The sequence below is a fragment of the Aythya ferina genome (genome assembly GCF_964211825.1).
Source record: "Aythya ferina genome assembly, chromosome: 1".
Classification (NCBI taxonomy): Eukaryota; Metazoa; Chordata; class Aves; order Anseriformes; family Anatidae; genus Aythya; species Aythya ferina.
The window spans coordinates 164,012,532-164,133,221 of record NC_140296.1 but is presented as its reverse complement, the minus strand read 5'-3'; the positions used below and the strand labels follow the sequence as shown (position 1 = coordinate 164,133,221).

The window sequence follows — 120,690 nt, the reverse complement described above, 5'->3', positions numbered from 1 at the left end:
GATGGCACATACAATTTGTGATATCATAACAGTTATTAGCCATAATTTAGAAAATTTGTACCTGACTCAGCCCCAAAATATTCTCCCCCTAATTGTACCAGCATTGTCTTTCCTCACATATGCTGCCTCTTTACAGCTGTAGCTTGTACATTGCTTTTACATTGTAGTTTGTACTGCATGTTACACCATTTAGTTACCCATACCTTGACAGCACTACCCACCTCCTTTTTTAAAATTATTTGTATTTTTTAAATGCATGTCCCACCAAAAACGTTGTTCTTTAGCTTGGCGCTAGCTGGACTCCATGAACTAGACGTACGATATTCTCCGGGAGCTGTTCTGCCCTGGGGCCCTTGAGTGTTTTTGTCTCAAAACCATTGCACGTCACCAGTCTGTCTTGTTCTGATTCAAAAGGTTCAAGAACATCACAAACCCAGGTCAAATCCCCAATCACACCTGTGTCGTGCACAGATTAGCAAGGGTGGTCACCACCTTCTGCACTGGGAGCTTTTTCCTCTGAAGCAATCTATAAATTCCACAGAAGTCTATGCCTTGGCTTTCCATGTGTAGATTTCACACGCAATAAAAATCCATGAATGTAAATCAATCAACAGCTCCCAGTAACAGGATATGCTTGCTCTACATATCCCAGATTGTCCATCAATTCCTGCAGGGATATCCTTTATCCTTCTGGCCTCCAGCTGAACTTTGATCAGCTCATATTTATAGACATCCTTTGTGTATTTCACCTGTTGCACATCCTTTAAAGGGAAGAAAAAAAAAGGAAGAAAAACAAAAACCACCACCACACCACTATCTTTGACCATGTTGAGCAGTGTTGATTCACTCAGGTGAGCTGTTCGGCTTCCTTTTTAAATGGCAACCACTCACTTGGGAAGTGCTGTTAGACCACCACCTGTATTTCCCAGGAAGCTGGTGTTAGTCTCTGCTGTTACAGATCCTGATCAGAGTCCGACAGCATGGAGAACCACTTTGAAAATGAGCTGCTTTATCCAAACTCTCAGTTCGTTTTCTCATCAAATGGTAACTCACAAATTGTTGGAAGGCCACTGATATGCTTCTTGATCCGATTCAGCTGAGGGTCATTGCTGCTCTACAAACTCTAAATTAGCCAAGGTTACCAAACCTTTTTTCCTTCTTTCAGAGCTGGGGTATCCGTCATATCAAGCTGCTATTGCTTTTGCAGGAAGGGACTGAAAAACATTTTGCACACAGCTTTCAGAATCCGCTTCGGCACTTTCAGCTTCTGATCCAAAATAGATTTTTATTTCCAAGTGGATTTTATGACTGCTCTGGACCATATCCAAGTTCTCCCAAGAATCCATTAAACATTCTTTTAGATCCTCTTAGCTTGGCTTCAGAGTTGTTGCAGCTCAGGTTTCTGTACATGACTGCCATGCAGATGGCCAACCTGCAGGGCCCCTCTACGGGAGAACATGCTCTGCACCGCCGAAAACCGCCGTGATGAGGGGCCAAGTGGAAGCTGACTTGAAGGGCTCAAAGTACTTCCCAACGAGCAGTATTTGTCATGGAGTTGAGTGCGGTACAATTTGTTGATTTATTGTTCGTGACTCCCTCTGCCTTCCAAACAAGGTGTGCAAGCTCTAGAACTGGCACAATGGCCATGAGCACACACAAGGAAAACCTGAGACTCCCTCCCAGCCATCCCAGAACCTTCTCTCTCTGCTGTGACACCACCAAAAAGAGCCAAAAGCATCAGATCAGCAGTTTTACCAGTTTTCTGCTGCTGTAGTACCACAGAGCTGATTCCTCTCCAACATCAATCAAGGCAATGACTTCCCCCTCCCCTCCCAACAGGTTGAATAGAACAGACACTACGAAAAAAAAAAAAACATTTTTTATTCAGTTGAAAAGAAGTCATTTACTCAATCACATTAACTATGCTAAAAATGATTTTTTCTGACTACACCAGCAGTTAAATATTTTCAGCACCAGTTCAGGACACATTAGTGACATTTATCACAACAGGTCTATTTCTTAATGTAGAAGGACATACTAACTTCAGTAGCTGCTACTGGGAAAGGAGTAAGCAGAAGACTGCCCTTTCTTTCCAAATTCTTATCAGCAAAAGTAGCAACTTCTAGAAATAAATAACTGCCAAATTATCTCCCAAATCTTTAAATCGATCTTTTAAAAATAGAGTTAAAATAGATATCTTAATATGAGCTATCATAGATTTTATTTTTTATGTGCTGAATACTCCAAAATGCGAGTAGTTGAGCAAGCATCCAGTACATAACTTTTTAAAATAGTTCTTCCCTCCCCACAATATCAACCCCCCCGTTTTTGTTTTTTTTTTTTTGTTTGTTTGTTTTTTTATCCAAGTCATGCTGGTTAGATCCCTATCTATAGTGACTTCCCAGTAAACACCACGCTGTTTGATATCACTAGGATATGCTACCATCCTATGAGTGAAAGAAGTCAGTGAGCCGGTGAAAAGCCACCGCCTCACACGAACAGAAAATTCATCCAGTCATTGGCTCGTTCTCTTGGAGCATCAAACAAATCCTAAGCTTTTATTTTTAAAAGCTTTTGTGGTCTTCCTCTTGCTGGGCCAGTTCAGAAGGTCATCGCTGAAGGCAGAACTGATGAAGGCAAATAAACCAAAAAGCAGCAGATAGTAGTGTCTCTCTGTCCTTTTAAACAAATCAAGTTCGCACAAAACAAAAGGAGACAAGGTTAAAATGAAGTTTATTAGTTTTTTTGGTTTTTTTTTAAGCTTTTTTTATATAAAACTGTTTGTGAAACAGCTATTTTATTCCCATGGCAGAGTGACCCCTGAAAGATGCACTAACCCCTTTCTTAAGGCCTTAATAAGAAAAAATTCAGAATTTTTTGTTGTTGTTCCTTAAACCCAAAAGTTTTACAATTCACATAATTTACAAGAACAAACAAAAAAAACAAAACAAAACCACATAGTGTAGCCTGTTACACTGACATTCCCTCTTCTCTTTTGGAAAAGCAAAACGTAAAATAAAAAAGGGCTAAGTGGATATTCTGAACAGTTTGAAAGCACGCTGACTCCACCAACGTTCAGACTTCCCTTCCATTTCCCCAAGCTGGCAGGTAAACCACGTCTTCTGCCTGCCTTCAGAGCTGAAGGCAGCCTCTGGGAATGATCTGGGGGTGCATGCTGTTGCCACAGAGGACAGCTGCTCCTTTCCCCAACATGGCACCGATGTTTCCACACATACAAGGTTAAGTTTGTTCGCATGATCTAAGCAAGCAGCAGCTACCTCTTCCTTCGTGAGCCACGACCTAGGAGTCTTCGGATGTTTTTCAAGCTTCCACTGTTAACGTATAGTGTTTCTTAAAACTCTAACCTCCCTACCCCACATACACAAAGTACAAACACCCCATCACCTGCATCCATCCAAGCCTTCCTCCCACACCCTACAATTTATCCTGTGATTTGTTTACCTTTTAAAATTGAATTTCCTTGGATGTTGTGAGAAAGAAAGCGAGAGGAAGGGAGACAAATCCAGTCCGGAGTACTCCCAGTTCCACTGTTCTTTCCTGCAAAATGTAAGGCTCCGCGAGCCTTGCATTGATTTCGGATTTAATATTTAACTTCAGCTACGGATTTGTTTTTTTAATTTATCTGGGTTTTTGTTAATTTTAATCAAAAAGCATCAAAAGGGATAGCGCACCTTTCATTTAAAACAAAGTCTTTCGAGACTAAAAAATAGATCTTTATATATATATATATTTATCCCTCCCTCTTTAGTTCCCCCCACCTGTTTCCTTTTTCCCCCTCCCCTTCCCACTGTCACTATGGAGATTGTGTCCATGGAAACAGCTGGTTCGGACTCCTTGGTCGGATTCGGTGATGCCATCGGTCTTGAGTGTGATGTAAGAATTGATGAAGGAAGTGCTGGCGTTGGCAGGCACGTCGAGAGGGGGCATGGCTGCACAGTGGGAGAGATTCCATTCACTCACGAATGTCCACCGCTTTTTTTATCTCAACAGCCTAACCTGAAAAACAAAGCGACACCGGTGATGTGTTGGGAGGCTTCGCTTCCTCGGTCCTCCAGTGCTCCCCCCGCGCTTTGGGGAAACGCACCGGGCAGCCTGCTGCTGCAGCAACACCCAGGTCTCGAGGTTTGGGGGCTAAAAATGGACGCAAGCACAATGGTGAAGAGTTCATAAAAGCAAATCCATGTAACGACAAGTAGGAGCTTAACAGCCAGCAGAAAATGAATTAAGCCTGGCTACGGAGGAGCCCAGAGGGCAGAGCTGCCTGCACCCTGACCAAGCAGATAATGACACTGGTCTCAGCACCAGACGAGTCTGGGCACAGGAACCGAGCTCCTGAAATGGCTGGATTTCACAAGCTAAAGGTAGAGCTATGGCTATACTAATTGCTGATCAAGTAATACCCATTTGTGTTGCCTAATGGCCAGGCTGTGGTGGCAAAAGTTCATGGAAGGACTACACTCGTGATGCCTTTCCAGACACATGTGGGAACGTCCCAGTGCTTGGCATGCTCATTCTCCTGTCCAGACGCTCTGAGGAGACAAAATGAACTCCAGGAGTTCACTACGCTGGTGGAGGTGTAGTTCAAAAGAGAAACTGCAGACAAAGTTAAAATTTCATTTCTCTAAGCCACAGTTCTCATTCTTAATCTGCACAGCCAAGAAAGCAAAGCTTGAAATAATATATTCCTTTCTTCCCTTCTCCCGCAACACAAGCGAGGCCCAGAAGCAATGCATTTATTTAGTAAGTTAACCCTTTGATGCAACTTGGATAAATCCCTCCCCACCAGCCAGTGGGATTGGGTAAAGAAAAGCTCCCGACGCAAGAGGCACATCTGGAAAGCCGTTGATAGCATTTGGGGTGTGCCTGTGAGCAAGGTAACACCCCTGATCACTCAGAGCAGGCAATTAAACTCCAGGAGTCCTCGGTGTGATACAGAAGGCAGTGCCCCTCTGATTAGCAGCACACCAGTTAGATCACATCGCAGCAAGCTACCTCTTGGCTGCAAACATCCCCTCCTACGGGGGTGCCAGGCTCCGAGCGAAGAGTCGGGCAAGGAGGTAGGAAAACAGACGGGTGAGCCGTGGAGTTACAGCTCGAGGGGAACGGGGGGAGGCTCCTAGGCAGTTCAGGCAGCTGACCTGTGTGGTGCTCATTACCGTGCAACTGCGAGCCCGCACTGAAGGAGTGTCAAGGCCGTGTTGCTGTCTCTGGCTCCTGTACAAGTGCTGCTTGCCCATGCCTGGAATCCATCCAGAGCATTAGGCACTGGCTCCGGGAGAAAGCAGGCTCACCACACAGAGTCCTTCCCCGTTCCTGGACGGGATCCAGAGCACCAGACTCACTCTCACAGTCACTCTCCAGATCTGGAGTTGATCCAAATGTTCTGGAGGCAACTGGCTCAGGGAGAAAGAAGCAACAAACAGAGACAGCATACACTGACTTGCCTGGAAGTGATCCAACACGCAGGATTTTTCCTAACTTGCCGGGCCGAGGAGCGAAGCAAGACGAAACAGCCCAACAGCTGACTGCCCCTTCCAGCTTTGCACTAAGGCCTGCGCAGCGGCAGCTGCTGTTCCACCAGGACAACAGCAGAAGTCCTCTAAACTTAGTTAATTACCCCCATAATGCAGCAACCCTTTTTTTTTTAAAGAACAGGGCCTTTCGGATTTGCGTGGTTTTTGTTTTGCGATACGAGGTCAGGCTGGACAACTTCATCTCTAAAATACTCTCAGCCCCAAAGGAGGGGGCTAAACAGGACCTTCAGGTGAGAACCACCCGAGGCAAAAGCAGAATTGGGAAGAAATGATGCCTTCGAGAGATGCCTAGAGCACACAGCTAACATGGTGCTGAGATTCCACAGCCTGCAAGGTCTTAAGCCAATACATTGCTGCTGTATATATAAAAATTTAGTGCTGGAAAGTGATGCAGTAAACAGAGCTGCATAAAGGTCTCTGGGACATACTAATAGTCACAAACTCCTTATTAAAAAGCCTACAGAAATCATCCCTGAGAAGACAATTCCTCATCTTCCGTAGTGTTAAAGAGCTGCACCTGATGCACTGTCTGTAAGGCTGCCATCCTGTTTAAGCATTATAAACCACACTGGCTTTTACACTTAAAGAGAAAAGCTTAAAAGAATCCCGACGTCCCTTCCATAGAAGGAAAAAGTTACTCGAATAATAAACTTTGACGTTTAATGCTGTTTGCATGGTAACTGTTTTAACAACACTCCAAAACCAAGAACAAATACCGTTACAAATAAAATCACAGAAAACAGACCCAGGCCAATGCAGCAGTCACTCTACAAAGTGTTTATAGGAAACACTAGCTGTCTTCTGCACTATACCAAAAACCAGAATTCTCCAGTTCATCCCTCATCTTTCATAGAAAACACCATTAAAAGCCCTTCACAGGTACTTAGTTGGGAAACAAGCAAGATTATAAGGCAAAGGAGGTGGCTGGGAAGTGAGGAAATGGTGCTGAGGGAAAGGGACCACAGTAATCAGCTCGGACAGCAGGCATGAAAGAGCAACTTCAGCTGCAGTGTTGCAAGAAAAAGAGAAACGACTGCCTGGAGTAAGAAATGCACCTGAGCACTGAAATGAAGTCTGGAGACTTTATTGGGCTACAGTTAATGGGTAAATGTGGCAACAGGACCTAATTTGAAACCACTTAATTCGTTTAGACCCCCCTGTCGCCACCAAATGGCAATGAACTCGACGGAAATGAAGTAAGAAATCCCTTCCTCATCATATTCCCCAGCGCTGATTCCCACCTCTGTGCTGCTCCCTCCTTGTGCCAGGGAATTCGCCCAGCCACACAGCAAACCAGGTTAGGACAAGGGCCTAATCATGGCAAAACTTAATTTCAGACAAATCGAGTTTCTGACCAGGTTCACACGTGGCTGTACGAACATTTGTGCTCGGCAAAGGGGGAGGCAGGAGGAAGGAGGGAGCTGGGGCTCGAGAGCAGAAGTGCTGCCTTCTGCAGCGCTGCAGTTGCCTGTGACTTAAGGAAAAACCCTTCAAATCCTTATGGGCATGATCAGGGCACTACAAAAGGAGATTTCTGCCACTGGTTTAGCTGGGGGAGTAATCAAGCAGTTGCAACAGCTAACAAGCTTTGTCTCTCACCACTAAACAGAAGGAACTGCTGCAGAAATACAACCAAATTCAAGCCACTAGCCTGAACAGTCTGGTAGCAGGACAAAAAGGAAACACAAATTAGTAATTACAGATTTTCTGCATGTACACAAGATCACCTTGTTATCTCATAGCAGCGGGGAAGAGCACTGCAGGTAAGGAGCCACAGGAGAAGGCAGGTGGAAACTGGAAACTCTCCCCAACTCACCTGTGCTTGCTTTTATTTCCATTCCCAGGAGTACACTTCCCCCCTCACCCCCGCTCCGACTGCTCTGTGCTGAGGCTGCCTTTCACCATCTTGTTCTGCAAGGAGGGAAGAGAGCAAGGAAGGAGGGGCTGACGAACCAGCAAGCCAAAAGGAGGAGGAAAAAGAAAACAAGGGAGAAAAGGAAGACAGGGGTAGGGAAAGTGAACATACAGAAAGTGAGAGAGAGAAAGAGAAGTCAGTATTGAAACCAGACACAGATTTTCAGACAGAGTTTTCCCTGTGACAAAAGCAGGCAATTTTGCAAAAGTAAAGAGGTTGGGATACGAAAGCCTGGTTAAGAAACACAGAATTTAACACAAAAAAAGTAGACCAAACTTAGCAACATCACGTGTAACTACCCCGCAGATGGCTTAAGAAAACCTAAGAGTGCGGTGCCCCCGAAAGGAGAGGTGTCCCATCCCCTCTCTGCCCCCCTCTGTGCCTCTGCATCCTCAGCAGTCCTCCCGCAGCAGCACTCGCTGCGCTGCAGACACCCAGCTGGCTGGGGCTGCCAGCGGAAGCCGAACCCTTCCGAAGATGATTAGTTTTCAGACAGCATTCTCCCCGTGATAAAAGCTGCTGTTTTGCAAAAGTAGCACATTCAGGACATGGATGGTTGAAGCATCAATGCTGACAGAAGGAAATGGGGAAGCTCGCTGGGGAGCGCAGGGGAAGGCAGGAGCAGTCCCTCCGGACTTCGCCTGCCTCTGCCTCGAGTGTTAAGCGCAGTTAATGAGGCACGGAGCACCTTTGCTCTCCAGGAGCCACTTATTATGATGAGGTGTATTTACCGACGTGAGGCACGGACTAAAAAAAGGGTAAGAAGCGCTATACTGGGGGACTTAGTGAGTGTCAGTGGATTTATGAAGTTAGCTCCTCCACCCATTAACTACAGAACAGAGGAGTGAGACATTAGACAGCTACTAATTAGCTACTGATGTTAAGCTGTTGCTCCCTAACAGCCTGGTTTTAAACGGTCTAATCTAAAATCTCTTCTCCTTTCAGTTGCTCATGCTCGTAGCTTGCAAAAAAAAATGGGTGTAATTTGTTTCCCAGTCATCCTAGAGCAATGGTTTTCAGCCTTGCTGTTCCAGCCTCCCAGCCGGCTGGAACTCCCCACTCCAGTGACTGCAATGGAAGGAGCACGGCGATGCTATATCCTGCCCTGCAGAAGAATTTGCAGCAAACCAGCAATGAGTAGTGAACCACAGAGCAAGGGCAGAGTCACAAGCAGGCAACAAAAAGCCCTGCTTGACTGCAAATGATTTGTGTATTTACTAAGCAAAAGCCACCAAAGTTCAGTGTCAAAGGCTGCTGATGTTGAACTTCTATTTTTGAAGCGACACAGCAAGTGTGCAGCGGGGTAGTTTCACATAAAATTCACAACTTTTATTGCCTCGTGAAGTACCTTAATCAACCTATTTGGCAGTGTTCCCCCTCTCGCCCCCTCCAAGATTACTTCAGAAATCATTGTGCCTCTTCAGCATCTTTTCCAAGAGGTTGGGTTCCATAAAACAGTCGTTTCCTTTCATGGTTCGGGTACCATCCGAGCGAATACTAATATACAGCAGTGCTGACCCAAGCCAGCCATGAAAAGCTTTAGAACCATCTTTCACTGTAATACTTCAGGCAGAGGGCAGCAAAAATAAAACAGCCTTCATAGATGCAACCTTCTTACTCTCTTTAGGCAAGTATCCAAAGCTGGGAAGAGGGTGGCACTTCTGGAGTTGCATTCCACAGTAAGGGGAGCTCACCCCTTCCCTTTTTGTTAGGCAAGAAGTGCAGGCTCATGCAACATTAATGCATCAGTTTAAGCTTGCTGTGAATTTTCAACATCCTCTCCACAGTTTTACAGAGTAAGTGATTTTCTTTTGTATGACGGAAAGTAGGCCAGGTCTGGATCACTGACTCAATGCCCCCAGAATCTTCCAGTGCATTTTAAATACATCTACATAAATGCATCATATTGTGGTGAAACATCTAGAAAGGAACATGAGACTAATTCTTGTGTGTTTACAAAAGACAGATTAAAGATAATCTGTGAAGACAAAAAACCACCAGATGTCAGTCTAATTCTAGGCAGAGAAGAGATCTGCAGACAAGAACTAAATGAAAACTAATCCCTGCTAGAGAGCAACAGAATTACTCCCTATTATCATTTATTCTTCCAGCATGTGCCATCCACACTCTCACACAATTTACGTTGTACCCAACTGGCCACAAGAACACCATTTTCCTGGATACTAGAGATGCAACCTCCCTTATGGGCTGTGGATTGGGGGAGTGGGAGTGGGAGGCATGAAGGTGGATGGATGTTCCCAGCCCTGTATCACACTGCTTATAGGCACAAGAGAGTCTGTTCTGTCTGTCTTGCCTCCGCTTTCCACCCAGAGCAATGAACTCCAGCTCCTAGCACCACTGCATTTGCAGGCTCCAGGGACATTCAGTGAAGCATGCCCAAACCCTAGGCAGAAGCAGCATGCTGAATCCATCACCAAAGCCAGGAAACAGTGGGTCTTTTGGAGAGCCAAGGATCTACAGAAGAGCTGAACGTATATTGTAGGCTGAATGGTAGGACTCAGCCGAGTTACTACCAATTTACTAGGACAATGTGTTTCAGGTTCATGACTACAGCAGTTCACAACGTTTCCATGAGCTACTCTTCTTTTTGCATCCTCAGTAAATCCATGAAAAAACCCACACCACAGCTTGCAACGCAGCACTTGAACAGAGGCAGTGAGCAGCGTACTGATTCTATCACAGAAGACAGGAAATGAAGCTGGGTTTTCTAAAGAGTCATCAAGGATCTAAAGAACAACTGAGCAGATACAGCAAAAAACTTCATTTATCTTCTTAAACTCTCTGCATTCTTCTCAAGTCGGTGTTTGCCCCCAGAACATACCACAAGCACACATCACAGAAGAATTCATCTAAAAGCATCTCTGACTACAGATGTTATCCGGGTATGAAATTACTGAAGCAAATTTAGATACCAGAAGAGGGCAGCAAAAAAGCAGGTCTAATACAGGAGAAGATTCTTACCTTGTGCTTGGGGCACCTCACTGAGAAATTCTCTTCGTTTAGTAAACAATCTAGGGGAGGAGAAGACAGCAATTTATTACATTTTTAATATATATAAAAAAAACAACTTGAATAATACATCGCATGTTAGTCTTGCTTCTCAGGTATACATTTTTATTTTATACATTTATACATTTTATTTTAAACATTTTTTTAAGGAATACTGTCTTACTAGCAGGTTTGTCCGACACCCCCACAGTTTTAGCAAATAAAATTCCTAAACCTCCCAAGTGACAACGTCACCTGGATGACCAAGCCAAGTCCAAGCATCCCCAGTCTCCCCACTCCTCTGCATCGCCGAGAGGAATCACAACAGCAACTCTACAAATCCTGTACCCCAACCCCCTTCACCTACTCCAGCCTTCCTTGCTACAGCACAAGGAAGACGGGCACCTTGATCCGATCTGAACAGACGATCCCTGCTTCATACTTGGTAGGAAAATCGTTGCCTTTCATGCTTACCCCAAGGCCCTGCCAACATGGGGGCAGAAGGGGAGTGTGTCTCTAGCTATGCGTGTATATGACAGTTTATTTGCAATCCCAAATCCCGGTGATCAGTTTACACTTTGACACTATCCCTGGTAGTCAGGTCACTCACGCTGCTCTTGGATCTGCTTCCACGATTCGTGTATGTGAAGCCTCTATGATCTAAGAAATAGCTTAATTAATGATTTAAACTTATTACGGAAATGGGGCACCTATGCAGAAGCACTTGTTTAGGAAGGAATTATGCAGTACAGTATCCCACGGAGCATTTCTTCACGGGCAGAGACAGTTCAGGTATTGCCTCCCCTCTCACCCTCGTGCTCAGATATCTCCAAGAGCTGCAGGGACAGCAGCAGTGCTGTCCGACTGCCTCTCACCCTGCAGCTTCCAGGTTGCCTGTACTTCACCCTCACAGCCAGGTCAAGGAGCAGCAGCACCCTGCCAAGGAAATTCAGCTGCCTTCCCTGGGCACCCTGAGCTGCAGAGGCACCTCTTAACTCGCCCAGACTTCTCACATCATTTTTTCTGGTTGCTTCAGGAACCAAAGGCAGGTTGACCCGACAGAGTGAGAATTCAGCAAGGTGCTTACAGCCGCCCGTCTTCTCCAACCTACCCAAAGAGTGAGCAAGGGAAGAAGCACGCTGGTAAATAAAACGTGCTAATTTAAAATGCTCTTAAGTATGTAGCATAACCAGCGCTACCTGCTGCTTCAATCTGCTGGAAGAGTTTAGCAGACAGCAGGAGACTGCAACTAAAGCTTGAGGGAAAAGCTTTCTAGACACCCAAGCTTTGGCAGAGCATCTTGCCGCTATGAAATGCTTATGTTTCAACATGAGTGCCTCTGGCCTGAATCAAAGGGAAACAGCATGCACTGGGCTAAGTTACTTGAGAGATTTTAGCAAGGAAGAGTGAAACCCTTAATCCTGCCATGGATAACGATTTCAAATGTGGTATTAGCAAATAACAGAAAAGAAGTAAAGAAAATGTGTCTCTTTATAAGGGCAGGAATCATACATTTAGACTATACATCCTGAATCACCACTGCATAATATAGCAATATAATAAAAAATATACAGAGCAGTGATCAAAAATATAAACAATATGTTAGAATAGCATTTTCTTTTTCTTTCTTGGAAATTCACCATGGGTAGTGAATGCAGTTCTCTATCTCATGCATCAGAAAGGAACAAGGATCATAAAAGGATCAGGAATGAGAGTCAGATACCTTGTACCTCACGTCTGATCTGATTATGGAGCTCTATTTCTTTGTAAGTCTGGCATTTTTGTTGCAACAACTAATAAAAGACCCAATTAATGACAATTTTTTGTTTCTCTTAAGGGACAACTGTGAAAAATAGCTCACTACAAAACCAGCTGAATAACTGAGGCAGCAGAACTTGCTCATCATTACCAAGTTGGCCTGGATTTCAGTTAGCAAGTATTTCATATCACAGATTACAATTCACCACGAAGTCATCAGACACATCGCTATGATCAGCTCATCGTGGCAGAAAGGGAAAAAGAAGAGAGGCTTGTCCTTGTTTGCACAGATTTTCTTCCATAAAGTAGTCAGGGAAAACCTAAGACATTTTTAATAGAAGCAGTTTTTCTTCTGCAAGCTTCACACTTTGTCTCACCCTCTGTGTTCTCCTTGTTACTCATCTTTAACGATACTTGTGAAGACACAGGATTTCTGCTCTCTGAAAATTCGTTTTATTTTGCTGCTAGTCTTGTCCTAATTTACTATAAAAAAAAAAAAAATTGTGTTCCTGATACTCCCTACCATAGATGCTGTGGGGGTAAGCGTGCCCCAACAGTCCGGATCTGACTCCAGGTGGGGAGGAAGAAGCAGAGGGAGCAGATACAAAATTTCAGAAAACAAAGATCCTGTTTCCATGGAGACATCCCTAGGACTAAGTTATCTTGAGATATCACAGGCTCTTCATAAATTTGGACAGACGGAAGCCAAACACAGACAACGTTAACCGCAGCCATTTCCATATAAAAATTATTTAAGTGGCACTACTCATCTTGATTTTTATGCAAATGGCTAGCAGGAGTCCTCTTGCACAGAAGCACGTCCTATATTGCCAAAGATTATTTTCTATGAAAGGAGATTAAAATGAAGGCTGACTCGGGATATACACAAGCATCCATATGTACAAACGGGAGGGTTACGGAGCCACATGCCTCGCATAGCAGCCAGTTAGCAGCAGCAGCACAAAACCTGGCTCCTCACCAGGGCCAGCACCAAGCCCAGGTCACGCCACAGGGCCTGCCTCCAGCACTGCAAGGAGCTGAAGCATTTGGAGGTATTTCACCAAAAATATAGTGCCTTTCAGCTGGGGAACAGTAGCTGTCAGAGCACTAGCTTCTAATCCACAGGAATGCAAAGGTGAAGACACATTTCGGCTCAGTGTAACTGCCTAGGAATCCGCCACGCATCTTTAGGCCCAGCTACGGCACCGTCACACTGCCAGGGCTGACAGAGTAACTCTGTCAAATGCTAAGTGCTTGTGACCTGACATATCCTAAAAAGCACTCCAGGAAGTGTTTTCTGATTTTTCTTCCTAAGGTACAAAAGAAGTCATATGTATTCTAAAGGCCTGAGAGCCCCTGTAAACGGCCGCACAAAGTTTTGAGGCCTCAGAACCAGATGCTCAGTAAAGCAAGGGGGACTCCGGCCTTCCTAGCAGGACAGGGGACTTCAAAGAAAACTACCACAGAGCTGAAGGAACTTGAGAATTATCTATATTTGATTCACTACAAGAAAGACAGCAGCACTGCATAACCAGTAAAAAGGGTTTATAGGCAGGCAGCAGAGTGAGGCAAGAGAGAAGACTGCTGATCTGCTTCTCCAGGAGGCCTGCATTTTGCTGCTTGGGCATAAATGAAAATCATGTCCTTTCCCATACAGCTTTCTTATTTCTTTTATACAGATTTACTGGAAGAGCAGCTATAGATTAGGACAGCTTGATTATTCCCATAGATAAAAACAACTGCAAGCAAGGTCTTTACTGTCATACCAGCAGACTGAGATTTTCAATGCTGAGAATCTGCTTCAAGCTGGGCTCTCTTGTTTGTTTTGGTTGAAACCTCTGGCTAAAGCAGTCTAACCATTTCCTTCAAACTCTCTTGGAAAAAGTTATTCTGCCCATGTCAAACATCCCAGCAAACTTTGTCTGACAGTCTCTAACAAACTCTAATCTGCAACAGGATCTGAAGTTTAGCTACGGCATTCTCTTGCCAACTTAACACAAAGTCAGCAAACACAACCCTCTACAAGGAGGTAAAGGGATTTTGATCTGCATGCCCTCAGGAGAGGTTTTGTAGATTTCAGTAGTTAAATCCCCAAAAATTCCACCCGATGTGCTTTTGACTGGGGACAGACCGGTCTTTTCTGTAAATGAACCTGTGGCCTCAGATGCAGGCACCAGAACCCAAAGCTGTGAGGTTGTCAGGGCCTCCTGAGGCCAGTGCAGCCTGAAGGAAGGAGGCAACCATTTCAAAACCGTGAGGCACTAGTCCAGAAGGCAAAAAGGCTAATGGTAAGGGAAATCTGGGGCAGGAGAAAGAGTGGAGCACTCGCCTAGGAGAAGTTAGGAGCAGGGATGAGTGGAAACAGAAGTACGCGATCGAGGAGGGGAAGAGAGGGGAGAGGAGAAAGCCAGAAGTCCTTGTTCTCAGTAAATCATACTGTTCCTGGACCGAAACCAGAGTTCCACAAGTTTTACCATTCCTCTGCTATTCTTTAAGTATGCTGGTGAAACTCACAGCCAAAGTATCCTGTCTCCATGCAGCTCCAGCCCACCAAGTGGCTTGCGATTTATTCCTGCCATATTACTCAAAGCAGGGAAATTAGCTTGGAATGGTGCCCTCTGACAGATGGCCACATGACAATGCGATGTCTCATGACAAAATTTCAAGTACAAGAAAACGAAGCAAGCATAGCCTTGGAACCTGAATACAAAAAGCTACTCCAAAAAAAAAAAAAAACTACCTCAGAGGTTGCAATGTCGAGACAAATGTTAGGAAATGACAAATTTAATGTAGCCCACTTCAATGTATCAAATGGTAGACATATTATACTACGTTTAACATGGATTTAATACAGATTTAATAGTAGGGATTTAAGAGTATGACTGTACACTATTTTTTCCATGGAACACTGCCTCTTCTGTGCATGACACAGAACTGCTCTTGGGAATCAGTCATGATTGTTCAGTAAATTTGTCATCTGGAGGATCCTACTGCATTTGCTGAAGTGGAGTAGATTTAATGAGGAAGGTATTATCTGAAGAAAAAGGACAATATCTTAAGTTTGATACCTGTATTTAGAACAAAGAAAATGCTACATACTATACATAAAAATTCAAATTAAGCACCTTGAACTATTGGGTACATTCTCTATAATTCATTTTGCGTTTTCATGGCATTGAAAAGGCCATGTCAGAAACCAGAAGCAAACTACTAAATGCAGTATGAATGCAAATATGATGATTCTCTATCTCAGATGTACAAGCCTGTTAACGTTCACAGAACTCTTTGGCATGATGGACATGAACATTAGAGAATTCCCCAGCTCTACTTTCAGAACTGAGAAAGAATCTTATGTGGTAAATTAAATACAGAGTTACACAAACAGCGAGGATAACGTAATGTTCATTAATTGAGTTCCCCTTCAACCTATGAGCTAAGGTAGAGCCCTATGGAAAAATAAATCTTTAATGAGGTGATCACTATCTTATAAGATACATTCCTAAGATAACAACATTAAACTTGCAAGGACAGCCTTATTTCTGGCATTTTTGAATGTGATTTTTTGCAACCTCAATAATGTTTCTTTAACGTTGTATTTCATGTAAAATCAAGACTTCTCCATCTCTATTGTGGGAATAGTAGTATTCCACTGCTATATTAATTGCATTAAATACACTTCTATTGGAATAAAATGTGCTCCATTAGGGTGGGATTTCACAGCCAGAAGTGTAATGTAGTCATTCAGCAGTGATCATACCTACTTTGTTTCGTATCTACTAACATTTGAAAAACAGCATAAAAAAAAATAGATAGAGCTACTGTGGAAGTGGGATAACAAACAGGAAGCTTGCAATTATATGGCAGACAAGAGATGCAATCTTGAATCCTTACTTCCTTGATACTAATGTATGATAGTGAGATGCACAGTACTGGAATATTGGGACAGTATTCATTCTAAAATTCTAAAACTCCTCCTCTAAACACTGAATAAAAGTAGCAAATTCAGCAAGTGCAAACCATCCAAGCTGTTAGCTTACACAGTAAGTAAAAATTGGACCTACTGAACAGACTGGCTGAAATGCTTGTAAGGAAGGGGGAGAAGGAAGGCTGTGCTGCAAGTGGTACTGAAGTTTCTACAAACATTTTGCACTTGAAGTCACTATAATGCCTATCTATACAAGTCTAACTCTGAAAGAGGGGAAATGTCTTTCTGGTTGCTTGCATCCTCTTACAGTTTTTTTCAGCCAGTTCTCACATTGCAGCCGCTTTTTAGTTGCCGTAGCTGCATTCTGCAGAAGCAGGCTTTTTCTGCACTTTCAGGTAGATTCCTTTTCATTACGAGTTCCATCTTGTCCCAGCGCGTTACTGTACACTGTTTATCTGATGCCATTCTTCATCATTTCTATTACTGTGTTTTCATAGATAGAAATGTAGTTAGCGTGTCATTCCTTCTTACCTGCATCGATGGCACATGGGTAATGGTATCGGAAGGAGCAGCCTTTGTTGTAGCAGCCTAAGGTGGCTCCTGGTTCCTGGCAATGGGAACATTTCTGAAAGGGAAACCAAGAAACGGCAATGAAGACTGTAACGAGCTTTCCAAAAATCCCTGTTTTCCTGGGAATGTTATCAACCACATTCCAGCACAAATTTCTTGAGTAACACAATGTCAGACTGTGTCTTTACACACCACAGAAAGAAAGGCCTATTGAATAAAGGCAACATAAGCTGTTTCAAACGAAACTTTTCAGCTGTGCTTTAACCAGGCAAGATACACCAACTGTTCAAACCAACCGTTCAGAAAGAACTTGAAAACACTTCTCTCAAATCCATCTCACTGAGCCATGTCTCAGTACCTGACAATGACATCAGTGTTAAAAGTGGCAAAGAGCATTTATGAATCTACAGTAGCTTTAAAATGAAAATTAGCATGACAGCGAATGATTTAGAAGACACCATTAGCATAACAGTAATTTGGTCACATCGATTTCATTATCACCAGCGGTCCAGTTGAGTCTTTTTTCATATGTGATCAAAAAAGGTTTACATGGAGCACAGGAAGATGCCATCAAGGTAAAATACCTCACCAAATGGCACATCTCCCAACAAATGCTCGCAGTGCCAGAGACGCTCATACATTTATTTTCAAAGTAGTAAAGCTCATCTGATGAACGTGTTCAATTTCCATTACTTAGATCCCAGCATCTCAACTGGTCAATGATGGATTTGATCGTATTATCAGACAGATGTGAATGCGGCAGAATGAAAGCCACTCACCCATTTACTTCATCCCGAATGACTTTACGGGATAGGCCCACCGTATATCTCATTCAGACAGCAACTTTTTCTATTGGATGTATATGGTGAGTGATTTTCATCAGCTCACCTCAGATTCTGATGAAAGCTGATTTCTGACAGCTTGACATTTTTCAAGAAAACAAAGTCACATCTGGCAGAAGGCTGAGAGCCCACTCTGATCTATAAAGCAAAATGCAAAAGGACTACTGGCAGAAAAACATCACCTGCAGCAACTTCTTGGTTATACCTAAGAGACACAGGAACTGGGCTTTGCCGATAAATGTGACCACCACAACATATTATTACCGGTACAATTCACCTTCAGCTCAGGCTATGAAAAGTTGCCTTTGGTCACTGACTGCACACAGACAGATGACGACATGACCTAAAATCTCTCTTTCTGCTGGAACAGCTAGCGTCAAACTACATGTACCCCATCGACACTATGAGAAGTACAGCAGGCAGAACAGACGTGCTCAAGCTAGCAGCATGCCTGGCACTGCACAGAAGTGTAGTTGCTCTACCATTCCAGCAGCCTCAGATGCCAAGGTGGCCACAGGGGCTCGACCACACTTCTACACATCCTTGACGTACGTGCACGTGGCAGCAGAGGTCTGCACAAGAGACGTGGCCGATGATTATAGCCCCAGAGAAATCCCCCAGTCTGAATGAACAGGGCTTTCGTTACAGCATTGCAAAAAAGTACTAAGAATATCTGACAGTCGCTGCTCTTCCCACTCTTCTGTGCTCCGCAGACAGCGATGACTGGAGTTTGTATTTCAGTGACTGAACGAGGATGAAAGCAAAATTAGCTCCAGCCATAAACCAGGTGGCCCTCTTCAAATCAAAGCAGATGCAACTAGCAGGCAAGCTTGTGAGGCATCACTTCTCATGACACGTACAACTCCAGTCTTGAATACTGCCTTCTCTTCTCAGTTACGCCAAAGCACTTTGAGCCTGATCTTCAACATTCCCCATCGCGTCTATCTTCTAAGCAACGAACGCGTATCATGACAAACTACTGCAGTATTTTAATGTAAGGAAAGTGCCCCTGAGGCTTAGAAAGAGACACCCAGGCAGCTTATTTTTGCCTGTCAGAACACGAACGCTGGTTTCTAAACGTTAAAACAAAAAAAAGTCTAAACCAATAGTTAAATATACACCAAAACGCATGGACCTCTAGCCAAACTGCTCTGTAATTCATTCTCTCGTGGGAGTAAAACCAAGTTTCATGTATAGAAAATGTCTTTTCCTGGCTATGAAATCAACCCTAGAAGAATATTATGTACTGGCAATAGTCCCAGATTCACCTATGCCAAGTACTCACAAAGTGCAGCTTGAGGAGCTCTGAATCGGAGCTCTTTACCTGGACGCGCTATTCTCTCTTTCAGATGTGGCTGCCGAAGATTAATTATTCTAGCAGCCCAAATTGACTATTCTTTTTGAACACAGATATGAATTTCTGGTTTTGTTCCTCAGAGGCATTCCGTCCTCCCCACTTCATCCAGCCTTTGAAGTACCACCACGCTGCTGCAGCAGCAGAGGTCATTGTTCCCTGGAACACCGTGTCCTGTACGGAACAGTCAGTAAGAGCAGAAGAGCTACAACAGCGGAGATTAAACTGCAGCTGTGTCAAATATTTCTTATAACTAAAAAGGCATGTCACAAGAGCGCGCCGTGTGATACAGCCGAAAACAAAAAGACCCCCAGCAACATTTTTGACGCTTTTCCAAATGTTAATTTAGTCTTTGAACTAATTCTTTATTGCACCTAGCGTGGTTCGCCTTGCCGTTCTGAAACCTGCAGCCGAAACGCGACCGGCAGATTGGGGACTTTTAAGAGCGCCTGTAGTGCTCAGCTGAGCAGAGGCACAGAATATTTTCACTCTGGCTGCAGTTAGGACTGGCTAGGCAGGAAAAGCGGGGAGTTAAGATGCCCAAGGACGAGCATCGAGCCTTTATTTCCTTTTTTTTTTTCAACCTGCCTGACCAACTAGATTATTACCAAGGTTACCTGCAGCTACGCCCACGACAGCAATTCCCCAGTGGACTGCAATACCATCGACTGCTCAAGGCAGAGATCATCTGCTGCTGCTGGCTCCCCTGCTGCTGAACAAGTCTCCATTCTGGCAGATGCTTCTGCTTTTCACAAGCCACTGACAGTCTAATGGCCCCATTTCTTCTACCTCCTGGGACCCCCGACCATCTGCTTCTTTCAGGGGAAGCTGGGGGAACCACATACACAATAACTACTCTTTTCTTCCGAGTTCTTCCTTCTTGACACGCCACAGACTGAACAAAGCAGATACCCTACAAAGTTGTACGGTGCTAAAACACCTTACGAATCTATTACTTAACCTTTGAAAGAGATGATAATAACGTAATGCCACATGGTTTCCAAATATCTCCAGAAACAAGACAGAATATAGTGATGACAAACTTTCCAGCTGGTTTCAGCCTTCTTTTGCAAGACGTTATTGCTGCGTCTTGAGAAAGATGCATGGCTCCTGTCAGTACCTTTTGAGGCTTTGGCCAGAAGCTTACCCTTACCTATTTATATATCAAGAACAAATAAATAAAAGAGGGACGCTACAATTAGAAACCAATCTAAAACCGAAATAAAATCCTGGAGTTTCATACGTGAAATAAGTAAATTGGGCTTAACGACCGCTAATCGCTCTCCTTGGTCCATGAGCACATTTCCACCCAAACCCCACCATCCTGCAGCCATTCACCAGCAGATGGTAGCAGCCTGCTTGTCACTTGTACAGGAATTATAGCATTCTTAGCCAGGGAAACAGCACTCAGGCTCTCATGGGAAGAGAAATTCCTTTTGCTCAGTAAGCAGCCTGCTTAACCTCCCCTGCTTGACAGAGCTGAAGGCTGGTACTTGGAGCGCGCTCCCATTGGGAGGTGCCAATGGGTAGCAATCATTGCCAGGCATCTAATCAACTCCTGGCTTCGATTTCAAAAAAAAAGAGAGAAAGAAAGAAGAAAAGACCACACAGCGAAGATTGATTCTGAGGTCCTATCTCCACAATTCATCTCTGGCCACAAGGCACATACATCTCACTTAGAATAGGCTGGAGAGACTGAAAAGTGCCATTTAGAAGAGACACTCCATCCCTTGAACTAAATTATCAATAGTATTAACGCCAGATACATTGTCTCTACTCCTCCATGCTATTAGCAGCCCATTTCTTCCTCGTTACAGCTCATCCTTCTCTGTCCACCGAAATGAAGCAACACCCAACCTGGAAGTGGGAGCAGCAGGGGGACTCTGCCACAGCCCTAGCAGCCTGCTCTGATTCACCCAGAACATTAAAACCTCCTCTGGCTGCACTCCTTTTGTTCCAAGGGCTTTTGCTTTGTTTCTTGTTTTGCTTTTTGTTTCGTTGGTTGTTGGGTTTTTTTTGGCCACACATGCTCCTTCATTACTACACGAGTAAGCTCTTCTGGCAGCACACTGTTCTCAATAAAATACAGAGGGGTGTGCACGTTGGGTACCATTCTTTGCCTCCCTCAGGGCTGCAGCAGAAGTCGTTCCCAGCTTCACACTGTTCCCGAGCCACCCAACCTCCTGGCTGAGCACTGGGACAAGCTCTGAGCACCACACGGCTGTGTCCCAGAGGCACTGACCAGTGCCTACCCAACGCTCATGGACATCCACAGCAGATGTGACCGTGTCATGTTTTCGACTGTCTATAACCCTAGAAGGCTTTTCTCGCCCACTGGTTGCTTCTTTCTGTTTCTTACCAGCACGCAGGCCGCCTGAATACCTCCCTCCAGAATGCCTCTTCTTCCTTTGCTCTCTCTTTTCTTCCCTTTTCCTTTGATTTGCTTTCTAGGTATCTCCTTATTTTTCCCCTTCCTGCATACCAGTGTCAGGAATAAATATGTGAAATGAAATGGAAAGCAACAACTAAAGGTCACTTAAAAAGAAAAGCCAGCAATATAAAATAATTAAAAAAAAAAAAAGAAAGAAACACATGGCGTTAATTATACAGGTGTAAATCCTCACTTTACACAAATTTTCCATACTCTCTCCTTGATCTGTTTAAATCCTATGCTTTCAGGCAAACAACTGCTCCTGTAGAAGAGCACGGCACAAACTCAGCTAGAAGGCAGGGCGGCTTTCAGAGCCGGCCATGTCAGGAGGAGGAGAGCCACCAGCTCCTTGGCACGCAGCAGCTGGCAGGCCAGCAGAGGACTCGGCTGCAACATCCAGGCGAAAGGGCAGCAGAGGCAGCAGGTAGCCACCTTCCCGTTCCTGGAAAGCAGGACACGGAGAGATGACTTGCTGCAACGAGCCACAAGGAAAAGCTGAAAGATCTTGGCTATCACACACTGTTTGCTAAAAGAGAAAGGGAAAAGTTATTTTGGAAGACTGCTGTTAAAAGGGACTGGGATGGAAAAAGGCAGGGGGCTGACGTTTTTAGGAAGTAGGAGAGGAGAACAGCATTTTCACTCTGATATCCAGGCACTGGTTAATGAAAAAAATTGCTTTTGGGATTGGGGCTAGAGATAACAACCACTACTAAAGGATACTGAATTATTAGCTTCCATTTCCTGTAAGGCAATTTAAGTTCTCCAAAGAACAGGCACAAAATATCAGAAAAAAATGAATCCTGCAATTAAAAAGAAGAAGAAAAAAATCCTTCATGCTTGCACTATTAAAAGATATCTCCTGCCAATGGTGATACGCTCGTGTGGCAAGCAAATCAAGTAACAACAAAGAAATAATCACTCAAGTAGGGCTGGGCAGCTATCTCGGATTGAAGAAACTAAGGGCTAATTTAGATTTCAAGATTTCAGCAAAGGGACAAATCAGCGATCTGAAAGATGCCATCGCTGTGCTATAAAGCTGCAGCAGGAAACACAGAGAAGAGTCAGAGCTGCAGTGCTGCATGGGCTGCTGAAGCACAAAGGGAAGCTGCAGCTCAAAATGGATGGCATGGAAAAAGAAATACAAGAACTAAAAATGTCTTAAAAAGGGGAAATCCTATTCAAAACACACAAAACCGATTAAAGTGATTCAAGTACAGCAGAAGCACTTCAAATAAACATAGAACAGAGCTTTATTTCCCTCAACTTGAAGGAAAAAAGAGAAAGTAGCAAGAACAGAAATAAATTGTTAGTTTTGACAAGGAATGGGGTTTGTCAGCAAAAATTTCTAAGGGTCTATGCAGACACCTAGGCCATTCAACTGCATTCCTAACAGATGTCAAAAGGGGGGTGAACAAGAAGGTGATGAAACTCGCAAACTTTGTAAAATTATGCAAGGTAGTCAAATCTCACTGCTGGTAAAGAGCTGCAAAGAGATCTGACAGTGCTGGGTAAAATGATAAAATGGAGATGAAACTTAAATGCTGATGAGTGCGAAGTGATACAGATGGGGAAAAATATTTTCACCTATACATATACATGATGGTAGGCTGGAAATTAGCTGTTACTACTTGTGAGAAGGCATTAGGAGCCATCCTATAAGGAGACATCATTCAGTCCTTGCTTCCACAGGAAAGGCAGTCAGAATATACTGTTATTAGGGACAGAAATTGATAATGAAGGCAAAATCTTCCTTATGTTTATGTATTACACTTGTAGCATCCTGACATCCTGAATATTGTGTGTGGTTCTGGTCACCCTATCAACAAAGCAATACGACAGATCAGGAAAAAAGATTTTATGTATCAAATCTGGTGTGCACAAGGGAATGATTTTAGCTATTTCCAAAGAGGAAAAGCAAAGAAGGAGACCATCAGGCTGCAGGTTTAAACTGTAAAATAAATCCACTTCTCTACAGAACAACTAATTAGACCACAAAGCTCCCTGCCAAAGGCTGCTGCACTGGCCAAAAGATAAGCAAGTTCAAAAACATTTCAGACAAATTCCTCAGGGATAGGTACGCCACTGTCTGCTAAACACGGTGATCTGAAGGAGAACAGGCTAAAGCTGTGGCTGCTGAAGGCAGGGGAAAATACCTACATACCACTCTGAACACACCTGGTTTACTACACTCCTCTGAAGATGACTGCTCCTGGCCGCTGCTGCAGATGGGATACCACAGCACGTATTTTTGTACCCACCCAGAATGGTGCTTTCTTTTGCAGACTGAGATTTGATTGTGAAATTCCACAAAAACAGCAGCAAAAATGTGCTTATTAGAAGGAGTGCAGGCACCCAACAGCAGACTGTGAGGTTACAAGCTTTTAAGACTTCAGTCTTACCTCCAGAGCAGGAAGGCCAAGCTGAACCATAACACTGTGTGAAAGGGCTGAAATTTGATCTAAGCACTGAGTTCATGTTCAGCACTCCAAGCAAGCCTAAGTGTTTCATTCACTTGGTGCAGTGATCAAAGGCTTACATGTGCATGAACACACTCCAGGAGACGAGACTGGTGAAAGGTTGCGAAATCATGGAAGATGATGAACCCTCTCCGCCCCTCCAACAATGAAAAGAGGAAAAAACAACAAAATAAGGACACCGGGCGTAACTGAACTAGAACCAAGTTCAGATATTTCAAGAATAAACTGAAGGTTAACTTGAACAGATTCAGGAAAATTAACAAAATCCAGTAACTGAAGATGGTAATGGGAAAGCACGTTTAATTTTAAATTAAGCAGGCTGAGCACACCCCTTTGTAGCCAATACATTTCAGATTTTAAAAGGAATATTAATAGGCAGACCAGCAGGTCCAAGACGACCAGAAATGCCTAAGTCTTGTTTCCTTTGACGACAAAGAGCCACCCTGAACAAGAGAAACATTTCAGACAACCACTTACAAGCGCAGGGATTTGAATTTGCTAAAGCACGCAAGTCTGTCTAAAAAAATTATACAGTTTATGTTATCTTGGCTATTCATTTGGGGATTTAAATGTGCAACAATAAGTGCAATTTAGCTTAGAAAAGGTCTGAAAGATAGAAAAGGAGACTTAAAAGAGGAAAAAAATGCAACTGTTCAAGCGGTGATTCTGCGATAAGGTGACACGGGCACAGGAACAGCGCGGTCAGCAACAGAGAGCGCTCGCTCCATTTGGGTTTTCTGCCACTACTGGATTTCTTTCCCAGCCACCCTGGGTACTGATTATGGGAAGTATCTAAATACGTGGTCAGTCCCTACTTAGCACAAGATCTGATGAATACAATCTAAACCAGCAGCACACAGTTGCCTTAAAACAAAGCCATGTCACCACCATAAAGGAGTTTGTGGATAAATCATAAACCAAAACCCTTCCCCCATAAAGCAATACCTTTCTATAAAATGGCTGGAATGACATAAAAGATTTTCTTTTTTTAATGACAATCAAGGAAACCCAACAAACTCAACTCTACGTTTATATATTTGAGGAATTTGCTTTCAGGAGGCAACCTGCATGACGGAACCAGTTTTTCTCCAGCCGAACGGAAAATGGCTGCTTACTGTTTACGAAGACCTGAATAGTTTAGTTGGAAGGGACCTACGAGGATCATCAGGTCCAACTGCTGAGCACTTGAGGGCTAACCACAAGTTAAAGCACGTTATTGAGGGCATGGGCCAAATGCCTCATGAACCCCGACAGGCATGGGGCATCAAGCACCTTGCTAGGAGCCTGTTCCAGTGTCCGACCACCCTTAAAACAAAGGCTCGAAGGAAAAAGGTCTAATTCATTAAGTTGTTAGTGGCAGTGGACTCGCTACTAACAAAAGTAAAGGTTTAACAGGTAATAAAATGCTTCTGAGCAAGGCAAACCGTAAATGGGCAAGATTTTGACAAGATAGCAAATACCTGGGCAACCTGGCAGCAGAAAGAGTGCAGAACAAGTCCACCCCTCCCACGATTCAAAGGCTTGCAACATCACACAGAAATAAAGCAGTTATTGGTAATAATCTCTGCAAGCCTTCATCAGAAACAAAGCCCTGCTGTGCGAGACGTTTCTGCGATACAGAGTGAAATGCTGGCGGATGCAACGGGATGAAACGGGAGCGGTGAGACTGAGCCAGCGACGCTGGGCAGTCTGTCACAGCAGCAGGCGAGGGGCAGCCACTTCTGCAGAGATCTCTGCCAAGGAGGGCTTTGAAGCGATGTATGAACTAAAACCAAGGTAAGCACGCAGGTTTCTGAAAGAGAGGAACTTCATTTAGGAAATTAAAAACATAAATAGGATGCATTGGAAGTAGATCCTTGAAACCAAAAGACGACAAACAAGCAGGATGCAGGCAGCTAAGGCAAAGACGAGTAACTTGCTTGAGGCACAAGAGGAAAGCCTGCAGCAAATAAAACTGTGACTCTGTGGGCAAAGAGAGCACGAGAAGCTGGCGGCTCCTCCAGGAGGCTGCTGAAGCAGCAGCTACGGGCAGTGCTGCCCCGAGGAGGAGGCGAGCAAAATGCAAGGCGCACACTGAGGTCTGCTGGAAAAGTGGCTGAGGGTGAGCAGCAACAGCAGGGGAGGTGAGCCCAAGGGAAGTGAAACAATGGAAGGACAAATGCTCGGGGGGCCGGACATCGCCCATTAGTGGTGTGCTGTCAGGTAACATCAGCGTTAAAGAAAGGGGAAAATAAGTTTAAAATAGCTCGTGGACTTGAGCAATAGATATTCAGTCACAGCTTGGAAAACTAAGCAGGTCAGTGAGACACATCGATGAGAAGATCTTAGAACACCTCTGAGTCTATCAAAAAAAAAAAAAGACAAAAAAAAGACTGCTGGCCAAAACCATGAATGGGTTTAAAGATTATTTCACTATCCAATAATCAACAGCAACCAAACGACAGGCCACACTGATAGCTCAAACTGCCCCTTACAACAACAACTACTTCTCATGGATTCTGAAGTGTGTTTATTTTAAAATATCAAGGAGCAGCTGGCTTGCCAAGGCAGCAAAGCTTCGTACGAAGTAGTAGCAGCTCAGAAGCGGCAGCAAATATAAATAGCAGCCGAAGCCCAAGGCCGGCTGGCATTCCAGCTGGTGCGACAGGGCAGCCGAGGAGGTCTCAGTCCGCGCGCTCCTTGAAGGACAGGCTGAACGTCGCCCTACCAGGGGAGGAACTGCCTCTGTCTAAGGATTCGGGAGCTCTGCTCTTCTTCCCAGGCTTGAGAGAACAGATTAAAAAAATGAATGAAGATCTTTTGGGCTCAGGCCACTGCTGAGTCATGATAAAGGCTATCTCTGTGACCTATTTGCTAGCTACACCTTCAGGTTTTATAAATTTAGATGAATCTGTGCTAAGATAAGAAGGACTGGTATGAACTATAGAGTACTAGAAATAAGTCACCGTGCGAGATCAAGAAGAGATTTCATTTTCATCTGAGGCAGAAACAGAAAGATAAAGGCATTCTTGTTTTGTTTTTAGTTTATTTTACCCAGGCACACCCTCCTCTCACTTCTTATTTCTCCATCTTCTGAGGGCTCCAGCCCAAAAGCAGAAGCACAAGGCAGCAGTGAAGTCTTCTTTGTTCAACAGCTTCAGAGACTCAGAATGGAAAATTTGTCTTTGGGCATTCCCCTTCGAGTTATTTGTCCAGAAAGCTGAATTTGCTGGTAACTTGGTTAAAATTCCTGTTCCCCAGAAACCACCTCTGCAGATTGCTGCTGAGGAAGGCTACCACGTGGCATCACTACGGAACCCTTCTTCTCCCCAGTCCCAACATGTGACACTTCAAAGGTAGAGTAGTTAAAGTTAAGTATGGGAGTAAAGACAGCAGAAAAAGCTCACGGAACAGCTTTATAAAACTGTAATATAGGCACTGGAATTATTCAAATATAATGTAAACAATTTCCTTAAATTAACATGAAAAATGTTGGTGTTCTGGAAAGCATTGGTTACGCTTTGTGTCGAGCTTGAAATTTTAGCAATGAATTTCACTTGGAGCCCTTCCTCCAGAAAGCATTTAACATTGACATTTAATAACGAATAGATGGATGGTGCCAGTACATTCAAGCTAGGATGTTCAGCATTTTAACTTCCTACTAGTAAAGAGAAAACTAGCAAAACATTTTTATCCTGAATCTAAACGATACACGAACAGATTTTCAAGTGACTAACTTCCTCTCATTGCATCTACGCAACTGAAACATGCAAGCCCGTATCAGCTCCCTCATCTTGCGATTTAATTATGAGTACCTGCCAATTTAGGAACATATCATACTTTAAACTTTCCAAGCACCCTACAAGTCTGTCTCGATGCTCACAAAATGACTGTTCTTCAGTCCTGTTTTACACAGTAATTAACTGACTTGTCAAAGGCCACAGTGGGAATTTCTGACAGCACAGGCACGGGGTTTGAAAGGACCACAGCTCTCAGAACTGAACTCAAGCACATGACGTTGCCTTCCTCCCATTTTTTAAGTTTCACATTGAGCAGCAGAATCCTTTGGTGGCCTCCTGGTCTCAGTTAGGACAGAGTTGATTTTCCTCCTAGCAGCTGGTAGGGTGCTGTGTTTTGGCTTAGGATGAGAAGAGTGCTGATACCACGCTGATGTTTTAATTGCTGCAGAGCAGTGCTTACACCAAGCCAAGGACTTTCCAGCTCCTCGCTCTGTCCTGCCAGTGAGGGGGGAGGCTGAGCGAACGGCTGTGCGGTGTTTCGCTGCCAGCCGGGTTAAACCACGACAGGTGGAAGTCCCCGTTTCAGAGCTTCATGCCATGACACCCTCCTCCTTTTTCTCTCCCTTCGTAAGTCTTCCCTGAAGCTGCACACTCACCTTTCAGCATCAGTAACTTTCTTAAACTTAGCGAGCTTGAGTCCTCAGTAAGCAGAACACACCAACAGAGCCAGATTTTGCCAAGAGATAAGCCAGAAGAGGACAAATACACACCTCAGTTATACCTACTGAAGTGCACATCAGAAGAAAACATGCAAGGAGCAAGAAATGGAAAAAAAAAAAAAGTCACTCGCAAGTGATGACTTCAACTGTGTTTTTAACTATAGCCTGGCTGGCAAAGCAGGCTTTTCCCTGTATCCACACTGACAGTCAGAGCCAAAAGCTGGTTCGGCCAACAAAAAATCGCTTGACAGAAGTGCATGTGCGTGGAGTTTGCTGGCCGGACCAGCTACCTGCACTAGTTCAGGCTGAGAGCAGTCGTGCTGCTGGAGGGGAAGGCAGTGGGGTGAAGAATGGCTCCTAACACCTGTAACATTGATCAGGGTTAAGTTATCACTGGGCTTCATCTTCACAGCTGCTCCAGGGAGGTGTCTGAAGGGCTTTATCAAGGTGAAGGGCTTTATCAAGGATGCTCTTCTCTCTTTTGTACCTCTAAAAACCATGCAGTCTTGACCTGTTATTATATTTCCACCATCCCTCCAGCTCCATTTTTACTCCCTTACTTTATTCCCCACCCTGCACTCACCTTTCCCTAACTTACTGCACTGTGGCACAAGCATCGAGGACTGCTGCTGCAGTGAACATAGGAATCACATCAAGTTTAAGCAAGGGATTTTGAAAAAGTTTTTAGTTGTAGGCATAGCCCAGGCATTGCCATCTCTGAGCCTGTAGGAGGAGAAGCCAGCAGGACTGAGAGCACAACTTGGAACTCCAAGAGGCTTTCTGATGAGGAAGATTGTTTGAAGAGCTCCCTAGCTGAGGGCAAACCCACAGCCAGTCGTCACTTCCCAGGTCCCTGCTGCACCATTTGGGCAATCTGCTCCTCTTCCTGCTCCTGTCTCGGCTCAGCACTGCAGCAGGAACAAGCTGTTGAGGGGAACCAGCGTCACAACTCACATCCCCATATTCCCCAAGCAACTGTGAGCCCCCAGCTCCAGCTACATGCCTTCTCACCATGGCTCAATCCACTTGTGCTCAACCATAGCCTTAGCAATACAAGACTGCTGTTAAATGCTAATTGCTTACTAATGAAAACTAATCATCATGCAATTAAACTTTAATCACTAAGCAGCTGGCTGAGATCCAATCCATAACAATGAAGGTTCATTAATAACTTTTTCAGAGAGCTCTACCCATGAAGACTACCCTGTACTTGGCATCCTGAACCTCACCGAGTCCATGCGTGTGTAGGAAATTCTGATGGAAAAATATTTCTTCTGTTACTAAAAAAAAAAAAAAAAAAAAAAAAAAAAAAAGCCAACACCAAAATAAACCACCCAGATCGCAGCTTCAGAAGAGCACAGTTTAAGTGAAAAGTACGGTTTTAAGATGCAGGGAACCCTGACTCCATCCCTGGCTTCCTCATTAATAACCCCAGGCGAGATTTGCGGTACAGACAAAAGCTCTTCTGATTCTTGTCTCTTCAGAATATTTGTTCTTCAAGGCAAAAATGTCTTCTGAGCTTTAATTTTGCTACAGTTTCCACAATTATTACATGAATCCTCATCATAGTTCTGTTTTGCTTTTACTCCTCTTTCTACATTAAGAGAAATTAATTTAACCTCTTCCAGAAAACAACTCTCTAATTAAATACTGGTGTTAAAAATAATGGGAAGAGATTGAAATTATTCTCTACAAAGATAAAAGTTTAAAAATTGCTTTCCATATTATATTAAAAAAAAATATCTCACACCACGTTCCAAAAGTTGCTCAGTTTTGTCCTAAACCCTTCCCATCCCAGCCTGGCTACTGCACGAAGCATCATGGTTCTGTAGGCAGCTTTTTAAGAATTTGGGTTGCTTTGTAGTGTTTGAAGAACTTCCTTTTACTCTGAAGAGGAAAACATTTGTCTAGTTGAAGCATTGGTTTTTGCTTACTCAGTGGTCAGAGAATTCACAATAACATTTTAAAAATAAAACTGAGCCTAAAATTTTATTTAAATATGAGCTTGCTAAAGACAGGATGTATTTCTAATAACCCATACAATATTCTATAATGGAAACACGAATTTTTACCTTCAAAAATTAACTTTTTAATCTCTCGGGTCAGTTTGATTAAAAAGAAATAATATTTCTTTCCAAAATCAGGAAAAATGTTTTGAGAAATCTTCATTTTTGCCTAGCAATAATTAGATAGAGGCTACTAGAAACATGGAGGAGTAGAACAGAAAAACCTTCTGAAGTTCTTGCCATGTCCTTCAACACCTATATCTTAGTAGCATTCTTTTAACGACGGAGGCTCGAGAGACTACCATCTGGAATCGTTCAAGTTAAAGAAAAGTTAGTTCATTAAGTTAAAACAAAAACACCAGCAGCACAACAACCCTCCTCCCCAGTTTTTGGAAATCTTGCAACCTTTTGCCAGCACGGCTTAAAAAGATTCAAGCTAAGAAGATGCATAAATGGGTTGTATTCACTCATTATTGAGAATTTAACAAGAGTTTGGCAGCTTGAATCAGACAAAAGGGATTGCGTGAGCCAGACAAAGAGCTCTGAAGCTTTGTTTAGAAATCTTCTGCACAGAGAAGGCCCCATACACATTTGGAAGAGCTTCTTAGGAGTTAAAGTTACTTAAATGTATTTTTAGGTGCAAACTGTACATAGAGTTCGAGGATCCCTGATGCTTTATAGAAAGGCCACAACTGTGGCATAAACAAGCTGCGTTTTACATACAAAAGTTTCCAGTGCTCCTGGCTACAGCTGAGGCAAGCAGTTCGACATCCCATTCTTTCCCAGTGCTCTGTTGTCAGTAAATCTCTTCCCTGCTTTCCTCACCCCACACACTAGACAAACAGTGGAATATAAGGACATGCGTCAGCAGCCGTGATGCCCACACTGATGGCAAGGAGGCAGCCAAACACATGCAGAAATGACTTCCCTGTACTTACCCTTTACCTTCTCTGCCCCCATACGAAAGGCTGACAAAGGAGAAGTCTTTCCTCTCTTCCCAGTATCATCTTTACATGAGGCCTCAAGTAAAAGACGCTTCCTGCCACCTACAAGCCGTGGCCACCAATACGCTGCATCAATTTTACTCACTTTCTGCTTGCGATAAAGCCAAGGAAAGCAAGCTTTATCTCCCCAGCATAATTAATGCCTTCCAATCACTTGAGATATTGAAATATATGTATTAGAAATGTAAATGCAGATTCTGGCTGCTCACCTCCTTGGCAGCGGAGGGTTGTGATAGCAATACACGGAGCTGCTGGGAGCTCCAAGGCTCCGCAGCACTGCTCGTTCACACCTCCAGGTCCCCACCAGAGGCAGGCAGCGAGCTGAGATACAACAGGGGCTCCTACCAGGCTCTCATCTCGGTGGTGGCACACTCACAGACCAGGAGTCACGACAGCACAGACAGTTTCAGTAGCGCAGCAGATGGCAATGCTTTCCCGAGAAAAGCGGACCAGAAATGCATTATTCAGCCTGTCTTTCAGAATTTCTGCTCCACCAGAAATTTCGTGCTTCCGGATTTTCGCAGCGCTGCAGAAGAATACTAAGGACACTGCCATGTCTTGAGGGATGCGAAGAAATGTTAGGCTAATTGTACTAGGGGCTGCCTTCAAGAAAAAAAAGAGCACGTTTTTAGTTGAGCCAACTAGGTGTTCAGACACTGTCCGTCAAAGAAAACCAAGAAGTTGATCACTTCCAGGGTAATTGTAGAAGGTGCCTCAGGATTCTGTGGCACTCCCCATCGGTGGGGTTAAAGCACACTAAAAGCTGTTGACAGAGAGGAACAGGCAATGTTCTCAGTCCACCCCTTTTTCAACCACTGCTAACAGGTAGCTTTTGAATTTTTTGACTGTTTTCCCTTTTTTCACAGCTGAAAATTAACAAGCTCCAGTGTCACTCTTCCTCCTCTGGAAATTTCTCCTCAGTGTTACAAGTCTGGGTGTAAGAAACACGGGTTTCCCTTCCTGTGGCTGTCAGGCACGTGGCCTTTGAAGCAGCAGATTATTTCAGCTGAACCCTGACCCGATGCTGAACTTCACTTGATAGGCTTTTGGCAAGGAAAAATTAAGAAGAAAAAAAAACACGTCAGGTGCTGCACATTTTCCTTCTTTAAAAAGAAGGATAATGAATGAAAGGTGAACACAGAAACAGCAGCACTGTGGGACTAAATCACTTCTTAGTTGTGGCTAAATGGAGATCTCGAGGTTACAGCCACCAGGGAAAAGGCCCTCACCACGCAGGGCCAGCACACGTGGTCCAGAGAGCAAGTGGAGGGAGCTGGCTGACCTGGCAGGACAGAGGGGGTGTGGGATTGGTCTTCTGATGGCTTAGCTAGCTAAAACATAAAAATAAAAGCAATAAAGTGGTTCTATGAAAGCAACAGAGCAAACGAAGTTGTTATACATAGGCCGTCCTTATTCCTTTACGGCACAGATTTTCAGACAGATGCTCTGGGAGATCAGCTAGCACGAGTCTGAAGTGATCAAGAACAACTTTCTGTGCAAAACCAGCAGCTGTTCTCCGGGAAATCTGGGAAGCAGAGATAAACCTATCTCCAGCCCCACGGACTACCAAAGGCACGCTGAACACGAGCCAGAAGGTTCAAGGACTTCCTTCCACGTACGAGGATTAGAAGATTCCTCAAGCTGGGAACGAAGCAGAGATTGATAAGGAAAGCATTAGATTCTTCAGACTTCTTACAACGGGGATAAACAAGTTTTCCTTTCACAGAGCGCTGGTGGCAGAACCAAGAGCGAGATTTACATTCATCAAGGTCAATTCGGACAGTGATGGCAGGGGGAAAACACCCAGAACCAGTGTCTGTGCTGGGTCAGAGCCTTTGCCTTCAGGAGGAAGAGGGGTTTTATAAGAAGGAATCCAAGCAACAGCATAGCACCTCCTGGTGAACAGCCTTCTAGAAAGCAACAGCAAAACTCACTGTCCTTGGGCTCTGCAACTCCATGTGTAACCCAAAGAGCCTTCTCTTCTTCTTCTCTTCTCCTATTCTTCTCTTCACCTACAGCTCCTTAAACTTAATGCTGAGAACAAAACCCATCCGTTCTTATGAACAGGAAATCAGCTGAGGGCTACAAAGTGGCTTGGTGATTTTGCCAGTTTCAAAGGTAACCAAAATTTCATCTTGCAACAGTTTCTCATGAGTAGGAAAACAAAGAAATGAACAAGGCAAGAAACTGTTTTTTTAATTTATGTACAGCAAGGTGCATGCCACTGTTAGATTTCCGTATTTATATGTGCAAAGAGATGGCTTGACACGACTGTAAGAAGAGACACCCCAAAAAAATCGCCAGAGGAAGAATATGGATATACTGTATCCTACCAGGTAGGGCCAGGAATCCTTAAATATTCTCATATCTCCTGTAGGAATACCAGCCATAAGGTTCCCTATATCATAAGGCAAAAAGATCTCACCCCAATTCTCTAATGATCGATTTTACCTGGTCCAAAGCACAGTGCCCGACCACCTCCAACATCGGAGAGGGGGCATTCTCTAGGCAACACGTCCCCCCAGCACCAGGGAGGTGGCAGTTTCTCTGTTCCAGATTTCATCAGCCTTGGAACCCCAAATGTCTAATGGCAAGAAGGCCAGCGAGCACCTCACTGCGGTGTAACGACCAGCACGATGAGGGAAACACGGTCCCATCTCCTGGGGAATCCAATTTGTAACTCAAAATATGAAGGCTTAAGGCATCTAAAGCAGCCCCGTTTATCCAACCAGCTCTTCACGTTCTCAGAAGCAAGGAGCCCTCTGGGGTGAGCAGAGCAAATGAAGTGCCTGCTCCGGGCTTCAAGAACGGTTCTGCCGCTTTGAAATCCAGCTGGATTGGAAGATAATGCATTCACATCATTTTCAGTCCAGGGTGAAATCAGGCTTTATGGAAAGCTCAAAGCTCAAGAAAGTCACTGCAGTTTAACAAAAACTTCTTTTATTTTTTGAAAGAAAATACTTTCTCATCTCAAATTCTCCTGCGGTGTTTGGTACAACTAGGACTTTGAGCAACCACACGTACATTTTAAGCCTTCAGTGAGATCAACTACGGGGCCATTCTCAAAAAGAAGCCATAAGGCCCAGACATTTACTTGTGTAAGGAGCAGAAAGTTTAACGTAGCAGGAGAAACACTTCAGATTCTTTGCTGATTCTGGAAAGCAAGGAAGAATCAGACTTTGGGGAAAAAAAAAAAAAAAAAAACAAACTGTAAAAAGCTTCCATGTAAGAGAGGGGAAAAGAAAACAACATAGGTGAGTCGGTGTGAGAAGAAACACTGGGTGGGCTATTTACACCACTACCATGGTTCATGGCATGAGACCAGCAGTTTACATTTCTTATTTCTACAGGAGGATGCTGCACAAGGAACAGCAAGAGAGGCAGATCGTTAAAGAAATTATTTCAGCTCATGTAATGGTACAGATTCAGTTTAAATTTAGTATGCATCCACCCTTTGTGGCTACTCCAAACAGTTTATGTGAATCTGGAACTGCAGCAGTATTTTATGTGCACAGAATGCATTACATACATAAATCGCTCACTTCCAGGCTCACAGCCCCTTCATATGCCATAAATTAACATCTCCCCTTTCCCTGGACCAAATCTAAAACCCAGATTACCAAATGCTGGTGCACACACTTATCTCCTCGCTCCTGCCAGCGAGCAGCTGTGTGGTTTGCACGTCTGCCTTCCCAGGACGCTCTACCACTGCTGAACTGCGTGTCAGCTGAAAAAAAAAAAAGCAAGGAGGAAGCACAGAAGAACATACGCAGCAAGCATAGGCAATCAGCTGTCGGAGCCAGAAGGCTGTCCTCAGGCAGCAGGGCAAAAGAGAGTCTAGTTCAACGCAGCCTTTCCACTGCCTGAGGACGGCCTGTGGCAGGCACACCTCTTGATACCCTGCCTGCCAGCTCCGTGCCGCGCGAAGCCCTCTCCGAAATCAGGAGGGGGAGACACGCAGCTCCCAGGGAGGAACACAGCACTATTTGCTGCAGTAGCATAAAAAGGTTGAGAAAAAGAGATACTGCTAGGAAAGGGGAAAAAAAATAACCACCCTATTCCATTATTTGTGACAGAGGTGAAGGAAAAGACGGATTACTTTTCGCAACGTAATGAAGAGGAGCCCAGCATTCAGCTAGGGCATCTGTGACCGTGTTTGTGTGAGACACAGCATAACAAGACGTGCACACAAATGGTCCCTGTCTAAAAGTTCACAGCCCCAGCCAGAACAGGGGTGAGCACTAACAGGATACGTGCTGCAGCTCACACACAAAGAGAAGGCAGTTATTTCTTACAGCGTTAAATGGAAAGAATTAGAAAAAAAAATAAAATCAAAGAAGATGCTTGTTGCTCAGATTCCAAGTCAGAACAAGATGGCAGAGGATGGATTAAGGATGATGTAGATTAAAAGACAAATTTGAAGTGAGACCTCACCGTGAATTCCAGAAGAGTTTATAAGCTTGTGATAGAAAAGCAGGGATCTGGAGCAAAAAGAAGGCTCTACAAGCCTAGAACAAAGCAAGCGGGCTACCAAAAGTTACCCAAAGACTTGGCAATCCAGGATAAGGGTGAGGAAAGCACAAGCAGGATCCCAGCGAGCCACACAAAAAGCTGGGAGTAATGAACAACAGCCTCTGCAAAACCAGTGGAGAGCAAAGAGGTAATCAAAAGAGGCCACAGCCAGGAAACGAGGTGGAACAACGCTTCAAGAGCCGCACAGCTGATAGTGACAAATGTAGCTGACAGAGGAAGGAAAATGAAGAACTGGATCTGAACTTTAGCTAGGGAGAGATCACAGTAAACACTGATTACAATTGTAGTAGAGCACAATTGAAGGCACGGTGGAGGACAAGAGCACCAGACAATGCTCTCAAAGAATTTTGAGATGAAAAAAAAAAAAAAAAGGAAAGGAAATGAAGAGGTAGTTGCAAAGGCAAGAGAGGCCACGGGCATTTTGTACACCTCTTTTAAAAATGTGAAACACTTGTGTCTACAGGTTACTACGAGTGAAAAAAAGCTGCGAGTTGAGTGAGTGATTAAAGGAAAAAGGCAGAGAGAAAGGACAGCAGGTTCAAGAGAGATAAGGGGATATTGCTGCACGGTGCCATAAGGGCAGATGAAAGGGTTAAGAAGAGAAGCAAGAAATTCGATTTGTGACAAGGAGATGATCATAATGGTTGGAAGAAAGCGATAAAGAGTAGGCCAAAGTGTATTCAGTCAGAAAAAGAAAGTTGCCAAGATCCCATACAAAGAAAGAACTAGAGGTGAAACGGAGAACAGGTAAGAACCATGTAACAATGTTGTGGTAATGGGCTACTATCTGACAAGCTTGATTAGAGCCCATGGACACGGCCACGATGTTCTGATGGGCAAACACCTTTTGCAGGTACAGAACATGAGGAGGATTCCTGAAGGACAGCTCGAGCGGTTCAAGAACTTGTGAAGAAGGCGTTTGCTATTGGGAAGACAAGAATCATAAATGAAGGGCGCACCCTGAGAACAGGGAAAAGGGAAAAAAACAGGCTGGCGAGATCCAAACTGAAAGTACTGGTGAGCTACAGGACACACAAATGCCTCGTCACATCGTAAGTAAAATCCAACTGACGGTGGAGAACCTGAAAGAAACCTTGCAATTATCAGAGACGAGAAACTCAGCACACAGGCACTACTTGGTGAAAACCAAATGAAATTAACTGACTTTGTTTAATGAGAAGCTAGAAACAAGAATGCAGGCCAAATCAAGTTAGGGCAAAGAAGCATGTAATTACTGTCAGAGAACAGTGAGCGAAAACGCAGAACAAGCTGGGAATCAAAGTTGAAGAGGAAAGCTCACGGGGAGGAAATGAGCTGCATATAACAATGCAGGGAGAAAAGAAAAATTGGATCCTGGCGCTGCTCAGAAAGAGGAGAATCTGAAGGTAACAGGAAAAGTCACCTCACATCTCTTCCCTGGCCTGGCCCAGGATGGAAAGCATAATGCAAAAGGTAGTGATAAAGGGTTGTAGCGTGCTGATAATGGCATGGAAAGCCAAACAGCTGCGGGTTCAACGTGTCAGCTTCTGTCTCGGATAATCAATAACGATCGTCTCCACCCACAGCCACGGGATGGTGAATAAGGCTCTCCCTCTGTCCCCGCTCGATTTGACATCTCTCCTCGCTCATTGTGTACTCGCACTTTGGAGAAAGTCCCTCATCAGTCACTCTGACTCCTGGGGTAACCCAAGTCACACTCAGCTTGCAGCCCTCTACACCTTCCCACTTTATCAACCTTATTTTGTGGGGACTGCGAGTCCTCCTGAAGTTGTATAATACGTGTCAGTCAGAATAATTCAGGTTGGAAGGGGCCCCTGTAGATGTCTGGTCTAAACCTCTGCCCAAAGCAAAGCCACCTTTGAAGCTGGATCCAACTTCAGAGGCACAGAGGGTTGCTTAGGGCCTTGTCCAGTCCTTTCTGTGCACCTCCAAGATCAGGTACTCCACAACTTGTCAGTCCCCCTGCCTCAGGCCAATGTTGAGCCACCCTCGCTGTGATTTTTTCTGCCCAATATCAAATTGGAATCTCACGTGCTGCGACTTGTGTCCTCTGCCACTTGCCTTTTCACTGTACAGCTCCAAGAGCAGCCCTGGTGAGTATTAATATCTAACAGGACACAATAAAGAGCACTGTAGTCATGAGAAAGCTTTTGAACATCCAGAACTCATCGTAGGTAATACACACACAGATTTTTGATTCCTGAAAAATCCGTCTGATCCAGACAGGCATCGCTGGAGATTTGTTTCCAGGTGAAAGATGGTATTTTAAAACGTGAGGGAACAAGGAAAAACAGCATTTCACATGGCATATTTATTGCAAACAAACAAAAAAGGGCATAGTAAGTTTTGGTACTCACCATCTCTCTCGCAATCTCCACAGCTTCCTGCAGCCCATAGAGCCTGCCACAGACCAGGTAGATCCCATTGGCCCAGAGAATACAACCCTCATGGACCCAAAATTCATTGCTGTCAAGAGGTAGTTCAGGAATTTGTAACTCCAGCTCAGTGCCACCTTCTGAAGTGGGCATAGAGGGTTTTGAGTCCAAAGGAGTCTTTTCACCACCACTGCCACCCTCAGTGGTTGCTTTTTTACAAGAAGCTCCCCTTGAAAGTGACCGAGAGGCTCCGCCACAGTCCTCAGAGCGGTGCCGCCTCTTAAAGCGGGGATGAGCAGCGAGGCTTCTTTGTTCCTTCTGTTGTTGCTGTTCCTCCTCCTCCTCCGTGTCCGTCTTGGAACCATTAGAAGCGCTTTTGTGCCGTACCTTGACCTTGCTCTGCATTTCTGTGGCCCTCTTTGGAGGCGGGTTCTTGGGCAAGGTGGCCGCGTAATCCTGGGGGTAGAAAGGACCAAAGAGGTCGCCCATGTTACGGTAGCTGGCCCATTTGCCACACAGGCAGCACACCAGGTGCCCCAGGACAGAAGACTCTGTCACTACAGGGCCCTGCAGCATGAACGTGGAGGTGGGCAGCACTTTGCTCTCCACGTTGCTGGGAGGGGGCGTCGAAGACCTCTGTCCTTTCCGGCCTCTCACCAGTTTGTTCTGCTCCTCTTCCTCCGCGTTAATGATTGTGCACACAGCGCCTAACTCACACTTGTTCACCACGTGGATGTAAGGGAAAAAGGACTTATTCTTGGAGTCGGTTTTATCTACAGACTGCGTGGCGTATTTAAGCTTGATCTCCGGTTCTTGAGGCTCCACGATGGGAGCAGCCCGCCTGGGCTTCCGTTTGCGCGGCTGCGCTGCGGGTTTTCGCCTCTCCCTCCTCTGCCTCTTGGGTTTTGGCTCGCCACCACCGGCCCCTTCTGCGGGCTGCGGGGGCGCAGGGGGGGGCGGCGGGGGCGGCGGCAGTTGTTGCTGCTGCTGCTGCTGTTGTTGCTGCTGCTGCTGTTGCTGCTGCTTCTTCTGCTTGTTCACGCTCCCGATCGGCCTCCCCTTTTTCTTTCCGGAGGGGAAATATCCCTTTGGAGGGAAGCCGTCTGGCTTGGGCGAAATGTTTGTCACGTCTCCGTCTTTTTCCTCAGCCTTTGGGTTTGGTTCAGAAGCGAACGCGCCGGAAGGGGGGATTGTTTTTGAGTCCGGGAAGGCCAGAGCCCCAGCTCCGCTCACAGATCCATCCGACCTTCCCTGACCGCCTGACTTCTGAGACGGTGGCGCTGCCGCACCGGACCCTGCTCCCTCTTTACTACCACTGGCAGTTTCGGGGGTCTCCTTCTTGGTTTTATCATCCTCGTTGCCTTGCCACTCTTCTGAGGACCGTGGGAGAGCTATTTCGCTCGCTGTATCCTGGCTCGCTGAGCCCACTTGATCCGAGAGCATCTCTCCTTTTCTCTTCTCGGCCTCTGGCCCGTGTCCTGCCACGCTCCCTCCTTCGGGCCCGCTCTTCAGGGACAGGATGTCGTCCAGAGTGACGGCGTCTGCCCCGCTCTCAGCGCTGTTGGTGGAAACGCTTCTCCTAATGTTGGGAGACGTGATTTTCTGAACGATAGCTTCCAGTTTTAATCCTCGCCCCTTTCTTGGGGGCAGTATTTTGGTCTTCGCCGGGCTTGTGAGGGAAACAGCAGGGCAATTCCTGCTATCAGGGCTCGGCAGATCCTTGAAGGACTCTCCCTTTCCAACTGGCTTGCCAACATCTTGGCTTTGAGATGAGTGGGCATAGGAATTGTAGGTTTTATCAGCTCCTTCTTTGGACGAAGTCATCATCCGCCCTCTGTCTTCACTGCCACTGTTCTTCAGATCCTGTGGCTGTCGTTTGGTAGGGATAGGCGAGATGAAGGAACGGACTCTCCTCCTCATAATTAAGGGATTTTGAGGAGACTGGTCTTCCTGGCCGGGGAGCCTGAGCATGGCATTACTAGGCTTGGGCAAATCTGAAGATTCCTCTCGCCTATGCCCGTCGCTGTCTTGAGGGCAAAACCTTTTTTGGTTGGCTGCTCCGAGGGGGCCGCTGCTTTTGGCAGGAGAAGTTTGCCGAGAGAGGTCCCACCCAGACTCATGTTGCAGCTTCTGGTTACCGTGCTTCAGGTCAGCGCACTTGCTCTGAGTACTGTCACTCCCCATAACGCAGCGCCCGGGCTCCTGGCTTCCAGCATCGTGGTAAGAGCTGCCCTGAAGGTACATCATTCCGTCCTTGTCGTTTTTCAAGGGACTCCTCACTCTGTCCAGAAACTGCTGTTGTCTGGGGCTCTTCCTCGCTCCCTCCTGCCTGTGCTGAGCCGCAGCAATCACACCCTGAGCAGCGCTGCTCGCCCAATCTTTGTATTCTTCTTGCTGTTGCTGGTATATCTGTCTCTTGTAATGATACTGGGAATTTAAGCCCTGGTTCGGGTCACCGAAAGCGTGAGGCCTGGCATTTGCGTGATACGCTGCGGCCAGAGACGAGCCTTCTGAATTCTGAGGGTAAGCAGAGTGCAAGGAAGCCCTGTTCACTCTTTCAGACAGCGTCATGTGGGGGTTCATGTGGTGCAGATCCGCTCCCGGGCCCCTGCTTCTGCCCGGTGACATTTTCAGCTTATCGGCAAGATCGTGATATTGAGAAGGTGACTTCCCCCTGCTGCTCCCAGTCCTGCCGGGTGCCCGCCTCATCTGCGTCGCCCTGCCCTCCTGCTGAGGAATGTAGTCTGCAGCGGAGTCGGACACCGCAGCTCCAGGGCTAGCATTGCCTCGGAAAGCCTCGTGCTTGATGCCAGCAGGATGACAATGGTCTCCTGTCTTTTTATTATTAAGACTAGCTGAGCTCTTTGACTGTTCAAAATCTTCTTCTTTTATTTGCCCACTGTGAGCTTTCATTTTTGTTTCCATGGATACTAAGCCACCGGGGAGTATTACTGACTGGCTTAGGCCGGGGGCAAGACGTTCGCTCCTTCCACTTCTGGCCTCGGGACCCATGTGCCCCATGGGGTGAGGACCGGGATCCCTGACAAGCTGCCTTAATGGAGATATGTCACAGATCACTGATCTCCGCTCCGAGAGCGCTCCCCCTTCGTGGGCAGAGGACTGAGACTCCACCTCAAACTTCCTAGCAAGAGGGTAATCGGCTAGATTTATCTGTTTCATGTCAGGAGCTGCGCTGCTGGACTTCCTATCCCAGGGGCCCCAGTGAGGGCCTTCCAGGAGAGACCCCATGCTCTTGTTTAAGAGGCCTCTGTTGGCCAATTCATTGGTTTGACTAATTAAGATATTGGGCCTCATGGCTCCCTCCAAACTCCCGGCCATCCCCGAATGTTCTTGTGCGTTCCTAGAATACCTCCTGTCCGGATGATGGTGGTAACCCTGTAGGACCTCCTGCAGGAGGCTGGGAAACTTCTCATTCCGGCCCTTGCGCTCACTGTGCCCGGGAAAATCCCCCTTTTCTTGGCCAGAAGGATACTGCGGAAAGCCGCCGATATTCCTCTGTATGCCTGCCGCTATGTTATCCTTGTAACTGTACCTCAAACTGCCAGGAGATTTGGAAGGTTCTGTTCTGGCAGGAAAGTTTGACCCGACAGCTGCGTGGCCAGGCTGGCTGTTCCCCTCTCCATTGTGGTTAGTGTTATCTCCACTTTTGCTCCCTTTGCTTCCTCCTTGAGCTTCTGGCTGTGGCCCTGCGTGCCCAGACTCTTTTGTACCACCGCTAGCGCTAGCTGGAGCCTGCGTGGCTGCAGAAGCATCATCTTGCGCAGGTTTCTCTTGCCCACCTGACTTTTCTACTCTCCCTGCCATGGCTTCCCGGGAGACAATCACTCCAACTGCCTTTTCGTTCACTTTGGGGGCGTTTTCCACTGCCACTACGGCTTCCTTCCCATCAGGGGAGGCCACGTCTTCCCTAGCTGCAGGGCTGCTGCTGAGTTTTGATGGCTCGTTCTGAGAGCCTTGTGCTGGTGAGGAGTTGGATCTCTCTAAGTTCCCCCCTTTGTAGGTGGTGTCTGAGCTCGTGCTCTGCCCACTCAGCTGTCTCACCCTCTCCCCGTGGTCCTCGGAACTGCTGGAACAGCCCCCGTCGAGGGACTCTGCCAGGGGAGACTTGAGCTGCTCCTCTGCCTGGGAGGAGCCCTCCGAGTTTGTGCAGCTATCGGCCTTCTTTGAAGAGGATGACCTTTTGGAACTTTTTTTCTGAGGCGCCAAGGCATCCGAAAGCAACATGTGCTGGACTGTGTTGGGCAGGTTGGCCACTTGAGAACTCAGAGCGCTCAGGCTGCTCAGCCCGGGATCTGTGAGCCTTTTTTCCTGCAGTCCTTCCAGCCCAAACCCCTTGAATCCCCCTGCGTGAGCGTTGGGGCTCGGCATCATGGATGGCGTAGGACTCAGCTGAGGCATCATCTGCAGGATTCGGTTTCTGGAGCCCATGGACATGTTGCCTTGCCCGCACTGGAGATTTTCTCCACCCGGCATGAGAGGAGAAGGGGTGGAGCTGCAGCTAGGGGACTGAACCACCGACGCAGCAGGAGACGGGTTCGAGATCGGACTGAAGTTCTGGTGGAACTGCATGGGTGACCTTACAGGAACTTCGGTTTGGCTGTACTGCCCCACCTGGCTTTGGAGAGAGAGCTTGGAGGCAGCGTTTGAGTACTGCATCACGTGCTGAGGCGGGTGCTGCTGCTGCTGCCCCTGCTGCCCGCCCTGGGGCAGCTTAGACTGCTCGAAGCCTTTCATGGGTTGAGTCTGAAAGCTGTAGTTGGACTGGCTCCCGTACGCCTGCGCGTTGGAGCCCACGGCGTGGCCCTCGTACTGCGACCCAGAGTTCACGCTGTAGCTCCCATCGTAATTCTGTCCCGACTGGCCGAAACGCTGCGGGGAGGGGAAAGAGGAGGAGGAGGAGGACGAAGGCGGCTGGTAGTGTTGGCCGAACTGACCCACCCGTAACTGGTAGCCAGAAGCAGAGGAAGGCAGGGTAGACGGACGCTGCATCGGCTGCAGGTGCGAGGTGCTAGAGGCAGACTGGCTGGAGGCCTGGGGCAAGGGCTGATGAGACTGGTAGATCTGCTGCCTCAGCTGCTGCACCTGCTGCTGCTGACTGGAAGCCTGCTGCTGATACTGGGCGCTGCCCGGAGAGAAAGGACCCGTGTAGTCCTGCTGATAGTGGGATACGCCCCCCAGGCTCGAATGCTGTGTTTGGAACTGGCCCACGTGTCCCTCGCCCCCGTACTGACTCCCGAAGCTGCTCCCCTGGGGGGGCCCGTAGCTCTGCACCGGCCCAGAAGGCCTGCGCTGGGGCGGCTGCTGCCCTCCTGACGCCACCGGATCTTTGTTGGCAGCCATGTAGTAAAACTCTCCTGCTTCTTTTCTGAAACCTTGGTAGCTCTGGTGGCCGGAGCTCTCACCAGGCATCGCTGTCGAGGCTCCTGCTGCTCCACGACGTCCACTGCCGGCGCCTCCTCCGAAGCTCTGGAACATCTGGGCCTGCTGGCGGGGGCTGAACTCTTCCAGGCGGGAGGAACCGTGCACGTCCTGCGGGTAGCTCTGCTGGTTTCCGTGGTAACTACTTTGCTCCCGAAAGGACTGCATGCTGTTCAGCAGCAGAGCGACAGCTCGAAAGCCCTCCTAAAGGGGGGAGAAAAAGAAAGAAAAAAAAAGGTATAGCATCCGCATCTCCCAGTCACGTCAACAGCGCTGCTCAATTTCAGTTCCATCCCCTCCGCTCGCGCCTTTCGGTCATTCTGGGGAGCAAAAGGAGGCACCACTTCCCACGAAAACGCACGTTTGTAGCCTGCCGCCAGCTGGAGCACGCTTTCAGCATGAGTATTTCCCTGCAGTCGGTCACTAACGGGGGCTGTTTACACGCGGAGACAAACTTCCAGCAGCACTCTGCTCAGCCAAGGAGGAGAGCGGTGCTCATCCCCCAGCCACGCTCTATGACTAATGCTGGGAGTAATCAACTGCTTTGCTCCCATGTGGAAAGATTTAACACTAAGAATCAGGCAACAGTCTCAAACCACCCTTGGAACCATTTCCAAAGGCCTACCCTTCGCTCACAGAGCTCGGTTACGCTCGAGATAGAGCTGATAGAGCTCCAACCAAGATATTCCAGGGAAAAGGGTCTATGGGAAGCTGTGGAAAAACTGGCACCAGCACACTCAAAGACTCCTCTGGTGAGGCTTGTAGGTGAAAACCAAAGCAAGACAACAAATATCCTCCCCCTCCCCCAACAGCTGCTTTGTTTTAAAAGATGGGAAGTCAGAACCAGCCCACTCTGCTTGATCAAAGGTGTCCCCAACTTCATCCTCAGGACTTCAGTACAATAAATAAAAACCACGACCTAACAAGTGATAAAAGCACGTTGTTCCTGAGCGACCTCCCAGCCTTCCCTTCCTGAAAACAACCTGGATAAATCCACCTGGAGAGACTACCTTCTTTAAGTAAACGCTAAGACAACACGCACTTTTCCAGGAGACCCAACCCTAGCTCCTCAGGTGGGAAGCTTGCTAGGATGCTTGCCTCCATTGTACCTTCTCTTTCAGTCATGTTTTGTGCTTGTCACTGCCAACCCAACACACTCAGAAGTAAAGCCTGGTTCTGCATTTGAAGTTTTGTTCAAGCAGAATATTGCTGAAGAGCTCCAGGAAAACAGGCACACAAAGAAGATACAGGCTGTGTGTGGCACCGTGCCCTTTTCCCATAGGCCTCCCAGGATTTCACTGTTAAGATGCATCTTATATGGAAGCATCCAGCTCCACTGCTGGGGAGTTTGCGAAGGGCAACCTGGTTATATTTGGGTTTCTACTTACTCGTGTGCACAGGCTATGGAACATGCAAACACCCAGACCTCCTCAAAACAGAGTTTGGGTTTTTTTCTGGGAAAGCTCACTGCTCTGAATTATTTCCCTTTTTTTTTTTTCTTGGGGCCGGAGGGGGTCAGTTTGAAGCTCCTGCCCCCAAAGCTGTGAGAGCTAATTCAGGCTTCTTTCTCCCCTTTTGTATAACCAGCTCTTACGGCGAGCAATCAGCCAAAATAAAAGCAGGGAAGAAAACCTCCACAGAAATAGAAGGAAGTTATCAAACCGAAGGTTAGAGAACGGCTACTGTAAGCGGCAGATGTTAGAAAACAGCTCCTCCAGATAAGCAGCTTGGGGCTCTGCCATCAGCAGCACTCCCGTAGTACGGAGCCTGAGCGCAGCCCCCAGCGCTCACGTGCTCTGCATCCTCTTCTCGTAACAGCAACATTGCCACCCCCAGCACAGGCTCCCACAGAATCTCACGCTAGTTTTTTAATGCGACTTCAGCAACGCTTCCTTTGCATAGCCCAAACAAGGTCTCGGGCAGCTTCTTTTGCATTGCATCATGCAAAAGCTTTCATCTTTGATTAAATTCATTCTTCTACAATAACGCTAACAAGGGCTGGGAAACCACCAGCATACCAATGTTAACGGCGCTAGGAAGCCTCCTGAGAACTTCCTCACTACTCAAGAAGTACAATTTTAATTACTTTATGGAAAGGCATCAGCACAGGATCCCGTACACTAATTTAACAACAGCGATCCAGCAAGGATCAACCTGAGGCACAGAAGTGCACCCTCCATAATCTCACACTATCATAGCATGGGGTATTTATTTAGTTCAGAAGATGCAAAACTCAGAACAGTGACAATATATTTATGTATCTTTAATCTTGGCTTCTTATCCTGACAAATAAATACAAATTTTTGGTCAGGTGAGCTTACAGTGCTGGTGCCCTAAGCAAATGCTCTGTTTTCCATTCTTCTTCTTCAGCACAACGCTTCTGTTGCATATCTCACAAGGAACTTAAGTAACACAACCAGCAGAATAGCAGCCAGAAAAAAGGCATTTCATTAATAACAGGAATAAAAAAAAGATAGGAGGTGCTTCACTCCCTTACATCACTGGTAACTTAAGACCTATAGCACATTTCCTGTCATTACCGTGCTATAAATACAGGACTATTACAATTACTATTGTAATAATCTTTCTTAATAACAACAGCACAGCAAAGTGCTCGGATCTAAGTGCTGTCTTCGTAGCAAAACCACCAAGGATAAGTCCATAGGCAAGCTCCGTCAATAAGATCCATTCAGACAGATGAAGAGGCCTTCAAAGCCTACCTAGATCCACAGGAAAATATATATATATACCTTTATTTGATTAAAACTTTGCCAGCAGCAGTAACAGAGACCATTTTCAGCTGGTAGAGACTCCTCCACACGCAGAACTCCACAGAATGATGCACCAGCTGCTGACTGAAGGCTGTACCAGTCAGAGTCTGGCACGGTGGCACACCTCCGTAATTTCATCCCCAGCAGAAGGGTGAAGCCCCACCTTCAGAAAGCACTCCACCGACAGCCACAAATTGCACGCATTTACAGCATCGACCAACACACAACAAAAACATCCAAAGCTGCCTGCCTTTACTCACGGGGAAGAGAAGGTTCTGGCACAGCTTTCGCTACTCCAGCATCACACCTACCCTCTCACCGCAGGTGCGCGCAGCTCACCAAAGCCTCGTAATTCTCCTCCAGTATTTATAGCCTGTAGCTTCACAGCCATCCAAGCAGATCCATCCAGAAACTACAGGCTACATTCGCTAGGCTAAGCTGTTTCACTCTGCTCCGATGGTTTTGTTTCTTCCCAAATATCCCGGTAACCAAAATGTTTTGTCTTCAACGTGGTGGGAACGAAGGAACCGTATCACAAGCTCTTGTGGTTGATAAAGAAATAGCCTCCGTTAGGAAACCTGAGTTATGTGGACTGATTTCTAAGCACATCTACAACGCAGATTTTGGTTCTGGTTTAATCATCTGAAACACCTTTGCAGAACAAATTTGTTAATGTGGAAGTTCCCAAAAACATTTTTAAATCCACGTAGATCTTCAAACTTTTTTGTCCCGATTACTGAAGGCTGTATGGATACTGGACAGCTGCCCAGATTTTCCCAAGTCACACCGATGGCAGCACTACAGACAGACAGCTCTAAAATGACTGAGCTAAATGGCAAAATGCTGTGGGGCTATGCTTAATTCTTACTGATGAGCCTATCTATAAAAGAGCAAACCAAACGAGCATCGCCTCATTCCGTAGGAGGTGAGCGAGGTCTTTCTGCTTCGTTAAATTTCCTTTAGCTTTGGGTTGACTCCTGCGACCCATCTGTGCAGAGAAGTCTCAGGAAGCAGCCAAATGCAATGTATTTTCGTTGATCTGTCAAAGACCTCTCATCCTAGCGTGCTGATCAGAAAAGAAAGCGTAGTTACAGACAAGTGACAAGCATTAAGATGCATTTTCCTAGTCCTGAAGTATACGCAAACAACTGTGTGTTGTTTTTAAATGGGACACATCCAGGTTTCTAATTAAAATAAGACTTATTCTCTAAATGCTGTGCAAGTAAGAGAGCATAGAAGCATCTCCACAACCATTTCTAGTCACCACCTGTAGGAACCAGGACAGTTTTTGTCCTTCCTTCCTCACTCCATCTTCTTAAAGTTGCAGACCCTGCCCTCAACCGAAAGTCCCAACTGTTCCAGAACTGCAGCACAAGCACCTCAGCAGCACCATTTGTAACCCCAAACCTCCAGGATCCAAATTAAGCATAAAATAGAATGAAAATAGATGTCCATGTCCTCAGTATCACTTCCACGGTCAAGGCCAAGTTGCTAAGCCTCGTTTCTGCAGGTACTCAGCTATAACCTGCACCCCGAGCAATGGCTAGGAAAAACATTCCCTCGTGCACTGCTTTCAAGATAAGGCAACCCAGCTCCGACACAACCGAGTGAACTGAAGGATCGAACCTAAGGCTACATTTAGCTAATTAACAGACTCAACTTGTTTCTCCTACATTTGGTGCCTTTTTAAAAGAAAAAAGGTAGTTTGAGCTTTCAGCATTAGGTGTGACGTGAAAGTAAAGCGGGGTGGCCAGCACCCCAAGAGGTCAGCAGCTTGTCCGAGCAGTAGCATTCATAGCTCGCATCTTTCAAGAAGTTGTGGTCAGCCTGAGCTGCAAGGCAGATTTTCTTCATACCTTTCTAAGAATCTGTTTCAGATCCTGCTCCATTAACAAGCTATTTTTGTATACAACAAATAAACAGAACAGTCTAACACAGAGAAACTCCCATTGTCTCGTTCACCACTGCACTACTTCGGGAGAAAACTGCAGTCAGACCTGGCTCTAACCAAGGCATCACAACTCATTCTAGCAGAGCAGCTTTACTGCACCACCCCAAGTTTAAGCAGGACACATTTCAGTTTCAGAGAGTAGCAGAAAGTAGAGAGGCAGCTGAAGTATTTACTTCAAGCCATCTTCACAAGCATGTAAAAATGGAAGTTTAAAGCAGAATATTTAATTAGGTTACTGAAAGCTGAATTTTATGTTCTAAGAAGAATCACGATAATGTCTTAAATACACACAAAGGTAGCTATTAGAAATGCTTACGCTGCTAATAAAAACCCAAGTTAGCAGTGTCTTGCCAATCAGTGCCGACACTGGTAAAATAAAAACTGCATTTTGTTCTGCCCAATGCAAATTTAATCAAAAGATTCCCCAAATAAGTTAAAGTTTGGACAACTGGATTCTAGTTTCCATCAGCTCAGAGTCACTACGCCTTCTTTAAAAAAAAAAAAAAAAAAAGTCTGCGGATATTTTTGAAAAGAAAAGTCAGTATATGTAAGTTTAAATCCAAACAATTCAGCAAATGTTTCACACAGAACGGGTGCAGAACAGCTGAGCGTGGCAGAAGGAACGCGGCGAGCTCTGTCAGTCGAGAGAGGGGAATGCTCTGGGGATTATTGCGCTAGATGAGATCTAGAGTCACTTCTTATTTCATCTATTTCCCTAAGTGGCCACCAAGAAAAGGAAAGCTAAGCCTGAGTCACTGCATCTTCCTATCTCACAGGGGAGACGTGAGCAGACATACAAGAACCTGGAGCGTTCAGCCGCTGCACTAAAAGGCACCACATCAACAAACAACGCGAACCAGAACCTTGCAGTGGCTGTTATTTGACTGGGGATTTTTTTCCCCAAAAAACATTTTTCCCCCTTTTTTTTTTTAAACATACCGATAGCACCAGATTAAAATATCTGAACAGATTTTTTTTGCGTTTTGCAAGTCTTCCTTACTCACTGCCTACGTGACCAGAACTGCAAGACTAGCTCCAGTTCAGCCCCGCGCTTTGATGGAAGCGTGCTGTTACATTTATATTCCTAAACATGATGAAAGGAACAACTTGACAAGAAGAACATTTTGTTGTAAGCTAGTATTTAAATCGGGACGCTGTGAAAACATGCATTTCGAGGAATGGAACTGATGATCAAGGTTTAGCAGAATTTTACCTGATTTCATGCATCTGAACTTATTACTACGTTATTGGTTCCCGGTCTAAATTAAGAGCACAGATGCACTTAAACAGCTTCTGAAACCCCACCACCTGACTGCTCAAAGTTATCCAGCTATTTTGTTTGATGGCAAGAAGCTATGCAAGTCAGTCAGGTTGCATTTTATGCCACAGATCCAATGATGATCCCAGTCTCGCACTCAGGGTCCGTTCTCCATGCACCCGATGAGGATGCCTCATCTTCACTTCACGGTGCTCAGGTCGCACGGCAGACCAGGGAACTGAAATGGTCAAGAAATATTTTTGCAAGGGAAAAAAGCCATTTGTGAGCTGACAGTGACCCGCTCACTGTATCGGCCCACAAAGATCTGTGCCAGCAAAACGGACACAGCAGGGACGGCTCAAGTGCCGTGGCTACTGAGTGCACTTGAAATCAGAAGTTGGTGTTTAAAAGGCTCTTCATCTTGACAGTCACGCAAATTGTCATTTTGATGGTGGGTGAAGAATACTGAGCCCCCAGCTCCCTTCGTTCCTCCCAACTGGTTGTACATTCCTAAGGCAATTCGGTAGTGCTCCCCGAAGTTTTGGCCCTTTGTTACTGAGCCACCAGTTCACGGGCAGCTCCTCATCTGCTCTTCGCCACCTCAACGTGCGAGGCAGGACATTCAGCAACAGCACAACAATTCTCACCTCACCTCGCAGGTTCAGAAATTAAGGCAGAGGGAAGGAGAAGTCAATTAACTGCAAGAGGGGAGCAGACAGGAGTGAGCAGGGCTGCCTGTCCCACCTCCCACCTGCATCGCAGAAATGAATCCAGGATTGAAAATATTCAGAACTGTACAGCAGCATTCAGCAAGTATTCAGAACTATACAGCAGTTATAAAAAAAAATCTAGCACGTTATTTTTAATTAACTTTTAATAAATTGTTCATACTAAGTAGCAGCCCTGCCTTTAAAGTCTTAAATGCATTTTCTCTTCAAATTATGACAAGTTGCTAAGATGAATGCAGAGGTCACACATTAAATATTTAAGCAGCAATACGTGTTTTTTCTATTCCAAGCAGTCCACACAATCAAGCCTTTTCATTCTGTTCTACAATGCCCGGTGCAATGAGCCTGTAACTAGGACTCCTGGGAACTCCTCAAGGCAAATGAAGTAAATTAACACGAAATCTCTATCAGTTACGTGCAACTTCATTACAATACAGGTTACACGCTGTATACAAGAATTAAATCCACTGATTAGGATAAATCCGTGGTTGAGGATCACACAACCCGGTTACATCACATGCAAAAGTGACAAAATCAGATAGAGACATAACCTCAATCTACTTAAACATTTCCCATCCCGCTGCAGAAAGGCTGTACTCAGATTTATCTCCTCCAAACTTCTTGCCAATAACCTTTATTCCTTCAAGGTAATACAAGAGATGTAGTTACGCACTGTACCGCTTGCAAGTTTCACTAGCCAGGGCTATCAGTCCTCCTCTCAAGCTGGTACTTTCGTCCCCTGAAGGGACAAAAATTTAGGAGTAATTTGGGCGTGGAAAGCCTGTAAAAGTTCCTGCTATGAAGACCTGACCCTACATTTAAATACATCTGATGCTTACTGACAGAACATGAGGAGGGAATTTTTTTTTTTATTTATTTTATTTTTTCCCAGATTACCCATCTTCTTGAGCCATCCTCGCTGTGGTTTATCCTCACTGTGGTTTGCTGGCACGCCCACCAGGCAGAGGACCAAGAGGAGGCAGCACGCTGTAGTGCTGGAGCAAACAGGGAAGAATTCCTTAGGTGCAGGTTTTTTACACTCCGGTATCGCTAAGCCTTAGCCTAAAGCACCTCAGGTGGCTCACTCTCACCACCTTCCCCGTGGAGTCAATGCAAGTCTTCCAGAAGGTCTCTTTCCATGTCTATTTCATAAGTATTAGGTGATTGAACTCCTAATGCCCCTCAGTCAAATGTCTGAAATTATACAGTATGAACAGGCCATGGTAATCAAGAAACAAGATGTTGCATCCCACTACTTCCACCTGCGGACGCTCAACCCCTGCTCCTAAGCTCTGCTGCCCTAGCCAACGGGGGTGAATGCCAACAGCAGTCAGAGCACACCACACCGAAATTAATTCCTACGAGCATAAGCACTTCACAGCAGCAAGGAAGCTACAGCTGCAGATCTCCCCACAGGCGGGGTGCAAAGCTTTCTCCTCCCCAGCAGACTTCAGGATCACCGCAGTGAAACTGCTGAGCAGCACCTGGAACTGGGGATGGAAACACAATCTCGCAAAGCTGATGGTGTACACGCAGTGGAAGCTTCGTCCGTCTCCTAGCCTACAGCATATATCCTGAAGAAAGCGAATGAATTATAAAGAAGTTAACAGTTGAAGGCAAAGAAGTGAGATGAATTCAGCACGAGAGAAGAACGAATACTTCTATGAATACGAATTAGCAGAGGATAACAAAGATGCTGCACTCCGAGCGTAATTTTTGTAAATGCTAGAGTTCAGGCTTCAAAGTAAGACAGAGGGAGCCGGAGCTGGCCCACTACTCTGCGAATCAGCCCCATCACTCTGTTCTGTCTGGGCCCCTGCAGTCATTCATCCTGTACCTCGGGGAGAACATGGTGGAAAAAACCTGAACCACCACCACCACAGAACGCTACTACTTCTTTCTCCATCCTGCCTCCCCTCAAGAGGCTAAATAAAGCCGGACAATTTCCATAAATCACGCATGATGGGTTACATATAATCACTCCACAATGCTCACGTCGCTGTAGAGGTCTGCTAAAAGAACAGAGAGATGAGATGGCATTTCCTCCCCTGCTTTAAAACATCCAGACATTCAGTGAAAAAAACAGAGGCTGCTACCTTGTTTAAGCTAGAAAGATGAGGATGAAAACTAGCCATTAGCTTTTGCCTTCAGAGTTGCTCTGATTTAATTCTTTACGTCTTGTAACCTAACTGGGCAGAAGGATCTTGCTCCTTGCTGGTTTCAGGCTGGCAACGTACACATGGATCTAGTCAGGGAAATCTTGCGAGTAAACACAGCCTAACGAAGTCTTTATCCAAAGAACCGTGGTTTATAAGCAAGGAAGTTTATTTCTTAACTCCTCTCCTGTCTGCCTTGAGGAACTTCCTGACCTTGTTTCTTACTGAGCTGGGAGATGCGCTTTCCCCACGAGCCTGATCCAAATTCACTGAAGTCAATGCAGCTTTTTCCACCAACTTCAACAAGTTTTTGATTAGGCTGTAGGAGACGCACATAGTTAACCTCTTCACTTCCCCTTGCCTCTTTCAGCAGTGGGTACGAGCAACCAACCCTTCCAAAGCTCCATTACACGTGCACACAACTTTGGCTTTCCACAAATGCCATCTTTCAAACATACAGAAAATTTTAATTCCCCCAAGACAAAAAAAAAAAAAAAAAAGCAGCAGTGAAACAAACAAAACGAACACCCGACAAGTCAAGCTTGTCCATCTTAACTGCACGACACCATCACTCAAACCACCTGCAGTCAACTGAGCAGCTCCCAAGAGAGGAGTTTTGCCTCTGATGACTGGGATACAAGAAGCAGGGGCAGGTGCACGACGCTGAATGGGAAGAGGGGAAAAGAGCAGACAGCAGGACTCCCCAGCCCGTTCCCCAAACTGCACAAACACAATGCTGACTCGAGTCAGCAAGGCAGAGACAGAAATCCAGAAAGCCACACTGCAGCACAGGAGAGTTCCCTGTGCAGGAAAGCAAGGGACATTCCTCCGTTCACATGCAATGGTGTTGAGGGAAGGTGTAAGGATGGCACAGGTGAGTTTTCCTTACACACACAGCACGCAGTGCCACCCCCCTGGGACACAACCCCACTACCACCCTCTGTATCAGGGCTGGGCTCATTTATTTCACTGCCTGTTAAGCATCTATCAAACTTTAAGACCTACCTAAAAGCACATTTTTATGCACAACACATGGGCAGGATGAAGAACACATCTGATAAACGCCATGTTTTGTAAGGAGGCTGAGAGCAGGGAGATGGGAAGCTTCCTCACATCAGGAGGGGCAGAAGGAAACCTTGAAGGACACACCAAAATGCACTGCACGTGACATAATGCTGTTGTGGACAAGGAAAAAATAAAAAAGTCTAGATGAGAAACAGAAGTTAACCTAACACTGATCACCCAGCAGTCGCTGCGTGCTCTGTACTGACAGGAGCCACAGACACTGCTCCCGCTATCCCAGAACTTTTACTCCTAGGAAGCTTTGTTGGACAGATCTCTCGGATGTTCAAGTTTGTTGCCACCTGTACCGCCAGCTCCCCCAGCCCCTAGCAGGGAGCAGTACCTGGTCTGCAGCTCAGTTACAAGCTCCTACCGAGGCAGAGTTCAGAGCACGTGTGCTTTACAGGAAAAGCGATGTGAACAACGCTCCCAGTAATGCCTACGAAAGCTTCTAACCAAGCAGGTCCCTGAGCACTTCCCAGCTAAGCACGGAGCTCTTATCGGAGCTCATCTGAGGGCTCTGTTTACGACTTGAAATTTACTAGCAATTAGATGACTGAGTTCAGACCAGTAAAATCCTCCAAAATAAATCATCATATTCTAGCATGAAATCCAGCCTTTCCATATGCAGTTATTAGGGTGAACAAACACATTCTGTGTGCTTACAAAGAGGAGGAAAAGTCATTTTCCTTGCGTTTTTGTACTTGTTGCATCACAACACGGGCAAGAAATACTGGGTTTCTCAAATTGAGAACAGACCCAAGTCCCAAAGGGACTTCAAACCGGGGCTTTCAGACAGGAACCCTGTTTCTTCCAGTACTATCACCAGCTACAAGCACCAGGGTAAAAATAAGAAGCAGAAAGAGCATTGGGAAAGCCTGCGCATATTCACCGTCACCGGGTCAGCCCAGCACGAGGACGTGAACCGTACTGCAACGTAAACGCCTTGCTGCAGCCAGTTAAAAATCAAAGTCTGACTGCTTGTGCTGCGTTGTCCATAAACTCAGCACAAACTAGTTCAAGAGTTGGTCATTTTTTTTCCTCCAAAGGCAAATAGGCAGCACATTACAGACTGCAGAACATCCTGAACTGACCTTACCCTCCAACGGGGCTCAACAGAATCGGCTTATCATTACAGGTCAGCTTCAACTTTTGAGTCTTTGGTTTTGGCTTCTGTTTTTTTCTTTTCCTTTTTTCTTTTTAAACCAAAAGGAAACCCATGTAAAGGCACAGAGAAGACAATCGCACACGTTTCCAAGTTTCCTCAAACCAACCAACGCACAACTTTGTGGTAAGCAATAGCAGAAAGGCTCAGCTGAAGAGATCAAGGAGTGGCGTAGCAGGACTGTCACTGCAACGTGACACAGATGCACCAGCACGTAACTGGAGGACAGGCACTGGTATTTTCCCATCAGCCAAGACTGATACTGAGATGAGAACCGTAAAGGAGGGGAGCCAGGTCAGAAGAGTAACAGTACCAGTATTAAGAAAGAGAAATTGATAAGAACAGAACCGTATATTAGGATCCTATTCCCAGGAGTGAAACACAACGGTCTCTCCTGCATTATTTGAGAACTTACAACTCTGTTTACGTTGTATTTGTGTCCTCAGCAGTACTATTTTTTCTATTCAAGGTTTTCTACACAGCACATCAACATTATTAGAAGTAAAACTACTAGACACTATCTTCAGTTTTCATTTTAGAAGCCCAAAAGCTAAACAAGCAAATAATTTGCTTATTTATTTTGAGAAAGATCACCAGAAAGGGTCATAAAAGCCATTTTTGCTCCCTGATTTTAGTTACTGGAAAAGGGAAGAGGTGGCTGGTCTCAGCCCCGTCACTATCAGCAGATAAGCCACAGGACACTCCACCAACTGATACTGATAGCTGGCTCTTCAGAAACTTACGTTGCTGAACACAATCCTTCCTGTCTCAGAGGCTCATCACAACGTTAATTAACACCAATCCTCACCCAGCCAGGTAAGGTACGCACTGAAGCCTGAGAAGTTAGCACTGCCAAAAACATTCCTGAATCTTTGGAATTTGTAAGAACTCCGGTTCCAAAAACATTGGTCTTAATACCCTCTGCAAGTATAAAATATAATTGAACAGGTTATGAAAAAAATTATAAATGTATGCTTTAATTAAAAAGCTACCCCACCCAAACGGGGATCTGGCATACCCTGTGCAAAAAGCAAGATATGCCTAAGCCAGCTATAAACTCCTAAATACACCCTTACCTCAAATTATAGGGGAGCCAAGCAAACAGCATGGAAATTATTCAGCTTTATTACAACTTATGCCCTCATTCCAGATCGCAACGTGCCAAGCTGGTGGAGTAGCAGCAGGAATTGTGCAGCACAATTCCTACGAAGCGACCCTTCTAAGAAGAGCAACTATTGTCATTTTGCTGTGCTTCACGGGTGGTTTAGTTAAACATGACCTAAAAAGGAAGGCAGAAGAGGGTTTATGCAGTGATTTGCTTTTTAATATTGTACTAAGAACCCAAATGGACTTTGTGGCACACGTTTCCACGATGGAAAGAGGGAGAAAGTAACCCCAAAGCCTGCACATTCCAGTCATTTTCCTATAGACTTTATACCTCTAACAATCACATACAGAGCAGCATTAAGAATGTTTTCACTTACACTGTTTAAGCTTTTAAGTTTAATCCAAGTATCCTTTACAACGTAAGAACGCTTAATCTCTCTCCACTTCTTCAGCCAAAGGTTAAAGAAACTTCTGACAATAAAGAGCTCCCCTCTCAAGTAACACGCGAGCGAGTTTTCTGTTTGATTTGAGTAACCTTCAGTTCTTACTTATGCATTACAGAAACAGATTTACTGCTTTCATAAGAATTCACCTCAGGCCTTCTTTACAAAGCATTAATAACTAAGAAAAGCGCCCCTCTCCCTTCCCCCCCCCCCCCAGTCTGACCTCCTGTTAAAGACACTCAACCAAGCGCTTTCATACCGAAAACCATCTTTAACCTGCCCCAGGCTGGAAAGGTACATTAAAGTACACATCTCAGGAGAAAAAAGGAAAAAAAAAAAAAAAACAGGTTTCATAATTCCCAAAGCCTCTGAAATCTGATTTAGAGATCAAAGCCCAAACTATGTCAAAACACATACTATTCCACTCAAAAGGATGCTAACAAATTTAAAGCTAAGTAGTCTAGAGAATACCAAACTTGCAAGAAGGCCCAAAAACCTCCCCTAGAGATTTAAGCGCATTAATACAAAGCCCCAGAGCTATCAGTCTGTCTGAGGTTATTCCCAAAACCATAAGCAATAAAAATGTACAGTGGCAAGTCATATTTTTGACATAAAAGGTGTTGTCATCCTCCCACTCAGAAAGAGTAGTACCTTACTTGCTAATTTAACCAGGAGAAAGTTAAGAAAATACAAAAATATGCATTCCACATGCCAGCAATTTACAGGTGTGGACAAATAGCATTCTCTTCTCCCTGTACTATTAACGAAGTTTATGAAGATAAAGAGGCCTGATAAATCTGCTTTTCCCCTTTCTTTTTGGTAGTTACACTTTCTGCAGTGTTTTAATGCAGCTGGCTTTTTATATGTGAGCTGAACCTAATGCAGAGACAGACTTAAAAACAATACAGCTTCATACAACTTGAGACAGAGGAAACAAATGCACGTTTTGTAGGGTGGCACACAGAAGAAAAAAAGCTTTCAGTCAACTGGAAACTCAAAACACTTAATATTGTTGTGTGTAACACGTACACTTCACCAAGTGGACACCTCTTCCTGAACTGAATTCAGTGAATATGCTGCATCTGTAACGCGAAGGCTGCTGCACGTCCATCATCCATCTGCTCCAGGGAAGCAGACAGGTTGAGCAAAGCCAGGCTAAAGGTGCGCCAACTGCTGCACGCACAGCTACTGATCGGGAAGCACGCTGGAAAGCGAGGACTCCTCCGAATTATCCGTGGAATCAACAGATGGCAACAGCTACTGCAGACATGAATAGCTTTCAAAACACTAACCTAAACATAGAAAGCTCAGAAACGGATCCCCGATCCCCTCGCAGGCATTTCGTTGTCTTTTCCCCTCCTGTTTCAAAGGCGGAGAAGAGAAAGGGAAGGGTATGGGAAGCAAAGCTGGGATCGAAGCAGGCTGCCTGCCCCTCTAACAGAGGTGTAGCTGTGCTAAGAGCCGTGGCACCGTGGCAGCGCACCCAGAACCGAAGGATCCTGGCAGAGCCGAGCCCCCCCGTGCAGGCAGGCGCTTGCTGACCCGCACAGCGCCGTCAGCCCGGTTTCCCCAACTTCCAACTAAGCACCGGAGCCCGGTGCCGCCTTACATAACTTCCCTCATCCCCCCGGGGCTGGGGGCAAGCAGCTCCCGGCAGCACCGCCAGCGGCCCGGCCGCGCTCCGCCTGCGGCCGCCAGGTCAACCCGGCCGAGCGGCCGGGCTCGGGAGGGCGCCGGGGGCAGGCCCAGGGCCGCCGGCTCCCTACGGGAATCAAGGGGGGGATAAGGGGGGGGGAAGCGCTGCGGGGGCACCTCCCGGCTCCGGGGGTCGGCTGCCGGGGCCCGGCCCTTACCTGCGGCCCCCCCCACCCCGTGCCGCGGGAGGCGGGCGCGGGGCGGGGGCGCTCAGCGGCGGGGCCCGGCTGGGGGCCGGGGGGGGCCCGGCGGCGGCGGCGGCGGCGGCAGCGGGGGGCTGGCGGGATGCATCCTGGCCGCGCGCGCGCGCACGCACGCGCACGCAGGAAATAACACGGGGTCACCTGACCCCCGCCCAGCCAATGGCGGCGGCCGCTCGGCGCCAGCGGGAACGGCGCGCGAGGCGGCGGGTCCCGGCCGGGCGGAGGGAGGGGGGGAGAGGGGAGGGGGGGGCGGCGCGTGCGCGCGCACGCGGCGGCAGCGGCGGGAGGGACCCTCCCCTCCCCTCCCCTCCCCCGCCCCCCAGGGACCTCCCCAAGATGGAGGCCGCGGGCGGGCGGCGCGCGGGGCCGCTCCCGCTGCGGAGCCGCCTCAGCAGCGCGGTAACGGCTTGGAACAACGGCCCCAGCAACCCCCCGCTGCTCCGGGCTCTGAATGTGGGGCTGGGGGCGTCCGGGGACCGGCAGCGTGTGGGGCTGCCACACGCCCCTCACGGGCAGCCCGGGGCTCGCCACACGCAGCCGTCCCTCTGGGGCTGGGGGGCCGCGATAAGAGCCGTAATGGGGCGGGGGAGCCCGATAACGGGTTTGTGAGGTGATTCCCCGTGAGCTGTTGTCTGATCCCGAAGGGAAATGTCAACTGAGGTCAGGCCTTTCTGTGGGTTTGTAAGGCAGGAGTGCTCCGAGGGCGATACCTGAAGTTAAACTCAAATGTACCTCAAGGTAAAACCCTTTAGTTAAATGTACCTCAAGGTAAAACCCTTTACTATACGGAAATACACGAAAACATGGCTTATTTATACGTGTGCCTGGTGTATCCAGGTATTTCTCACCTCACACACAAAATGAAGTTGCAGCATGAACAGAAAAAGTTCTGCTCAAAAAAATGCTACAGAACTGTAAGAGAGCTGGCCATCAAGTCAAACATTTCTCCAAGGCATAAAAGTAAGTGAATTTGCATCCTTAAATACCCGAATCTCTGTCTGCTTCGCCACAGCACTTCCCATCTCTGCTACTGACTAACAGGTGGTGTAAAGGAAGCACAAGAGGAGTCAGAGGAGTCAGGCTTTAAAATACTCAAAACATCAACGTATTAGAAGGATAAGCCAAAGTTGTTTAAGAAAAAAAATATATATAATATAAAAAAAATATATATATATAAATACAGGCAAATTCCACGCCATCGTCAGCTGCTACACTACAGCAGGCATCCCTGGTAACCTACAGCATCACCTGAAGTCTCAAATGAAAACAAAAGAACCCAAATATATTAATTAAGTACCACGTGAGCGCAGATGCCATCTACTTTGTTGCTTTTGAAGTGATGTATTGGGCCTTAAGATACAACCCCACTGAGCATAATGGAGAATTTAATTCTCTCAGAACCTAATTTTTGGCTGTCTGCAGACTCCGGAAGAAAAACCACCGTCATTAGTATACCTTGTTCACATCGCCAGTTTTTTCCTTGCCACTGAATGCTTCGCTTTCTTTCCAGAAGAAAGAAACTCAGCCTTCTGACTTACCCATTCAGTGACAACTACTCGACGATGATCAGTTACAGAAAATATTGTTATAAATAAAACATCGTTAGGACTAACAGAGAAAGTAATCCCGTTATGCTCCCGTTGGGCTCTGATCCCGCAGATGGGTGACCAGGGCTGATACCCAGCATCCACACAAGCAGTTCTAGTTCAGCATGAAGCCATCAGTAGTAGCCACACGCGCCTAAAGCTTAAAGGATTTAAGGCCAAAATTGGTCACTTACCAAAATAAACCCTTAAATGACCAATTTTAATATCAATGGAACAAACTAAACAGATTTGCAGGTAAATTTCCAGCAAATACATTCCGTAACCTGTGAGTAAGTCCTATAAATTGTTCAGATGCACCGCTCGACCCTCATAAGAAAGACTGAAGTGCCTGCTTTTTGTGGAAGGAAACCAGCTCAGCCCACCAGCACAAAACCCTCCCAAGCCCTACCTGTGTCCCCTTAGACACCTTTTCCTCCCACCTAACCAAAGTGCTTGCACAAGAACAAGACAGAGACGGGAAAGAAAATAGCCTTGAGACTTGAAACCCTCCCTTAGGAAGGATGGGAGGTTCTGGGTGAAACTGAGCCCCATAAACAGCCCTTGGGGTTAGAGTCACTGTTCCTACATGTGCTGCTGTCGTCGCACATATGGAAACAGTGCTGCCTCTCAGCAGACACAAGCTCTGCCGGTGGCAAAAGCAAACCTTTTTTTCCTTTCGTGCCTCAATGTAAGGCTTACCTTGAACATCTTTTCCCCTCTCCCACAGATCCCTGAGAAAAATCTCCCTCTGACCCTGAGAGGACTGACAAATGGAGATGGAGAGTCTCCTTCTGTCTTTGAGGTCACCACTTCTGATCTAGCCATAATTCAGTGATTGCTCAGTTGCTATGGCTCTGCAGGAGCATACATCAGCAGCCTGGGGGGGGGGAAAGGAAGGAGTGCCCGGTTCCTGACCTCCACCACACCTCATCTCCACCCCCCTGGGCTCCCTCTGCCTGAGCGGGAGGAGGACTGCCGGGGATGCAGCCTGCGGGACCGAGAACAAGTCTGTGGGTAGCAGATGCTGGGAAGGCTCGGGGCGCCCCAGCGTTTGTTAGCCCAAAGAGGATGTCTGAACGCAGCTGGTGGGGTCCTCCGAGAGATTTCCTCTCCTTTATAAAAGGTTTCATTGCCGATGAAAAGCACTGAGCCAGCGGCACCAGAAGGCTGAAGGCTCCAGAGCCAGGCAGGCAGATTTCTCACAGGCGCGAAAACCGTCCCCTCCAAGCCCTGCCCTCATCCTAATCCTTCCCCCGCTGCACAGCTCCGTGTCACGCACAGGCTCGCCGCTGCACTTTCACAGCTTTCATCTCCAGGCACTTAGATGCTCGGGGAATGGGCATTAGAGACTAGCTCGAAGACAGATGATACAAAAGATGACAGCGAGATCAGGCACCTACAGGTCACGCAGCCAGGGACTGAAACTGATGCTCACGGTGGGACAGCTAAGTCTCGAAGCAAGTGTAAAGCAAGGGCAGCGAGCCTGTTTCTCTTCCTCCAAGAAAGACATCAGCATGGCTGCATTCATTACCGTTCCCTGCCTCTCTTCCCATCTAGCCCCAGGATTCCCCACACCTTCCTCCTATTTCTTTTACGCTTACTTCAGATAAAAAGCGTCACGCCTGACCCTGGGCAAGGGAGAAGCAGCATCAGACGTCTCCAGAGGAACTGCCGCAAAGACAGGGAGGGCTCTCCTCATTAATTCACCGGCACTGAACTTTCCCCCTAAGACAGCCACAGGAGCTGAGCACTTGCTGGAAAGCATTTTGGAAGGACGTGGCTTCTCAGCCCACCTTGGGTGCATCGCTTGGACGTGGCTCTCCTCCAGGCACCAGAAGCACCTCCACAAGCCCCGGTGCTACGTCCCAGAGCCAAATTCCTGCAGCAGAACAACAACTGGATGGAAGGACTTTGGAGCTTCTCAAAGGAAGAAAAACGAGAAAGCAGCTGAAGGCAGGCAGCGTGAATCATAGCAGGAAAAAAATTAAATCGCCCATAGAGGAGACAATTCTGCTCTATCTTTTAATGCCACAACACTTCTGGCCTCTCATCTTCCCGTTACAAGGAGCTGATTCATGAAAATAGGATCTTTGTACCTTAAGACCTGCTCAGCTTCTTCTGCTTATTCCTTTTACCTCCTGCCAAAAAGCTGCTCCTGGCAGAATCAGAATTAGTTGCTGTGAAAGTGATTGTGATGTTGCAGACAAAAGAATCCGAGTCCGGTAAAAAGGCTAGGAACAACAGAAGCTGAACTTTTGAGGAAAAAAGGATCGCATTTCCATGCTGATGTCCAAAGCAATAAAGGTGGAAATTAAAATAGAAAGCCACACAAATATGATTCTCTGGCAAGACTGTCTCCAACAAGGCAGAAAAGGCCATCAATAAATCTTCATTATCTGAATTGCTAAACATATCTAAATAAAAGGAGAAATTCAAATATTAGAAGGACTCATCTTTTACAATGGCCTTGCATAAAACCAACTCTGCCTTGCCAGAACATGTTTTACAGAAAAGGATTTTTTTTCGTTCCTTTTAATTCTGCTGGCCTTTCACAGAGGTTTCATTTGTTGGTTTTCTTTCCGCCTACAGGGAAGTGGGAATTTCCAGGCTTGACAAGCTTAAATCCCCATGACATGCAGTCCCAAATTTTAGAGGCAGCTAAGATTTTGATTCTTACTTCACTCCCTGTTGGTTTCCTCCCTGATGCACGCAGTGGCTGTTTTGAATCTCAGCTGTTCCAGCCGGAAAAAAAAAAAGAAAGGTCCCTGAAGGAGCAGCGTTAGTCTTGCAGGCACCTTGCTGCTATCGTACTACAGACACCAGGCGCGTCACTCAGCGCAGCAGCAGAGAGAGGCAAAAGCAGAGCACATCAGGCTAGACCAGCACCAAGGTCTTCTACGCCCATCTGCTGAGAAGGCTGCATTTATTTTCCATAGCGGTAGTCTTAGGGTCCACTTAAGATATACATTACGTGAAATCTCATTATCTTCTTGGCGCAGAAACCGAATTATATCTTTTTTTCTGTCACGTGTGGTGATGTTTTCTGGTCCCGATTCATCAGAGACATTGGTTTATTAAAAATATTTTAGCGGTTTCACCACTGTTTACTTATATATCTCGTATTGCTAACAAAACATGGGGAAAAAAAACACTTCAAACACAACCGCTTTAATTACTTTGTATCTTGAGACCCATAAAAGTACATACAATGCTCAAAAGCCCTAATTCTAAATTTCAGAAGACATTAATTTCTTATTTTAGTGCTCTGTATTATGTTAACAACATGCTCAATCCAAAGAAGGGTAGGGCACTTGCGAACGTACAGAACTTATGGCTTCCAACACAGCATCTTCAAGTATTTAGGAGCACTGCCTGCACTTTTGGGGTACGGGAAAGAAGCATATATTCATGCTCATACCCCAAGCGATGATGATGTTTTAAAAGCTACCAGGTAACAGAAGAAACGGACCCAGGTTAAGAAAATTAGCTTTTAATTTTGTGAAGTCTGTAGGGATCTATCTTAGAGGGTCCAAGCGATGGGAACACCTCGTAGAATCTCACGCAGTTTCTATTTCAGGATGCTGGGGACCCTTCCAGTTGCCTCCTAAAGGTCAGATTTAGGTTGATACTAACAAAACCTCCGCTTATGTGTCGGGGCTGTCATCATCCCTCTTGAAGAGACCACCTCTTGCGGCTCGTAACCCTACTGGCACCACTTCTTAGGGCACCACCGGTGAGCACAGGAGCAGGGAGAGAAGACTCAGCAAGCACGATGCATGTCTCTCTATCAACTCTAAGAGCCTCCGTCGTGTTTACCTAATTTCAGAAATAGCCCAAACCCACAAACTAGATTAAAGATACCCCAACACAAACACTTTCACACAACGAGTGCTCCGGAGGGCTGCGGTGGGGCCCGCAGTAACCCTGGCTGAACCCAGGTCTAACCAAGAGATGCTGTTTCGATTAGAGGAGCAAAACTGGTGAAATTTCACCTCCCCTGGGGTAGCAGCCTACAGTTCAGGAGTCCCCCCGTTGCAGCCACGCAGGGTGAGCGAAGGGACGACTTCCCTTCTCCGAAAGCAGCGGCGCTTCCCACTCCTGCAGCATGATTCATTCCCCAGGCTGCAGATCAAGGTGCCAGCTTACTCCTAGCGCTGATGAGAAAGGGTAGTCACCCTGTTTGTAATCAGCCAGCATTATCTCGGCTCCAGAAACAGTAAGTCAGCAGCTAGCCTTAGGTGGTAAGTAGGGGGTTTCCTTAGCAGTTCTCTTCATTGAGATTGAGAAGTTGTTTTTTTTGGAAGAAAAAAAAAAAAGTAAAAAAAAAAAAAAAAAAAAAAAAAAAGTGGTGGTTACAGGAAAGGGAATATCTTAACAGAAAGGGGGAACCAATTAACACTTGCAGCTTGTTCCCCTTCCCCAGTGCCTGGAAAGTCTGCTCTGACACAAGCATCTCCAGCCCAGGGCTTATTTGAGAGACCCTTGCACATCCTCGCTGATTACTTCCCCTACTCAGGGAGACAGACTGTCCTTTACCCTAAATGCTTTTATCCTCTTGATGAGGTCTCTTACCCAGCTGGATCCTGCCTCACTTCTCCCACTGCAATCTCTGAGCCTGAGAGAAGACACCTGGGGACCTTTCACTTTGCTTAGGAAAGAGATTTAATCCTTTCACATCCTGGCATGGGGTTGAAGCGATGCACTCCTCCCCCTCCCTGAACACCTCTGGTTACAGTCCTGGGCGACGGATGTCCCCAGCTGAAGAGAAATCAAAGCAAAGGATTTTCTCCACTGTTTTTTTTTTTTTTTTTTTTTTTTTGCTCTTTCAGGAGTAATTTAAAAGCAGGTGTAGATAAAGAACCGAGGAAAACCCTGTGGGGAACAATCCTGCCGTACCTAGACAAGATGATGAGGCTTAAAATCTCTTCCGCATCTAATCATGGCTAAATCACACCCTGGACGTCCCCTGCCACCCTGGATGCCACAGGGAACGTGTCCCTCGTTGTCCTCGCAGCGCCTGGTCCCATGAGGTGACCCGCGGGGCTGCCCTCCTGGGCCTGGGGGAGCCGAGGGGGAGGCAGAAAATCCCTCAACATCACCACCGTGACGGAGCCGAGGTGCAAACAACCCCGTGTCGGCGCAGGGGTCCGGCTGCCCAGCATTTTGGGTTGGGTTTTGTGTTTTTTTTCCCCACCGAGGGTCCCTGCGGGCGGCAGGGCAGGGCCGAGGGGCGCAGGCCGCGGGTCCGGTCGCAGAGGGAGCCGCAGATGGGGGCCTTCCCCCAGCCTGCAAAAGTGCCGCACGATTAATTATCCATCTGCGCTACAAAAGATCGGCTCTATAACTGCAGGGGGTGCTATTCATCAGCCTGGAAACGTGCTGGCAGAGGACAGCCAGGGTCCAGCAGTTGACATAAAGAAATAAATAAATACAAAAGCGGGATGCGCTGCGGGTCGCGGGGGCGGACGCGCGGCGGGACCCGGGCGACCCAGGCGCGGAGGAGGCCGGTGCCGCAGCCGCTGGGCCCCACGGCTCGGCCACGGCTTGGCCACCAGGATTAGCCCAGCTGGCCACCGGGGCGAGGTGCTGGGCAGAGCTGGGGGCACCGGGAGCAGTGACACCTGCATGCTGCCCCTGCTCCTCAGCCCTCCCCTTCGCGGGCTGAACCCAACATCACGCTCGCAGCGGCCGGGGTCCAGGGCTGGCTTCACCGCAGGGACAAATTTAGCAGGACCCCCGGTCCCCGAGCCCTGTCCTTTGAAGCCCCCGTTTCCCGGAGCGGGCATTTAGCAAGTCCAAACGCAACACGGTGTCAGGCATCCTTCCCCTGCCAGTCTCTGCCAGCCGTCCTCCTCCAGACGCACGCACTAACACAAAATGACGGCTTCCTCAACAGCCTGAATGAGCAGAGCCCTCGCGCCGATCCCTAATTGTCTGCCTTTTACTCTCTCGCTCCAGTCATATTATATCACAAAACTCAAAGCAGCCCACCCACTGTCCCTGTCTTTGTCCGAAATCTCAAATGAACGGTAAATTGGACAGAGGAAAAAAAAAAAAAATGCTGAAGAAGAAGGGAGGGGCAAGCTACCCCCCCCCTTTTCCTCCACCCCCTTTTTTTTCCTTCCCCCTTCTTCTTTTTTTTTTTTTTTGAGGTTGCTCTTTGCTGGTGCACCCACACTGCTATTGTGCTGTCGTCAGTTTAAAAGGGGAAAAAAAAAAAAAAAAAAAGATGGAGATATTAAAAAAAGCAATCCCATCTCCCAGCCCTTGAGAATGTGACCCCGAGGCCCTGCCCTCCTCCCTCCCCGCGCACACCCATCGCCGTCAGGGCCCCCACCCCAGCACCCCCTCGCCGCTCTGAACCTGCAGAACAGGGAGGGGGGAAAAAACCCAAACACCTCAGGAACCAAAAGAAAAAAAAACAAAAAAAAAACACAAAACAAAACCAAACCACCGTCAACAGGATACAGCCGGGAGGGGGGGGGGAAGAAGGAAGGATGAGGGGAGGAGGGGGGGGGGAGGATAAAATAAATAAATAAAAATACCCCAGGCAGGCACATGCACAAACCCAATAACCCATTTCTGGCGGTCTCCCAGAGCTGGAGCCAGCCTGCGGGGAGCAGCCACCAGCTGGGGCCTTGGCAGCGGCCGAGCACGGGGGGCTGCAGCTGCGGCCCCGCCAGAGGCCGCGCCGAGCCCCTGCCCCGCGGCCCCCCGCTCGCCCCGCTCGCGCTCCCCGGGCGGCCGCGGCGTGTCGGGGTGCCAGGGCCGCACGCGCGGGGCCTGCCGGCCGCGGCCTCCGCCGGGCCATTTTCCACTGGAAACTTTGGAGAAGGAAGAGAGACATAAAGCCCATTTACTGTACCTTTCTGGCATCTTTTCTCAGCTTTCCCTGCTGCTTCTCCCCACCCCCTTCCGATTTATCTCAGCTACTGGTTTTATAAACCGAGAGGGTGGAGGGGGGGTGGGGGGGGGAGGGAAGAGGAGGGGGCTTTTTTTTTTTTCTCCTCTCTCAGCCCCGTCTGCACCTTCTGCCTGAGCCCGCGAGTGAAGTCACAAGGCTGGGGCTCTGACATCACGCCGAGCCCACAAACACAGGATTGTGACTTCACTGCAGGGTAGAACGGGGAGGACGAGGAGAGGGGAGGGGAAACGGCTCTTATTCAAACACATATCTGCAGTAGTAACAAAGGGAACTCAGGAAATGGCTGGCCAAGAAAATGGCTTGTTTTTCCGTAAAAAAACACACGTATCCTCTTTTCTTCTTCTCCCCCCCCTCCCGGTAAAGTTTGCGACCACCGTGGAAATACCTTTTACAAGTGCTTTGAGCAGCACGGGCAGCAGCAAGTGGCAGCCTGGCCACCGTCCTCCAGCGCTGCCCACGCTCCCACAGCCCTTCGGGGACGGAGCTGCCCCAGTGACCCGCGCCAGAGGCAGAAAAGGTGCCGGGGCTGAGACCCAGGAGCACGGCAGGGGACAGAGAGGCTTTCGGGGACGGCAGGGGAGGGGGAAAAGGGCCGGGATGAGCGGAGGCTGCAGGTCACACCCGGGATGCACCGAGAAAGCCAGCTGGGATAAGCGGCAGCGCGCTGGCAGTGACGCTTGGCAGCAGAGGTCTGGTAGTGGCGGGTTGGGCTGAGGTAACGCTAATTAGCATGCATTCATTTTTTATTTTTTTTTCCACCTGAGGATCTGAAAGCACTTTTAAACTGTAATTGGAATAAAAGAGGTATTAAAGCTCAGGCTCCAGGTAATGAAGTTGTACTAGAGGCCTAAGCAAGGCGACGGAGTTCAGCGGTGAGGTTTTCGGTTCCCCATCGTATTTTCGTTTTTTTAGGTGCCCTGGGGAGGGGCAGGGAGACTGGGACAGGTAAAAGAAAGACCCAGTGTGCTCCCCGTGCACAGCAATGCTTACGTGTTGCTTCAGGAGCAAATGCACATGATCTAAACTTCTCGAGTCATTTCTGAAATAACACCTCCTCCAAACGGGGATATTAAGTAGGTATGGGCTTAATTTGGCCTGGATAGTTGCAGGATTTGGCGTCCTCTTCATTTATTCAGTTGGAGGGTTTTTAATAGCAATTTACCGAGATTTAACACAACCTCAAATATTTTGGGACACAGGCAAAGAAAGACCCTCTTAGTTGTGTTCAAAATGGCATTTTCCTCCTCCCTTTGAAGAAAGGCAGCTCAAACACTTGCACTGTGCTAATAATGCCTGAAGGCCAGGAATTCAGAGGGATAAGCCAAGGGCACAGCTACAGCCAAGTGAAAGGAGTAAAAAAAAAATAAAAAGGAAAATTAAAGCACGCTAATTGCAGACGATGTAATATTTACCAAGTTAACTGGATTGCGGAGCCAAAGGGGAGGCAGCCCCGCGTCCACCCCTCTTCTCCAGCCTCACCAAGGCCAGCCTGGGGGCAGGAGCGCGCCGGGCGGCGGCAGCCTGCCCCTTCCCGCAGCTTGCCATGCCGCAGGAGGGAAAGCTGTGCATGGAGCGAGCGAGAAGCACGAGGGAAGCGATCCAGATCCCCGCCACGAGCCGGCTGGCAGGTAGGGCTGGGAGGAGCGCGCTGCCGGGCTCGCAGGGAGGCTCTGAGAGGCTCCTCCAAGCCAGTGCGCTCCGTCCTGGACAGGCTCTGAACGGCAGCGCCTTGGGCACTGTGAGGGTTTTCCTCCCAGCCCTGGCACCGTCTCAGCACCTGGGAAGATTTTCCCTGGCTGCCTGTGTCATTTTATGGCTCCCAGTGCCAGCACGGTGATAAAACTGGCTGCAGTGGAAGGGAGACGCTCTCCTTCTGAGAGGGGTGTGCCACGGGCACCCAACCTTGTACCCACCGCGCTCCTCAGGAGGCCTTGCTCCTCGTTTGGCCACGGCTTTGGCACAGGTTTAATACAGCCTGAATCCCCCTGGATTATATGGGAGAGACCGTGTTTATCCCACCCCTTCTCCTTGGGGATCGCCCCGGCCCGCCCGCGGCCGGGCACACAACATGGCCGCTGTGGCGCCAGGGTGCCCACAGACGGCAGGAGCATGGCACACGCTGCTGGGGGAGCGCAGCGAAGGAGCGGGGAGAAGAGAGAGAAACCCAACGCGTGCACCCAAACGAGAACGGGCCTGCTCCGGCTCGGCCCACGGCGCGATTACCTGCCTTGGAAGGCGGCCAGGACGCCCGGGCCGAGTCCCTCCGCGCTCATGCAAAGTGCAAGCAGCGCTGCCGGCATCGCCAGCAGCCCGCGCTTCGGCGGCGCGTCTCACCCCAAAACGCCAAACCGGAGCCAGGGCAGGGGCTGCGCGGGGTTTATTTTCACACAAGCGCGATTGTTTTGTTGATGCAGAAAGGTAATTAAAAAAAGTTCTGATTTCAAACGTGCCACAGAATTCCCAGAGCCCGGAGGCTGCTGCTTAGAGGCAGATTAATCACACTGAATTCTCCATCTAGATATTGCATGCACTCCAAACTCCCACCGCTAATAGCTCTAATATTCTCCTCAGCGTGTGCATGCTGCTGGTGTTATGTTCCAGGAATATTAATTCCCCAACTCCAGCTTCTTTCACTCGCGCATGTACCCTACAGGCTTGCTGCCGGGCACCGGGAGATTATGGAGGAGAGAAAATGGGGCTGGAGGAGAGCCGGGGTGCAAAGGTGCTGGCTAGAGCTCCTCGAGGAAAGTCATTAATGTTCTTTGGATAAGCAAGCAGTCCAAATAAATTCTACCTGAAGGCCAAGTTCTTTAAACAAAGACAGCCAACTACACAGGCACAAGATGGTTGAAATTAAAATGAGTTCCCGACGCCGGCTTTGTCTTACCCGCTCCTGCTACCCTGAGACTTGCCCAAAATTGTGATCTTATTAATTGTGCGCTCTGCGTTACGGGTTTCATTCTGCTGGGGTCATCCCCAGTCCCTTTCACCCCCAAGTAAGGCTACACACATCTGAACTCCGCTGTCATGCAGCAGCAACACTGAAAATACAGCGGGTTGTAGTGCCCAAAGAGCAGGAACTACGCTCCACAATGGTTGGCCCCATTGGGGAGCATTTGCTAGAGCCAGCAGGCTCTAGGAAAACGGACAGGAAAATAGCTTAGGGACTCCAGCTCAGGGTCTCTCTGCCCGTCGGGGAATAGAAGGTACACCCTGGCATCCTCATCCCACACAGAAGAGGGGAGGAAGGAGGCAGAAGGGAAATGTGTATTTTTTCTGTGGGCTGGAATAGCTGCTGTTCCTAGTAAGCAGTTCAGTGTGTGTGTGATCTATATATACGGCCAAAAGGCCAGCTGCTAAGCTTTAAAACGAATGCACACTTGAAAAGTACCATTTAAGATGCCTATGATGTAATTTTCAAAGCTGCTGAATGCTCACAGCTCCTAGTGCTGTTCAGGGAAGACTGCAAGCAGCTGCCAGCGTAAAGCCCAGGTCTCAGGTCTCTGCAACCAGCCACGCCGGGGCTCTGGAAAACACCGCCCAGAAGACACCTCCAAACAGACGGCTGTGGCCATGCTGCCATTCAGGAGGACTGCTTGCCTGACAAGAAGCTGTCATGGATCTCGTTTTTCTTTGTCAAGCAGTCAAAATACATATTGCCGTGTAATATGCATCAGCACGCCTGTGTCAGCGCTGGGAAATAAAAGGGACTTTGCCCCTTTTGTCGCAGGCATTTCCAATAGGGACAGCGGCACAGCACCTGAGCCATAGGTAGATCGTGCTGTGTGGAGCAGCCTGGCAGCCGCGAGCACAGCTCACAGCACCTCCGCTGGTCTCTGGGCTACAACCTGTAAGGCCACAGCTGCACAGGCATAGATGGTGGTCTTCTGACAGTCATGACAGATCAAAGAGAAGAGGCAGCATTTTTACAGCTGAATACTTCGCAGCGATCTGGTGGTGGTTGCAGGGAGATGCAGCAGAGCAGAGACATTTTTCTAAGCTTCCTCTGCTTCCCATAGATCCCACAGGTCTACAATCACACATGTGGCCTGAACTCTTAGCCCCAATTCCTTAAACTTGATTCCTGCTGCAGGGAAGGGGGAAAACGGGGCTTCAACCCCGGCAATGGCTGCATAAGGCCCTTGGGGCTGAACTCTGCTGTAGTGCAAGGGGAGAGGCGCTGGCTTCCCTCCTGGTGATAAAGCGAGGCATCCCTCTGTGTAGCTTAGGTGCAAATCTGTGATCCTCTTTCTCTCTTTGTACACAAAGAATGAAGCAGATAGCGAGGCTGACATCTAAATCCTCGCTATTGGACATCTGAGATAACCCCGGTTGTTTTTGTTTTTCAAGCTCAAACATATGAGAAGGGAGAAAGACAGAAGGATTTCAACCCCTGCCAAGCCCTGTCGCCAGCCCCCTGAGTTACAGATCTATGAACTCTTATGGGATGAGGGCTCTTTGCTTTTATCTCCCTGTGCAGCTCATGTCCTCAGCCCTTTGCAAACAGATGTTTTGCCCTCCGAAAGGGAAAAGAGGAAGCGAGAGAGAGAGCAAGCAGGAGCAGGAATGCTGTCTGCAGATGTCAATCAGGACTTCAGTCTCGGTCTTACCTGCCAGTCCTGCAGGAGGAGGATACATGAATTTTCTAGTTGGATAGTCAGTATCATCAAACAAGAAAATTGTGAGGTTTGGATTGTAATGCAGCCTCACGTTCAGTAAAAAAGGCCCCGTTACACGGAGAAGATGTGGGACTGAGGATCCTATTCCTAGCACCTTAAAAATTAAAAATTTCACTACAAATCTCCTAAAGAAACGGACAAAAATAGTACAGCATTTCAGACCGTTTTTTGCAGAGCATGGTAATGCTGGCAAGGGGGGGAAGTGATTGTAGGTAGCATACCGTCAGGTTCGGGGGAAGCTCTCCCTGCATTTTTTATTTTTTTTTTTCAAAATTACACGAAGGCAAAAAAAAAAAAAAAAAAAAAAAAAAAAAAAGCTTCTCGGGAACGCAAAGTCTCAGGATTGCACGTACACAGCCAGTGTCATCTCCAGCGCGGCGCTCGCCGCGGCAGCCGGCTCCCCCCCCGCCAGCAGCCTCCCCTGCAGCCACCCACCCCGCTGCTCCCCCCGGCCGGGCTCGCCCAGTACCTGCAGTGCAGTGGGTGCCGTGGGCCTGGCGGAGCTGCTGCCGCTGTCATCTCGGCGGAGCTGGCAGTCACCTGCCAATCTCGCCCCCACTTCCTCCTCCCTCCCGCTCCCCCCACCCCTCGCCAGTGCTGCTTTCCCTGGGGATGGATCACTCTCCCCCCCCCCCCCCCCAAGCAGCAGCCTCGCAAATAACCACCGTTAGCTCAATCATAATCCCCTCCAAGGGTTTTAATTAGCGGCCGCTCCGGACTGCGAGGCACGGGACGGAGAGCGGGGCTAGCAACAGGGGGTAGGGAGGCTTGGGATGGCCGCGGGCTTCACATGGGGGCACGGCTCCTTCCCCTCCACATGGCAGCCCTGGCACGGGCAGGTGGGGAGCGGGCGACCAGGGGAGGTCCTGGAGCACCTCCAAGAAGCCCAGCCCGGGGCAGCATCGAGCACGGGGACCAGAGACAGAGGGGGCGAAAAAAATCAGGTGCATTGCTCCCTTCTCACGAAATAGAGATATCTCAACATACAGAAAGGCCTGGTTCACGTTATCGTTGCTTCCTTGCAAGATAACAGTCTTATTAAGCCCCCCACCCCTTTTTTTTTTTTTTTCCTTAAGATTCACGGGTTTGTGGTCTGGGAGGCATCTTTTAGCCCCGAATGAAATGGACGCGGCTTACCGAACTTCAGCTCTCCACCTAATATTTGTTTGTTCGCACCCATTGCAGCTCCCTTAATTTTTAACAGGTCTCAATAAGTCTTTTTTTTTTTTTTTTTTTTAAATAATCAGTCACTGAAGTTTTATCTGAATAGCCCTAAGCCTATTAGTGCTGGGGTTGTCCGTGGAGCCCCCTCCCCCCGAGGTTAAACAAGCCCACAGTTCCTTTTGTACTCCAAATAACACGCTGGGAAGAAAAGAGGCAAAGAGGGATAAAAAAGCCCAAGCCCCACGCTCGGTCCTTTTTAAGACATAAAGAGACACTGGAAAGGGGCATAAATGCAAGGCCTCTTTTAATTCCCTCCCTCCCCCCCTTTGTAGGTCACCTTTCCTATGAAGACATTGATGCTTTGAGTCTTCATTTGCTTAAACCAAGAGGAGAAGTTCAGGTAATCGCCGTAGCAGATAGTGGGGCAGAGGAGGCTTCTCCAGGGGGTGTGCTGGGAAGGGGACAGGTGTGAGGGAAGGAACCCAAAACCCAGAGGGGCAGGGACCTAACACACACCGGGAAGGTACATTTTGCTCTGAGGGCTCAGAGCCTGGCACCACCCTGCCCATGCTGGCCTGGCAGCCCCTGGGCAGCCACCTCTCCACCCCAGGGGGGACCCAGCACCCCCAAAATCCTCACTCCACTCGGGATCCCTAGGGATGGAGAAGGGCTACATGCTGCTCCGAAAGCTCCAACAGTCCCACGGTGGAAGTTGCTCCCCATCACAGCATCATCCCTGTCCAAACACGACCACAGCTCCCATTAGTCACCAGCACGCTCCCCTCGGTGAGGTGAGGTAGCAAATTATGTCCTCTTGTCCCCGGTTTTCTTCCTTTTTCTTAAATCATGCTCGCTGTGATGTATGCCTTAGCACGAGCTCCCTGCTTCCGTCGCCTCCTTGATGAATGACGGGAGAGAAGACAGGATGAGCTGCCCCTTCCTTCTCTGCCCTCCCTTAGAAAAAAAAACACATTCTCAGGAAGAACTGAATGAAAAATGGCAATTTCGTCCAGGCCTCAAGTGCACAGACACACTCTCGTCCCTCCACTTGCTCTCAGTGCTGTGTTCAGAGTGGGCCGATGGTGCTCCCAGGCAGGTCAGAGCAGTCCCTCAGCACGGCTCCCCTTCCCACCGAAGGAACCCAACGCCTTGCCCGAGTCCTCAAACGCACCCAAAATTAGATATATAAGAACAAGCCCTGCTTACTCCGATGGCTCTGTACAGAAAAATGTATTTCCATGGAAAATATAACCAGCAACAAAGGGCGAAACTTGCGGGGCTGTGTGCTACCTTCAGCGCATATCCTGCAGCACAGCCCTGCAGCACGCAGACCGCTTCCAGCGCCTTCTTAATGTCAGCACACGGGCTACAAACACCCAGAGGAGGCCTGCCAAACTGGTGAGGAGAGGAAAACACCTCGCTCCACAACAGCAACAAATAAAGGAGCGCTATTCACCAAACTCGGGAATCCAAATCTGTTTTGTCCTGTTTTCCATGACTACTGACTGCGAGTAGAGGTCTCACAGGGACGAGCATTAAGTATTTATTCCAGCTCTTGGTTTTGTCAGATTCTGATGCCACTAACATGCTTCGACTCTGCTCGGAAAACAACATGTCTTTTTTAATCCAGGGATCCCAAAACAACACTGCAGCAGTACCTCTAACCTCAACCACAGCACCCAGGCTTCACGCAGCTCTGCAGCACGCGTTTCCCAACAGCAGCCAACGCTGCCCTCAGAAACCTGCTCCAGTCTAGAGCCTGCACAATTCGTACGCCCTACTCCTCTCTCCTTTGTGGTAATATTTAGCCTTGTCAAATACTACTTAGCTGCACATTAAGTATCACAATTAAGGAAGAAAAAGAGGGGAAGAAATAAATTAGGATCTTCCAGATTCTGGCCGCTATTCAGATTCAGATTCTGAATTGCACAAGGAAGTGGCACATGGAAGATGAGGAGCTGTTTATAGGCATTAAACAACTCGCTAGCAGTCTTGTAGGAGCAAACATAAAGGCAACATGTCCTAGCAACCCTACAAAAATTATCTGAGAGATCCCACCTCCGTGACAGCGGTCAGCATTGTAGTTAAGGGTTTCTGAACAAATCTAGAGCAGAGGTAAATAAGGGGCAGGAAAATGTAATCAAACACTCCAGTACAACGCTCCCAGAAAGAACTGCTACAGCCCATAAAAGGGATGTCTCTGAGATGAAGGGAAAACAGTACAAACACTTTGTCATCAGCCACTGGAAACAATAGTGGCGGTGGGAGGAATATTGCCTTACTTCTGGAGGGGGATGCAGAAAAAAGGGGAAGCTTTCAGCTACTTGCAGGAGAAACTGAGGGGGGAAGCTGAGAGGGGAGATGTGTGTGCAGACCGCTGCAGGTGATGGCCACTGGGAAACCTGGCTGGAAGTTGCAGGCCTGCCAGCACTGCTGGTTTAATCACCTGTCTGCTACTCTGGAGGTTTGCGATGTTCCCATCTTCTGGTTCTCTCTTCGTGCAGCACTCTGACCTCTCCAAAAAATGGCGCAGGCGAAATAAGCAGGTTTCTAGTTCTTAAGCATTTCTTCCAGGCAAGAAGAAGTTGAATCCCGGAGGCTTAAAACCAAACCAACTGCCTGCCCGGAACAGAAACCAATCTGTGGTTAAATCTCAGGTTTTTCAGGTAGTGCCAGGGCGTGGAGGGAGAGGAGGCTGACAAGTCCTGAAGCCCAGGGCCATCTGCCCTGACCTGGCCTGCTCTGCGCCCTGTCCCCACCTCTCCAACCACCAAGCGCTCGCCGCCCGCTGCTGCCAAACCCCCTTTAATTTCCTCCACGCTCCTCGCTAATTAAGCCTCCAGCCCGTTCCGCCTCTCCTCCCACCTGGCCCAGCTCAGCTCCCCGCTCGTGCATTTTTTTCATTCTTCCCCACGCCCGAGAGATTCAAGTTTCGGGAGCCTCGCGGGCTGCCCCAGCCCAGCCGAACCACGGCCTGTCCTCCTGCTGCCAGAGCCGCATGGGATCAGGAGCGGTGCTGGCTTCAGCGTGCGCCCCACGCTCGTTTTCCCCGGTGCTGCCATACATGATTAATCACCCCCGGGACACGCCTGCCGCCCCCCCCGGCCCTCAAACAGCCACAGCAGCGGCGAGAGCAGAGAAACCTCCCCGGGTGCCCGGCCCCGGCCTTGCCGGCGTCTCCCGGCGGAGACCTCCGATCCTCCGCACGCCTGCCCCTCGCCCGCCTCGCAATTAATCTCTACCCTTCCCCCATGTTCAAGCCGGCCTCGCCTCCCCCCTCCCCCAGCCCCCGTCCATCTGTGTCTAATTGCGTTTCATCTGCAGTCGTTCTCTGGAAGACTCACCGGGAAGGTGTCCAGAAGACGCGCGCAAGCCCAAGCACGCGCTCGACGTGGGGCACGGGGGGCGGCGGCGGCTCGGGGGCGCCAAGTCGGGTGCTCCAGGGCCCCCGTCCTGTCCCTGGGCAGGGGACGAGGGACCACGAAGGACAAATGGCCACGCAAAGCGGCGCAGGACAGCCGGGGAGCCGTGAGCTCGTCCCCTGGCCTCCCGCACACCCGCTCCCCTGCATAAATAACGCACATGCGTGGCGGTTCTGCGCGGCTCAAAGGGTTTCCTCCTGGAGGGCCGAGTCCCGAAATGGGGCTGCTGAAGGGTTCAGAGCTCAGGTGGGACATGCGCTGCCCAAGGGCTGAGTGCACCGTTTCCTTCGGGGGAGGCTGGAGCCACGTGGTTTCACGCGCTGCTGCCAGATAACGCGAAGGCATGGGGTAACATGCGGCAGCTGGGAAGCCGAGCCTGGCGCCCAGCAAGGGAAATGTTCTCCTCCTTTTCTTCACAGAGTCAACCTCCCAGCTGCCAGAGGTTAGGGACTGAGCTACTAACCTATAAAACACCACCTTAAGCCTTGTCCGTGCGCTGCCAAGACTTTAAATACACGAATTTGCAGCTCCGGTGGGGGTGACACGATTCCTGTAGCAGGACAGCAACTTGGACCTGAACAAATCTTGCAGGGGTTGCTCGTATCCACGCTCCCGGTGAGCAGAGCTCTAACCGGTACCTCCCAGGCTTTTTCTTTCACTCTTCTTCCAACGCAGCCCCAGCCAGGCAAACAGGGGAGCAGGCCGTGGAGTTGCTGTGACTAACGAGTTGCCATTTGCCGGCTGAGTCACAGCACCGCTACACCGACCGGCCTCCCGGTGGCTCGAGCCAACGTTTTACTTCTCACTGCAATGGGGAAGGACTGCAAACAGAGTCAATTACTACAGCCCAGATGACGACTTATAATCTGATCATGGTAAATCAACTCGCTGGCAATCATCTGTTCATACGTTTTGCTCTGCCAGGATCAGATTCAGTCAAATCTTTTGGTTGCACCGAATGCCACAAGCTGCCTGCGTTTCTGCAGCACAGCTGTAATGCTGGTTGTGGTGAAGACGCTGAAAGCTACCACCCCATTTTTATCCTTTTAAGCCTCTCCTCAAGACACTTATTCTAATGAAAAGTGCCACATTTGAAGATGTCAATCAACAGAAGCAGATGTGGCCCAAACATATATATAGGTCTTTAAATAAGCACAAAAATCATGCTCCCTTCTCCCTCATCCTTCTTGGGTATTGGACACTGACTGCGAGTCCCAGAAGTCTGGGTTCAGTCCCCTGTTACAATGCAGACCTTCTGCACCATCTTGAACCACAACACAGCTTTTCATGAAGCTATAAAATGGGGACAGGCTTAACTCTGACACAAAGCAAGGAGGAATACATGCATCAACACTCCTAAAAAACTCTGTACAAAAGACAAGGGCTGTATAAATAACTAAATATAAATACACACAACAGATTTACCACTGCCCCAGAACCCTGACTTTGTGAGGCAGCCTACAGCAAAGGGTATTTTCCTGACGCTCACCGATTTAAGGAAAACAAGTACCTGTGAGAGAACAGACAGCACTCCATCTGCAGATGAATTTTATCTGCTTGCAATGCTAGTTCGGAGCCAGCACATGCTGGGAGTAAACAAAATTTGTGAGGAGACAACAGTATGTGACAAATGAGAGCAACACGTGGACTAAGGGCCATCGAACAAGTCCCCGTGCATGTCAACATCACAGAAACCTCCACTACCCATCTGAAGCCTTGCAGAGAGAAAGACACAGAAACTCACCTCTCCTCCCACTGCGAGCGGCCCTCTGGTCCATGTCAACATGCATCCTCCACACTGGCAGAGGAAGTTTGCACTGGCATCGCCTAACCTGTATTGTCACGGTGCAAGGACTGTCAACCCTCTATCTTTCATCAGCACAGAGTTCTCCTTATCAGAGAAGGAAAGCACAAAAGGGAGGGAGAAATGCGTTCACACAAGCAGTGTTTCTCTGATGCTCAGCATAAAAATCTAATCAAAATTGTACCAGAATGGTGATGTGAAAAGCACCCTGCCAAGTCAGTAATAAATATAAAATTCATATCTTACATTTCCACAATATATCACCTCTCATCCTGCAGTACTTTCCACATTGTTAGGACTCAGATGAATCCCCAAATCAGCACAGATTTGCACTGGAATCTAACATTTTTGTTGGCTTCACATTCATTCAAATTACATCCTTAAGCGAGAGTAGGATAACAGACACTTAAAATGGCCCCTTGAATGCGGCAGCAGCCATTTTAAACAGGGCCCGACTCCTTCCAGCTGCCCAACTCGTTCCCCGAAGCTTGTCCCCCGTCCACCGTCTGTCCCTCTCACTCCCTGGGCCTGGCTCACCACGCTAGCCATCCCGTGGCAAAGCAAAGGCCACGTGGCAATTTTAGGGTGCACAAACAGCTGTCAGCCCCAGTAGGCTCCATCAACATCCCAACTCCAAAACTCCAGAGGCTGCAGCCTCTGAGATTTCACCAGACAACAAAACCCTACCTTCTCAGCTTTCAGCTTGCTCAGGCAGTAGCAGACAATGCCCTGCAACGCTGTTATGCACGGCATCCGCAGGGACCAAGAGCTAACACCATGAAGCTAGCAGTAGTAACAGCTTCTCCTTATTGTGAAGACCACGTGGATTGAGAAAAAAGTGGAGAGGGCATGGAGTAAAAAGTGATCTCAGCTTGCTTTCCATTAGTCATAGCCTACCTCCCCGTCGCCTGTTACCTGAATACTTATCACCGAATCCTTCCCAACAGATGCATTTGCCAGTGATTCTGATGGGAGCAATTAGCTGTGCCATTCTTTCTCATCCTATCAATATGCTTATATGACAAAACAGCGTCCATTTTTGGCCCAAAGATTTCATGTTCTGCAAGACAGGTGTATAAAAGACAGGAGGCGTTAGAAAACCCCGAGGAGCTGTGCAAGTGTTAATAGCAGTGGGTGCATTAAGATAGAAGGGCTGATTTTAGTCCTTCATGCATCATACCCTATCTGAGCACAGCAGGTCTAAATAGGGAAAGCATATTCTCAAAGCTCAGCTAGCACTAAGGTATCTAAACAAAGACCAGGTTTTCATGACTGCTCAGCAACCACAAGCAGTAGGTGTTCAGTTCCTAAAAATTCTGACACTGCATCTAATGAGCCACAGACAATCTCAAACTACTCCGCTACTAGTGGTAGCACAGCCAACTAGGGTTAGCAGCAGTGAGACGTACTGCAAGCTTTCCCCTTTTGTCAGATAAGGCTTCAGGGATCCTTCATATTGTTCATACCCATATCTTTTCACTTCTTGGTGGCATTGCCTGCAGACCGGCATTTGGGGGAAAAGTCCTTGGAAGCCACAAAGATATGAATGATATAAAAGAGTCCATCCAAAGGAGGAAAAAGGAGATACTAATGCTTGAAGATGCTGCCAAAAGAAGGTACACAATAAAGGTAGGAGTCTTCTGTAGTTCCATTTACATTTATCTGCATCTACGCTGATGAAATCAGGACGGTTATTTCACCTCTAGCAGCAGAAACACAGCTGCAGCACAGTCAGATTCAACTCCTGATAAAATAAATAAATAAATAAATAAATAAACCAACACAATGTCACTTAGCTTCACAATGCAACGATAAACTATGCATCATTTGTCTTCCTTTTCGTAGCATAGATAAGGCCCTGGAACAGCATCACCTGAACTGCAGTCCACAGGTCGCTGCTGGTGTGTGAAGCGTGATAGGCGGTCCGTGCAGCACGCTATCTGCAACCACCGCACCTCGTACAACTCCCCATCCATTGCCCGGTGTCATTTTTCTCATTATAAACACCGAATGTTTTTATGCCTATATGCCAGATAAGCACTTACACCTAAATGTAAAATATCGGCCAGAGTGCGTTTATTTTGACCAAGGGGAAGCAGCGGTGTAAGACCCTTCCTGAGCACGCCAGCTATGTCATTGCACCTGCAACGTTCAGCATGTTCTACTCACAGTCATTGCAGTGATACAGGCATAGGAGATGTAGGACATGTTGCCAGGGCATCTATTGGAGAAGACTGTTGCAACAGAGCTACTTCTGTGTGCATGTGGGCACTGTCACAAGGAAATAGCTGCACTTGCTGCATGCCCTTGCAATATTGGCAGTTTCTAGAGCTGACAAGCCTCAAATTGTCTTAGTTGCAACCGTATCTGAAAGCCAGTATTTAATTTTGTGCAAAACCTGCTCAAAAAGCTCATGATAAAATAGAAGGTCACAGAAGTAGAACCAAGAAAGGAAGACCATTGGCTTGTTACTGCACGGTACAATAAGCGAAAGAGGACAAATCACTTTAACAAGGAGGCATATGGTCTGATCTTCTCAGGGAAACGATGGAAACGCAATCATTCGGGACAGTTACAACTAAATTGGACACAAACACAAGAAAACACGCGGAAGGAAGTATCACATCTACTGCATTTTGATCATGCATGGAACGAGGTAATGAGATCAGTGATTCTTGTAGAGTTTTTGTTTTTGCTTGGTGCTGGCAAAAGGATATTTAATTCCTCAGCTGAAAGCAGGTTTATTTTATATGTCCAATTTGCCAATGTCTACCCAGGTTCCAGTGTGGGACAGTCCCTGTCACACAGGAATGTGACAAATGTGTACATACAGGTCGGAACAGAAAGGCGTCAGGCAATGCCACCATTCTTGACTCCATGAGGATAATCAAGTAATCGTGCTGAATCAGACGGGCTGTTTGTTTTGCTTAAAATGAATTTACTTCAACAAGTAATTAATATTTTGAGAAGAGAAGGCCTTTGTTAAAGATTCACCACATTCACCCCTTCAATTAAGGTTTCAAATGTTCACATTCATAGATTCATTTACACCTCCCACTTGTCCTTCAGCAATGCCAGGAAAGACCAGAGTTTACGTTCCTGGCATCTCAAAGATAAAAGAGAAACAAAACCAAATCATCCACAAAACAAAGCACGATAAAAAAATAAAAATAAAAATTAGAAAACACTCCAAACAAATTAAAACACCCCAAACCTACCAGGTCTTTTATCCATCACCAGCGAGAAGAAATGGTGTCCAAGATGAACCGCGCGGGCACCTGTCCCCTCTCGTGTGCAGCACGAGCGGTGACATGAACCAAGGAGCCTCGTGGGCAAGCGGGGCGCCACGGGGCACGCCAGGAGGAGCCCTGAGCCCCCCTGGGCCAGGCCTGGGGCTGTGGAGCCGGGCTCAGCGCTGGGCACATGGGGCAGCCATCTTCCTCTGCACCTGCACCGGGGCCCACGGCTCTCTCCCCTGCGTGCCACGCACCCGGTGCGCTCCGGCGGCCCCGGTACCCCAGGTTGCTAGGGCATTTGCATATGTTAATTGCAATGTCAGGGTATTTGCCTGTGCTGATCACCGGAGCGATGTTTGGCCCCAGCGCCTTCGCTTATTTAGGGGAAAACGGCTGGATCTGACTATACCTGTGCCGTGCTGATGTCACCGGCTGCTATTTCCAGCCCGGTTGCCATGGAAACAACCAGGCCTCAGCACCAGTTAGCAGTTCAATATATAATTTACTTATTCTTTTTCACCTAAGTGATTAGGACTCAAAATACAGAAGCATCTCACATATATAAAATCTTCTGATCGTTTCACAGGGATTTCTTGAAGACAAAAAAAACAGCCAGAAATACCACACTGCGCTTTTCCCCAGGGAAAGAAGAGACAAATAAAAGCCAAAACGAAGGAAAAAAACAATCCTTTCCTCCTCTGTCCCCTGCCCTTCCAAGTTTCAAGGGAGGCAAAAGCTAACGTAACACCTGCCTCACCACGCACAGCCATAAAGCCCTGCAGACGAATGGCAGCCTGACCCCAAAAAGGCCTTCCTTGGCTTCTACAGATGACCGTCACAGGTTAACCTAAAACTCTCTCCCTCCTCCTCATTAATCTCAGAGGAGGCAGCGATTCACACTCCTAGCCGTCGTACTGCTAACCAGAGCCTTTGGGAAGGCCACCCTGCTCCATCGCCGCCACCTGCTACAAGACACAACTCCAGTGGTTCCCTATACTTTCCATAACTTTTTAAACTAATGTTTTGGTCCAAGGTGAGGTGATTTCTCTGATTTTCCACTGCCTAACCAGTCACTACAGAAGCTGGTACCAGACCCAAAGGTTATGCTTCAAAGTACTGATCCAGCGAGAGACAATACAAATATTTTTATGGCGAAAATTTTCAAGGGATTGCTCCATGGTCAGGTGAAGTATCGGCCTTGAAGTTACACATTGTTTCTCCTTATTTTCAAAACGGGAAGTTTTAAACATTAATTTTGAAAAACAAGAGCTTTGTAACTAAGCTGTGTAGTCTGGCAGAACAATAGCTGGAGCAACCCCCCAGAGCTTCCAACCAACGCCGGCCGCCCCCTCTCGCTTCCCCACCAAAACAAGCCATCACAAACCATCTACACTTGTACTCCTTTTCCTGGCCGCTTACTCCTCCCATGTACAGCTGGGCACAAACCACCGATGAGAACCCAGAGATGCATCCCAGGCAAAGCTTTAAGCTGGGCACATTGCTTACTGAAGAGTAAAATTAAACAAACATGCACAAATATTCTTCTGTAGTTGCCTTTTGTTCATCTTCAACATTTTACGGCCTAAGATGTTTTCACCTGCAAAACAGAACAATGCTGGACAACAATCTGAAAGCCACCTGGGTGAGTTAGCAGGGGACTGTGCCAAGCCTTTAACTATTTGAAGAATTTGAGGGGCTATTTGCTGGAGAGAGGAGGGTGCCATCAGGCACCTGGGCCAGTATGACTCTGGGGGCAAATTTTAGAGGTCTTCCTCTGCAAAATCATTAACAAGGGAATTTGGAGTGGTCAGATGCTTCAAACAAAACCAAAAGAAACCACCATCTTCCCCTATAGAGTAACATAGGGCAATGGCTCAAAAGTAAAAATCAAATACATGTAATCTATAAATCTAATTGACCTGAATGAACCTTTGTCCTTATTTTCTTCCTTTTTCTTCCTTCCAGCTTTCTTCCTTCCAACTCCTTGACTACCTTTCTCAAAACCACTGCTTTCGTTTGTGCTCCATTTCCTTTTCTTCTTTGACCTGCAGAGTCTCCTTCCCTCCCACCCTCCTGCGCAATCCTCTACATTCCCCACAGCTCAACCCCAGCATTCCCCTGCACCACCCCATCCGAGCTTCCTCTTCATCCTTTTCTGGAGCTCGTCCCCTTCTGTCCCTTCATGCCCTCACCCTAATTCTGTTGGGTCACGGCGTGCTTCTCTCATGTTAGCATCTGGTGCACGCTCAACCAGTATCAATCAAATCAAAGAGCCACAAAACTCTTGAGAGTTTATCAGGAGCCCCCCTGATTTCAAAGCTAACGGAAATAAAAGATAAATTTTAAGCAATTTGGCAAAGACACCACATGGGAAGTCAGAAGCAGTGCCGGAATTGAAGGCAGTGTCCAGAATCACTCGGATCTATCCCCGGGTCATTGCATGGTCAAGAAACAGATCGCGCAATCGACAAACCAAAACAGATTTATGCCAAGTCCAAACGAGAAACAGCCACTGAAAAAATAATGTTGGCTGCAGGTTGTGAAGCATGATTAAAAAGCTGATTAAATGTTTCTATTTTAGGGAAGAAAAAAAAAAAAAAAAAAGAGTCTTTTTTAAACCCCTTTGCTACAGCAACTTATCTCACACAGGGAGTGAGGCTAGAAAAACATGTTGTAGTGAGTTTAGCTATGGGGAAATGACTGATGCTTTGGATAGAGCTGACAGCTGACTCAAGAGTCATCACTGGGGCTAACATCTTCCTTCTCCATGCAGCCTACAGTGGTCTGGCATGTCTCAAAACTTGAAAGAAAAAAAAAAAAAAGGAAAAAAAAAAAAAAAGCTGCTGATTTCATAAGGAAGTAGCCTAGGAGGCTGTTTGGAGGATGAAGTCAACTACATATGGTTCTATTTATTTGTTTGTTTTGGGGTGGGGAGAGGGAGTCAGTGGCAAATTCTCAGCCTTAACAACCAGCTCACAATAAAAGCTTATGAAGTCAAAGGTTCCTCACTGAAAGAAAAAAAAAAAAAAAAAAAAAAAGAAACACTCTTGAAGATTGTATTTATGAAATAAATGCCAACATATTTGCAGGATTCCAAAACTCAGGCATTCGGCTCTAATGATTAAAGAGTATTTCTCCTTGAGGCCACCATTTGAATCTAGCCCAGATAAGCTGTAATCCAAAACTGCCTTTGGATAGCAGGTCAGTATAGTTTACACAAAAAAAAGCCTTCTGTGTTTGGAGGTGATGCAAAACAGGTACACTAGGCAGGTCATGTCCTAATACACAGCTAGACCTCTACACCACAAACCAAACACAGCTGCATTTGAATGCACGGCCAAAGTTTTCTGCATTTTCTTTTAGTTAAAAAAAAAAAATCCCCCTAGGAAACTCTGTACAAAAATATCCCTTCTCTGTGCTTTATGAATGAGAATTCACATACAAAAAGGCAGGAAATGAGGTAAGGTTGCTTTTTCCCTCATTCTCTATATTGTGACCACAACACACACACACATTTATAAATTTAAGAATATAGCTGCGCACACATATAGATCTGCAGCTCATCCAAGTGCTGCTCACTTGGGAAAACTTTGAAATTCAAGAATTCTGTGACTCCGATACTCCAACCATTACCAGTTGGGAGCTAACATACATTTCTTTTTTTGTTCATCCTGAAGCTTTGAATTATAATTTGCTCATTAGCCTAATAAATATCTCATCGTTGTGTGGCCCATAACAGCAGAAACAGCAGTTATTATAACAGTTCCCCGCTGCACCAGAGGAAGCTCTTCTGACCTCAGCATCCCACAGCACCTTAAGCAAACATGGATCCAGTATAGCCACAGTCCTCCTGGAGCTTTCCTGCTAACCCAGACATATGCAAAGCAAAAGGTGCTGCTCTCCTTCCTCCAGGGCACACACGGGCTCTTCTCCAGCCACAGGAGAAATATCGCCAGATATCCCCAGAGATTTTCTCCATCTGCTCTCTGCGAAAAAAAATTAACAATCTATGGCACAGGGGCAACACATGCGGTAAAAAAGGTTCCCTCGCTCAAGAGCTTTGGCTGTGCTGAGCATTTGGTTTTGACCAACATAATTTCCTGCCATTCCACTTTTCCCAGGTTGCCTCTATATCTGTCCTGAACCTGCGTGAGTCTCCTGCTTCTACGTGATCCAGAGCCTAGCAAGAATTCCCTCCCAGAATGGAAGGGTAAGAAATCTCAGACTGGAAGGGTAAGAAAACCGGGTTATTTAACCGTTAACAGATTTACAAACAGAAACAAACAACAACAACAACAAAAAACAACTTTTCAATGCATATGAAAATGACCCCAAAATAATGAGTCTGGTTTTGTTTGGGTTTTTATTTTTTCAAGTTGAGATTGTGATTCTGATTCTGCTGAGACCTCCCCTGGCCCCTTCCCAAAACATATGCGTGATGAGAGGAGTGATGACTCTCCCAAATGTACTAAATAGGGCAATTTTGGGACCTCCTCCAAGATCTCGCTCCATCTGCCCACCTCCTGCCCAACGATGCGTTCTGTCCCCCAAATCTCCAGCTCCACTGTGTTCTGCAGCCCCGCCACCAGTGGCTCTCGTCTCAGTGCCACCTTTCTTCTGTCACGACCCCCACCCCAGCAACACCTTCCCTCCCGCTGCAGCCCTTTGCCTCCCTTCTCAGACTTGCACTGGGGAAATTCTCTGGATTTCTGTTCCCAAAGGCAGATGTTCCTGGGGCACAAAGGGGCAGAGCACGCTGCTGGCAGAGCAATCCTACATTACACCTCTTTGTCTCCTGGTGTAAAAAGCAGGCATCATTTCCAAAAGCAGAGGCAGCAAGTTGTGCCTTTCTACACCACCTCAGACTTGCTCTTGGGCCCACTTGTCCCATATCCCTTCAGGGTTACTTTTCAAGCAGGGCTGAAACTTCTGGCATCGTTAGCAGACCAAATTCAGCCCTGGTGAAACCCCATCACCTGCCCATACAGAAAGTGGGAAGAATTAGCACTGAGCTTAGCACCTATGCTGCCAATTGTCCCCAGACAGAGAACACGTAAGTACTGATGTCCTGAGCACCCGCAGGAGGTGGCAGCAAGGCTTCTGCCTGCAGCAGGTGAAAGACAGACTTCAACTTTCCTGAGAATCAGGCTTTTTTTCCTCAGTGTCCTGATTTACAGCACAATCGATAGGTTTCTGCCCACCGCTGCCATCCCCTTTAGGTTCAGGATTGATGGGCGGCAGCGGCCCAGTGCTGCTGCGTTCTCCGGGCTGGGAAACGCCACAGAGGGGAGCGCGGGGCTGCCTCACACGAGGGCAGCAGGCTGGGAGGCCACCACTGAGAACACATTGTCTGGTAACACATTGAGACAATCCAAGTTTAGTCAAATGGGCCTCCGTGAGCCTGCCTTGAGCCAACCTGGGCCAAGCAGAGGCCCAGCTATGCCCAAATTCCCTCTCTGACAGCTGCTGGAGGCAGGCAAGCCCCCAGTGCCCTTTCTCAGCATGCAGCAGCTGGGTCTGTCCTCAGCCCGAGGACAAATCCAGGGGACTGCATTTGGCACCCACCCTCCTGAGCATTTCTACTCATTTGGGCGGCACAGACTCTGGTGGTGGTGGTCTCCTCCCTTCAAAAGGGGCTCATGCCTAATTCCTGGCCTTCTTTGTCAGAGGCTCAGACACAGAGCTTCCAGAGGAAAGCCCTCTGGGGCATGGCCTGGAGATGCCGGGATGCTGATCACCCCCCACCCGGCACGCTACACCTTCCCTTCCTCCCTCCAGCTGCCTGTGCTGTGAATGATATCGCGGCCACGGCTCCGCAGGTACAAGTTAATGCTCACCTGCAGCTTTGTGATTACTTTGTGCGTCCTACCAGCGAGGGCTTATACCACGGCGTGCCACTCAGCCCGTCCTTCCACCCCCCAGTGCCTTCTGAGGGCATTTTCAAGGAAAAACTTCACGCGTGCAGACTTCCCGAGTTCAGCAGATGTAAGGATGTCTTAATTATGCTGCGGTAGATCACAGGTATTTTCAAAGCTTTAAACAAAAGCCAAAACAAAACAGCACAAGTCCTTCCTCCCCCTTTCTCCCTGCAGAAGGGCCCTGAGGCACCGCTGGATTAGCTGGCTGCTGGTGACAAAGCAGGTCACTGCTGCTCAAACCTTCCCCGTGCCCTGTCCCCAGCAGGATGGGTTTCTGTAAGGGCAGCCACCAGAGAAAGCCTCCAGCCACCACCTCGGGTTCAAAGCCTTGCTTGCAGACCAGAGGGGGCCTTGAAGTCAGCTCTGGGCAGCCGGACAGCACAGCATTCCTCCCCCGTGAAACCCCAGCGAATGCTGCCTTTCAGACAGGCACTTAGTGCTGTTTAACACTTTCCAAAGGAAAGGAAAAAAAAAAAACACATTTAATCAGTATTCCCAACTGGCTCAAGTGCTCGTATCTACAATGGAAGGAGAAGAGAAATGCTAAGAGGAACAAGGGAGGGAAAAGAGAGTGTTTTCAGATGAAATGAGACACATGAGAGAGAACCAAGAAAACAGGGAGCCGGTCAGGACCCACAGCTGTACAGCAGCTTTTTGTAGCTGAGGACGAATTTTGCATCAAGCCAGAGAAGAGAAGAGCTGCTCCAAAGGAGTGCAAGGTAGGGGAATAAAGAGAAAGGGAAGCAAAGGGAAAGAGAAGCTCAAACAGCTCGAGCAGCTGTGATGCCGTGACTGGAGCCAGTGGACAGTGAGCTATAAAACACGTTGGCTGCATGTAAGGAGAGGCGTGAACAGAGGGGTCCCTCATTTTCATCTCCAGTGCCTGCAGTTCTGGCAGGAGGCTGCCTGGATACTTGGCGGCGGAGGCCACGGGCAGTTTATTAAATGCAGGCACTGATCAGACCGCCCGAGAGGAGGCCTGGCAAAATCACAGCCTCTGCACCCGCAGGACAGATGCGCACGGAGTGATGCAGTTCCCCAGTCCAGAAAACAAACCAAAAAAAACCTGGCAGTATCTTAATTCGAGCGGGCTTTTCTGAGGACAATGAAAACACCCACCGTGGTGTCGGGCAGGAAATCAGTTCTGGGCTCGTACAGAGCCTCACATGTCAGAGCACAGGCACGCCAGCTGACAGACACAACGCAGCAGCTTCTCTCTCAGGTCTGCTGCTCCAGACTATCCACGGCGGAGTTGTTCTTCGCTTTCCAGTGAACGCTTGGTCTCAGCTCCAGCAGCGCAGCCAGCCCCTGCGTCAGACAGCGCAGCAGACTGATGGGAGCAGCGGTCCGAGCAGCGTGGCGGGGCTGCTCTGGCACCTCCTGCTGCCTCCCGCGTGAAGCAGAGGCCATGCTTCTTTGGGTCCGTGGCCATAACCAAAGATCACAGCATAGGGAAGTTTTGGGTGATGAACTGCCCCGCTAAAACAGATGTTTTGCCACTGGCCAGAACCCCAATCATTTTTTTAACATCCTTTGAACAAGAGAGTTCATCACTAACCTGCCTTTTTCACTCTAAACTTAGAGGAGAGCATTAGATTAGGCCTGGAGGCAGAAAAGGTAGGAGACTCTGCTAATTGCTCTTCTGTTTTTGACAGCTAATGAAAGTCATGCGTCTCTGCCAGCTCTTCTGTATTGGTCATCTGCCTGCAATCAGTCAACATCAGTGGACCACAGCAACAAAAGAGAGACTGCTCTTGAGGGGCACCAAGTCTCCATCATCATGCACGGGATCCTAAGTGACAGCTCCAAGTATCGTCCCCACATCCCAGGACATAGCTTTAGGTTTTGATAAGCAGTTCAGTGCTTGTCTTCAGACCCCAGGCAGGCTGGAGAGGAACGGTATCTTCTGCCATCCAGTTCTGTAGCTCCACCTCAGGCAACCCAGTTATTCAGGCCAGGTCAGACGGGAGAAGCAGCAGCACCTCACTGCTGAAAGAGCCGCCACACAAGCCGTGGTTCCCAGTCCTGCCAGCAAGATGCCAGGGTAAGAGGCTTGGGAGCAGTGCTGACAGCAGACGTGACTCATACAGCAAGCATCTCACTCAATTTTGCCCATCAGTCGTGTTTATCCTGAGCAACCAAGATAATCAGGGAAAAGCCAGTTCCGTGGGATATGACGCTGACGGCTGGGCGAACCCACTGCACCTGCCTGCAACCCAGGTCTCAGACACAGCCGAATCCTGTAAGAAATAAGGATAACCTGCAGGAACCGGGGGAGCCGATGCTCCTTCCCAATCAGGCTTAAAGATCACAGTCCTTTCAGGCAGAAACATAAAAACCTGCGGGAGGGGACTCCAAAGAAGGATTGAAAGGTAAGGCTACATCAAAGAGACAGAGACCAAGACATTTCTGCTGTGCAACAACCAGCACGGCCCATCTCCACCTGAACTGCCCACCCACGGGGTCTGAGCCACAAATTACGTGCTCCACCAGCAAGGGACCGGCCAGGTGGGTACAGGCAGGTGACACCGGGGACTTCTTCGAGCTGTCTGTGACCTCTGCTCTCCCAAGGCAAGAGCTGAAAGCCAGCACTCGTAAAAGCTGATGGTAAAAAGGGAGAAGGCTGGGGCAGAGGGAAGAGATCAGTGTCTGTATTTAAGATTCTGGGAGCTGAACGAGGATACAAGGCTAGGCTAAGGCTAGCAACCTGCTCTGCTCGAAACGGTACGTACAGACCCGGAACGAGGCTGATTTTTCACTCGAAACCAGTAAATGAGGTGGCGGGAGAGCGCAGGACAGCGCTGTGTTTCTACATTAGGGTTTTTAAGCACACTGCAGGATTTCTGTCTCAGAGTACTCATTGAGTTACATCAGGCTGTAATGGCCTGTTGATTTTGAGAGATTATGGCAGCGCTGTTGATGCAGGGGAAGAGGAGATGGAAGGGAAGAGACGATGCGATGCATCAGCCAGCGTGCGCACGCATTTCAGGTGATTACCTACACTCCCGGGCGAGCAAGACACGGCGGATCCACAGCGGGACCAGGACGGGGAAGGGAGCGTGCACAGGGCTCAGTGAGCATGTAGGGCTGGCACGGCGGGCGGTTTTGGTCCGTCCCCGAGCCCAGTTTCACTCCCTGGGGGCAGCAGATGCCACCAGCCACATTCTGCAGGGCAGTCCCCTCGAGGGCCGGCGTCGCATCGCGTCCCACGGCGTGGCACGGCCGGGCACAAATCCCCTGTGCTCAAGGAGATGCGCCGTGCGCTCCTGAGATGGATTCAGCCTCGCTCTGCCAGGCTCTGACAACTTTGCCTGCCTGCATTTCTCTCTCTCCTGTATTTCACAGCGAGATGGTATCCTTTCCTTCTCCTTTCTTTGCTCCCGGGCACAAGCAATCAAGAACAAAGGATGAAAGAAAAATGCAGTGGGGGGGAGTGAGGCGGGGGAGGGACATTTGAGAGTTAGGAGCAATCTTCAGCGGAGAGAAGAGAATTAAAAAAAAAAAAAAAAAAAAAAGAGGAGGAAGAAAGGAGATGCAGAGGCTTGGGGGAAAAAAAAAAACACACAATATGCAAATGAGGCAGAACAAAAATCAGAGCTGGGGAAAAAAAAAATCAAATCAAATCACACCAAACAAACCCACCTCTCTGCGAGCTCCCTGCCTCCCTCAGACGGGTGGGGGACACTGGGGCCAGGGGCTCCCGGTGCCTTCTGCCACCCGCCGGCCCCAGCAGGCACCCGCGCTGCCCTCCGGGGCATAGCGAGGGAAGGCAAGAAGGAAGAGCGAGGCGAGTCTGGAGCCGTGAAAATCCTTGTTTTCTCTCTGAGGTAGGGAGCTGTGGGGCAAACAGAAGCAGCCAGGTGCTTCTAACATGATGTTTGTCAAACAATCTGATTTCAAGCTTCACTGGAGTAGTCCCTCAGCAGCTGCTTTAATCTACCGCAGCACTTCTCCCCCGCAGCAGGCTGCCTTCCCCTCGTCCCTCCTCGTGCTTCCAGCGGGACGGCGATCCCCCGGGCGCAGAGACCTCCGCCCCGGCCAGCAGCAGCTCACCTCGTGAGCCTCAGCCACATCACAAGCCGAGCAGGACCGGGATTCAACCAGAGGCTTCCCGGCTACGAGAGGAAAAGGGTGGCTTAGCCTCTTGCAGGTGCCAGCACGGCCCTCGGCGCAGAGGTGGGTGTCAGCGAAGGTGGCCTCTTCCCTCTGGGCTGGGGAGGAAAATATCTCATCCATCAGCCCGGTCATTAGTGCCACCAGAGCTGGTGTTGTGTTGTGACACCGTAAGGCACTCACCCTTCTCCTCATCGTCGCTTATTTCTTCTCCTTCCGAGGTGATGAGAAACATAATGCGTGCTCCTCAGCTACAGCACTAACAGGTGTAGAAGGGACCTAGGAAGCAGGAGCCCTTGCCTTTGGGGATCCCGCTGCTTTAGGAGCCTGGCTCACCCGAAATGCCACTCTCCAGCACCAGTAACGCCATCCTTTCCCCCAGACTTCCGTTCTCCCTCCTGCCCACGTTTCCACTCCAAGTATATTTAATTGTTCACCCATTTCTGCCTGTCAGCTCCTGATGCTAGGGACCTAACAGCTACGGGATGGTCTTTCCGACAGAAAATGTTAAAAAAACATCTTCTATCATGTCAGAAAAATGGATTGCTGCTTTTACTTGCTACCAAGGGGCACCAATTAACTGAGTAAATGCTAAATGCCTAGAACCAGGAGGCACAACTGTGCTGCAAGTGCCAGTTAGGAAACAATATCAAGAAGCTGCCAAATTGCACAGCAGAGGCGCCTGCACGCCGGTGCGGCACGGGAAGGCAAAGGCAAAGCCTTGCCCGGGGGCTTGCAAAGGACTGCGGATGGCAAGGTAGGTGGGACATGGGAAGCTGGGCTCGCAGCGAGCTGGGGAACAGAGGGGAAAAGCAGCAGCAGAACAAAACCACCGTGGAGAGGAGAGGAGGGAGAGGAGGGCAGCACGGGCAGAGCGGTGAATGCGGACCTTCACCGAAAGCCCCTCGCACCTCCAGCAACCGGAGCGGCTGTGGGCACCCGTGCACGGGGCCGCAATTCCCCGGGGCCACCCTGCTCTGAGTGCAGCTCCCCGACCCCAGGGAGCCGCGGGGAGGCAGAGCAGAAGGCAGACAACATCTCAGCTCGCATCTTAGCCAGGTCGGCGTCCCCATCAGCAAGAGCCACCGCCGCCGCTGACACTAATTGGCTGTCTCGCTGCCGTGCCGCGGAGGTGACGAGGAGCCGAGAGGCCTCCCCCTTCCCCGGTCCCCTCAGGTCACGGCGAGGAGCCCCGGCGGGAGCTGGCGGTGCCACGGTGCTGGCTCCGCAAATAAAGAGCATCGCTATCTGGAGCTGTCGAGCCTGCGTCACTCACTGCAAGGAGCGGGGGGGGAAGACGGCTACCAGCTTAAACCAGATTTCGCTGGTAGGAGCACCACCACAATCCGGGCTCGCGGGGACTTCACAAGGGAACCCGAAACGTTACGAGCTGCGCTCGCCGCCGCCGTTCCCTCGTTCGGCTCGGGAGCACGGCAATTAGCACGCGCGTGTGTGTTTGCACGAGGCTGCAGTGCAAACAGGTACCACAAACGGAGCGAGGAAGCAAGCCTGGTGTTTGAAGCTCAGAGCGGCAGCTAATTGCCAAAAATCATCGCACAAGTGAGGCTGGAGCAGAGGAAAGAATCACTTTCTGGGAGGGAGAGGGGGGCAGGGAATTAAGCACACACACACCCAGGAAGAATTAACGCTGCTCGCGCGAAATGCACTTCCCCGGTTCCGTGAGAAATGTGACATAACGTTAGTACCTCGCCTGCAATTACTGGCACTTGTTTAGCATGGCAGGGCACGGCACTGCCACCGGGCTCGCTCCTCTCTGCTCCCAATTAGCATGCCAAGTGCTCCAGCCGCACACATGGGCTCGCGGGTCAGGGATTGGCGCGGCGGAGCGGCAGGCAGCTCCCTGCCCTCCAATGAGGGAGCGAGCGCCGGCGCTGGAAAGCTCCGGCTCCCCTCATTGTACATCCTCCCATCCCTATCACGCTCCTTTCCTCCACTCCTCCAGGGTCTCTGGAGGCAGTGATAAAAACCGCAAGCTCCCCCTCTCTCTCTCAGCTGGTCTCATTCACGGCTCATGGCAGCCCCAGTTTCCTCTGGGGACTCACTAATGAAGACGGCCAACGTTAATCTCTTTCCCCCTCCCTGACGGGTCGATTTATAGTTCCACGGAGAGTCCTGGATTGCAGCCAGAGGGCTTGACACATTCTTCTTGTTCCAAGACGGAAGGGGGGGAGAGACCGGCTTGCGTGCACACACACACACACACACACACACAGAGAGAAGACACACGCGCATTTATGATCTGGATGGAGCTGGAAGATGCGGCTGGGAAGCCTGTTTACCTGTTCCGAAACAGCAACCGAAGGGAACGGTAACCAACCGTGCCTTTGTGTCTGCACGTGTGCTCCCAACACCTCCGTGTTTCCATAGCACCCCTTTCAGCCCGAAGACCCCGAATCGCAGGGATCACTCCCTCGTCGCTGGGATGAAATAAAGCATGGGTTGTGTGCCAGCAGCATTACCCGTGAGTCATTAGGAGAGGAAGCAAATGATAACTTCTCCAGGATAAGCGGCAGGGGGAGGGGAAGGGGAAATTTTAGATGGGCAGAAAGTAATGAACTGGAATCGGGCCAGGACGCTGAGGTTATTTTCCCCTAATCTGGTGAAAAGTGCAGGGGGATCTTTAACAAACCATGGATCGAGGCCTCGGCTTTGCATCCCATCCGGGAGAGGCTCTGGTGGCAGCGCGGCTTCCCGGAGCACCACCAGCCACGGGGTCACCCGGAGAGACACACGCACCTGGGAGCCTGCACCTCCCTCTGCGGCGCCGAGCGGAGTCCCTCGGACCCGCAAGTCCGAAGCTGCCGCCTCCAGGGGACCTAGAGGGAAGGGAAGACTCGGATTTTTTACTACCGTTATCATTATTTTACCACCACCTCTTCCTCCCTGGCGCCGTCTGATCTTTCCCCGCATGGCAGCCGCCGCGTCCCCCCGCTCGGCGCTCCTCGTGCGGGTCCCTGCCCGGCCGCGCACCTGCCTCGCCGGCGATGACAGAGCGGCTCTGCTAACGGGGTCAGGCAGTGAGCTACTGCCGCCGAGCCGCGGGGGAGCACACAGCGCTGCCTCTGTTCCTGGCAGGCCCATACATTACCTCCTCGCCCCCGCCCCGCAGGAGCCCAGCGGCAGATTTAAAAGGGGGCACTGTCAAGTCGCGCCGGGCCCGTGATCTCGCACGCGGAGAAACGGCCTTGGCCAAGCTCGGTGCGAGCACGCTCCCGTCCCGTCTTTAAGCGATCTTGAAGGTTTCAATTGCTGAGCTGTAAACCGCAATGCAAAAAAGCACAGACAAATAGATCAGATCAGATATGAGACTGCCCAGACACCGAGCTCCACTTGCCAAGCTGACTGCAGAGCGAAAATAGAAATGCTCGCTGCACATAATTACAGTATTTTACATTTCCACTGCACTTTCCGTCCTGAAGGATCCCAAAGTGCACACACATGTGCATGCGTGTGCGTACGGAGAGGCAGGACACTGGGAAAACCCACTTGCTTGTGAAAGAGACCAAGGAATCACGGTCCAGTAATAACAGCTTGCACCGAACCAAAGCTTTCATTAACGCGCACACACACACGCGCGCTCACAGAAAATCATTATAATGGGAAACGAGACCAAGCCAAGCCACAGCAATCTGTAGATCAGCAGCTCCAGCACTTCTGCTGCTGCTCTGAGTTTCCCCCAAAACAGATTAGAAACTGAGCTTTTATTAGCTCTCGCCCTCTGCTTCCCAGCAAAGCCCAAGGTGCCAATTCCACTTTGCTACTACAGGGCAGGGGCAGCTCCGCAGCCGGCAGTCCCCAGCCTTTCCTTCTCCTGGTGGAGAGCGCTTTGCAGCCCCTAGGAACACATCTTCCAGCCCCACAGGTCACCACAGCCCTGTTTTACAGCTGGCAAAGCATCCAAACAGGAGCAGCAAAGCCAGCAGGCTGCTGCCCTGAGCACTCCTCTGCTCTTCTCCCCTGACAAAAGAGCCAAATTCAGGTACAAAGACCTTTTCTCCACTTGCACGCCACCCAGGATGCTCTGAGTGTGGATTAAAAGGACCAGGGAAAAAAAAAAAGAAGGCTGATAGGCAAGCAGGAGCAGAGACCTGACACTGGCAGAAACCTCCAGCTTTATCAGGAGGCTGAGAAGCAGGGGAGGAAAGAGCAGGCTCCAACTTCAGCCTCATCCTGGGATGCCGGGTCGCTCCCACACGTCTGTGGCAAGTCAGTTTTGTCCTCAACACATTAAAGATCTCACAGCCATCCTAAACTCCCATCTGAGCACAGAGGTGTCAGTGCAATGCAATCGAGGATAGCACACAACTACCTGTCCGGGAAAGAGCTCGCTGGCCGGCAGCCTTAGCCCTTACACGAGCACGAGGCTGACACACGCTCCTGATGCCCCTCCGCTCGCTCAGCAGTGCTGCAGCCACGGCCGAGGCTCAGCAGACGACCAGCACGTGCCCTTCTCAACAGAGATTTTGGGGAAGAAAGAGATTTTGTCAAGGACACTGCAGCAACGCCCTCCCCACTACTTAGGGAAACAGCTATGGGATTGTTAATGTCCAGAGAGGACTCAAGGTTTTAATAAGGTCACATCTGAAAGAGCCCCACATAATAAGCTGCATGGAAGTCAATTTATCGACCACAGCACACGGGGCTAAGTCAGGCCTGCCGGGATTCGAAGTTGTGGTTGCAGGGCGCATAGGTAATTCATACCTGATGCTCGAGGCCAGCCCCTCTGGCTACAAACGGGAGACCAAGGTGATTGGTTAAATTTCATTTAGTTTAATAGCCCGGTACATTATTCAGGAACGCGAGGAAGGGCCTGCTTAAAATCTGCTCTTGCTTTTGACAATGTCACTCCAGCAGCAGCTCCGTGAGCGGGGAGCCAGCCGCTGCTCAGCCCCCACGAGCCAGGGGACACAACTCATGAGACTGCCAGAGCTGACCTTAAAATAATCCTAAAAATTAAGAACAGGTGAAGACTACCTGTGATTTTGTGATTTGTTTTTTTGTTTGGTTGGTTTGGGGATTTTATTTTTAAAAGCACTACATAAAGAACTACAAAAACAACAACAGAAGGATGGCCATTTCCTTTACCTGCCCTGTCTTTCCCATCTAGAGATACGAGGTTTTTCTAGGCTGAACAGCTATCACAATCAGAGGACCAAGAAATGATGATGTCCTTAACGGCAAGAAACTGAAAGCCGTGATGTTGAAAGAAAATGGGATTTTATTCAGCCCCTGACAAATTCTGGTTGGTCTTCACGTACTTTTACTAGTACCTATATAAAGACTTTTATTTATTCAGTTGTTTTAATCTGAAGACAGCCAGTAGACAGAAAACTCTCTTACCTACAATTAAAGCATTAGAGCTCACAGAAACATCCGTTATACCTCAGCAGCACTTCTCTAACTAAAAGAAAAAAACAAAACACAGAGCACACATTACTCTTTATTGGAGACTTAGATACATCAGGCTTGATGACAGTACCATTTTTTAAATCCATCATGGCCGGGTTGGGGGGAAATAAATTGGTACAAGCCCCACGTGAAACAAACTCTTTTTGGGTCATCTTTAAAACTAATCTGGACACTGCACTAGAAAGTACACTTAAGGAGACAAACAAAAACCTCCCAACTGTTTTATAATCATATTATCAGTCCAAGAGGCTTGAGTAAAAATAATACTCTGTGACCATATTAGTTGCCTGTTATTGTTGGCTACTCAAGGAAAGTAGGGCTCCAACAATCCAGAATTTACAGGGCTGGGAGCCTGGTGGGTCTCTGGGTTTGATTTTGTGCCAATTCACATTCACTCATGCTCTCGAATAAGTCACGATGCCGTCAGCAACTTCAGCCCAGCTGGAAAACTGGGTTAAGAAAGCAGTGGACGCCTGCAGAAAACTAGGGCTTGCCTGCACGGGGACCCGCAAGGAAGTCACGCTGAAGTTCTTTAAGCAGGTGGGTCAGATGGCATTAAAACCCTGAGTGGACAGATTCACACAGAATGCGAATGCATCCCTGCTACAACTACTAGGTTTTCCCGAAATCAGCTGAAAGTTAATTAAAATCTAAGTACGGGTACGGTCAGAGCGGCAAAGCACTGCGGTCAGCGCAGGCTACCAAGCTGCCGTCCTCTCCGTCGGATGCTGGTGGCTCACCATATGTGCTTCCAGCCTTCTGCGACGCACGGGAGCTGTCGGGCTCCTCAGAGATCTCCCACAAACTGTTTTTGTGCTACTCACAATCCGAGGGGACGCTCTGGCTCGGAGTCAGCAATCTGGTACGTTGGCAGGGGCGGGCTACAAAGGACGTCCCTCGAGTTGCCAGTCTAGCACCATCCCCTGGCACCAAAATTAGACAGACAGCCAAATTTTTAATTTCCCCCCCCAAATATAAAGACAAATGCAGCTGCTGGGGTCCTGCCTCAGGAACACCCGGAGATGTGGCCACCAGGACAGGGCAGCTAAGTGACAGCAGGACGTTTTCCAGCACCACGGGCACGTGAAGGAGAAGAGGCCTGGAGGGAAGGTGCCCGCGGCCCAGCAGGCCCCCTCCCTCCCCAGCCCCTGCCCCCAGCGTAAACCCTTTTGTTTCTCCTCAGAAAAGCAGCAATTATGGCGGGAAAAGCTCTCCCCCGCTGGAGGTACCACCGCCTCAGACGGTCGCTCTCCTGACGCTGGCAGGCGGTGGAACATTCCGGAACGCAAGGAAGATTTGGGGAGGGGGTGGAAGAAGGCACCCAGGATCCAATCTCCTCCCTCCCGCGGCCAGCCCCCCTCTCTGTCCAGCAGATCCCATCCGTACCATCAGGATTTCGGTGACATTTTCCTCCAGCCCCCCTCACGCCGCCTCTCCGGGCCGAGCGCAGCCGAGGGTGCAGGAGGACACGGCCCTGCTCCGCTTCCCTCGCGGGCTGGACAAATAAGTCTTCAGCTAGCCACATGCAAGCCATTAAAAATATATTAACATACCCAGCAGGGGCTGTCACTTTTTCTTTTCTCCCCCCCCCCCCCCCCCCACTCCCCTTTCCTTAAATGCGGAGAAGGAAGAAATCTTGCCACAGTAACAAGAGGTTTTCATCAAGTCTCATTACCTCGAGCACAGCCGCGCACCACAGCCCCCACAGAGAACAGCCCTGGGCTCCCGCTGTCATTAAAGGAACGAAGATCTTAAACAAAAATTAAAGCCAGGACAGCACGGAGCTGGGAGCGCACAGGCGGGGAAGGCAGGGACGGGTGCGTGAGGGCAGAGCGGAGGAGCCGGCGAGGAGGGACACGGAGCCCCTCGTGGCAGCGGGGCAGGGACATGTGGGGTTTCGTGCTGGCACCCAGGGCCACGCTGCATTTCCCAGATTAACACAGCGACACAGCAGCAACGTGGCAGCAATGCAGCCGGGTGCTGTTTTGGGACAAGGGCTTGAAGGATGGGAGGCGGCGACTCAGCATTAAACCCAGGGATTTCTAAGCCAGAGGGGTGTTTGTCGGAGGGCTTTCAAGGCAAAGCGTCCTTACCCTTAAAGTGTTGTTTCTCAAGTATCTCTCTGGGCTAAGCGGCTTTCCTCGCCGCCCCAACTGCTTTAATCCACACCAACCCCCTGCTCCGGGCCAGCGCGGGGCAGCGCATTCATCTGGCTGCACGGGCACCGCTGAACGAGCGGCTCAGGAGCTGGAGCAGGGGCTGCCAGGAGAAACATGCATAAAAGTGCACCCCCAGAGCCCCCAGGCTCGCCACCTCGCCCCGGGAGAGCAAGGCAGGGTGCACAGACCCCACAGGAACAGAGGGCAGGGAGGCGGGATGCTTCGCTAGTGACTAACTGGAAAGAGGTGACCCGAGCTGAACAGGATGTAAAAATAAAGTCTGGTGACAGCGTGGCCGTGTTTTATGCACCTCCAGCTGAGACATAAGTTTATTTCCCCCTTGGGAACGGGGAAGGCAAAAACGATCTCTCTGGAGGAAGCAGCAGAACAAGGGAAAGCAGAGCTGTGCAGAAGAGCCACATAAGTAAAGCACAGCTGAAAGGTGCTCATCCTGAGCAGCAAGGAGGAGGACGGCAAGCTGAGGAGCGGGGACTGCACGTGGGCACCACAGAAATAACTCCCAGCAGAGCAGTGAGGGGCAGGAGGGAGCCAGGAGACGAACCGGGTGACACAGAGACGGGATGGGGATGCAGAGAGACCGGCCTGCGGCAGGGGAAGGCACCAGGGGAAGCAGTGAGGAAGCTACTTCAGATCTCTGAAGTTTATAACCGATCCAGCTGTGAATGGTTTAACAGGTCATCGTCTGCACAGCCCATGCACCCCCCAGCTCTGCAGTAATTACATCCATTCTGTACACAGACAGACACATCACATAATGAGGTCTCCCGATATCACAGAGGCACACAGGAGGGTAAGCAAAATGTCTGACCGTACTAGGAACAGGTCAGAAACAGCTCCGATTTGAGAGCGATGCGATACCAATCAGATATACCCACCTCTGCAGCACCGAAACCCGTTCTACTCATCCTGCCTTGGAAAGGGCATGTGAGGAACCAAAGGACTTCAGGAAGTGGCAACAAAGAAAGAGGTTTTGGAAGACAGCAAGTGAAGTTCACAGGTGTAAAACAACATCTGTGTGCTAAAGAGGGGGGAGAAAAAGTATGTAAAAAATAAATAAATCTAGTGCAAGCAGACTATTACTACAGAGAATGGTTGTGGCGCTGTGGGCCCTCCCCAGGAAGCCCATCCATCCTCTCCCAGCCAGCCACCACAACCTGATGGTTCCACCCCTGGCACAGAGAGCACGGCAGACTCTTCTCCTACTCGTCCCAAAGCCAACGAGCTCCACCACCGAGCCTCACGGTTGGCACCCCTACAGCCTCGCCACGGAACGGCTTGGCTGGGTGACGCTCTGACCCACTTCAACACAGGCAGCACAAACACCGTGGTGTAAAAGAGACACAGAGCCCTGCTTTAACATAACGGCAGGGATATGCTGGTGTCTCAGCCGGGCTCTGGAGTTTGACAGCAATGCAATTAGGTCAGGGGAGAGCTGTGTTGTAACAGATTCCTTGGACTTGGCTCCATCCAAGGTAGACACACACATGAATGCTGCATCAGCTTGTACTCGCTGCCTTGCCAGCAGCCTCCATTCTTGAAATCCTGCTCCAGGAGGCTAGCATGCCTCGCGTTGTGACCCAGGCCCTTGATGTGGGTTCCCAGCTCCATGCTTCTGTGACTGTCTGTGGAAGCGGTGCTCGGGACGGCGGGGATGCAGCCAGGGAGCGCTGCCTGCCGCCGACACAGGCAGCAATGCCTGCGGGAGGAGGAGGAGGCAGCGGGCAGACACCACCAGATGCCCCACTCAGGAGCAACACCCACCTAAATCCCCTCCGTGTCCCTAAAGCATCCTCCCACCCACCCCAGGCTCTGCCAGCGCTGCCTCCTGCAAGGCTGCCCCACAAACTGCATCATGTTAGCCTGGGCCACGTCACGCAGTGGACGGGATGGGTCTTTTGACCCTACATCAGGTCACCGAGGTGTTTTATGCTACCGTCCTACCAACATATTTTTTTTTTAAATAGGGGAAAGATCAGCTTGGGTTTTGAACTGTACAGTTTCACAGGAATCCATACTATGCCCACATTTAAACCTAGCAGAACACTATCTCTTTTTTTTTTTTTAATTTGGGGAGGGGCAGGGAAGGAGGTGTTAAGAACATCGCAAAGTTCAAAATTAATGTCTCAACTTGTAACACACTTCCCCCTCTCCCACAACACTGGTTGCAGGAGCTACCCACGGGCTCACACTACTCACGAAGCTCCATATGGTTCTGCTTCCCTTCATTTTGCCTCAGCCTGACACACTCTGGCACTGCTCAGGTTTTCCTGGTCCTTGGGAAACCGGAGAGATTCCAACAACTCCAGCTTCTCCTTCCTTTGTTTTGACAACGCTTCCACTGTGCCATCTATGAAAAACCTATTGTTACGGCGAAGCACAGAGGTAAATTTGTTTGAACACCACCAGCACTGTGGAATTTTTCACACAATGTTTAGTATTGTTAACAATTATTTACATTGCATTAGCGTTAAAGGACCTCAGCAATATCAGGATCCCTTCCACTCAGCACAACGTACGCATCCAGCAACAACTGCCTGCGCCTGACTAGCATGATATAGCAAAGATATTTTATTTGAGACAGAACGGCTTCAAAATGGAGTGCCATTTTAAAGCACCCCTAAGTTCACAACAGTTTGTACAATTATCACAAACCACTCAAAGAAAGGCTCCAGCATACCCAGGGAGTACCATGTACTCACCATAACTCAGCAAGTGCTTTTTGCAGCTCCCTTCTACACTCAGTCATGAAGGATATAGATCATTACAGCCTCCAGCTATAGAGCTTTAGCTCATGGAGTAGCAGCTCACACTTTCAGCTCTGGAGATCCCCAGTTCAATCTGCTGCATGTCAGCCAAGAGGGCAGCTGTCATATAATTACAGCCACAACTTTGCATGTGAAAAAAGTAGGGAGAGCGAACAGAGATCTTATTATAGAATTCTGGTTGCAACCTGCTGAACAGCTCCCTATTTAAAGTAACTTCTCGTAAAGAGGAGGGAGAAAAAAGGAAGAAAAAGAGAAAAAAAAACAAAACACTCTTCCATTCAGCTTCCCCATTTTCTGTTTTGCAGAAGAAATCAGTGCTGCTTTGCAAAAAAGTCCTTTGTTACAAATGCACAGGTATTTTAGATGAAGTACACAAGTGCAGAGCCAGGAGTGAGGCTCTACCCCCTTATCAACTGGAAAAAAAGAAAAAAAAAAAATCTCATTGCTGAAACCATCTGAAGTCCAAGACAACATCTTAGTTTCTTTCTGAGCTATCACCATTCACCAGCAGCCAAGCCAATTGGATTTGCAATTTAAGTATTCTAATTTAGGTTCAAGAAATCTTAACTTAGTTACGTCTTGTTTTCTTCAAACTGAACATACAAGCTCTCAGGAAGACTTAATACAGAGAATCTGGGAGGAGGGTATTTTTGAACTACAAAGGTACAAACTACGGCAAAAAATTCAAATCTCAAATGAAAAGGTATTTTAATGAGCCCAACACAAAACAATTAGACCAAGTTTCTTCTTATCCATTAATCTTTCCGCAGATCCTGCTGCACACACACAGCAATTTTTGAGCCAAACTTCTCTCCAAGCCAAGATGTTCAAAAACGGAATTTTAAACAATGCAATCCAGTAAAAAAAAAAATAAAAAACTAAAAACATTCATTTTTCCCCAACAATTATTCTAGAAATCTGTGTGTCTTCAGCCAAACTGTTTCAGGTTTAAGATACGCCTCAAATTCTTTGCAGAACATTCTCCTCTGCTAGAAAGTCCCGTCCATCCGTCAGTCCATCCGCAGCGCAGAAACCAAGTCACCGATTCCTTGCAGTGAATCAACAATCTTGGACCACCATCAGATCAGAGCTGATTCTCCCACTTCTTGCAAACTACTCACCTGCTTGCTACATACCTCTCCAAGGAAACTGCTCTGCCCCAAACTGCTCAGCACCTGCAGGAATACTTGCTGGAACACCAATCAACCAGTGCACGCACACTACACCTTCAAAACCCCCCAAAATACAGCACAGCCCTTCCAACGGGATGTGAAGGAGAAGTGCCCAGCAGACCATCGAGCTGAAATGCGTTCAGGCAACAGCTAACACAAAGCAAAAGGCTGCAACACTGAACTCCAGAATGCAGCACAAGCACAGACGTGCTAGCAGTTTGTATGTGAACCGACCAAATCCTCTGGTGACATCCTCTCATCAGCCTCGTTTCTGAAGACCTGTTTGCATTGTGCTCAGAGTCCTCTGCTCCTCGCCTCAAGCAAGACCCGCTCAGGAAACACACAAGCCCTCTGACCATCTCCCTCCCTTTAAAAAAAGAGCGAGGGGGAGAATCAAGGACACGAAGCCCAGTTTTGAAGGAAGCTATGTGCGTGCAGCATAGAAACATTTGGGATTGATTGCACACACATGCACAGCAAAACCCTGGCTGGATTCATCACCCAGGAGGGACCCATAAAGGCGTCACCTCTCCCTCACCGTCTGCAAGCAGGCAAAGCTCACCAGCATCTGAACCACCCTTGCTGCAGAGTCCAATGTAAGCAGTACAACTGGACGCAGAGATCACTGAAACGAGACACCGCCAGGCTATTTTCTGGTATTATTTCTGTAAATTTAGCACTGCTAAAAGGTTCCAGATAGACGCTCTCTGGAGACTGAAAGCCTTTGCCTACCCTGAGAAGATATGCAGAGAGAATTGCAGCAAAGCAGAGACACGCTTTTCTCATCTCCCCCAGCCTGCCGAGGCTGAAAGGACTGACAACAGTCCAAAATGAGGGACACACATAAATTATTAATATTGCACTCGTAGTCTCACTGTTGCCGTGACAGTCTAAAGACTTAAGAGAGGCAGGCCCTGCAGGGAAATATTACATTACTTCAAAATCATTCATTCAGGAAGCTTACATACCGAGGAGGAGAGAATCATTCTGCAGCGAGCTCTATCGAAACCCTGTTTTAAGACCCTTCCTTTCTGAGGCAAAAGGAATTTCAACGAGAATGGGAAAGCAACACGGAACACCAGGAACTCTGCATTTCAAGCGAGTGCCACGGGAGAGACGTTATTTCCAGACACAAACCCTAACACGCTTCTCCTTCCTGACCAGGGCAGCCCACCCTGCTTCTGAGAGCTGGAGGAGTGTTTTGTCTCTGCAGCCACTCTGCTGAGACAGCCGAGCGCCGTGCCAGTCGGGGATAATGGGCACTGCACGCTACCACGTGGAAGGGAGCCAAAAAGCCACTTTGGTTTGCTGCTCGGGCTGGAGGGACCCCATGCTGTAAGCGCGCGAGGCTCCGGCTTCCCGTTCTCCCAGACCTTTTATCTCCTTCCAGGTTTCACGCTCTACCTGCTGCCACAGCAGCCAACAACCTGTAAAGCAGCGTATAAAAAGATGCGGCTTCCTACAGATGGCTTTCTCCTTCCTCTCCCCTGTTGCAAGGAGAATGGCTTATGGAGGGGTATTGGTCCATTTTACATTGATTTCTAGAACTGGGACAAATGAACTGAACTTTGACATTTTTTTTTTCCAAAAAGCTAAATTATTTTTATCTCTTAGTAACCAGAATAGATTTGCTTTTCATTTAAAGCACAAAAATTCCCTCCAACAATATTTGAAATTTTTTCTTTGCCAAAACCCCAGGAAGATTCAAGCTTACTGATCGCAGTTTGAAAATTAGATGCACGACATTACTCCATACCAAGAAAAAAGAGAAAGCAGCAATTTTTCCAACAATAAAGTAATCCATTTTAAAAGCTAGCATTTTCCAGTAAAAATCCCTGCTTTAAAAAACAAAACCCAAAAAAAAAAAATAACAAGAAGGTTTTCAGTAACTCTAAACAATGATGGGAGGAAAGAAGAAACGGATCCTACCCCCAGCTGGATGGCATTCCTCTCTTCGGGCGCAATGTGGTAGCATCTGACTGACACATCCGATCCATTCCAAAACTCCAGGCGATGTTTTAATCATCAATGGGCAGAATCCTATTAATTTTCAGGGAAAAAAAAACAAACAACAGAATAGAATATGGAGACAGGACACAGAGCACCTGGCATTTGTCTAGCAGATCCAGCTGATGTAGCTAGGTCTGTAATTACCAACAGATTAAAGAATTAGTTGGTGGCAGAAATTGCCATCTACCAGTGCAAGCCCCTTCCTTCCCTCCGCCCTCTTTCTGCCACCTCAGCCCAACCCGGGCTCCCACCACGGCATGAAACATCAGTCCCGTACCAAGGGGAACAAAATAGGAAGAGGGGAAGGGGTGGGAAGAGACAAAACACGGCAAATAGGGATGGCACAGGAGCCCATCGGCATGCAAGCAAGAGAGTGTGCTGGCTCCTGCGGTGGCAGAAAAGGGGAGATGAGGCAGGAGGGGGCAGGAGAGAGGATGTGAGAGGCGAAGGTTCGAGTGGTCCCTGAGCTCGGGGGCAAGGAATGGCAGCAGGCAGTGCAGAGCGAGCCCCAGCACGCATGAGGAGCTCAGCCCTCAGGAGCAGTGGCACGCCAGGCGATCCTCCTGCCAGGTGCCTGCTGCAATTAGCACTTCCATCAGCAGTGGGCTTGCTAAGGGAAAGGCAGCGGGAGCCCGCCACGTTAAACGAGGCTTCCCAGCCTGCCCGTGAATTCGTTTTGCTACCAGCCAAACCTAGACCCAGCAACATCAACCACTCCTGCTCTGAAACAAGCCCCCACTAACAGCCTTGCACCAGCTTCACCTCAGTGCTGATGAGCACCGCAAGCCCTCAGGACCAGCCACGGTACGAGGCAGCACAACCCCAGGAGGGATTTTCCTGTTCCAACACTGCAGGACAGCCTGCCGGCCCCACCGGGGCTGTATGGCTGCAGCTCACACGTCCATTAGGATCTGTGGAGCACAAGGCGCCATGCCCAGCCCGACTGCCTCTGCGAGCAGCCCCGCCGGCCTGCCAGCAGGCCCTGAACCCTGGGACTTCAGCGGGGAGAGCACGAGCCTCTGCCTCACACGCTAAATAATTAAACTCTGTGGGAGCAGCAGCAGGCTCGTAAAACTCGTACACAGACCGAGCCAGCCATTAATGGGGGTCAAAGATGAACGCGCTCTCTCTCTGTCTCTCCTTTTTTTTTTTTTTTTAAAGTGTGCTTTGATGCATGGGGAGAGCGGTGAGAGGAGATGTTCATTACCCTCTCCGGTACCCGACACGTTTTTCCTGACTGCCGACACCTCCTCCTCCTCCTGGCACCCCGTGCTGCGGGCAGTCACCCCCCAGACAGCCGGGGACCACCAGAAGCTGTGTGCTGAGGTGACACCGCTAGGGCAGCGAGGGACCAGTCCATGCCACCAACAAGGCCTGGCCTTCACGAGGATGCCTCTGGCTGGATTTAGAGGGTGCCAAAGGCGGCACCTCCCGTGTGTTTGGGCATGGAGGAGGCCGGTCGCACCCGCTGGGACCTCAGCCTGGGCTCAGCGCTAGGAGCTGCCCCGGGGAGGTCGCGGGGAAGGACATGGAAGTCCCCCCACGGGCAGGAAAGGCTGTTTGAGAGAAGGTCGCAGGACCACAGCACACCCTGCCCCGCCGGGCCCTAAAACACAAACAGATGCACTTGAGCGCCCCACACGCGCTGCTCTGTTCAGACATTTCACGGCGAGCTCTGCTCTGCCCACGTCTTTTACATTTTGCTTCAGCCCCCTGACTGCAGCCCCCACCAGCTCTCCCCCGAGGAGGAGCAGCCTGGGGCTGGAAGCAGCTCACCCGCCCGCAGGGCACTGTGCGCCCGGAGGAGCTCCAGCAGGAATCCCCTTCACAAGGCCAGCGAGGCGATAGCACCAGAAGGGCTTTGTGAGGGAACAGGATGACGGGGAAGAACGGGAAGAGCCCAGAGCCTAAGGAAAAGCTCATGTCGAGGCAAAAACACCCGCCTGCGGGGCAAGGCTACACCCAGTCCCCAGCCTCCCGGGCTGCTGAGGCACCCGCTGACTCAAAGCAGGGCGCAGGTGTGCCGTGGCCTGGATCCTTCTGGAGAGAAACCTCTGGGATCGCTGCTAGCGCGCCGAGAAAGCAGCTGGTGTAGCAGCCCTTAGCGGGCACGAAGGCCTGCAGCAGAGCAAAGCCAGCTTTTATTTATAATTTATAAGCAGCACTGAGAGACGCCTGGGCTTTAAGGTCATAGCACCTTCCTCCAGCAAACCCTAACACTTGCGCTTTCAGAGAGCTCACAGACCACAGAAGCCCTCATACCTCCCAGCACGGCAAGAGCAGCAGCTGCGACTCCCATTATTCCTGGAAATATGAGGGGAAATGGCTCAGGCTTTCCAGCCTCGGCTCCCCTTCCCTCCTGCCCTCTGGCTACAAGAGCCACAGTCGGCACCCAGGGCGCTCAACAGGACACTTTGCAGGGGGCCGAGCTCAAAATGGCAGTCAGCAACGAGCAGGGCGGTGAGAAAGTCCAAGAGAAACTGCAAGGTAAAAACAAGCGCCTTGTGTTACACGAAATGACTCCATCGCGTGGTTAGATCCATCACCCCATACGCTGGGTCACGGCGGTGCCGCATGAGCACGCTGCTATTATCTGTTTGCAATCACATCTCGCTCGGTCTTTCTGCTTAATGCACGAAGAGCAGGGCTAATCAGATTCACTCCTTCTCTCTGCTTAATGTCTTCAGGTCCCAGGCAGGCTCTGCGCTGCTTCAGGTGATGCTCAACTAACACTAGCCAGGAGCATGCAGTGCAAAAGAAGATGGAACTACCTATTAATTTTAGCCCTTCTTTCCACCTATTATGGCTGAAATTCCTTCTACACTTGAAGCTTCGCAAACAAGAGTCAGGAAATTCCCATTTCCCTCTCTACACCACACCCGGCTCATGCATGAACTCCCTCCTCCAAGCTGCTCCTCCAGTGATATCTGGGCAATTAATTACAGCACAGACCTAGCGGGCTTTCCTCTCACCCTCAGGGACAGCTTTTTTTAGGCATTTCCTGGCTGGGAACCACCACAGAAGGATGTCTTCTGCTGGCACCGTAACACCCTCTCTTTGCTATCTACCCGAAGTGGCCGCCGCGTGCTCTCCTCCCTCTGTTCCCCCAACACTATTTGATTACTGCAGTCTTGCACGTGAGCTCTAAGACACCCTCAGCATTTCCAAAGCGAGGACACGGCAGCTTCAAACACGGCTGCTCCTCTCCTGCATTTTGCCACCATGTGCAAGGCAACTGGAGCATTGCTGGAGTCAGCTGCGGTGCCTTCACCTGCACCAGAGCAACCACCGGAACCACAGAGGCCCAAAACTGGACAGATATGATGAAAACTCAGCAGAAAGATGCAGGAGAAGGCTGGCATGCAGAAACACCCATGATCACGAGCCAGGCTGAGCAGCACCAGAGAGTCACCCATGACAAGTACAATGGAAAGATTTGCCAGAACAGCAACAAAAATCAGCAAGTATTTACAAGAGATGAGAAAGAGATGTAGGTGGAAGGCAAAAGTGCCAGGATACATATCTCTATCCAGAAGGTATAAAAAAAACAAAAAAAAACAAAAAACAACAGACTGCAGAGATGAAGGCACAAGCAGCCTCCACACCTGCACACAACCCCCACCCGATACCCACTGCATCAGCCAGATCAATGGCAGCTCCTAAGACCCCAAATATCCAGCTCCTTCACCAGCATCTTCCCCGAGTCTGCACGCAAGGGGGTGGAAGAAAAACATACCTCGCAATGAGGTTACTTACAGCGTTTTCTCTGCTGCCCCACTCCTCTAAATGTGGGGTGGGGTTTTTTTGTTTGTTCTTAATTGTGCAGCTGGCTTACGAGCGTGTCAGATTTATAAAAATATATCCTTGAAAACAAAGGCACTCTGTGCTCAGCATATCCAGTGGCACCATTATTTGATATCAATACACTGCTTCTTTCCTTTATTCATTCCATCCCTGGAACAAACCCACTGTAACAGCCACCCAGTGTATAATCTTCCCATGTAAAGCAACGCAACCCCACAATAATCCTTCTCTTCCCATAATGTCTTCAAATTCCAATGAGAAGAATTTTAGGCTTAAATGCTTAAAGAAAAAAAAAAAAAAAAAGAAAACAGCAGCAGGAAACAAGTCTTTAACAACTCTCAAGTTGGAGCAAATTCCCCCATCCCTCCCTATTTCTGTTAGGAAATGGCCGCACAAACATCTCCAACATGTGCAACACACCAGTTGCAACCTGTCCCTCCTTCAGTCGGTCCATGCACACATGGGCACCCTGCACCCTGCTGCTTTTGGCAAACAACTCTTTAGTGGCATCATCTTCACCTCCACACTTTATAAAATTCAGTAGACGGACACGTATCTGCTCCTTTAGTCATAAAGCAATCACCAAAGGCCACGAGGCGCCTCCATCTCACCTCCCCAACGCGCGCCCTGACCCGCGCTGTTCCCCTGCTAAGTACACACGTGGGCCACACATGCCGCTTCCCTGCCATCAGTGAGGGATGAGGCAGAAACACCAAAAACAAAAGCAAAGCTGAGGCAGAAATACTGTTCGCATCATTCAGTGGAAGCAAAGTTCTCCTTGGCCCCTTCCCAAGGAGCTTTGCCTACTGCCCTACACATACACGTGCAGCCCAGCTGCATCCCCTGCTGCTACCAAAGCCCCGTGCTGAAGGAACCCCGCCGAGGTCACCCAAGCAGGCTGATGTCTGAGCTTCTGCTCACCCCTGGTTTCATCCCCAGAGCACGACAACACTGTTCTGAGCTGCCTCAGCAGCATCGCGCGAGGCTTTCCCAGTACCTGCTGGCGCCTGAAAATGATTAGAGCCTCTGGGGCAACCATGGTTGATGTTTGAAAGATGGAGGGGTGTTTTTCTGGCAGCGTGGTACCCATCTGCAGACCTGGCTCACCACAGACGTGCAGAAAGCTCTCCAGACATCACCCTGCCCTTGCCATTCATCCCAGACCTCAGGGACTGCCTGGTCCCACCAGCTCTGCCTGAGCAGCACCATCGCCACACACAGTGATGCTCTTCCACAGCCCACGGCTGCCCTCTCCTAGGGGAGGGCTACAGCTACTGTTCTCTAAGCCCTCTCATATCCTTAGGCTCTGTCTGTTAGCAACTACCCTAACAGCAGCGGGCTCTTCTCCTGGGGAGGTGGTGAAACTCAACCTTTTCCTGTTCCCTTTGGAAAGCACAGCTTGGAAATGGGATCAGCATCTGGAAGCACACACGAGTTGATCCCAGAGAAAGAATGAGAGGAGCGAGGGGAAGGGAGGGAGCAGAAGGAAGATTGAGGGCGAGGTTTCACATTACAGCTGAACCAGGCTAACAGTTCACCGCTGCCAAAAGAGGGGGGCCCCACTTCCACCTTTCTTTCATTCCCTACTTTTCACTTCTGGCAACACAAATCTCGCCCCTCCCTCACAGCAGCTCTGGTACTAGCCTGAACCTGGTGAGCAGGTTCAGCTCTTTTTTTTTTTTTTTTTTTCCTAAATATTTTCAGCCAAGTCAGGTTTCTGAAAGCTGCACAAACTAAACCCGTGCAGCACCAGAGCAGCACAAGGCAAGGCACGACCACCCCTCCTGGACAGAGCCAGCAACCAGCCTGGTTCAGCCACAGCAACAAAACCCACCCTGCCCTGCACGAAGCTGTGGTGCCACCAGGCAAGGACACCAGCCAGCACAACAGAAGCGGTCGAGTCACAAAGCCTGCAATAGATATGTTTGCTAATAACCCTAAAACATGAAGTTTTACCTGTTACTAGGCTCTACCTACCAGTAGCGTTCCTGAACTGGATGGCGAAGGCAGCCATGAAGGTAAAAGACTGACATTAAAACTGAGCAGACCCAAACCAGATAAAAATATGGGTGGTACTGCAGGATCTCCAATAATAATTCTGCCTCTTTTTAAATTGGGCTCCTAATATCAAACAAGATGGCTGCCTTCATCACTATGCTCAGAAACGTCTGTTTCCATTACAAATTTAACAATTAGTTTCAGGGTGCTTGTGCTAAAGCATTTTTCTTTCCTTCTACATCAGATCAACAAAATAATGCAGTTCTCTTCGATTTAAAAAAAAATAAAATCAAGCTCATATTACTTCAGTCTTTCTTCCCTTCCACCTCCTCAGCTCAATTACTAAAAGCAATTTACAGACAATAAATGCAACTTCACAGCTGCTTGTATGAAGCATTCCCTTTATTTTATAGATGAGGAGGATACAGTCTACACAGAAATTAATATCAGCGAGGTCTGCTTCAAAGCTGGGTAAGGAAGAGGAGCAGACAGACCCTTAAAGAACACAGATCATGCCTGCATGCCAGTAAAACCAGCAATGAAGGGTTAGGGATGTCACCAGTGGGATGTCAATTCCTTAACCTATCTGCTGAGGTGCAGCAACAAATAAAAGCCTGCTTTGGGGTGCTGCCTTTTGGTTTTATTCAGTTTTTATTAGGTTCATGCACAATGGCCAGGAGCAGAGGATTTGCAGCTAGAAACTCTGTGTGTATTGCTTTGCCAGCGGAAATACACCAGCCAGAAGAGAGCCCAGCGCTTCGTCACGGCCTCACGGGCTTCCACAGGACCTGGGCCTGCTGCTAAAATCGCCACCCGCGACTTGGAAAAAGCGCTGGGAGTAGCACCGCCAAAGAGAGGAAAAAAAAAATAAAAAGCAGAGGCACTCTTGTGAGGCTAACTGCTCCTTCAGGTGTAATAACCACACACGGCCAGCTCGCCTCCCTCCACAGCTCCACGCACAGGCCAGCGGCGGCCTCAGTCACCTGCACAGGCCTCAGGGGTCTCGGCGCTGTGACAGAGCAGGGCACCGGTGCCAGAGGCAAAAGCAGTGTTAATTTTGGCACTCCTTAATCACGTTTGCTAGCAAACCTAACACTGCCGGGTCAGTAAATCCACCCTCCTCCATCCACCCCAGCGGTCCTGTCTTGACACCTTCCCCTCTTCAGCCAACAGCTACGAGTTTCCATATCCCTGACTGACACGGGCTGGTTTTTGTACAACCACAGCCCTTGGAAAACTGATTTAGGATTAAATTCGTTTCTAGCCTGCATATGAATGCCAAGCATGCTTAAACCAATGGGGCACTGGGGGCTTCTCTACTTGACTAGCTTAAAACCAGAAGCCGTATCGTGCACGCATCAAAGAACAGATAGGTGTCAAGAAGGCCCAAAAACCAACTGAAATAAAGCCGACACAAGAGATTTGGAAGTGTAAGATCTCTCACACAGGGAGAGCTGGTAAATGTCAACCCATTTCTATCACGGCTGCCATTTCCTGCATTTTCACTGCAGCAAGTACAGAAGTTGGTGCCTATTCCACCCGGTCCCACAACGCCATCGCAGCCCAGCACTACCGTGGAAAGCGGCTGCGAAGATGCAGCCGCTGCAGGAGGCACCTGCCCCAGCAAGGACTCCACACACAGACATCACAGCCTGTGTGCCCCTTCCAGACATGGCCTGGGGTGCCCACACTACCCCAGCAAGCCCCAAGACCTCCCAGCAGCTGCAGAACAGGAGAGATGGCCTGCTGGAGTACAAACCTCCATGACCAGACCCCCATGTCCAGACCTCCACAACTGGACCTCCTCGACAACCACCATCCCATCCCCTCAACCTCCAGCCAGGCCCCAGCACCCTTCCTTCTCCCAAACTCTTCCAAAGGGGATGGACCGGAGGAGGTAGGATGGGCTCAGGCTGAGAATTTCATTTCTGAGCCCGGGAGATCTGCGGCAGAGACTGAGCCGCTGATATTTTTCTAATATAAGGAACATATAAGATGCCTAGAATTTGATAGCTGCTTTTTAATTAAATTGAAATAAGTAAATCACAGCCCGTTGCCATGGAGAATGAACAGACACAGCCTCTTGACTCCAGGGCAGGATCAAGCAGGAGAGGCAGACAAGGCTGTGAAATTAAAAACACCTATTTTAAAGCAAATGGTCTTGATAATTAGCAAAAAATGTGGCATAGGGAAATAATATAACCATATGGCAGGAAGTGGTTTTCAAGGTGAACTACAAAGCTGTTTTAAATAAATGAATAAACTGCTGGAGCTGCTGGGTCACTCGCAGAACCATACACGCAGGATTAGACGTCATTTAAAAAAATATACAAAAAAAAAAAAGTAATTAGCTCTTCTTTTCACTTTCCTGCCTATAGTCTACAACTGTGTTTGTTCTTATTTTTAAGGACTTGTTTCAAGCGATTAACGTTTGCACCTATTTGCAGCTACCAGCGAGCCGTCAAACTCGCGCATTTTCAAAAGCCTTGCAGCTCACCCTGAAGCGAGAACCAAGTTTGTAGGATATAAAACCTTTTATCTCTTCCTCGGTGTCATTACACAATCCCAGCCAGGTCATCCGACACTAATAACCGCTCCCGAAGCCGCGCGTCTCCGCTATGACTTCTGCGACAGAGAGCGATCCCGGGGGGGCCACGCACACCACGCACCGGACCCCGCGATGCCCCGCTGCAGAAGTGGAGCTCGGAGGGATGGGAAGGCTGAGCACAGCATCCCCCCTGCTCCTGCCCACTGCCAGCTCACCCTTCAAGGGCTTGAAGACAGGGCTGGAGAGTTTGCACCGCTCCTCTACCACCTCTGCAGGCAGGCTGTCTCCGGGCCGTCGTCCCTGCCCTTTCAAGCCCCTTCTGGCCTGCCCAGATATGAAAGGCGCACAGCCAGAGGCTCCCTCATTACCTTTCTGAGCCCAGACAGAGCAAACCTGAGCGAGGCTGTCTTGCAGTTTCCAGCGAGCATATGGCCAAAGTGCATCAAATTCACAATAGCTTAAAAATACTTGAAATAAATTCTACCCGATGACTCAGTTTCAAAAATGTACTGTGCTTTTTTTTTTTTTTTTTTTTTTTTAAAGGGAAGGGACAGACAAACTAATCTTCACTTCAAACCTCTCGCCCCGTCTAGGGGAAAAACCAACCTTTCCTCCTTATTTTGTAAGGACACAAGCTGGCAGCCACAGCCATTAGTCTTCCATGGCAGCTAATGACCCACACGAAGCAAACTGTCAGGATCCCAGTCCAGGCCCTTGTGGCACAGCTGCTTACATTAAAAACAGTCATATTTTCAGTGCTAATCAGCAGAAGCTGAGCTGGCTATTGACACATTCTCCCCTGGTCCATCCCTCCCCCCCGACCAAGAAACAGCCTGCAGAGGGAAGGGAGCCAGGATAGGTACTGTAGATAAAGAAGGGCTGGGGGAAAAAAACAAGCCTTCACAATCAGTATTCCCTGCTCACCGTTTTGCCCCAAGTTTGGAGCATTTACTGCTATAACTGAAGTCACACTGGGTAAGATTTGTAGCTTCCATTACAAATAAACTCGAGGCCCAAGCCTGCACGAAGAAGTGCATAACCCTGCACATCGGGGCCACCCTGCAGAGTGCTGCTGAGGACCCCAGAGCCACCCCAAGCAAGTCCCAGAGCATGGGCAGCACGAAGTGGCCAGCTCTCAGTCCCCGAGCGCTGGACGCCCTGGCCCTGAACAGGGCAGCATCAGCAGGGCTTGGTCCTGCCCTCGGAGGCACTGGGCACGCAGGGGACAGCGGTGGCTTGCTCCTCCTCGCCCCTTAGCTTCGCTTGTTTTGAATTCTGATTTAAAGAGCGTTAGTTAGCACCAGCACGGCCAGCCCAGCGCCTTCCCCTGGAAGGGAGCCGCGGTTTCTCCCCGGTCCCCACAAGCCAAGATAAGCGCTGGAAGGAAGCCACCGTCCCAGGGGCACTCCCAGCTGGACGGAGCCGGGGCACGCGGCCGCCCCGCGCACGAGGAAGATGCTGGCCGAGCTCAGGCGTGGATTATTTCAGTATCACGGCAGCGAGGGTCACGGGCCGAGGAGGAAATGGAAAAAGGAGAACGACAACACCACCACCACCACCACCAACAAGCAGCCGGCCTCCGACGCCAGCTCCGGCCGCGCCACTGTCTCCGCTCCCAGCAGGGTCTCCGGCCCCGAGCCTTTGTCGCCGGAGGACGGCGTCACCCGCGTGTCACCCACGGGCACCGTCCACAACTTCCAGTCACGGTCCCGGCGGGCACGTCCGTCCCAGGGAAAAGGCAGCCGGTGCCGGGACGGTGCCTTAGCAGGACGTGGGATCACCCCAACGCTCATCCCAAAAGGTCAGGGTGGGCTGGGGGGCATGCGGGGAGGGGGCAGCGAGGCACGGGGCTGCACGGCGCTCGCCATAAAGCATCCACGGGTGGGGAAGGAAGCAAGCGGCGGAGCAAGGGGGCCGGGACACCCACGGAGCCCGTGGCCGAGGCACCCCACAGCGCGCGTGGGGCCCCCATAGATATGGGGGATATGGGGGATATGGGGGATACGGTTGGGGGGGGGATGGTTTCGCGGCTGCCCTCCCCAAACCCACAACAAACCCAGGGAGGGGGGGGTGGAAGGGAAGGGAATAAAAAGTCACCTCCCGCGGGGGGAAGGGGGGGACCCGCCCCCGCCCCCGGCCCCAGACCCGTCCCCGCCGCCCCCGTCCCCGTCCCCCCGCTCACCTGGCGGGGCCGCCCCTCACCGTGCCATGGCGGCACGGCCCGGCCCGGCCCGGCCCGCGGGGCTCCCGGCTCCCGGCTCCCGGCTCTTTGTTGCGCGGCGGGGAGCGGGGCACGGATCCTCTCACGTCATGTGACCCGCCGGGGGTGTCGGCTTTTTTTTTTTTTTTTCTTTCCCTTTTTTTTTTTTTTTTTTTTTAGCTTTATTTATTTATTATTTATTTCTCCCCTCCTTCCCTCCCTCCCTCCCCGCCCGCCCTTCGAGGTGGCTGCCGGCGGTGGAGGAGGAGCGGCGGGCGGGGAGGGTCCCGCGGCGGGGCCGCGGAGCGCAGCGGGGCTCGGGGGCGGGCTCCGGCGGCGGGGCAGGGCCGGGCCCGGCCCCGTGCCTCAGGGCCTGGCGCCGCTCCCCCGGCCGGGCCGGGTGGCAGAGCCCCGGGGGAGTTGCTCGCCCTTGTGCCGGCTCCTTTTTTTTGTGTGTGTGTGATTTTGGAGAGGGGGGTTGGGGGTCGGGGGGTTTGGGGTTTGGGGCTCCTCTGCGGCTCCCCGCGCCCCAAAAGGCCGGCGTGCCCAAAGCACAGCGCGCTGCCAAGCACACGGGGAGCACGCGCTGCGTGTTCAGATAGACACAGCTCAGAAAAATGGGAACCCTTCATCGAGTACAGCCACAGACACAACGAGCAGCTTCCCCTCAGCTCCATCCCCGTGGCTGCAGTTACACCAAGGCCAGCTTTCTAGGCACCACAACACGGCACCCCACGAGCCAGAGCCTCTGCCAGAGCTCTCAGGCCCTAAAACCACCCCAGTAAAGCTGAGGGGCTCAGCGGCCCCCCAAAGCACACCAAGGAGCTGTGAGACTTGGCCAGCCCTGCCAAGACTCCTCCACCTGCTCCGAGGGGAGCGCTGGTTGCTCTGCCAGCAAGGTCACGCTTTGGCACAACGCCTACGTGCCTACTGCGATAAAGGCGCAACAGCAGCCAGAGCACTTTTAGAAAGTCCTTTTTTTCAGGGAATCAAATTTTATGTGGTGTTTGTCCAATGCGACCAGTGTTAAAAAGGTCTGGCAAAGTCTCTGACCACATCAGCTCGCTGCCAATTTGCTTTTCTGCTCTTAATTTTAGAGTCTACTGTAACATTCCCCCCTCCCGCGACCACATTTCCCTGATAGCGATAGTATTACATGTTAAAATCCACACATAAATTAATCTTTTAAATGGCGATCTCCATTTGAAAGATTTTTTCCCCACTGCCTCTCCTCCTAACCTTCAGCCTCTCCCTTTCCCAGCTCATTACAGGAAGCAAATCTGCAGATGAAAACATGAAATAGAACCAGATCCCGCCAGAGCATCAAACATGAAATACGCCAGCGCCGCTCCACAGACGGCATAATCAATGCCCTCCTTCCCACAGCAAAACCACCGAAATTCTTTGTTCCTGCGCATAGCCGTCCCAAATCTCTACAGCTCATCACTTCCTTCAGCAGATGAGATACCCCCCCCAGAAACCATGTGAGTGAAAACGAGTAATTGCCAGCTTAGAATGAGTGCGCACAGGCAGCCAATAAAGGACAGAAACACAAGCTCATCATTAGCAGAATGTTGTGTCGGAAAATAACAACCCTCGCCCCTCAATCCTTATCCCAAAGGAGACCTGCAAAATACTCCCAGAAGATAAATCTCATAATTTAAACTTGTCAGCCCCTGGATACTAAAACTCATGGGTTTAACAGAGGTGTTGCTTTCCTAGCCCACTGCAGCCTCCCTGCTGACCTCTCCCATTGTAACCCACACAAACAACCCTTTCTTTGCTAGTGGTCCAGCAGAGAACTAGCAGCTTGTCAGTCACTGCTGCTCACACCCTTTTGCACTCCATAGGTGCTCCTTTTTTTTTTCTCAAGTGGTCAAATTGATTAATATAATTAGATTAAACTAAGAGCAATTGCATCTAGCCTGTAGTTAGCTTGAATTTTGCTGCTTTCTGTCAGGTCTGATAAAGAGACCCTGAGCCCAAAAGCTTGTTTGCTTTTTCCAGTTATATCAGTTGATCTAATAAAAGATATTACCTTTCTCCACAAACCTTGCTTCCCTAGGATCTTCAGACCGTCACAGCTACAACAACAACACTTTTACTGTCTTGCCTGCTCTGATTCTTCCAGATTCTCTTATCTATAAAATAGAATAAGATAAAACATATTCTGTATCGATTCTTATGCTGTTTTCACAACCATAATATTCAAGTACCTTCTAGGACTACATTAACTAATCAACTGTCACGTGTGGGGTTTGTTTTTCTTTGTCTCATTCTCTCTCCCCAGGAAGAAAATGATGCACAGAGCAGTGTTTTGGTTTTGTGACTTCCTTTTCTTTCCCTCCTCTATTCTTGTTGCTCTGCATTTGTACCAGAGAAAATGAGGCTGATGGCAATTTCTGTGATAGACCTTATTTCCCAGGGAAGTTAATTTCAGAGTGTTGAGCCACCCGTAGAAAGATGTCTCCTGCACAAAGGAACATTATAATATGTCATTCCCAACCAGAGAAAAGCTAATCTGTATTCTTGACACTTGGGACAGAAACTTCCTAAGAAAAAAAAAAAAAAAAAAAAAAACAGCTTTTCCCCTTCTCCAGAAAAAGAGTTTCAACCTGTGATGCTCAGTATGCGAGGTTCCGACAGATTGCTGCGAATTATTAACATACAGGCCAGCACGCTGCACAGCTATGAACAGGAATATCTGGAAACCACAAAGGGTAACATACCCTTTAATCGCACTGAAACACGCTGCCGTAGGACTGCTGGGAGGGAGACGGTGGAAATAAATTATTTCATGCTAAAACAGAGAGAGCGTTTACTCCTGTGTAAGGAGTCACGCTGCCGCTCCTCAACGAGGAACCCTAAGCAATCCCACGTGTCTGAAAGGCAGTAGGTACAACATTCGAGCTACTGAAAGGTAGGAGCTGAGGTGAAGGGAGGAATCATCTGTGCTCAAGCACTGAAAGCAGAAATACCAGAAGACCTCAGGGAGACGGTAGACAGCAGATTTAATATGTTTTTGCAATGTGATACGGCAGCAAAAATCATGCAGTTAATTTAATTTGGGGTTGTAAAGGCAGAGACCTCTTCTCAGAGATATAGGCAATAGTCCCATTTTTTAATATAGTGGCGAGACCGCAGTTTGAAGACATGTTTAGTTCTGGACAGCTCAGTGCTAGCTAGATGTCAACAACTTGGAGGGAAATAAAAAAAAAAAAAAAGAGGAACATAAAATGATAAAAAAGCTGGAAGGGATTACAGTGTGTGTAGGTTGGCCAAATAACAACTGTGAAGAGCATCATGGGATTTGTGTGCGAGAACTTCAAGGGTGCAGAAGCACCAGGGAGCGAGGAAGGCTGCTTACACCAATGTAAATGAAACGAAGCAAAGGAATCATTAATCTGCAAGGCAGCCTCTCAGAGGAGCTCCCATCACCTGAGTCACAGAAGACAATCAAGAAACAGAGACTGCAGGGAGGGATTAGATGAGGACAGTATGCCCCTGGGATGTCCCATCTCTGCCCGTCTAGCTGCTCGCTGACTGGGACATCTGCAGAGCAATAGGTCCCAGCCCTGAGCATCGTGGAAACTTTCCCTTTCTACTCCATTGCCAGAGATAATTGAAGACCAAAATAACCACGCTAAATTCCAGCAGGTGACCATGGAAGGAGTGCTGTATTCACAGGAGTCCAGGGGGTGTTTTTTCCTTTGGAGTTTTTCCCTTTTAGCACTGGGATTTTCTGTAGATGTCACTGGCTCATCATCTGGTAAGGACAGCAGTGCCAGCACTCCTGTGTTTTAATATTGTCATCATGACCTTCTCTTGGATTACGTAGAGCTTTAAATTGTTGTCCTGGGCAGCACTCACCTCTTCCAAAAGTCTGTGTCACCCAGAGACGGCAGTTAATTGAAGTAAAAAAAACAAAAATCAGAGGCTTTATTATTCCTTAATTAGAGTAATGAGATCAAAGCAAGTCCTTTTTCTAACACGGTAGGAAAGCCAACTTGACCTTGCACCCATGCCACCTTTATATCACATTGTGGCATCACAGGAACCCGACAGCACAGTCCGTCGCTCCCAAGGAGGGCTGACACACCGCAATGCCATCCATCCCGAATGTACCACGCACACATTGCTGAAAAAAAAATATAAGAAAAATAAAAGCCCAGACAATTTTATAAATATTCTGTAATGGGTTTGAATGTTTTCCCTTGCTGGGCCTGTATTTTTTAACAACACCCTTAGGGAGGTATGTGCAGCGGTAATTATCAGTCCAGCCGTACACAAAGCACACAATGGTATAGCCTTCCGTAACTGTTGACATTAAACAGCTTTTCTATACATAGAAATGTCACAATCCCCGTGAAGGAAACCTCTCTACTTATTACTGAAATGAGTAACACGGCCTAGCACACACAAGCATACAGCAAATACAAGCTCGCTAATATTTGGGCTTGAGATAGCCTCGTAATGAGTTGCTGAAGCATACGCCGAAATGAATTCATCACCCCCCCAGTGTATCGCGGACCTCTGACTGTTTCACTTGCACTCTGCCTAATGGCCCGTCTTCCTCTGGACAACATATGCTACAAGCCTCTCTGTAATTTCATGCACTTACTTGCGGGGTTGGCTTTTGTGTTTTTGTTTTTAATCAAAAGAGGGAAGTGTTTTCTTCTTTAAACGTAGCTTTTGTCGAGTGTTAGGACTGGCAGTGTCAGCTCTGGAAATTCAAGATTAATCAAGCAATTAAGAATTGATACCCAGTGACTTATCAGGAGAGTTGCTGCATTCATTTTAGCTCCGCGTGAACCCAAAATAGCTAACCTGGTTTTTATGGACAGCAAGATTATTTTAAATCTTCTGGGGAGGAGGAGAAGAGTTACAGCTCCTTTATTAAACCGATTTCTTCAAAACCCACACCTGCGTTCTGCGCATTACTCAGCAGAGCTGGCGAGCACAGAGAGCCATTCCCCAGAGCTGCCGTACTCCAGACTCACACCCTGCCTTGACCTGAATGAGCCTGAAAGCGCGCAGAAATCCCAAGGGAGCCGAAGCCGAGCTGAACTTTTACTTTCTCTTCCCCACGTGCTAGCGCAGCGCAGCCCCGTGTGAATAAACAACCCAACCGGGCAGGAATTGCATCACATCGAGCCTGCGGTTTCCTTTGGAGTGTTGAAAAGAATGGCAAGCATTCCCATTCATCACCTAAGGACCGGGGCTGCTTCTCCTCACGCCTCCTGCTCCGGGAGCTCGGCGGTGGGGCGGTGAGGACAGCCCTGCCGTCCCTTCGCCCAAGCGCAGAGCAGCTCTGCGAGCAGCTGCAGCCATTTCTCTTCCTTCCCTAAGCCCTCTCGACAAGCTCAGGAGCTTCTTCAGCAGTCAACAAGACTTTATGGGGTGGACGTGCAGTAATTCATCACATTCCCTCCATAAACATTTATTTGGGGAATTACAGCGTAAGTAATTGGTGATTTGGCTGTTATGAGCTCCCCTTACTGCCAAAATGGTGGGTGGCTCCCCAAAGAGAGCAGCACCTCGTCCTGCCGCGTGGCGACCTCCGCCA

The 120,690-nt window shown here is 48.7% G+C and overlaps 2 protein-coding genes across 8 annotated transcripts; one reads left to right on the top strand and one right to left on the bottom strand.

The window, feature by feature from the left end:
* Positions 1-2,716: 2,716 nt before the first annotated feature.
* On the bottom strand, positions 2,717-115,265 carry TCF20 (transcription factor 20). Of its 7 annotated transcripts, XM_084523294.1 has the most exons (7): positions 115,107-115,265; positions 104,494-104,604; positions 38,175-43,835; positions 16,694-16,787; positions 10,453-10,502; positions 7,372-7,499; positions 2,717-4,017 (listed from the first exon to the last, which is right to left on the bottom strand). In XM_084523294.1, exons 3-6 carry the CDS (start codon positions 43,797-43,799, stop codon positions 7,416-7,418), a joined length of 5,853 nt encoding a protein of 1,950 aa, XP_084379420.1. In that variant the 5' UTR covers positions 43,800-43,835; positions 104,494-104,604; positions 115,107-115,265; the 3' UTR covers positions 2,717-4,017; positions 7,372-7,415. The 7 variants fall into 7 exon arrangements, with proteins under 7 accessions (XP_084379420.1, XP_084379422.1, XP_084379421.1 ...); XM_084523296.1 differs by lacking the exons at positions 104,494-104,604; positions 115,107-115,265 and adding an exon at positions 71,830-71,857; XM_084523295.1 differs by lacking the exons at positions 104,494-104,604; positions 115,107-115,265 and adding an exon at positions 66,622-66,656.
* Positions 114,236-117,175, top strand: LOC311438710 (uncharacterized protein). Its single transcript, XM_084523454.1, has 2 exons — positions 114,236-114,725; positions 116,386-117,175. The coding sequence occupies exons 1-2, from the start codon at positions 114,380-114,382 to the stop codon at positions 116,412-116,414; spliced, it is 375 nt and encodes a 124-aa protein (XP_084379580.1). The 5' UTR covers positions 114,236-114,379; the 3' UTR covers positions 116,415-117,175.
* Positions 117,176-120,690: the final 3,515 nt, after the last annotated feature.

What these genes read in the sequence shown, in the direction of transcription:
- LOC311438710 (XM_084523454.1), top strand. Translation starts at nt 114,380, where the DNA reads ATGCTGGCCGAGCTCAGGCGTGGATTATTTCAGTATCACGGCAGCGAG. An exon ending in CCCAACGCTCATCCCAAAAG is followed by an intron (nt 114,726 to 116,385) that starts GTCAGGGTGGGC and finishes TCCCTTTCCCAG; the next exon opens with CTCATTACAGGAAGCAAATC.
- TCF20 (XM_084523294.1), bottom strand. Translation starts at nt 43,799, where the DNA reads ATGCAGTCCTTTCGGGAGCAAAGTAGTTACCACGGAAACCAGCAGAGC. An exon ending in TGGAGATTGCGAGAGAGATG is followed by an intron (nt 16,788 to 38,174) that starts GTGAGTACCAAA and finishes TTTCCCTTTCAG; the next exon opens with AAATGTTCCCATTGCCAGGA. An exon ending in TGAGGTGCCCCAAGCACAAG is followed by an intron (nt 7,500 to 10,452) that starts GTAAGAATCTTC and finishes CTGGTTCGTCAG; the next exon opens with CCCCTCCTTCCTTGCTCTCT.